Source organism: Artemia sp. Qi Xiang Cuo, chromosome 3, assembly GCF_049724085.1.
Source record: "Artemia sp. Qi Xiang Cuo chromosome 3, ASM4972408v1, whole genome shotgun sequence".
NCBI lineage: Eukaryota > Metazoa > Arthropoda > Branchiopoda > Anostraca > Artemiidae > Artemia > Artemia sp. Qi Xiang Cuo.
In genome coordinates, this window is record NC_142796.1 from 86,454,060 (window position 1) to 86,598,238 (window position 144,179).

At 36.6% G+C, this 144,179-nt stretch overlaps 2 protein-coding genes across 2 annotated transcripts; one reads left to right on the forward strand and one right to left on the reverse strand.

Annotated features, from left to right (window-relative positions):
* The first annotated feature begins 5,083 nt into the window (after positions 1-5,083).
* On the forward strand, positions 5,084-19,421 carry LOC148954702 (uncharacterized). The gene is made up of 2 exons (XM_089086467.1): positions 5,084-5,483; positions 19,306-19,421. The coding sequence occupies exons 1-2, from the start codon at positions 5,084-5,086 to the stop codon at positions 19,419-19,421; spliced, it is 516 nt and encodes a 171-aa protein (XP_088942593.1).
* A 1,221-nt stretch (positions 19,422-20,642) lies between these two features.
* On the reverse strand, positions 20,643-114,940 carry mtDNA-helicase (mitochondrial DNA helicase). Its single transcript, XM_089087206.1, has 11 exons — positions 114,857-114,940; positions 98,297-98,520; positions 92,227-92,425; positions 88,482-88,958; positions 77,580-77,724; positions 68,121-68,277; positions 65,130-65,279; positions 59,115-59,303; positions 44,678-44,872; positions 40,751-40,885; positions 20,643-20,912 (listed from the first exon to the last, which is right to left on the reverse strand). The coding sequence occupies exons 2-11, from the start codon at positions 98,516-98,518 to the stop codon at positions 20,691-20,693; spliced, it is 2,091 nt and encodes a 696-aa protein (XP_088943332.1). The 5' UTR covers positions 98,519-98,520; positions 114,857-114,940; the 3' UTR covers positions 20,643-20,690.
* Between the last annotated feature and the right edge of the window lie 29,239 nt (positions 114,941-144,179).

Genomic DNA, 144,179 nt, shown 5'->3' on the forward strand with positions numbered 1-144,179 from the left:
TGATCAAGGATAAATGCTAACATGCTTACGGGTCTGGCGAAGACCGGAAATCTACAAACCCGATTGTCTGGACCAAGAAGTCCAAAAAATATTCCATTTTTGGGATCCCATCGAAATCTTTGGTCTTGTTTTTACTTCGACAATACACCTATTTTTTTTTTTTTTAATCCCACCTCCTCTCCTCTCAGTGACAACAAATTTACTTTAAGCAACAAATCTAATTCTTAACTTTTATGCGTCACCTACACTTTTTTAAATATCAATTAGCAGCCGAACTGGACACACAATAAGACACCATACACTACCTAAAACTTTTCCATTATAAAAAAACTTGCCTTAACCGTAGAAAAGGGTGTCGTTCCCCCACAGGAAACTCTTCTTACGGTGGCTATCTCTTACCAAATCATAAAACTTTTCCAAATAGTGACCCGTCATGTCCCCCCCCCCAAAAAAAGGAACTAAAACAAGCTATTAAATTTAATAGCAATAACAAAACCTAAAGAAAGATTTCTATCATTATAACTTTTTTTTAACACAAGAAACCACCATAATATATACGAAAAAAAAAAAAGAAAGTTATAATGATAACACTTTTTAAATTTACCTTTTCTTCTTTTCACTTTAAAAAAAAATTCGGCTGCTATTTAACGACAATGCACCTTAAGACCAAGGCGAAGTACTAAATTTATGTTTGGGGACGTTTCGCCATGGGGGCGTTTGCCAAGAGGAAATTATATTATGGGGACATCTCCACGGAAAGTTTCGCAGACAAGCCGAGTTTGTAGCTATTTTTCACTAGAGTCGTAGCCAAAAACTTACCTCCCGACTTGAATGAGCTATTCCAGCGTCTTCAGAACCACCCCTGCCCTGGGAAACAAATTCTGGGTACATGGCCAAATCTTCCTTGTCCTTTTCAAGCGCTGTATCCACCTCAACCTCAGACTCGTTTTGTAATCGAGCTTTTTTCACTGTCCTAGATACACACTTGCTTCAAAGGGGTTTCGCGGGGCTCCTGTCGTTTGAATTCTGATTGCTTTTTCATTGTGTTTAAAAATTTCAAGCCTTCTTTTCCACTCGTAGTCAAAGTTTGACCCACAGTCCGTGCACACAGATTTGTCCCTCACTTTCTGTTTATTCTTGTTATCCAATCAGACTTCACTTTAATAAATAATCTACAATAATATTGACAGGCTTAATCTGAACGACCTATCTGACACAGACAAAAACTATATACGAGTATGAATAGGTTTAGAAACGAAGCGAGTTGCTGCCAGTCCAGTCCCTTTGGGAAAAAATTATATGCGAGTAAGAACGGGTTTTGAAGCAAAGCGAGTTGCTGCCAGTCCAGTTCCTTTGGGAATCATTTCACCAGAGACCTAACGGGGTTATGAAACCTGGTTTATTTTAAACGACCTTGTCTTTGAGTGAAAGTCTTTCCAGGAGGAAGAAAAACGACTCGGACTGTCACTGACTGAGATAAGCGCCCGGGACCTGGATGAGGCCAAAATAAACAACTGATACAACTTAGCAAGAGGCAGGGGGTCAAACTTTCCATTGGGAGATGGGCGGGACTTTACGGGAAAAAAATTTCGATGAGGGGGAATTTCTGGCAAAACTTCCAGGGGGAATTGTCCGCAGTAAATTTTCCTAGGAGAATTTTCACCGAGGAGGGAATCTTTCGGGGGGGGGGGGATTTTATTCGGCAGGAATTTTCCAATGAGGAATTTTCCCTATTGGATGGTTTTCTTGAAGGGAGTATTTCATGTCGGATTTCATGGCATTACTTAAAAAAAATGAAATTGATCAGAAAGCAAATTTTGTCAACTCAAAGTAAGAAGCAACATTGAAACTTAAATGCTTCATATGTTAAAGTTTGACTTTTTTCTCAATTCAATTTTGAAATATTAGAATTTGAATACAAGGGCCGTTTAATTGGAAAAAGAAGCTTTCTTAAAGTACTAAAAAACTTTAACGTAAAAAGTAAGGGATTGACGAGGGGACAGTTCCTGTCATGTACGGAATAATTTCTATTCATTTGGAATCATTTCTATTTGTTAGTTTAAAACAGTTAATACACAATACAGTGCGCAAGGACGGGGAGAAGATAGCCACGCCCCCCCCCCCCCTCCAGCATAACAGCGTCTCCGGATAAAGATGCATTTCTTTGACAACTGAGGAAGAGAGCGCTACAAAGCTGTGTCCCGGGCTAAAGCGGGACGCAACGAATAAACTCTACTGCCGGAGACTATTGCTGGCAGAGAATAAGGTAGGCAATCTTAATTATCTTGAATAAGCAAGCAGAAATGGAGGGGAACCAGATTCAGTCACTTCAACTTCCGGATGCATCAGATCCCGACGCTATTTCTCAGTTTATGCGTGAAATAAATTTCTAACTGGATTTGATCCCACAGCTCTCAATCAGCTTATCCGGTATAGAGGCAAAAATGAATAGTTTTAGTAAACAGCTAGATACAACAAGATCAGAAATTTCAAGCGATCTAGCGGAAATGAGGAACAAACTCAGGGAGTCTACACTGAAAATTGACTCATTGAAGGCAGAAATAAAGCGTTATAACCTCGTGTTTTACAATTTCCCTGTGACTGGTCCGTCCCAGTCAAATTTGAAGGATGAGCTTTGCGAGTTTCTTAGCTGGTGCCTCACGAACCTACAGCTTTCTCGGAGGGACATAAAGGATGCTTTCCGCCTGAGATCAGGCCCTGTAATAGTTAAGTGGAACGACTTGGAAATACGAAATGCAGTTCTCAGGAAAAGTTTTGTATTGAAACAAAACGGCGTAGGGGTTGTTCCGGACTACACTACGTATCAACGCGAGGCTAGAAAAAATTTAAAGCCAGTGCTGTATCAATCCCTTGTAAAAGGTCAAAATGCGCGGCTCAAAGGCGATAGACTTATCATTGAAGGTAAAACGTACATATACGATCGTGGATGTCAAAAATTAAAAGAAATGACGGTAAGCCACCTAATTAGACCCCCTAATCCAGCACAAAGTAACTCAGAGATCAGGGGTATAAATGCCGCTAATGTGAATGAAAACAACTAGAGCTCAGTCCAGAATTGCCCTTCAGATCAGTCGGACTGTTCTGGCAATGAAAGTAACACGAACACGATAGTTGAAAGAAATAGCAACTAGCCAAAAACAATAGGAACAGGGAAAGGTCGTAAAAGTAGCGAGATTAGCCCCGTCGATAATACTTACAATCGCACCGCTAGAAATGTACGGCAAAGAAACGAGGAGCCATCGACATTCCGGGTTACTGAAGGGAATTGGCCACCAAATTACAGACAAAACACACGCCCGTTCAGGTAGCTACAGAAAAATCAGCCTTGGCAGTACTGGGGTATTAATAGGAGTGACGATTATTACCGGTTAGCTTTCCCCCCGAGTGATTATGGAGACCAATAGCATCGACAGGGCCATACACAAACCCTGAAGTTTGTATCTTGGAATGTACAGGGTATAACAAATAAGTTAAGTTCAGTGGTAAGTGAGTTGTCAAATTTTGACTTTGTAGCATTAATAGAAACCTAGCATTGCCCTAGGGAAACTCCAAAAGTAAGAGGTTTCAATGCGGAAAGTGTATCGCGAGAGTTAGCTTTGAACAATCGTTATTTTGGAGGCCTTGTAGTGTTGATAAAAGATGAGTCTTTCAAAAGTTATAAAAGCTGAAAAGTAAATCAGAAAATGTTATTTGGACTAGATTAGAATGTTTGGATGGACTGTGTATTGTAATAGGATCGATTTATATTCCGCCTTAAAATAGCTCGTACCGAAATGAAGATACGTGGAATTTGTTGGTAAAAGAAATAGAAGAAAAAAGAGCACATTTTGAAAATGATAGATTGATATTAATGTGTGATTTTAATGCTTATACTAGTGATGAAGTTGAATTAAAAGATGTGTTAATTCCAGGTATTTAGTCAGCAGTCCCAACCGTCTGTCTACAGGATTCCCAGAGCTAGCAGGGATGAAAAAAGAAGAATAAATCAATGGGGAAGAAGGTTGCTGACACTATGCGGAGAATCGGGTTTGATGATTTGAAATAGAAGATTTGGAAAGGATAAAAATCGGGGGAGTTTACCTGCGTATCTGGGACTAAAGCAAGTGTAATTGATTATGTTTTGGTGGATATTCGCTGGGATCCGAATTACCTTAATGTGGATGTGCTTAAGCTAGTAGGATCGGACCATCTACCGGTATTTTTAGAAATTAGATCAAGGAGTGCTCCCCATAGGAGGGATATTTCAAGTGGAAGTCGTATTTATAATAAAAATGTTAGACGTCAGATACCTAGGGAATGGCCTACAGAGGAAAAAGTTAAATTAATTCAAGCGTTTTCACAGGATGAAGTAACTACAAGGCTAAATGATTTAGAGAAGATAAGTAGCCATGATAGTTTAATAGAAGAGCTCACGGGGATTTTACACGAAACAGCAAGCCCAGTTCTAGGAGATAAAGGAGGCTGTAAGGATTTAAAATGTTTTTATGAGGATTTTAGAATAAAAAAAAAATTAGAATTGATGAAAGAAATGGAGATTTTGAGGGAAGAGGAAATAGAGGAATTTAGGCTTCGACTAGTAACAAGGTTTAAAAATGTTCGCCGGGAGCACAGTTTATAGAATTAACCAGTAAGATCATTCCCTATCTCACCCATTATAAAAACCCGGACCGAGGTGCAAGTACTCCGAAGAACGTAGAAACATAAGCGGCATTAGATCTTTTCATGGGTAGACAAGTCAGATTTCTCTTGGACGCGAAACAATCAGAAATAAGTGGAAACCCGCTATTACGAATAATGCATTCTGTAAACATTTCTCATTGATTGACGCAAACACACTGATACATAACTGCACAAACAAGTGGGAGGAGCTTTTTGTTCGCGGCGAGACTGAAGACCAGAAATAATCTGCTATAAACTTACTGGATAATTCTATAAATTGTGGCCGGGAGTATAAACGCCTTTTGAAACAGAAGGAGAGACTGGCTATTCAAAAAGGTAAGGAGGAGCTGATCCAGTTTTATGAAAAGAGCGATATGTGGTCTTTCTGGAGAAAGATAAAAAAATGGGGGCCTCCATAGCCCAGCCAAAAGTACCAGACCCGAAAACATGGCCGACATACTACAACGACGCGGTTCAGAAAGACTATTCGTTTGACTGCTGGTTCAGCGACGAATTATCGAATACAGAGAATGAGATCAGCCTCCCACTGAAAGAACACGATTATGATCTGATAACACCCGCATCGAAAGAAGAAATCGAAGAATGCATAAGTGCCATGGAAGGTGGATCAGCACCTGGTAGCGATGGAGTCCCAACAAAGATCTTGAAACAATTCCAACTTCTGTTTATGCCCATCTTCTTGGCTATCTTCAACTCAGTTCTGGCTTCTGGAGAATGGCCCTCACTGTGGAAAACATCCTTGATTTTGCCACTATTCAAAAAGGGAGAGCCAGCGGATTACAGTAATTATCGACCGATATCTTTAGTACCTAGTCTTAGAAAAAAAACTAGAAAGAATACTAGATGCTAGATTAGCTCATTGGTTAGAAAAATATAGGATTTTGAAAGAGGAGCAGGCAGGATTTCGAGATGGATATAATGCTATTGATAGGGTCTTAGTCCTACAGGCACTTGTAGAGAAATATGCAAAAGGGAAGAATAGGTTGTACGTTGCATTTTTAGATCTAGAAAAGGCCTTCGACAGTATTGATAGGATTTTTCTGTGCTTAGAACTGTTAAAGGTAGGCTTACCAAGACTTTTCGGTAGGATTTTAGCTGATATGTATAGAAAGACATTTGGTATAGTTAAAGTTGTAGGGAAGGGATTATCGTCGCCGTTTGAAATTAGAAAAGGAGTAAAACAGGGTAGTAGTATTTCGCCTACGTTGTTCACGTTGCATATAAATGATATTGTTGACCATATTAAAAAGGTATGGGCCCCTATGGTGTCACTAGGGAACCTGACGTTATCTCTGTTGCTTTTTTCTGATGATGCAGTGTTGATATGCAAGTCACCAGAGAAGCTCCAAATCTTATTGAGTATATTAGAAGAATATTTAGATAGAAAGGAACTAGTGTTGAATATCAAAAAGACTGAGATTGTGGTTTTTAGAGTAATTCGTGTGAATAATGATGATCAAAAAGTAGAATTTTATATATAAGGTGAAAAAGTAAAAGAGAGCGAAAATTTTAGATATTTGGGAGTAACACTTTCAGCAAAAGGAGGATGGAAAGAGCATGTGAAAGAGATGATTAAGAGAGGGAAAGCAGTTCAGCTGCCATTTTAAGTAATTCAAGGCTTTCAAGTATAAAAGATCTAAAAATGCATAAATATGTTTTTAATTCTAAAGTTTTATCTACTATCCATTACGGAGCTGAACTGTGGGGGCATAACCCGGCAGCAGAATTGGAATCAATTCAGCTGCAGCACTTTAAAAGATTAATTGGTCTTCACTTAACGATCCACAATCAGGCAATAAAAGGTGACCTAGGAATATTTTCGCTGAGAAAGGGTAGACTAGCACAGATGATCTGGTATTGGATAAAAGTTCTAAGTCTACCAGAGATAGGTTAGCAAAAGTAGCTTATGTGGAGATGCTACGGTCGAAACGTAAAAGATCGTGACCGTATCAAGTAAAAAATGTTTTAGATGGATTAGGATTATCCTATAGGGCTAGGACCCTCAAATCAGGGTGAGCCGTTTTTGGCTATGATTATAGAAAGAATAAAAGACCAGGAAGTCCAAATGTGGACCCACGCAGTTAAAACATCTGAAACATTGAAGTTTTATTCCCAAGTAAAAGAGATATTTGGATTTGAATATTATTTTAAACTAAGATTGCCGGGGGAGACATTGTGGACTTTGTTTCGGATCCGAGCGAATTGCCCGCCACTAACAAATTGAAAAAGAGTATTTGAAAGAAAAAGGGTGGCCCCAGATGCAGATTACTCTTGCCCCACATGTAACCTAGGTATTGAGGATGTGGCCCATATTCTCACCGAGGGGCCATATTCTCGCCAGCAACTTTCTCTATTAAGGGGAAAGTATACTGAGGGTGCTAACTCGGAGTTCCCGGAGATCGTGATAACGACTGTAAAAAGGACAATCAGGCAGTTATGTAAATATGTAAATGAAGCGTTGACATCAATGAGTGAAACTTGATATTTATGTTATCAAGGAGGCACACTTGTGCCTCTATAAAGAGGCGACCCACCACAATGTTAAGCGATTTCAGGTCCTAGAGGTTGCAGAGAGACGGCGGTAATTGCATTTTGTAGCCCAAGCTCAAACTAAGAAACTTGCAAAATTTCATCCTCCTCCGACTTTATCTTCATGGGGTAAACTGGGCCGGAAGTTCGGACCCTCCCACCACAGCCCCCCGTTAACGTTGTCCGATTGGGCTGAAATTTAGATGTTAAGCTTTCCTAGGGCCCGGGAGCTTATCCTCGAAATTTCAGCTCAATCCGATCACTCCTTCCCTGTTTTCAAAAAACCAAATATAGCCACTTAAAATTCATCTCTTTTTTTTTTGTTAGCCACGCCTACAGGCCACAGTTGGCAACGGATCCGGTTGAATGAGGACTCATTCGAAGCAGAATTCGACCTGTTAGGGCCTTTTGATATTTTCAGACCGAAAAAATTATCCCCCGAATTTACATTTACGAAAAACCTCGTTTTCCTATATTAGCCCATGTTAATTTTTCCCTCCACAACCCCCCTTTAACGTTGTCTGATCGGGCTGAAATTTAGAGGATAAGCTTTCCTGGGGCCTGGGAGCTTATCGTCGAAATTTCAGCTCAATCTGATCACTCCTTCCCTGTTTTCCAAAAACCCCATATCAAGATTTTTGGGAATTTGCTTGCGTCGAAAATACCTTCTATTTGCTAAACAACAATTACTATTGTGTTTGTATAGTCCAGCGGCTGAGACTTCAGACTTTCATTCTGAAAACCCGGGTTTGATTCACCATCAAAGCAACTTTTTTATATACTTTGAAAAGAAACTCAGTTTCTTTTTTAAATTAATTGAAAAAAATTACGTTTTCTAAAGAGCTAAAGAGGCTGAGTTACAAGGTCGACCCTTAAAACGTACAGGGATTAGGAGGCACAGTTGGGGGGCTGTTAAAGAGGCTGAGTCACAAGTTCGAACCTTAAAACGTACAGGGATTAGGAGGCACCCTGTACGACGTGATTTGAGTATTCAGGAATTAAAAGCCTTAACACAAGAATGTTCAAGAGCGGGGGGTTTGGGGGGCGGAAGCCCCCAATCTTTAACTCCTGACACGATCAGCTAACAGTTAGTCAAGCAATAATAAGTAATAAACTGTACAAAAACGTGCAGAAATTATTTGAAAAAAACTACGTTTTCTAAAGAGTTAAAGAGGCTGAGTTACAAGGTCGAACCTTAAAACGTACAGGGATTAGGAGGCACAGTTGGGGGGCTGCCGCCCCCAAACCCCGCTTTCGCAGCCTTTAAATATAAAAAAAAAATTTCTTTAAACTGAAAGTAAGGAGCGACATTAAAACTTAAAAAGAACAGAAATTATTCCGTATATGAAAGAGGCTGTGCCCTCCTCAACGCCTCGCTCTTTACGCTAAAGTTTTTATTGTTTAAAAAAAGAGTTGTGAGAAAGTCAAACTTTAGCGTAAAGAGCGAGGCGTTGAGGAGGGCACAGCCTCTTTCATATACGGAATAATTTCTGTTCTTTTTAAGTTTTAATGTCGCTCCTTACTTTCAGTTTAAAGAAATTTTTTTTATATTTAAAGGCTGCGAAAGCGGAGGTTTGGGGCGGCAGCCCCAACTGTGCCTCCTAATCCCTGTACGTTTTAAGGTTCGACCTTGTAACTCAGCCTCTTTAACTCTTTAGAAAACGTAGTTTTTTTCAAATAATTTTTCTTGTGGAATGTAATTAAGAATACTGTTCTGTATGTCCTGTTTTTTCGCTTATAATAAGTTGTTATTATTAATTATTATTATAGTATTTAATAATATATTAATTAATAATATATTTTACAAATTCAATGCTCCTTTCAGAAAAGGATATGGATACAGACTTTATTTTAAATATTGTAAAAAAAAAAATCGGCACCACTTCTAACTTTCGATTCCGAAAACCTACTCTCTTCTTTATTTTACCTTCAAATAGTAACACAAAATTAAGTAAGCACATTCACCCCCGATGGTTATCAAAACGGATACAGGCTTATATAGGCTATTTTTATTAGCGCTATATTTTATTTTGCCAATTTTACAAATTCACCAATTTTGCATTAAATCTTTGATCTTAATTTCAAGTCAGGTTGAGCCTCGCCAGGAATGGTACAACAAAAGTCATAAGGATATCTTAAGAAGCTAATAAATAAATTATTAATAACAGATCCCGCCTTTTAATATCATAGGCAGCGCAATTGCGCTGCCTAAGTAAAGAACGATGTGGGCACAATGTATTATTTTTTTTTTGTTGTTGTTGTCTTTTTCCATACCAGGGCACTTCGCATCGAAGGAGTTGTCGTAAAAACTTCGAAAAGGGCTCATTCGATTGGAAATTGGAGTGGCTTGTGCCCTTTTTAATAGTCGAAATTGATTGGAGGGCAATTAGCCCCCCCCCTCAAGCCCATCATTCCCCCAAAAATATTCAATCAAAATTTTGAAATAGCCATTTTGTTCAGCGTAGTTAATTTTCAGATAGAAAATATGTTTTGAGGAGGTCACTCCCCCACAACCCTCAGGGCAAGGGTTTTAAGTTATGGCCTGGGGGCATATAAGAACGATGTTGGCACAATGTATTATTTATTATTTATTCCTTTAGACCAGGGCACTTCGTATCGAAAATGTTGTCGTAGAAACTTCGAAAAGGGATCATTCAATGTGAAATTGGAGTGGCTTATGCCCTCTTTAATAGTCGAAAGTGATTGGAAGGCAACTAATACCCCTTCCACGCCCACCATTTCCCGAAACACATCCAATCAAAATTTTGAGATAGCCATTTTGTTCAGCGTAGTTGATGTTCAGATAGAAAACATAATTTTGAGGAGGTCACAAACCCCAACCCTCAGGGCAAGGGTTGTAAGTTATGCCCTGGGGCATATAAGGTTTTTATAGAAAGCGTTGTCACAGAAACTTCAAAAAAGGGTCAGTCGATTGGAAATTCAAAGGGCTATGGCCCTTTTTAATAGTCGTAAGTGATTGAAGGGCAACTAACCCCCTCTCACGCCCACCTTTTCCCCAAACACATCCAATCAAAATTTTGAGATAGCCCATTTAGTCAAAGTAGTTTTAAGTTCTGGAAATTAGGTCTTTGAGGATGACAACCCCTCACAGCTCTCAGGGCAAGGGCTGTAAGTTATTCCCGTGGGGCATATACGGTTTTTATAGAACGCGTTACGTAGAAACTTCAAAAAGGGCTCATTTGATTGGAAATTGAATGGGTAGTGCCCTTTTTAAAAGTCAAAAGTGATTGAAAGGCAACTAACACCCCTTCCACGCCCACCATTTCCCCAAACCTATCCAATCAAAATTTTGAGATAGCCATTTTGTTCCACGCAGTTTAAAGTTTAGGAAATTATATCTTTGAGCAGGACTCTCCCTCCACAGTCTTCAGGGCAAGGTTTATAAGTTATGCTCTGGGGGCGTATAAGGTGTTTACTGAAATCTTTCTCGTAGAAACTTGAGAAAGTACTAATTCGATCGGAAATTCAAATGGCTAGTGCCCTTTTTAATAGTCAAAAGTGATTTAACGGCAACTGACCCCCCCCTCTCACCCCCGCCTTTTCCCCAAACACATCCAATTAAAATTTTTAGATAGCCATTTTGTTCAACGTAGTTGAAAGTTTTAGAACTTAGGTGTTTAAGAATGACCACCCCCCCCCCCCCAAAGCCCGCAGGGCACGGGTGGTAAGTTATACCCGGGGGGCATATAAGGTTTTTATTGAAACCGTTGTCGTAGAAGCTTCAAAAGGGCTCATTCAATTGAAAATTGAAAGTGCTAGTGCCTTTTTTAATAGTTGAAAGTGATTGGAGAGCAACTAACGCCCATCTCACGCCCACCATTTTCCCAAACACATTCAATCAAAATTTTGAGATATCTATTTTGTTTACAGTAGTCGAAAGTTCTGCAAATTAGGTCTTTTAGGATGATAACCCCCTCAGAGCCCTCAGTGTAAGGGTTGTAAGTTATGCCCTGGGGCATATAAGGTTTATATAGAAAGTTGTTGTAGAAATTTCAAAAAGGGCTCATTTGATTGGAAATTAAAATTGCCCTTTTTAATAGTCGAAAGTGAGTGGAGAGTAATTAACCCCCCTCTCACACCCACCATTTCCCCAAAACATTCAATCAAAGTTTATAGATAGCCATTTTATTCAACGTAGTTGAAAGTTCTGGAAATTATGTATTTAAGGATGACAACCCCCCCCCTCCCAGAGCCCCAAGGGTAAAGGTTGTAAGTTATACCTTGGGGGCATATAAGGTTTTTATAGATAGAGTTGTCGTAAAGCTTCAAAAGGAGCTCATTCAGTTGGAAATTGAGAGGGCTAGTGCCCTTTTTAATAATCAAAAATGATTGGAGGGTAACTAACCCCCTCTCACGCCCACCATTCCTCCAAACACATCCAATCAAAATTTTCAGATAGCCATTTTTTTCAACGTAGTAGAAAATTATGGAAATTAGGTCTTTTAGAATGACAACTCCCCCCCCCCCGCCCTCAGGGCAAGGGTTGTAAGTTATGGCCTAGGATATGAGGTTTTTATTGAAAGTTTTGTCGTAGAAACTTCAAAAGGGCTCATTTGATTGGAAATTGAAAAGGGCTAGTGCCATTTTTAACAGTTGAAAGGGATTGGAGAGCGAGTAACGCCCCTCTCACGCCCACCATTTCCCCAAACGCATCCAATCAAAATTTTGAGATAGCCATTTTGTTTAACGTAGTTGAAAGTTCTGGAAATTAGGTCTTAGAGGATGACAACTACCCTAACAGCCCTTAGGGCAAGGGTTGTATTAGGGAGAGGGTTGTACGGTTTTTATAGAACACGTTACGTAGAAACTTCAAAAAGGGCTCATTTGATTGGAAATCGAAATGGCTAGTGCCCTTTTTAAAAGTCAAAAGTAATTGGAAGGTAACTAACACCCCTTCCACGCTCACCATTTCCCCAAACACATCCAATCAAAATTTTGAGATAGCCATTTTGTTCCACGCAGTTTAAAGTTTAGGAAATTATATCTTTGAGCAGGACTCTCCCTCCACAGTCTTCAGGGCAAGGTTTATAAGTTATGCTCTGGGGGCGTATAAGGTGTTTACTTAAATCTTTCTCGTAGAAACTTGAGAAAGTGCTAATTCGATTGGAAATTCAAATGGCTAGTGTCCTTTTTAATAGTCCAAAGTGATTTAACGGCAAATAACCCCCCCCCCTCTCACCCCCGCCTTTTCCCCAAACACATCCAATCAAAATTTTTAGATAGCCATTTTATTCAACGTAGTTGAAAGATTTGGAACTTAGGTCTTTAAGGATGACAACCCCCCCCCCCGCAAAGCCCTCAGGGTAAGGGTTGTAAGTTATGCCCTGGGGGCATATAAGGTTTTTATTGAAAGCGTTGTCGTAGAAACTTCAAAAGGGCTCATTCAATTGAAAATTGAAAGGGCTAGTGCCTTTTTTAATCGATGAAAGTGATTGGAGAGCGACTAACGCCCTTCTCGCGCCCACCATTTTCCCAAACACATTCAATCGAAATTTTGAGACATCTATTTTGTTTAACGTAGTTGAAAGTTCTGCAAATTAGGTCTTTTAGGATGATAACCCCTTCAGAGCCCTCAGTGTAAGGGTTGTAAGTTATGCCCTGGGGCATATAAGGTTTATATAGAAAGTTGTTGAAGTTAATTCAGAAAGGGCTTATTTTGATTGATAATGTAAATTGGTATTTTTAAGAGTAGAAAGTAAGTGGAGAGCAATTAACCCTCCTCTCACACCCACCATTTCCCCAAAACATTCAATCAAAGTTTACAGATAGCCATTTTATTCAACGTAGTTGAAAGTTCTGGAAATTATGTATTTAAGGATGACAACCCCCCCCCCCCCCAGAGCCCCAAGGGTAAAGGTTGTAAGTTATACCTTGGGGGCATATAAGGTTTTTATAGATAGAGTTGTCGTAAAGCTTCAAAAGGAGCTCATTCAGTTGGAAATTGAGAGGGCTAGTGCCCTTTTTAATAATCGAAAGTGATTGGAGGGTAACTAACTCCCCTCTCACGCCCACCATTTCTCCAAACACATCCAATCAAAATGTTCAGATAGCCATTTTTTTCAACGTAGTAGAAAGTTATTGAAATTAGGTCTTTGAGAATGACACACCCCCCCCCCAGCCCTCAGGGCAAGGGTTGTAAGTTATGCCCTGGGGATATATAAGGTTTTTATTGAAAGTGTTGTCGTAAAAACTTCAAAAGGGCTCATTTGATTGGAAATTGAAAGGGCTTTTGCCTTTTTTAATAGTTGAAAACGATTGGAGAATGAGTAACACCCTTCTCACGACCACCATTTCCCCAAACACATCCAGTCAAAATTTTGAGTTAGCCAGTTTTTTAATGTAGTTGAAAGTTCTGGAAATTAGGTCTTAGAGGATGAAAACTACCCAAACAGCCCTTAGGGTAAGGGCTGTAATTTATGCCCTGGGGGCATATAAGGTGTTTATAGAAAGCGTTGTCGTTTCAAAAAGGGCTCATTCGATTAGAAATCAAAAGCCTAGTTCCCTTTTTCATAGTCGAAAGTGATTGGAAGGCTTAACATTTTTATAGTAAAGATCGATGTGGGTATAATGTATTATTTTGTGTTGTTGTAGTTGTTTATACCAGGGCACTTCGTATCGAAGGAGTTGTGAACTTCAAAAAGGGTTCATTTGATTGAAAATAGAAAGGGCTGATGCCCTTTTTGATAGTCGAAAGTGATTGGAGGGCAACTAATCCCCCTCCGACGCCCACCCTCTCATTTGCCCATTATGTTTAAAAACTAAATATTGCCTTAAGATTAAATCAAAATGCACTGTGTTAATACTAATTCCCAGTAAGGCATCTCACCAGTATCCCAAGAACGACTGAAGATTATGTTCAAACTTTCGGGGCTACTTCTGCTCTTAAAATTTAACCAAATCAAAATAGTGTAAGTGTATCCAAGCTATCATAGAAAATAAACAGATTTTTTTTGCGAATGGTATCAAGTTTTCCATTTCAGGTCAACTAGAGAGGCCAAACTATAAAGTCTTAAAAAAACGAAAAGATTTAAAGCATTATTTTCTTTTCCTCTGAAAAGACTATGTCAATATAAAACGAACAGAAATTAATAAAAAAAACTTTTTCCACAAAATAAGTTATTCAAACACTAAAAACGATGCACTTTACTGAAAAAATTATAAATGTTTTTACTTTTATAACTCTCATAAATCAAATAATATTAACATTTTGATCACTAAACATCAGTATATGTATATTAAACTGACAATGTACATTCATTAGTATTTTTTCAGTAGAGTGCAAATTCTGTTCTGGCCTCGGGAAGGCATAGGGGTTTTGAGCCCCATTTATGTTAATTTCTGCTCGTATTGAGTTTGATTCAGTTATTTATTGTAATTTCTGTTCGTTTTGGGTTTCATTTATTTATCGATGCTGATTTGTGGTAGTTTCACGCTTGGTAGATTATTTGATTTTTGATCATTTTTTGTTTAATAGAGTTCTTTACTTTTCTTTGAAAAACTTATTTTGTGGGAAAAGTTTTTTTAATTAATTTCTGTTCGTTTTATATTGAAATGGTCTTTTCAGGGAAAAAGAAAATAATACTTTAATTCTTTTCGCTTTTTTTAAGAGTTTAACGGCGCTACAAACGGAAAAAAGTGATTTTCCTTCTTGTTCAATGTGGGGAACTGTAAAAACGGAAACGGAAACAAAATTTGCACTTTACTGAGAAAAAAATACATATTTTTACTTTTATAACTTTAATAAATCAAATAATATTAACATTTTGATAACTAAATATTAGTAAATGTATATTAAACTGACAATGCAAATTGATTTGTATTTTTTTCAGTAAAGGGCAAATTTTGTTCTGGCCTTGGGAAGGCATAGGGGTTTTGAGCCCAACTTATGTTAATTTCTGCTCGTTTTGAGTTTGACTCGGTTATTTATTGTAATTTCTGTTCGTTTTGGGTTTCATTTATTTATCGATGCTGATTTGTGGTAGCTTCACGCTTGGTAGATTATTTGATTTTAGTTTTGCTGATTTTTTGTTTAATGCCGTTCTTTACTTTTCTTTGAAAAACTTATTTTGTCGAAAAAGTGTTTTTAATTAATTTCTGTTCGTTTTTTTAAGACTTTATAGTTTGGCCTGATATTTGTATGCTGAAGAAAAATTTTCAGTAACTTTTAACAACATACACCCTTTTAATAATCTGGACAAAAATAGTAGTGTTTAATTTCGTTTCATACCTCCTCTAGTTGATCAGAAATGGAAAACTTGATTCCATTCGCAAAAAAAAATCTGTTTACTTTCTTTGATAGTTTGCATACACTTACGCTATTTTGATTTGGTTAAATTTTAAGGGCAGAAGTAGCCCCGAAAGTTTGAACATAATACCCTCAATCTTTCTCGGGATACTGCTGAGATGCCTTATTGGGAATTAGCATTAACACAGTGAATTTTGATTTAATCTTAAGGCAACACTTAGTTTTTAAACATAATGGACAAATGGGAGAGTGGGCATGGGAGGGGGATTAGTTGCCCTACAATCACTTTCGACTATTAAGAAGGGCATCAGCCCTTTCTATTTTCAATCGAATGAGCCCTTTTCGAAGTTATTACGACAACTCCTTCGATACGAAGTACCCTGGTCTAAACAACAACAACAACAAAAAATAATACATTATACCCAAATGTACCTTTACTATAAAAATGTCAAGCCTTCCAATCACTTTCGACTATTAAAACGGGCACTAGGCCTTTCGATTTCCAACCAAATGAGCCCTTTTTGAAACGACAACGCTTTTTATAAACACCTTGTATGCCCCAAGGGCATAAATTGCAACACTAACCCTGAGGGCTGTTAGGGTTGTTGTCATCCTCTAAGACCTGATTTCCAGATCTTTCAACTACGTTAAACAAAATGGCTATCTCAAAATTTTGATTGGATGTGTTTGGGGAAATAGTGGGCGTAAGAGGGGCGGCAGTCGCTCTCCAATCAGTTTCAAATATTAAAAATGGCACTAGCCCTCTCAAATTCCAATCAACTGAGCCTTTTTGAAGTTTCTACAACAAAACTTTGAATAAAAATCTTATATGTCTCCAGGGCATAACTTCCAACCCTTGCCCTGAGGGCTGGGGGGGGGTCATTCTCAAAGAACTAATTTCCAGAACTTTCTACTACGTTCAACAAAATGGCTATATGAAAATTTTGATTGGATGTGTTTGGAGGAATGGTGGGCGTGAGAGGGGGTCCAATCACTTTCGACTATTAAAAAGGGCACTAGCCCTCTCAATTCCAAACGAAAGAGCCCCTTTTGAAGTTTTACGACAATTCTATCTATAAAAACCTTATATGTCCCCTACAACCTTTGCCTTTGGGGCTCTGGGGGGTTTGTCATCCTTAAACACATAATTTCCAGAACTTTCAACTATGTTGAAAAAAATGGCTATCTCTAAACTTTGATTGAATGTGTTTGGGGAAATGATGGGCGTAAGAAATGGGGGGTTAATTACTCTCCACTCACTTTCGGCTATTAAAAAGGGCAATTTCAATTTCGGATCAAATGAGCCCTTTTTGAAATTTCGACAAAAACTTTCTATATAAACTTTCTATGACACCAGGGCATAACTTTCAACCTTTGCACTGAGGGCTCTGAGGGGGTTATAATCCTAAATGACCTAATTTCAAGAACTTTCAACTAAGTTGAACAAAATGGATATCTCGAAATTTTGACTGCATGTGTTTGGGAAATGGTGGGCGTGAGAGGGACGTTAATCGCTCTCCAATCACTTTCAACTATTAAAAAAGGCACTAGCCCCTTCAATTTCCAATTGAATGAGCCCTTTTGAAGTTTCTACGACAACGCTTTCAATAAAAACCTTATATGCCCCCGGGGAATAACTTACAACCTTGCCCTGAAGGCTGTGGGGGGGGGGGGGGAGGGGGTGTCATCCTTAAAGACCTAATTTCCAAACTTTTCAACTACGTTGAATAAAATGGGTATCTAAAAATTTTGATCGGATGTGTTTATGGAAACGGTGGGCGTGATAGTGGGGTTAGTTGCCCTCAAATCACTTTCTACTATTAAAAAGGGCACTAGCCCTTTGAATTTCCAATCGATTTAGCCCCTTTTTCAATTTTCTACGACAAAGATTTCAATAAAAACCTTATATGCCGCCGGGGCATAACTTATAACCCTAGCCCTGAAGACTGTGGGGGGAGTGTCCTGCTCAAAGGTAGAATTTCCTGAACTTTAAGTGCGTGGAACAAAATGGCTAGCTAAAAATTTTTATTGGATATCTTTGGGGAATTGGTGGGTGTGGAAGGGGTGTTAGTTGCCTTTCAATCACTTTCGACTATTAAAAAGGGCCCTAGCCATTTCAATTTCCAATTGAATGAGCCCTTTTTGAAGTTTCTACGGCAACGCACTCTATAAAAACCTTATATGCTCCCAGGACATAACTTACAACCCTTGCCCTGTGGGGGGGGGGGTTGTCATCCTCAAAGACCTAATTTCCAGAACTTAAAACTACGTTGAAGAAAATGGCTATATCAAAGTTTTCATTGGATGTGTTTGGGGAAAAGGTGGCCGTGAGAGGCGGGTTAGTTGCCCTCCAATCACTTTTGACTATTAGAAAGGGCACTAGCCCTTTGAATTTCCAATCGAATGAGCCTTTTTTGAAGTTTCTACGACATCACCTTCTATAAAAAGCCTTATATGCCCCCAGGGCATAACTTACAACCCTCGCTCTGAGGGCTGTGGGGAGTGTCCTGTTCAAAAACATAATTTCTGTCTTGGAATCGACTATGTTGAACAAAACGGCCATCTCAAAGTTTTTATTGGATATGTTAGGAGAAATGGTGGGCGTGAAAGGGGTGTTAGTCGCCTTCCAATCACTTTCGACTATTAAAAAGGCACAAGCCACTACAAGTTCCAACAGAATGAGCCCTCTTCGAAATTTCTACGACAACTTCTTCCATACGAAGTGCCCTGCTCTAAAGGAAAAAATTAATGAATAATACATTTTGCCATCGTTCTTATATGCCCCCAGGGCATAACTTAAAACCCTTGCCCTGAGGGTTATGGGGGAGTGTCCTCCTCAAAAACATATTTTCTATCTGGAAATCAATTACGCTGAACAAAATGGCTATCTGAAAATTTTGATTGGATGTGTTTGGGGGAATGACGGGCGTGGAGGGGGGGGGCTAGTTTCTCTCCAATCACTTTTGACTATTAAAAAGAGCACTAGCAACTGCAATTTCCTATCGAATGAGCCCTTTTCGAAGTTTCTACGACAAAACTTCGATACGAAGTGCCCTGGTATGTTAAAAAAAAAAAAAAAATACATCGTACCAACATCGTTCTTTACTTAGGCAGCGCGATTGCGCTCGCGCTGCCTATGATTAATGGAGATGATTTTGGGTCTGATTCTTTAATAATAAATTAATTATATTCCGAAACATTACTTGTGTTGACGCTTGTTGATTGTTTCATTGAGGTTAAAGGTCATATGAGGTAGTTAAAGAGTTGTATAAACGAAGAGGAGCCCCCTCCTTCCTTTTTCAGTGAAACGTTACAGCTGAGTTGTTTAGCCATTCGATCACCAAATTACGTATGAGAAAAGTGCTAAAAAAAGACATATTGCTTGCTTTTCTTGGATTGTACAACCATTATAAGAAAAATGGGCAGGAATATTTCTGTTGGTGATAGGCTTAGTAGAAAATTAGCTTTTAAATGGTTATTTTGTCATTTGTTTTTCTCATGATAGGGTGACCAAATCCATAATTTCGGTAATATAACCAGATGTGTCAGTTGGGGTAAGGGGGGGGGCATCCTTTCCTTATGTTTTGAATTTTTCTTTTAGCATTTTCATTGACAAAGCTTTATTTTGGTATTTTCACTGATTTTTTTAAGATCTAAACTTACCCCCCCCCCCCCCACGATTTTCATGAATTTGTGGCACTGAACACAGCAAGAGTCGTAAATATTTTTGGTTATAAAACTAAAAATAGTTTGTTTGTCGATTTGGCTTCCGAATGGCGTAATTGATCGTTCTGTACCTTTTATTCTAGGAATAGAAAAATATACTGAAGTTCTAACCATAATTAAACTAACAACAAGGTCTAAGAAAAGAAAGGTTAAGAATCCCCGATGCTCTGTTTCCCGAATCATTGAATTCTTCTATTGAATTCTATCGTAAAGATTAGTTTTGTTTTCATCTTATGGTTAATTTAGACGTTATTAACTTTGACAACGTCGCCAACGGTTTAGAATTATTTGATGGACTTCCAAATGGAAAATTTTCCCCAATCAGTTTACTATTCAGCTTAGCCCTGTAGTGGCGCTGCAAATTTCGGACAAAAATTTAGGAGAGGGATATCGAACCCCTACCCCCTTAGATACAGAATTGGTGGTGGGGGGGGGGGGGTAAAATTTTAGATAAAAGTGCTAAAACTGTCAAATTACATAGAAAATAACATAAATTTCAGAATTACTCAAAGAATTTCAAGCTTTCGACTCCAAAAACCTTATCCCTAGATACGAGCGGGGATGAAAATATCAGCGCTAAAAGATCCACCTAAAAACACGGAAAAGGGGAATCAATAATCAAAAGAGTTCTGCATGTTGTTTTTCTCAGGATGATCGTTTCATGCTGCTAATTTAGGTTAGTCGAATTTAATGGTTTTGAATTGGCTCTTTATCTGTGTTTCTTGCTCAAAGCCTCTGTAGCTTCACCCTCTTTTCAAATCTAGGAAAGCAACATTAAAGGCTAGGACTTTTCAGGGTCGCATGCAGGGAATTTCTCTTTACTGCCAAACACTAACGCCACTAATTACAGAAGAAAGCAATTTCTTATGGAAGCACAGAGACTATTACTCATACATAATTTGTCAGTGCTTCCATTTTCCCCCATAAAGATCAGGGATTTCCCGAGTTTTACTAAGAGAAAACTAGATTCGCTGAAAATTGCCCCAAAAATGAACGCTAACGAGAAATAACTATTTGTATTTCGCATTAACACTCGTGTATATGCAAATATATATTTTCGAAAAGATCCTAATTTTCTTTTGAGAGAATTCGAGAAATCCCCAAATTTTTCGGGGAAATAAGATATTAAGTGAATGAGGCTTGGCTTCTCTCTGAGGATACAATTTATAGACTCGTCTACCAACAAGTTAGCGGGAGTGCTCAGGGCCTCCCACATAACCACAAAACAAATCTTACTAGTTGGCAAAGACTCAAGCTTAACCTTGCAGAGAATCAGCCACCGTCGCGACCTAGATTAAAGTAAAAGGTTTTTCATTTGGTAACAAGGAATCTGACTGCCAAATATAAATTAAATTAACGTCAACGTCATGTCAAACTAATATAAATTAAACGAACGTCAACGTCAAAATTCATATGGGAACCTAACGTCATGGTTTATTTTAAGAAAAAATGAATTTGCTTTTTAGATTTATTCTTTAATACTCGGATCAAAGTCGATGGTATTTTTCGTTTTTCGTCTTCGTGCGTTTTCTTTACGAGGAGATTCGTTTTCAACTTCAATAGATGGCTCTAGTGGCAATGTCCAGGTACTTGCGATCTTAGCAGTTTTCTTCTTTGTAAAACTAAGACTTTCGCGATCAAAACTGAGGGGTACTATACCCAGATCACCACTGAATCTGTTTTTGGCTATCTGGAAGGAGAAAAAGGGAGATTATACAAAGTAACGTAAAAGAATGATACACAATTCACATATAAGTATATAAGTATATATATATATATATATATATATATATATATATATATATATATATATATATATATATATATATATATATATATATATATATATATATATATATATATATATATATATATATATATATATATATATATATATATATATATATATATATATATATATATATATTATCAGTCAAAAGTTTACAACCAAGATTAGTATTAAATAGTTTTACAGTTCATGCTGACTTCCCATAGAATAAAAAATGTGTAATTTGTGTGTGTCTTTTAAGCATTTTTGAGAGAATCTAAGCTACCCCTGGGCATAGATCAGTCAAAAATTTACAAGAAAGATTAGTATTAAATAGTTTTCCAGTTCATACTGACTTCCCATATAAAAAACTATGTATTTTGTGTGTGTCTTTAAAGCATTTTTAAGAGAAGCTAAGCTACCCCTGTGCAAAGATCAGTCAAAATTTTACAAGCAAGATTAGTATTAAATAGTTTTCCAGTTCATGCTGACTTCCCATATAAAAAACTATGTATTTTGTGTGTGTCTTTAAAGCATTTTTAAGAGAAGCTAAGCTACCCCTGGGCATAGATCAGTCAAAAGTTTACAAGCAAGATTAGTATTAAATAGTTTTCCAGTTCATACTGACTTCCCATATAAAAAACTATGTATTTTGTGTGTTTCTTTATAGCATTTTTAAGAGAAGCTAAGCTACCCCTGTGCAAAGATCAGTCAAAATTTTACAAGCAAGATTAGTATTAAATAGTTTTCCAGTTCATGCTGACTTCCCATATAAAAACTATGTATTTTGTGTGTGTCTTTTAAGCATTTTTGAGAGAAGCTAAGCTACCCCTGGGCATAGATCAGTCAAAAATTTACAAGCAAAATTAGTATTAAATAGTTTTCCAGTTCATGCTGACTTCCCATATAAAAAACTATGTATTTTGCGTGTGTCTTTAAAGCATTTTTAAGAGAAGCTAAGCTACCCCTGTGCATAGATCAGTCAAAAGTTTACAAGCAAGATTAGTATTAAATAGTTTTTCAGTTCATGCTGACTTCCCATATAAAAAACTATGTATTTTGTGTGTGTCTTTAAAGCATTTTTAAGAGAAGCTAAGCTACCCCTGTGCATAGATCAGTCAAAAGTTTACAAGCAAGATTAGTATTAAACAGTTTTCCAGTTCATGCTGACTTCCCATGTAAAAAAATATGTATTTTGTGTGTGTCTTTAAAGCATTTTTAAGAGAAGCTAAGCTACCCCTGGGCATAGATCAGTCAAAAGTTTACAAGCAAGATTAGTATTAAATAGTTTTTCAGTTCATGCTGACTTCCCACATAAAAAACTATGTATTTTGTGTGTGTCTTTAAAGCATTTTTAAGAGAAGCTAAGCTACCCCTGTGCATAGATCAGTCAAAAGTTTACAAGCAAGATTAGTATTAAATAGTTTTCCAGTTCATACTGACTTCCCATATAAAAAACTATGTATTTTGTGTGTTTCTTTAAAGCATTTTTAAGAGAAGCTAAGCTACCCCTGTGCATAGATCAGTCAAAAGTTTACAAGCAAGATTAGTATTAAATAGTTTTCCAGTTCATGCTGACTTCCCATATAAAAAACTATGTATTTTGTGTGTGTCTTTAAAGCATTTTTAAGAGAAGCTAAGCTACCCCTGGGCATAGATCAGTCAAAAGTTTACAAGAAAGATTAGTATTAAATAGTTTTCCAGTTCATGCTGACTTCCCATATAAAAAACTATGTATTTTGCGTGTGTCTTTTAAGCATTTTTGAGAGAATCTAAGCTACCCCTGGGCATAGGTCAGTCAAAAATTTACAAGCAAGATTAGTATTAAATAGTTTTTCAGTTCATGCTGACTTCCCAAAGAAAAAACTATGTATTTTTGTGTGTCTTTAAAGCATTTTTAAGAGAAGCTAAGCTACCCCTGTGCATAGATCAGTCAAAAGTTTACAAGCCAGATTAGTATTAAACAGTTTTCCAGTTCATGCTGACTTCCCATGTAAAAAAATATGTATTTTGTGTGTGTCTTTAAAGCATTTTTAAGAGAAGCTAAGCTACCCCTGGGCATAGATCAGTCAAAAGTTTACAAGCAAGATTAGTATTAAATAGTTTTTCAGTTCATGCTGACTTCCCACATAAAAAACTATGTATTTTGTGTGTGTCTTTAAAGCATTTTTAAGAGAAGCTAAGCTACCCCTGTGCATAGATCAGTCAAAAGTTTACAAGCAAGATTAGTATTAAATAGTTTTCCAGTTCATGCTGACTTCCCATATAAAAAACTATGTATTTTGTGTGTTTCTTTAAAGCATTTTTAAGAGAAGCTAAGCTACCCCTGGGCATAGATCAGTCAAAAGTTTACAAGCAAGATTAGTATTAAATAGTTTTCCAGTTCATGCTGACTTCCCATATAAAAAACTACGTATTTTATTTGTGTCTTTAAAGCATTTTTAAGAGAAGCTAAGCTACCCCTGGGCATAGATCAGTCAAAAGTTTACAAGCCAGATTAGTATTAAATAGTTTTTCATTTCATTCTGACTTCCCATATAAAAAACTATGTATTTTGTGTGTGTCTTTAAAGCATTTTTCAGAGAAGCTAAGCTACCCCTGGGCATAGATGAGTCAAAAGTTTACAAGCAAGATTAGTATTAAATAGTTTTCCAGTTCATGCTGACTTCCCATATAAAAAACTATGTATTTTGTGTGTGTCTTTAAAGCATTTTTAAGAGAAGCTAAGCTACCCCTGTGCATAGATCAGTCAAAAGTTTACAAGCAAGATTAGTATTAAAGAGTTTTCCAGTTCATGCTGACTTCCCATAGAATAAAAAATGTGTAATTTTGTGTGTCTTTTAAGCATTTTTGAGAGAAGCTAAGCTACCCCTGGGCATAGGTGAGTCAATAATTTACAAGAAAGATTAGTATTATATAGTTTTACCGTTAATGCTGACTTCCCATAGAAAAAACTATCTATTTTTGTGTGTCTTTAAAGCATTTTTAAGATAAGCTAAGCTACCCCTGTGCATAGATCAGTCAAAAGTTTACAAGCAAGATTAGTATTAAATAGTTTTACAGTTTATGCTGACTTCCCATATAAAAAACTATGTATTTTGTGTGTGTCTTTAAAGCATTTTTAAGAGAAGCTAAGCTACCCCTGTGCATAGATGAGTCAAAAGTTTACAAGCAAGATTAGTATTAAATAGATTTACAGTTCATGCTGACTTCCCATATAAAAAACTATGTATTTTGTGTGTGTCTTTAAAGCATTTTTAAGAGAAGCTAAGCTACCCCTGTGCATAGATCAGTCAAAAGTTTACAAGCCAAATTAGTATTAAATAGTTTTACAGTTCATGCTGACTTCCCATATAAAAAAACTATGTAATTTTGTGTGTCTTTTAAGCATTTTTGAGAGAAACTAAGCTACCCCTGGGCATAGATCAGTCAAAAGTTTACAAGCAAAATTAGTATTAAATAGATTTCCAGTTCATGCTGACTTCCCATATATAAAACTATGTATTTTGTGTGTGTCTTTAAAGCATTTTTAAGAGAAGCTATGCTACCCCTGGGCATAGATCAGTCAAAAGTTTACAAGCAAGATTAGTATTAAATAGTTTTTCAGTTCATGCTGACTTCCCACATAAAAAAATATGTATTTTGTGTGTGTCTTTAAAGCATTTTTAAGAGAAGCTAAGCTACCCCTGTGCATAGATCAGTCAAAAGTTTACAAGCAAGATTAGTATTAAACAGTTTTCCAGTTCATGCTGACTTCCCATATAAAAAACTATGTATTTTGTGTGTGTCTTTAAAGCATTTTTAAGAGAAGCTAAGCTACCCCTGGGCATAGATCAGTCAAAAGTTTACAACCAAGATTAGTATTAAATAGTTTTTCCGTTCATGCTGACTTCCCATATAAAAAACTATGTATTTTGTGTGTGTCTTTAAAGCATTTTTAAGAGAAGCTAAGCTACCCCTGTGCATAGATCAGTCAAAAGTTTACAAGTAAGATTAGTATTAAATAGTTTTCCAGTTCATGCTGACTTCCCATATAAAAAACTATGTATTTTGTGTGTGTCTTTAAAGCATTTTTAAGAGAAGCTAAGCTACCCCTGGGCATAGATGAGTCAAAAGTTTACAAGCAAGATTAGTATTAAATAGTTTTTCAGTTCATGCTGACTTCCCAAATAAAAAACTATGTATTTTGTGTGTGTCTTTAAAGCATTTTTAAGAGAAGCTAAGCTACCCCTGGGCATAGATGAGTCAAAAGTTTACAAGCAAGATTAGTATTAAATAGTTTTTCAGTTCATGCTGACTTCCCATATAAAAAAAGATGTATTTTGTGTGTGTCTTTAAAGCATTTTTAAGAGAAGCTAAGCTACCCCTGGGCATAGATGAGTCAAAAGTTTACTAGCAAGATTAGTACTAAACAGTTTTTAGTTTATGTTGATTTCCCATATAAAAAAACTGTATATTTTTGTGTGTCTTTAAAGTATTTTTGATAGAAGCTAAGCTACCTCTGGGCCATAGATCAGTCAAAAGTTTAGAAGTAATATTAGCATTAAATAGTTTTTCAGTTCATGCTGACTTCCCATATAAAAAAAACTGTGTGTTATTGTGTATAATGTAATGCTTTTAAAGTAATGAATTACTGAGAAGCCCATTTTTTAATCACCTAAAAATATTTCTGTGGGGCCCTCATCAGTGGCTGTCTTTTCTATTCCACTTAGCAACAATTGAAATATTTTGTGGTCACGCAAAATTTTGTCAATCTTACCTATTTTACCACTACTACTACTAATAATGAATTGTACAAAAAGGTGAAACAAAATATTTAAACATTGACTTAGCCATGGAAACTTTCATTTGAACCCTTTAAATGTAAGACCCGTTAAATTGAAGTTTTGTAGCCCCTCCCCGCCAAGCTTTGAAAAATGCCTTCTTATTTCTACTAAACAACTCTCTATGATCTTCCGGTTCGCTGCTAACAGTGGAGGAAACAAACGAAAAAAAAAATTAGAACCAATCAATACTACCCATGCAAAAAAGTTAATTTTCCTTTTTGGTCATACCAAGGGACTAAGTTTCTTCAATAGGAATTTCAGTGATGGCAAATCCAATGGAGTTCTCTTTGCTTTGTGATGACGCAATTTTTTAGGGGTTTCTCGCTATTATTTGAAATTTCCTCAAGTGTGTCGCTTGCCAGTTTTTTTTTTGTTTTTATTTTAAATTTTTGTTTTATTTTTGGTTACTAGGGACCGTGGTTCGTCCTTTAATAGAATGCATCATAAACCATTTTGATCATATCCACTTGCGGGAGCAGCTTAGCGCAGCGGAAGATGCGTTGGGTGAATACCCGGAGATGGATGGATCGAAACCTCATCGAACCTCACTAGGCCCGAGGCACAGTGCTTTTTGGTTAGGTTTCGATTCATCGATCACTGAAGCTGCTCTTGATAACAATTATATATACAATTATCAGAAAGGAAAGCCGTTTTCTTTTCCTTGGTGCATCAGTGTCTCTGGACTAGAGCTTGATTTTTACTGTTACAACTTAGTTCGTTCTTTACTGTGAGTCAAGGGACAGGAAGTTTCATATATAGGGGTTTTGGACAAGGTGGTTCTAATGGTTTACTTTTTGTTTTGATCTGACTCTTTTTTTTTAGGAATTATGGTTTTTATATTTCTTAACATTGGACGTGATCGTCTCTTACTAGGTTGCTAGCTACCGCTGCAACCCGGATTAATCGGGTTTATCACGGATTTTATAACGTTCCAAGTCTTGCCAGGGTTACCTTCTACTTTTCTAAAACGATCGCTCAGAAAATCTACGTTAGCTTTACAGAGGAGGCTGTTCAAATTATTACTATATGCTTTATAAATATTCATATTACTAACATCATTACTTAACACTGATTTCTTATATAAAATTTAAATAATCCCAATTTGTACTGAGCTATATTGGTCCTTTATGTAATGTTCGTGGAAAACTAGAAAGGGGTCCCTCAGTCCCAAGTTTGAACTTATATTTTCCTTATTAAGGGTTAAAATCTACTGGCAGGCGGCCAACAATGGGGCAAAACACATTTTGTCCATGGTTTTTCCCTATTTTGCTCTCTTTCCTTTGTTTTCCTTATAATTACTTTATAGTCTCAAATTTCCAGGGGGGCCATGGCCCCCCCCTGTCCTCCTTGCCAGCGCCTAACTCTCCATATGCAAAATTGAATTAACAAAGAAAAAGTAAGACAAATAAAAATAATTTCGTAAAGGAATTTTGTCAAATCCCCCCTGTGAAAAATTTCCCCTGGAAAGTTCACCCCTGGATATTTTCTTCCCTACAGAAAATTATTCCCATGGAAACCCAACCCTAGCAGAAAATTCCTCCCTCTCACCAAAAAAATTCTGTATACTACCCAATAGAAAATAATATGCGTAACCAGTGAGAAAATTTTATAATATAATCGTCTGTCCCCTTGAACTTAGGGGGGGGGGGGGTATGTTATCTCCAAAAGCATGGTTTTGGGACTTTTAACTATGCTCAACAAAATGGCTATCTAAAAATTTTGATCAGAGGATTTTGGAAAAAAAGGGCCTGGAAGGAGGGCTAGTTGCCCTCGAATCTTTTTGGTCACTTAAAAATTAAACTTGAATTTCGGTTCAATTGAGCTCACTTCGGATGTTCTAGAACCATTCTGGCAAAACTCTTCTGGCAAAATATGCAAAAATCCACATTTTTGCAGATAGGAGCTTAAAACCTCTACAATAGGACTCTCTGATACGCTGATATTGTGAAGATTCAGATTATTGTACTAAGATTCTATGACTTTTTGGGGTTGTTTTCCTCTTATTCCGAAAATCCGAAAAATTTTCTAAGCCTTTTCTGAGTAATACGGCTGAATAAGGTGGGTACCTTTAGTGCCTTTTTTCAGTAGTAAAAAAGGCTGTGTAATAGCAAAGTGACGAGAAAGCTGTCGAGTGAAAATTCTGAGACAGTCAATTGATTTTAAATTAAAAGAAAGATCTATGGTGGAATTCCCCTCGTGTGGAAAACTTTTCCCAAGAAATTGCCCCTAACGGGAATCCCACCACACAAAAATTTTCCAGAGAAATTCCAATCCTACTGAGAATTCCCCCGGGAAAACTCCAACAGCACATTTCCACCTGTAAAATGGGTTTACCAACATGAAAGTAAGACAAATAAAACAAATTTTGGTTTGTGAGTTCAGTGAAATTCCCTCCATGTAAAATTCCCCGTAGAAAATTCAACCCCAGAAACTTGCATCCTAATGGAAAGTTTTCTTTGTAGGAAACCTATCCCCGAAAACTCCCCCCCCCCTGAAGAATTCCGGAACACTTCCCAATAACAACTACTACATGCAAACACAGTACAAATTTCATAACTTGTGGACCTTTTTCCGGGGGCTCTGGGTCAGGGAGGGGGGATCATTTCATCCATTAAAACATAGTTATTGGACCTTTCAGCTACACTGAACAAAATGGCTACCTCAATATTTTGATCGAACGACTTTAGGAAGAAAAGGGTGTGGGAGGGTGCCTAGTTGGCCTCCAATTTCTTTTGTTACCTAAAAAGGGCACTAGAGCTTTTTATCTCAGTTGAAATGAGCCTTTTTCCCAATTTTCTAGGACTATTGGTTCAATAAAATCACCTCTCGGAGGAATAAAGGGGGGAAAAGACTTATCACGCATCCCCAATCTTTCTCCTTGCAAAAAAAAAAACACAAAATTCCAAATTTTAAAAAATTCCATATTTTTAAAGATGGGAGCCCGAAAACTCTACATTTGGGCTCTCCATTTTGCTGAATCTGATGTTACAATTTTCAATCAGATTCGTTGACTGTTTGGGTTTGTTTTCCCCCATTTTCGAAAATAAAGCAAATTTTCTAAGGATTGTAAATTTTGGTTGGTGACATTGAACTTAATAAATGTTATATGTAAGGAAACAGCACAAAAAGCCAATTCATTTGATGTATCTATTGTTATCAAAATTAGACCGAAATAGGTTAACACTTTTTTTTTCAATTTGCTGTTATGCTCCAATGGTTTTCCCCTGTTCTGCTGTCTTTTCTTTTTTTTCCTCAAAATTAGTATTTAGTCCTTGATTTTCCAGAGGCCTAGCTCCCTTGTCACGCCCTTTTTGTGGGCACCCTTGTGGCAACTAATGACTTTAAACAAGTATTTCCTATTAAAACCTGAAGCTTTAAAAATACTAACCACCAGATATTCCTACTGCTCCATTCTAGGCGGGAGGGGAAACGGGTCAAACCCCCTTCCCCTGCCCTGAATACTGCCTTGACCTCATTTCTTTGTTCCCTAAGCCCCAAGTATTGCTGAACAAGAGGTGTTGCCAAGTGTTGCTGAACATGTCGAGCTCAGGTAATAACCATAGGTCAATTTTAAAACAAATTCTTCCAGAACTTGGCCAATATAAAACCATGCTATTTTTGATTGGAAGACTTACAAACCCCTTTCTTTTTTATACCCAGCCGACTGGTACAAATACTTGGTAACAAATCAAAGGTTTTGTCGCCATCTAGGAAAATGAGTGAAAATCTTTTGATGTCCACGTCTACTCAACAAATTCCTTAACATGTTAAATTACTGGGAAATACTGGTGGTGAACATACTATGCTTCATTTTTTTAATAGCGTCATCAAAATCGATCGACTGTTAAGCGATTTGAGCCTAAATTTTTAAATAGTGAAAGCCTAGAATTCTGACGCAAAATAATTAATCACGTCTTCGATCAGAGGAATGCGATTCAAATGAATAGAAGACAAAATTTTTGCTCGAACGACAGGCAGAGATACTAGTAAACAATCGTTTCCCCAAAAAAGCATAGAAAATATTTTTTTTCATGTTTCCATTGAGCACAATAAAAGATAAAAATCATCTTTCCTAAACTTCAAAATGTACTTCATATCTTCATTAAAAGAAAAGCAAAAGACTCGGTAGCATTTTCGGATTTTCATTAAACAAAATCGAAAAAAACAAAACAGACGTCACAGTCAACCTGACGTCATTATTGATGGGGTTCTGGCACTCTAAAATTTCTGTAAATTTGTCTCCATAATTGCATTGCAATATTGAGAGCACTTGAAATAATCATTACCATTTCTAATCGGTTATAAATGGCTATTTTTTCTCATTAGACATTTTTTGCTAGGAATATGTTTTTAAACTTTTGGTTGATGCGAACTGTTTTACCTTTTGGGCCTGAAAATTTAATATCCTCCAGAAGAAATTATTAAATTACGAAAAAGGATAAGAAAAAGGGTATCATGTTACGTATTCACTTTCATCCTAGTTAAACTATGTACATAAGCCATTAAAATTTTACTGATTAAAGTATATTAATAAAGTTCTAAAAAAATTATTATCCATAATACCTTGCGATGACGGAGCGGATAAAGCTGTGCATCTTGATACAGGGGAGGCAGGTTCAATCCCACGTGTCGCAAGGAAACGCTGTAACGTTTCTCTGTTGCATTATTCATTTTTGGTTTGTTCTATGTCCTGATAATATTATATTATTAATTAAATAATATTTGTAATTATATATAAATACTACTACTACTACTTCTATTACTAACAACTCACCGCAGCCCCAAGCCGCCTGAGGCCAACACAGCTACGCACTCTCCTCCTCCACCCCAATCTATTCAAAGCCTCCCTTTGTACACCCGCCTACGAAGTTCCCATTTCCTTTAAATCTTTCTTTATGACATCGTCTCACCCCAGACGAGGACGACCTGCTTTCCGTTTAGCCCTAGACGGTTGGCTGAAAAGAACAATCTTCGGCAATCTGTCATCCTTCATCCGCACAACGTGCCCTAGCCATCTCAACCTTTCTTTCATTATAGCCCTAGAGAGCGGTATTGAACCACATTTTTCGTATAGCCTATTGTTTGACATACGGTCAGTCAGCCGGGTACCCAGAACAATCCTTAAGCAATTTCTCTGGAAAACATCTAGCAAATTTTCATCCGCTTTTCGGAGCGTTCATGCTTTAGAGCCGTATTTGACCACTGTCATCACTGTAGCATCTAATATTCTAATCTTGGTTTGCAGACTTATTTTCCTATTCTTCCAAAATTTTTTCAAGTATGAAAAAACACCCTGAACCTTGGCTATTCTACTTTTAACATCTTCACTGTTCCCACCATCATTACTAATAAAACTACCAAGGTAAGTGAAGCTGCCCACCTGATCAATCTTTTCATTACCCAACGTCACCTTTCATCTTTATTTATTCCTAGCCTTAGAGACTTGGTCTTCTTAACATTAATTTTAACAATGTCCATAAAAAATAATCCATATAAAGGGGGATAGAACACAACCCTGCTAAACTCCTGATTTAATACAAAACCAGCTGCTAACCTCATTTCCTACCTTAACCGCAGCAGTGTTATTCTCGTACACAGCATTAATCACTTTAATGTATTTATCGTGTATACCATACAATGGTAAGATCTTACCATAGCTCTTTTATCAACAGATTCGAACGCTTGCTCAGAATCCGTGAAACTAGGGAACAAAGAGGTTTGACAACTCAGGCATATATCAATTTTTAACTTAAGAGTGAAAATTTGGTCGACGCATTGTCTACATTTTCTAAAACCACACTGTTCTTCTCTTAAAACTTGTCACTCACTTTTATCACCTTTCTTATAAAGTGGCTTAATTAAGGTTTTCCTAAAATCGTTAGGTACTTCCCCATTTTCAAAAATCATATTCATAATCTTCAGTAACTTATTTCTAACCTCAGAGCCACCATATTTAAGAAACTCGTTTACAACCCTATCAGCACCTGCAGCCTTTTTATTTTTTAATCCTTTTAGTACTGTCGCTAATTCCTCCTCACAAAACAAATCTTCCTTCACATCCAGGGTATCACAAACTTTTTCCTTTTCCTCTATATCTTTTTCTGCAATTCTATCTCGGTTAAGCAAATTTTCAAAATTTTCGGCCCATCTCTCTTTAGTTTTTTCCTTATCGCTAATTGCGACCCCATTCCTATCTTTAACTGCGCCAAGTCTGGATTGACTACTCCCTCTCAATTTGTTAACATGCCAGAACAGTATTTTACTATTATGCCGTCTAGCTGCATCTTCCAGATCCTCAGATATTTTATCCATGGCCTCCACTTCACACCTCTTTAGTTCATATTTTAATACTTTCTCCACTTTCTTTAAATTCCTTATGTTTTGATATGATCTATCACTCAGATAATTCTTATACAAGTCCTTTCTACTTTTTATTAAACATTCAGTTTTTCCACTAATATTCGTAGCTACAGTCCTAGCTTTCTTCCCTAAGACACCTTCAGCTACTTCACAAATTATTTTTCTAAAATTATTCCAACCATCTTCCACATTATAAAATTTTAAACTCTTTAGTTTAGCATTCAACTGTCCCTGTAAATTTTCTCTTCAATTCTCATCCTGGAGTCTAAAAACATCATAACTTCTCGGGAGGTAGTTACCCTTCCGATATTTCAGCTTTAAATTAACCTTGACACTACTAGATGGTGATCTTTACTTTTAACATCAATATCGGCACTCCTATATACCCTAGTATTTTGTATTGATCCTGCCAGTCTTCGGTTTACTATAACATAGTCAATAAAGTTTGCTGTCTTACCATCACGTGAATAACATGTTAACTTATGAAAAAACCTACAAAATTTCTAAAGTCTGTATCCATTACTGTTTTCTTTCCCTACACCAAATTTACCAAGGCTAGGATACCATCTATCCCTATTTCTACCGAACTGGGCGTTAAAATCTCCCAGTAATAACATCATATTTCTACCTGGTTAAAAATTAAAAATAATCATATTTCTACTCTATTTGTTAAAAATAAATAATATTTATAATAATTAACAAATAATATTATATTATGATTATTATAATAATAATAATAATGACAACATATTTAATTCGACTCATTTATCATAAAGTGGGTCAGGAAAAAACTGAATAAGAATATTGGGATCAATGATTATAACTAAAGGCCTATTCATACCTGCTCTAAATCTGATTTAAATAATACCATCAAGTTAACGGCGTAATTTGCTGTCGTAATTTCGAAGATAAAAATGATATTCTTTTTGGTTAATGATACGTCGATCATAATTTTTGATTCGGTAGCTTAACTAAGATAAAATCAAACGATTTTTAAAGGATCTAGTTCTGGGCACTAGCTTAACCTCTATTGCAAATAGACTTGGATTCAACTCGTTAGTAAATTTTTGCATTATATATTATATTTTATATTATATTTTTTTTTATGTACATATATATATATATATATATATATATATATATATATATATATATATATATATATATATATATATATATATATATATATATATATATATATATATATATATATATATATAAAATATATATATATATATATATATATATATATAAATATATATATATATATATATATATATATATATATATATATATATATATATATATATATATATATATATATATATATATATATATATATATATATATATATATATATATATATATATATATATATATATATATATATATATATATATATATATATATATATATATATATATATTTATTTATTTTATATATATATTTATGATCACTTGTGATCCACAAGTGAGCCTTGTTTATGTTTTACTCCTTGTTTCTAATTGTCAGAATTCTCGGGTAGAATCTCCCACCCCCTCGCTCTCTTTGTCTTTTTTTTTCTTCTCTATTTGTGAGTTAAAGCCAAATTCTCTCTAATCATAGGGATTTTTGCTTGAATTACCCCCCTCCTGCCCCCTCTCTCTTACTCGCTTTCTCTCTCTGCTTGTATGTTTGTGAGCTAGCGTCATATTTAAAGTAAAAAAATTACAGATTAAAGTAAATTAATAAAGTTATAAAAAAATTACTGTCCATAATACCTTGCGATGACGGTGTGGATAAAGCTGTGCACCCTGATCGAGGGGTGGCAGGTTTAATCCCACGTGTCGCAAGGAAATGTAGTTTCGTGTTTTTGTCGTAATATTAATTTTTTGTTTATTCTATGTCCTGATAATATTATATTATTAATTAAATAATATTTATAATTATAAATAAATATTAATTATAATAATAAACAAATAATATTTATAATTATAAATAAATAATATTATATTATTATTATTATAATAATAATAACAACTATTTTATTCAGCTCATTTATCAGAAAGTGGGATAGGAAAAAAATGAATAAGAATTTTGAAATCAATGATTATAACTAAAGGCCTATTCATACCTGCTCTAAATCTGATTTAAATAATGTTATCAAGTTAACGGCGTAATTTGCTGTCGTAATCATAGGCAGCGCGCTAGCGCTGCCTAAGTAAAGAACGATGTGGGCACAATCTGTTGTTTTTCTTCAGCCGGGCATCTCGTATCAAAGGAATTGTCGTAGAAACTTCGGAAAGGGCTCATTCGATTGGAAATTGGAGTGGCTAGTGCGCTTTTTAATAGTCGAAAGTGATTGGAGGGCAACTAGCCCCCTCCCCCGCGCCCATCATTCCCCCAAACAAATCCAATCAAAAAGTTGAGATAGCCATTTTGTTCAGCGTAGTTGATTTCCAGATAGAAAATATGTTTTTGAGGAGGACACTCTCCCACAACACTCCGGGCGTGGATTTTAAATTATGCCCTGAGGGCATATAAAAACGATGTTGGTACAATGTAATATTTATTTTTTTTTCCTTTAGAGCAGGGCACTTCATATGGAAGGGGTCGTCGTAGAAACTTCAAAAGAGGCTCATTTGATTGGAAATTCAAAGGGATAGTACCCATTTTAATAGTAAAAAGTGGCTGGAGGGTAACTAACCCCCCCCTCATTCTCTGAAACGTATCAAATCGAAATTTTGACATATCCATTTTGTTCAGTAGAGTTGATTTCCAGATAAAAAATATGCTTTTGAGGAGGACACTCCCCCACAACACTCAGGGCAAGGGTTTTAATTTATGCCCTGGGGGCATATAAGGTTTTAAAAGAAGGCGTTGTCGTAGAAACTTCAAAAAAAGCTCATTCGATTAGAAATTCAATGGGCTAGTGTCCTTTTAATAGTAGCAAGTGATTGAAGGACAACTAGCCCCCCCAAGCCCCACACTCCCCCAAACACATCCAATAAAAATTTTGAGATAGCCCTTTTGTTCAGCGTAGTTGATTTCCAGATAGAAAATATATTTTTGAGGAGGACACTCTCCCACAACCCTCAGGGCAAGGATTATAAGTTATGCCCTGGAGGCATATAAGAATTTTATTGAAATCTTTGTCATAGAAACTTGAAAAGGGGCTCATTCGATTTGAAATCCAAAGGGATAGTACCCTTTTTAATAGTCAAGAGTGATTTGAGGGCAACTAGCCCCCCTCTCACGCCCGCCTTTTCCCCAAACACATCCAATCAAATTTTTTAGATAGCAATTTATTCAACGTAGTTGAAAATTTTGGAAATTAGGTCTTTAAGGATGAAAACCCCTCCCCCCACAGCCCTCAGGGCAAGGGTTGTAAGTTATGCCCTGGGGCATATAAAGTATTTATTGGAAGCGTTGTCGTAGAAACTTCAAAAAAGGCTCATTCGATTAGAAATTCAAAGGGCTAGTGCCTTTTTTAATAGTTGAAAGTGATTGGATAGCGACTAACGCCCCTCTCACGCCCACCATTTTCCAAAACACATCCAATCAAAATTTTGAGATATCCATTTTGTTCAACGTAGTTGAACGTTCTGGAAATTAGAATCTTTAAGGATGATAACCCCCCCAGAGCCCTCAGTGCAATGGTAGTAAGTTATGCCCTGGGAGCATATAAGGTTTATATAGAAAGTTGTTGTATAAGTCATAGGCAGCACGATCGCGCTGCCTAAGTAAAGAACGGGGACACTCGAGAACGATACAAGAAACGGGGACTAAGTAAAGAGGAGGATCCTCCCCCACAACCCTCAGGGCAGGGTTGTAAGTTATGCCATGGGGCATATAAAGTTTTTATTGAAAGCGTTGTCGCAGAAACTTCAAAAGGGCTCATTCAATTGGAAATTGAAAAGGCTAGTGCAATTTTTAATAGTTGAAAGTGATTGGATAGCGACTAAGACCTCTCTTACGGCAATCATTTTCCCAAAGACAACCAATTAGAATTGTGTGATATCCACTTTGTTCATCGTTGTTGAAAGTTCTAGACATTATGTCTCTTAGGAAAATATCCCCCTCAGAGCCCTCAGTGCAATGGTGATAAGTTATGCTCTAGGGGCATAGAAGGTTTATATAGAAAGTTGTTGTTTAAATCATAGGCAGCACGATCGCGCTGCCTAAGTAAAGAACGGGGACACTCGAGAACGAGACAATAAACGGGGACTAAGTAAAGAGGAGGACCCTCCTTCACAACCCTCAGGGCAGGGGTTTTAAGCTGTGCCCTGGGGGCATATAAGAACGATGTTGGCACAATGTATTATTTATTAATTTTTTCCTTTAGGGCAGGGCACTTCGTATCGAAGAAGTTGTAGTAGAAACTTCGAAAAGCGCTCATTCAATTGGAAATTGGAGTGGCCTGTGCACTTTTTAATAGTCGAAAGTGATTGGAAGTTGACTAAAACCCCTCTCAACCCCACCATTTCCCCAAACACATCCAATCAAAATTTTGAGATAGCCATGTTGCCTAACGTAGTTGAAAGTTCTGGAAATTCGGTCTTAGAGGATGACAACAACCCTAACAGACCTTAGGGTAAGGATTGTAATTTATGCGAAGGGGGCATATAAAGTTTTTATAGAAAGCATTGTCGTTTCCAAAAGGGCTCATTCGATTGGAAATAGAAAGGCATAGTGTCCTTTTTATTAGTCGACAGTGATTGGAAGGCTTTATATTTTTGTAGCAAAAATAGATTAGGGTATAATGTATTATTGTTTGTTGTTGTTGCTGAGACAAGGGCACTTCGTATCGAAGGAGTCGTCGTGGGAACTTCGACAAGGGTTCATTCGATTGATAATAGAAAGGGCTGATGCCCTTTTTAATAGTCGAAAGTGATTTGAGGGCAACTAATCCCCCTTTCACTAACACCCTCCCACGTCTACCCTCCCATTTCTGCCCTTAAAATTTAACCAAATCAAAATAGCGCAAGTTCATCCAAGCTATCAAGCAAAGTAAACAGATTTTTTTGCGAATGGTATCAAGTTTTCCATTCCAGCTCCACTGGAGCAGGTGTGAAACTAAATCAAACAATACCAATTGTTTTCGGACTTTTTAAAGGGTTTATGTTGTTAAAAATTGCTGAAAATTTTTCTCCAGCATAAAAATAGCAGGCCAAACTATAAATTCTTAAAAAATAAAGGATTCAAATTATTATTTTCTTTTGCCCTGAAAAGACTATGTCAATATAAAATGAACAGAAATTAATTTAAATAACTTTTTCCACAAAATAAGTTTTCCAAAGAAAAGTAAAGAACTCCATTCAACAAAAATGAGCAAAAATAAAATTAAATAATCTACCAAGCGTGAAACTACCACAAATCAGCATCGATAAATAAATGAAACCCAAAAACGAACCGAAATTACAATAAATAACCGAGTCAAACTCAAAACGAGCAGAAATTAACATAAGCTGGGCGAAAAACCCCTATGGCTTCCCAAGGCCAGAACAAAATTTGTACTTTACTGAAAAAAATACAAATGTATGTGCATTGTCAGTTTAATATACTTATACTGATATTTAGTAATCAAAATGTTAACATTATTTGATTTATCAAAGTTATAGAAGTAAAAACATTTATATTTTTTATTTAGTTTTTATTGAAAGCGTTGTCGTAGAAACTTCAAAAGGGCTCATTCAATTGGAAATTGAAAGGGCTAGTGCCTTTTTTAATAGTTGAAAGTGATTGGATAGTGAACGTTCAACTACGTTGAACAAAATGGATATCTCAAAATTTTGATTGAATGTGTTTTTGAACATGGTGGGCGTGAAAGGGGCGTTAGTTGCTATCCAATCACTTTTAACTATTAAAAAAGGCACTAGTCCTTTCAATTTCCAATTGAATGAGCCCCTTTGAAGTTTCTACGACAACGCTTTCAATAAAAACTTAATAAAAAAAAAATAAAACGATCACCCCTGGAAAAAAAAGCAAAACAAATAATCCGTGATGTTTCTTCTGGCAAAAAAAAAAATACAAAATTGCACATTTTTGCATATAGAAGCTTGAAACACCTACAGTAGGGTTTTCTGATACGCTGAATATGATAGTGAGATTTTTATTAAGATTCTATGACTTTAGGGGTATTTCCCCTTTTTCCGAAAATAAGGCAAATTTTCTGCTGCTCGTAGTTTTTGATAGGTAAGACTAAACTTGATGAAACATGCATATCTAAAATCAGCCTTAATATTCGGCTCTTTTCATGTATCTATTGGTATTAAAAATTCGTTTTTTAAGACTTTCGGTTACTATTGAGCCAGGTCGCTCCTTACTTACAGTTCGTTACCACGAACTGTTTGATATTATGATATAATAATAATTAAGTCATATTAATAAATAAAAGTTCAAATAGGGATAAAATCCTTTTAATAGACAGTGTTTTTTATAACAGTGATAGAAATTCACAAAAATACCAGATATTTCGGTCACATATACAGTGACCGTCATCAGTGGTAAAGTTTTACCACTGATGACGGTCACTGTATATGTGACCGAAAGATCTGGTATTTTTGTGAATTTCTATCACTGTTATAAAAAACACTGTCTATTAAAAGGATTTTATCCCTATTTGAACTTTTATTTATCGTCATGGAAAGGCAGTGTGGTCTCCGAAATTATCTAAGTCATATTAGCATAATCAACTGTCACAAATCACCAGATCAACTGTCAACGGTTGCTACGGTACCTACCGCTACCGCTGCAACCATGGTAGCATATACACTGCGCTCTTAAAAGTATAGCACCTTGAGTAGCACCATCATAACCAAGATACCAAGAGCGTTGATGATAAATATCATGATTGTTACAGAAAGCGAACAAGAGTATATACCTGTATTATTTGAAAAAAACTACGTTTTCTAAAGAGTTAAAGAGGCTGAGTTACAAGGTCGAACCTTAAAACGTACAGGGATTAGGGGCACAGTTGGGGGGCTACCACCCCCAAACCCCCCGCTTTCGCAGCCTTTAAATATAAAAAAAATTTCTTTAAACTGAAAGTAAGGAGCGACATTAAAACTTAAAAAGAACAGAAATTATTCCGTATATGAAAGAGGCTGTGCCCTCCTCAACGCCTCGCTCTTTACGCTAAAGTTTGACTTTCTCACAACTCTTTTTTTAAACAATAAAAACTTTAGCGTAAAGAGCGAGGCGTTGAGGAGGGCACAGCCTCTTTCATATACGGAATAATTTCTGTTCTTTTTAAGTTTTAATGTCGCTCCTTACTTTCAGTTTAAAGAAATTTTTTTATATTTAAAGGCTGCGAAAGCGGGGGTTTGGGGTTGGTAGCCCCAACTGTGCCTCCAATCCCTGTACGTTTTAAGGTTCGACCTTGTAACTCAGCCTCTTTAACTCTTTAGAAAACGTAGTTTTTTTCAAATAATTTCTGCACGTTTTTGTACAGTTTATTACTTATTATTGCTTGACTAACTGTTAGCTGATCGTGTCAGGAGTTAAAGTTGGGGGCTTCCGCCCCCCAAACCCCCCGCTCTTGAACATTCTTGTGTTAAGGCTTTTAATTCCTGAATACTCAAATCACGTCGTACAGGGTGCCTCCTAATCCCTGTACGTTTTAAGGTTCGAACTTGTGACTCAGCCTCTTTAACAGCCCCCCAACTGTGCCTCCTAATCCCTGTACGTTTTAAGGGTCGACCTTGTAACTCAGCCTCTTTAACTCTTTAGAAAACGTAATTTTTTTCAAATAATTTAAAAAAGAAACTGAGTTTCTTTTCAAAGTATATAAAAAAGTTGCTCTGATGGTGAATCGAACCCGAGTTTTCCGCTTGAAAGTCTGAAGTCTCAGCCGCTGGACTATACAAACACAATAGTAATTGTTGTTTAGCAAATAGAAGGTATTTTCGACGCAAGCAAATTCCCAAAAATCTTGATATGTGGTTTGTGGAAAACAGGGACGGAGTGATCAGATTGAGCTGAAATTTCGAGGATAAGCTCCCGGGCCCCAGGAAAGCTTATCTTCTAAATTTCAGTCTGATCAGACAACGTTAAAGGGGGGTTGTGGAGGGAAAAATTAACATGGGCTAATATAGGAAAACGAGGTTTTTCGTAAATGTAAATTCGGGTGATAATTTTTTCGGTCTAAAAATATCAAAAGGCCCTAACAGGTCGAATTCTGCTTCGAATGAGTCCTCATTCAACCTGATCCGTTGCCAACTGTGGCCTGTAGGCGTGGCTAACAGAAAAAAAAAGAGATGAATTTTAAGTGGCGATATTTGGTTTTTCGAAAACAGGGAAGGAGTGATCGGATTGAGCTGAAATTTCGAGGATAAGCTCCCGGGCCCTAGGAAAGCTTAACCTCTAAATTTCAGCCCAATCAGACAACATTAAAGGGGAGATGTGGTGGGAGGGTCCAAACTTCCGGCCCAGTTTACCCCATGAAGATAAAGTCGGAGGAGGATGAAATTTTGCAAGTTTCTTAGTTTGAGCTTGGGCTACAAAATGCGATTACCGCCGTCTCTCTGCGACCTCTAGGACCTGAAATCGCTTAACATTGTGGTGGGTCGCCTCTTTATAGAGGCACAAGTGTGCCTCCTTGATATATTTCTTACGACCACCAGGGTGCAGTATTTTACGATCCTGAAGGATCAGGACATTATCTGCTTCTTGCGTAGCTTTGGCACTTCCAAAAATAGATGCTGTTGTCAACTCTTCAGTTACATCTTCCTAAATGAAAAATAGGTATTGTAAATCAAATATTTTTTAATGTATATTTCGTAACAAACTTTACTTCTTTTATGCAAATTTAATAAGAGGTGTATTTGAAATCTTGAAGCCCCATTGCCTTAGTAAGAGCAGTGGGCATTTTTTTAAGCGAAAAGTGTGTCTTGAATTTATGTTCGGTGTTTTCCATATCTCAACAGTAGGCTGTATGAAAAGTGTTGCTCAATCCCGCTTTCTCGGGCTATAATGAGACAAAAGTTGAGATGGCTAGGGTACGTTATGCGTGTGAAGGATGACAGACTACCAAAGATTGTCCTTTTCGGACATCCGTAAGGGGCCAAACAAAAAGCAGGTCGTCCCGGGTTAGGGGTGGGAGGATTTCGTAAGGAAAGATTTAAGGAAAATGGGAACTTCCTTGGAGGGTGTAAAGAGGAAGGCTTTGAATAGAATGGGATGGAGGAGGAGCGTGCGTGTCTGTGTTAGCCTCAAGCAGATTGGTGCTATAGTGAGTTGTTAGCAGTAGTAGTAGCAATAGTAGTGTCTCACTTTCGTCAAATTCCAATGTTAATTTTCTTCAAGGTTTACGTGTGTATAAAATTTCGGTAAAAAAAAAAAAAAAAAAAAAAAAAAAAAAAAAAAAAAAACAAGTGGACTGTTCATAGAAAGATATCGTGACTCAAAACTTCTCATTCTTTTTACTGACTTATGGCCAAAATTTAACCAAAAATTCATAAGTAAGACGCAAATGACATACTAGTCTTTAGAAGGCAAAAAGTGCATTAGCCTTACTCTTGTTTTTGGTAAATTCTGTCCATTTTAAGTTTAACTTGGTTATTATTGTACTTTCTATGACACACAGTGCCTTTTGATTTAGTTCGAGATCCCTCTTCAAATTCTCTGAAAGTTTCAACTTAATACCCATAGAAGTTCCTGAGATATTGTAGATGCGCTCTTTTGAAACCTGGTTGCGCAGTGTCTTTTGCTTTAGGTCAACATCCTCCTCAAAATTCCCTGACAGTTTCAATTTGAAACCCTCAGCCGTTGCTGAAATATTGTAGATACGTTCTTTTGACAACGTGAATGCACACACTGCCGTTAGATTTACTTCAATTCTGTAAAAGTTAGCAGTCGCAAGTTGTTACAATCGCAAGTAATCGGTTTTAGTCGCCGTTGCAGTCACAAATAGTCGCAATAGCAGTAGTAAGAATAGTCACGATCACAGTCACAAGCAGTCAAAGTCGCAGTCAAAAGTAGCCACAGTCGCAGTCACAGGTAGCTGCAGTCGTAAACAGCTTCAGCTACAGTTGCAAGTAACCGCAGTCACAAGCAGTCACAGTCGAAAGTAGTTGCAGTCATAGTCAAAAGTCGTAGCACACATGACTGTGACCACAAGTGGTCACAAGTCGAAGCCTGAAGTAGTAGCAGTCATAGTGGCCACAGTCAGAGCTGATAACTGACGATATGAATGGCAACCATCAGTAGCTTATAACTGACGATAATTTATAGGTAACCGATAATAAAAAAAAACATTTAGAAGATAGTGCCAGTGAAAACCCCATCAGCAACTGCTACATACCTTTAGGTGGCAGCCACCGCTAGCTGGCAACCGACGATAATTTATCGATAGCTGATAATAATGAAAAAGAAAGCTCAGACTAAAAGAACAAAAAAAGCTCAGAAGATAGTGCCAGTGAAAACCCAGCAGCGACCCCTACAGCCCTGTAGGTGGTATCCACTGCAAGCTGATAACAAACGACAAAATATCGATAGCTAATATTAATTTAAAATAATGATGATAATAATAATAAACGCTCAGAAAACAGTGTCTGTGAAAACCCACCAGCGACCACTAAACATCTGCGTGTGGCATACACCTCTTGATAACTTACCGATAGCTGATAATAATGAAAAAAAAACCTCAGATTAAAAAAAAAAAAAAGCTCAGAAGGTAGTGCCAGTGAAAATTCGCTAGTAACTACTACATACCTGTAGGTAGCAACAACCGCTAGCTGACAACCAACGATAATGTATCAATATCTAATATTAATTTAAAATAATAATAATAAACGCTCAGGAAACCGTGGTGGTGAAAACCCAACAGCGATCACTAAAAGCCTGTGTGCGGCAACTGCCGCTAGCTGATGACTGACAAAAATCATTGATAAGCGACGGGACAAAAATTCTTACAGGACAGTATAGATGAAAAACAACCGACAACCTTTAAAATCAGTAGGTTGCAACCACCATCAGCAATCGGTTGCAATGATACCTGATTATTTACCAACAACTGATGGTGAAAATCTGAACTGATGGATCAGAAGTTAGTGTCAGTAAAAACTCACTGGTGACTTCATAAAAACCAGTAGGTGGCAATCACCATCAGCTGACAACTGATGATAATTTTCTTATAACGTTCGAAAAAAAAGTGACCCAGAAAAATCTAATCAACTGATGTTCATCATCAGGTTTCACCAGGTGTCTAGCTTGAACATTATATGGAACGATATCTGATTGCATAAGTAATGATTATCACCAGTAAATTATCGCCAAATTCAGTCTTCTTTTCACGCTTGATATTCTATTGAACTAGAATTTAAAATTTCGTCTGAATATTTTGAGCGAACTAAATAAAAAAAAAATTCTTGTATAAAAAGACATGAAATTTAGCGTCCGTGGAACTTATGAACTCTTTCAAAAGAAAATGTTAACGGATCCCAGGTTGCGACCATCTCTTAGATACTTTTGTTCTTGGTTTCGAGACATGTTTTGGATGTTGTTTTTGAGTGACTGTTTCTCGCCATAAATGATTAAGAAAACGGATATCGAGTAAGATCAAAACATTTTGTAAACAAGCCTATTCGTTTTGTCAAAGAACAGCAAAAATGAAAAGAAAGGACAGAAGGAGCCAAGATTTGGACATATTTTGCAATAATGTGGTGTATAATGTGGTGTATATTTTGCAATATTTTACATTTTGCAATATTTTACATATTTTGCAATAATGTGGTGTATATTAAACACCCAGAGAATAGTGTCGATAAAAACACAGCAGTAATCACTAAAACTTGCAGGTGGTAACCACTACTAGCCGATAACTTATGACAGTTCATCGATAAACAACGGCGTGAAAAAAATACATTCGGAAGAATGTACTGGTGAAATGATACCCCGTCAATAACAGATACACGCATAACCAAATATATTGGTTCCCTTGTCAGTGTCTTGTAAAGTGTTCATGGAGATGCAACAATACTTCCTATAAGTCGTGTAATATGGGTTCAAAGGGGTTAAGAACATGGGAGGACAGAAGGGAGTAGCTGCGCCCCCCCCTAAAACTTGAAATTTACGCTAGATATGGCTGAAAAAGCAGATGGTTGAAAATGCAGTTTAAAAAGATAGATGGCTAAAAAAGCAGTTGATAAAAGGTAGATGGTTGAAAAAGCTGAAAACAAACAGCCGGAATGACAGAATAAAAGTCAAACAAAAAGCAATTATCCATAATGTCTTGGAAAGCTTTAGCTCTAATCCAAGAAAAGTGATTAATGCTGAAGCATATTGATGATTTATGATTCTTGGTGATTACCTATTAATAAAGATTTCATTGGTATGACAGAACTTTCTGGCAATGTAAAGTTTTGTGAACTGCCAATACAACTTCAGATCCCGCCCTTCATCACAGGATCGGCTGCCCCTCCCTAGATAATAAGTTACGTAGGCCCATGGTTAAGAATGGTTATGTTGTTGTGAGCCTCTGCTCTAAGGTGTAATTGAAGCAAAAAAAGGAAAAAGACTTACTTTTCGTGGATGAATAACCAAGGTAACGTGAACATTATTAACCGTGGCAAATTGCCTAAATGCGCCAATAATCCTGTCTTGAAGAAATAGCATATCCATTCTATCTGAAGATCCTATTCCAGTGCCCATCATAAATTGCAAGTTGTCAATAATCACGTGACTGATGTCATATAAGTATGTGGCATGATTTATCGCCTGCAAAACGACAATAAAGCCAAGAGAAGAAGGAAGCAATAAAGAAAATAAGTCAAGGAATACTTAAGACCAGGCACATACTTTTTTTATGGGGAAGGGGGCAATAAAGGTAAAAATAAACAGACGAATCAAATAAAAAATCCTGGAAATTACAGAAAATTTTCAAGAATCTGGAGGTTTCGTGAGTCCATTTATCTGCATGCCTTATATATCACTTTTTAAAGAAAGTTTCTCTTATTTGAAATGTCCATTTTTGAAGTACCCAAAGCAGGATTACCAGGTTACTAACATCATTCTTCCCACCAAGTTCTATGTTTCAATAAACAATAATATGGTGATTGACATTGCCAATTCATAACATGAGCCAATTAGAACTTTGTTAGGCCATTCATAGGCTAATTAGCCAGGGAATGGTGTATCGTCTATAAAATCTAACGAACTCTTGATTGAGAGTTCGTTGTGCAAACACGTTATTTTGGATATTATCCTTTCAATAAAGTAAGGGTTCAACCTGTGTGATTTCCTTAGAGACATTTATAATCCGATTATTTTATTTACTTGCTATTGACGCTTTCAAAACTTGAATATAAAATAAATAATTGAATATTAAATCCCTTGAGATTTAGTAAGAAAAACCAACAGAAAGAAAAATCTCAAAGATAAAAACAACAAACGAGACTGCGGGCAGTGGAGAGAAAAGACGAAAAATGTAAAACAACGTGGACATTTCGCCTGTATCAAAACAAGGCGTCTTCAGCACGAGAGAAACACGAGAAGAACAAGATAAAAAACCAAACTAAAAACAAATAAAACCACCACCAAAAAAAAAAATATATATATATATATATATATACAATTGGCGCAAACTACTCCACGTAGGGAAAAGATGCTATTAGAGTTACTTCAGTGAGAACACCAAAGCAACTGAGACTAAAATAAAAGTAAAATGAAATTACGTTAATTATTCCGTTATGAAATAATTCTCTTGTTGGCTATTACAGAAGCAATTCGTCTTGGGTTAGTAGGTAAAATAGTCCCTCGGTGATTATTTAAGATCTTAATTCCCTTATTAACTGTTGATTCTCTTTTCAAAAAATTATCATAAATTAAGTCAATATTTAAATTTGCTGTGTCCCTATTTATCGAAAGGTGTTTTTTAATTTCTATGGCTTCTCTCACCCATTGAGTATGCCCCTTATCATTTGAAATAGCTAAGGCCTCATCAAATTGTACAAAGTGATCTGGTTGAAACCAAATATGTTCTGCTAAGGCTGAAACAAAAACTTCCGGATGCTTGCATAATTGTAGGGTTTTTTCTATTGAATTTCGATGTTCAATAAATCTTTCAACCAATTGTTGGTGAGTCCTACCAATATAGAACTTCCCACAAGAACAAGGAATCTTATACACCCCACTTACTAAATTTCCCCGGGTTAAATCCTTTCCAGAACTAAAGAAACTACCCATTGGTCTCAACGATTGGAAACATGTATCGATGTTAAATGTACGCAAAATCCGTGAAAGCTTCTCACCCAAGCCAGGTACATGTGGTAATGAAATTAAACTTTTACATAGTTTTAAATCTGAAGACTGAGAAACCATACTATCATGCTTAACACGTCAATTTACAATTATCTTGTCAATGAACTTAATTGGGTAATTATTACAAAACAAAATATCCCTCAAATATAACAGTTCCGATTCCAGAAATTCCTGGGAACAAATTCCAAAGGCTCTATCCACTAGTGAAATCACAACCCCCCGTTTCGCCGACATAGGGAGGTACGAATGAAAATTCAAGTACCTATCCTTGTGCGTAGGTTTTCTATAAATCGAGAAAAGTAAGTGGAGATCCCTTTTAGTATTGATTCAGTCTTTGAACAGTTAAGATCTATCTATTCTTTTAAAAAGGATTAATCCCAGTTTTGAACTAGTTGTCGGTAAAGGATTTTATCTGATTTAATTACACTGAATTCTTTCAGTAGTTACGAAATAGTGAGAACATTTTTACGTCTTATAAACTATTTAAATATTTATTCAGTATCTGTAACCTAGTGGACTGTGTGACGTCACTGGATAAATTGAATTGACTGGAGTTTTCTGACCAATGCATTAATTGAACTTTTGGCTTTCTTAAATTGAGTTAATTTCATAAGATATCCAAGTGCGGTATGCCAGTTTGGCAATAATAAGGATTATTATTCATCATTAGGATTATTATTAGCCATTCTGTTCTTATTGAGTGAACATCGAAAGTGGATTATAGCTATTTATGAAAGAAACTAAGGAATAAAAGTTGACTGGATTTAAACTGCATTTCAACGCTTGTCTAATTGCATCTGTGTTACCTGTTTGTGGATATTTGCCAAGTGAAATACCAATTAAGGTAATCAGACTACCATTTGTCATGGAATAAACTAAAGATTTCACTTCGCGGATTTTGTAGTATTTAAAGATGTCATACGTCAGTCAGTCGTCATTCGACAAATTTGTTAATTTATTTGGAGAAAAACTGGACAAAATAATTGCGTCTCAGGTGGAGTTTTCCAGCAAACTAGACTCAATTTCGGCGGAAGTTGCGTCGTTAAAAAGTGATGCAACAACCCAGGAGTCACGAATACTTGAACTAGAATCAACACTAGAGGATCTGAAGCTTGAATCTGATGCTCTTGAGAAACGATTACTTGCTTTGGAAGTAAAAGACCAAAAGCTTAACTTGTTGATTCACAGACTACCGGAAGAAAAACCTAATGAAATGCCTGAAACTAAGGTGAAAAATCTTTTTGCAAATAAGTTAGGAATCGTTGAGCCAGTAATGATAATGATGTACTATCGCATTAATTCTTGTTCGGCAAATATTACTGACTCCCACGAACGCAAAAGTAAGCAAAAGCAATTGAAGTCTTTGCTTGTATCGTTAGGGTCCGAATATGAGATTCAAGCTATAATCAGTCAAACGTCGGTAAACTTAAGGCCAGTGGTATCGTTATTTGCACAGACTTGCCGCCTGAACTGAACATCCAAAGAAGTGAGCTATTGACCAAAGCAGGTGAGAAGAAAAGGAAAGGCGAAATAACGTCTTATCGAGTTCGTCGAAAAGGCATAGACATATGGAATGAAATTAAAGGATCTGCTTCGTCTTCTTGGTCTAGGGTGAAAATTAGTTAATTAATTGGTTGTGACATCAATTTTGATTTATTATTATATTCCGCGAGTGAAAAAAAAGACTGGATTTGTTCTCGTCATAGTGTGTTTTTTGTGCCTTTTCATTATGTGTGATTATTTTCATGTTTTCCTTCTTGTCTGTCTAGCTCTAGTTGTGCAAACGAAGTTCTTGCTCTGCTCTGTTTTTCAATCCTTGCTTGCCGAGAATTATCCGAGGTACCACCTTTTACTCATTATCCTGTCATTCCATATTGATTTCGGTATGTTTTATATGTATGATTTTATTATGATAAAAATTGTTTATTGAAAGAACATTGGACCGGCTCTACGATTTTGAGAAAAAACAACGTGACCTAAATGAATTATTTAAATCAGTAGGATCAACTAGAGATGAATCTTCTGATCTTTTTATTCAGTCTTTTTCGCGTAGTAAATGTATAAATAATTACGAAATTCTTCCTTTCTATCAGTTGAAATCCTCCCACATCATATTGTGGAATTGTACAGACGTGCTTTGTAGATTAGATTTTCTATCTAAATTCATTTATAGTAATCGTAAGGGTTTTTTGGGACTTTGTGGGGCTTTTCCTACCGGTGGTGATAGTTCTTTGGTTGGTGTTTCTGGGTAAAGGATAGTTGCTAGACACAGGGCTACCAGCTCAAAAGGTAGACTTGCCGAGTTTATTGACCAGAATCTCCCTACCCGTAAATTTACGGATTTTAATTATTTGTATCAAGACATGGAGTTTGAATTTTTTTAAAGGTTGAGATCAAGTCTGGTAAGCAGAAGCTACTCCTATGCTTATTTTATCGACCACCGGGATCAAGTGCGTCAAATTTGATTGGTAAGTTGAATGATCTAACACAACGGATGAATTTTAAGAACCATAAAGTGGTTTTTATGGGTGATTTTAATATAGATTTGGGACTGGTGAGTTCGGAGACCCAAGAATTAAGATCTTTACCTGTAGATTTGCTTGCTTTTCTGCCGGATTGGTTCCAACAGCAAGAATACCAACACGTATTAGTGAACAGTCGGCATCAGTTATTGACAACATTTTTACGAATTTCAATCTACATTCGAGTTATGTCGTATCAACTGATGAATCGGATCACTCCATGTTACTTGGTCAATTTTTGATAAATAACTGAAATCTAACCCGAATATAAAATTAAGAAAGACTATTGATGATAAATCATTACAAAATTTGAGAGCTAAATTGACTTGTAGCGACTGGACCTCAGTTTATGAAGAAACCAACCCAGATGCAATGGCTACCATATTCATTGAGAAATTCTCTTCTGCCCTTGACTCTGCCTGCCCCTTTTCGAAAAAGCGCTCCAGGTATGCGACCCCGAAAAAGCCTTGGATCACCCAAGGCTTACTAACCAGTATTGAACATAAAAATATGCTATTCAGGCAATATATTGATAATCCTGATGTACATGGTACGCAATTCAAGAATTATAAAAACACTCTGACAACCCTGCTTAGGAAAGCTAAACAGGCTTACTGCCATAAGCAGTTTCAAGAAGCAGAAGGATCGCCAAAGAAGACATGGACACTGATAAATGAATGCCTGAATAAACAAAAAAATAATATGTTTCCTGAGAAAATAACCAAGCCTGATGGAACATCTTCAACATCCCAACAAGAAGTAGCCAACACGTTAAATGAATTTTTTGCATGCATTGGAGAAGCAACCGTAGAGGAAGCTTATGGCCTTTCAACTGTCGTCACGGATAATTACAAAAAATACTTACCTTCGCCGTCTTGCTTCTCTATGTTTCTGTCGCCAGTCACTGAAGACGAATTGCTGAAGATTGTTCAAGCTATGAAAAACGGTCACTCCGAAGGTCCAGATGGGTCGTCAAATTAGCTCATAAAGAAGACCCTCGATTGCTCTGTCGGCGTTATCACACACATCGTCAATTCTTCATTTAAAGATGGCATCTTTCCTACTGTCTTCAAGTCGGCGAAGGTTATACCCCTCCACAAAGGTAACAACCTCAAGCTGCCTTCAAACTATCACCCTATCTCTATTCTCTCTGCTTTTTCGAAAATTAGGGAGCGTTGCATCTACAACAGACTGATGAATTATCTGACTAGGTCTAACTTCTTCAACAAGTATCAGTTTGGATTTAGGCCTGGGCACTCAACCAAACATTCTATAATGATTTTGCTACAATTTTTGAATGATGCGATGGACCGTAATGTGATACCAGCTACAATATTTGTGGATGTAAAAAAAGCGTTTGACACGATTTGTCATCTGATTCTGGATAAGCCTGAGAAATGTGTAATAAGAGGTAATGCTCTCTTACTCATCCAGTACTGTCTTAGTGGTGAGAATCAATTTTTGGATGAGGGTGCACTAAGATTGGTAAAAACACCATGTTTTGAAAATGTAGGAGTACCACAAGGTTCAATTCTTGGACCACTACTATTTTTAATATAAGCCAATGATCTTCTGGACACTATCACCGATGATGGACTTGCTGTACTATTTGCAGACGACACGGCTAATTCTGTCACAGGTTCAGATGAATCATCCGTCAGAGAACCTCTGTTTTGGTCTAAAGAAGCTATTGCAGTGGTTTGCTGACAACCTCATGGTGTTAAACTCTTCGAAGACCCATTTTATCCTCTTCTCTCGAATTTCACATGCCGTACCGTACCGTCGATTTCCCAAATATCTGTCCGTTTTAACGGAGAACTAGTTACCATTGCCAGGAAGGAGTCTTGTAAGTATCTAGGGCTAACAGTTGATTAAAATTTATCTTGGAAAATTCATCTTGATAGGCTAAGGATGCAGCTAGGACGCAATGTGGGGTTACTGAGGTATCTAAAATTCCACCTCTCTCTCCCTGCTCTTAAGTCAGTTTATTATTCTCTAATCCATTCTTGTTTTAATTACTGTCCAATTGCTTATTTAAATACTTTCAAATCTCTTATTAAGCCCCTTCAACGTCTTCAAAATAATGCCCTTCGTACGTTTAAAGCACTCCTTCCTTCCCCATCTTCCCTCCCTGATAAATCCCCTACTAAGAGCCTTTATACATTTTTAAGAATATTGCCAGTTGATCTAGTCCTTACTGCACATTGTGTCCTTTTCAGACTAAAACAAATAAAAGAATTATTTCCATTGACTTTAAATTCTATTAACTTCTCTTTATTTTTTTTCGTCCAGAATAATTATTGTTTAAGAAGATGTTCAGCCAAATTACCTTGCCCTAGAATCCAAACTGAAAGATCCAGATTTTCTCCTTAAAAATTCAATAATAAAGTTCTGGAACATTTATGAAAGTAATATAGATTCGCGTTTTTCTATTCCAGTTTCTAAAGCTAAATTCAAACTATATCTAATAAGCTATTATAAATAAGTATTAATTTATTTGAAGTCATGTTGGCCGGTGCTCTTGTTCAAAAATATTTAATTATGTGGTATTTTATTGTTTTGAGGTGTGGGATGTGGGTTCAGTGTGGTGTCTCATTTTATTCCCAGTATATCTAGTATATTATTATTTCTTTTCATCGTTTGTTATTATTATTATTATTATTTCTTTTATTTTTTTTTTAGGGTGCCTGTTTTCGAGTATAACTCACTGTGTAGGCACCCTCTGTAAATATTTTGTTTTCCATTGATTCATATTGTAAAAGTGTTATTTTGTCTTGTAGTGATTTAATGAGAAATTAAATGAACTTGAACTGAACTTTTAATTAATAAAATATCCAGAAAAGGCAATTTGTTATTTTCCTCAAACTCAACTGTAAATTTGATATTATTATCAAAACTATTTAAATGGTTTTAGAGGAGAGTTTTATAGACAGGTTTTTGGGTTACCCATGGGGTAATCCAAAAACCTTAGAAGAACTTAGATTACCCTAGAGGATTGAACTCAGTGTGCACAGCAGCGGTCTCTATTATGAACACACAACATTGCGGCATCTGCTCAAAAAGAATAATCGGCAAAACAGGTGGCATGGAATATACCAAATGCAATAAATGTTCTTATTTTAGCTATGGAAAAACTAAGTACTCTAAGTAAATGACTTGAAGAAGACCTTTGTGTGCGTAGTTTGTGCGCAAAAAGATTCTCCAAAAACCTGAATTCTGACTAAATTGAAGTTGAAAAACAACAGTGCAAAACAGCCAAAAAACAAAAAGAAAAACAATGATCAATTTAAAACGAAAACTATTTTCCCAAGTGAAAACTTATTTGTATAATGTAAATTTGCAATAAAGAAAAGTCAAACAAGAAGGAATTATCCATATTGTCTTGAAAAGATTTAGCTCTAATCCAAGAAGATTAATGCTAAAGCTTATTGATGATTTATGATTTTAGGTGATAACTCATTAATAAAGATTTCATGGGTATGATAGAACTTGCTGGTAATGTAAGATTTTGTGAACTGCCAATATAACTTCAGCTCCCCCCACCCTTCATCACAGAACCGGCTACCCCTCTAGACAACAAGCTACGTACGCCCATGAATATACTGGCCACAAATCTACGATAATTAAAGCCGTTCAATCCATTGAACAGATAGGGTTTACTCGTAGCTCGTAGTGTTTACTCGTAGGGTTTACTTGTAGGGTTTACAAGTGAAAAACTATAAGTGAAGACAAAATCACCATCCACTCCTGGTGCTTCACCGACACTTATGGCCGCAATTGAAAATATAACGGTGGAAAGGAAAGACTGCTCAGGCCCTGATCTGAGTTACCTCATATGTGAAGAACCAACAAAAGACAGCCCCCCATTAGATTGTCATCATTGCTTTCACCGCAAGCATGCGGCCTGCGCTACCATTGATGCAGACATAGTCCTTACTCTGCAGAAGCCCTTGGGACAATTCTTTCTTTTTACTTGTGAAAGTAGTTAAATCAGGGTAATAAAACCAGCTCAAAATGTCCCAGTACTCATGTATCTGTTCAGTGCAGTAGCTTTATTACCAGTCAAGCCACTCAAATTGAACTACAGTATCATCAGTCCCATCATACATATCAAGAGGCACATACTACAGATCATATCCCTGAGCGACGCGTTTTCAGATTTCACATAAGTGGAGGCTGTAGAAAGGCGGAGACTTTTCTCCACCTTTCTCCATGTTTGCGTAGACTTTTTTAAAGGCAGCTGCCCTGACGAGTGTTGTCTTCTGCCACACAAATCCCTGTGTCAAAACTTTACTCATGGCTTTTGTTTCATGAACTGTTGTCCCAATGTGCATCTCACTTTCCGCAGAAGGAAAAAGCTATGTTCCTATAAAAATGAGTTGGGAAGTCCAAAAACGGGGAGCGGAAAAATGAACCTCTGTTGATACAAGTCTGCCAAAGACAGCTATATCCAGTCCCGCTTATGAGCTTGAATCTCATGCCACCTGTCCTAATCAGCCGATGTACATCCCTCCCCCATCACACCAGCCCCTCCTCCTGAAAATCGGTAGAAACTGGCAAGAAACCCGTCCAGTACAGATAACTAACGGGTTTGGCATTTTAAAGAAATCAAAGATTCATTCACCCTTCAAACCCTGTTTTCCGAGTTTCTCAACTTGGAACCGATTGTGTGTGTTGGCAAGAAAATTCGAAACCGCAGTGTAATGCCCTTCATTCCTCCCTATTCATTTCCAAAAATACTGGTGTCAAATGTCCGATCACTTATGAACGAAATGGAAGAGGTCGAACTATGCTTGAAAAATGAACTTGTTGATATTACTTGTATAAGTGAATCATGGTCCACAACTGAAGAGTATGTTGCATTTGATGGATATGATATCTATTCAAACCGAGAATGATACCCAATAACATTACAGTAACACATGGGTAGTGGTGATGGTATTATTTGTCGATCATCTCCACAAAATGGAGTTCTTTGTTTTTCAGCAATATACCAAATAAACACGGTTTAGAAGTCTTACGGTTATGTTGCAGGCCTAAGAGGCTACTTAAGGAAGTGGCATCACTGGTAATGCGTTGTTTACTATCTGCTCCGTGGCTCTTATTGTAAACACCTTGTGAATTACTTACAGAATTGCACTGACAACGTACAATCGTTGCATCCTAACGCTGGTATCATAACGTGTGGCGACTTTAATGACTTAGATGTCAAATGGCTAAGCAATTCTCTGTCACTTTAGCAGGTTGTCAATGTGCCAACAAGAGGTAACCGTATGTTAGACTCATTTTTAGCAACTGTCCTGAATATTACAATACCCCAATTACATTACCCCTATTAGGTATGAGTAACCACCTGTGTATTGCTAGGGTACCTAATCATTTTATCCCAAATAGACAAAAAAATAGTGTGGTGTATAGGCCCTTCACATCTGAGCTAGTAAGTCTCTACAAGAAATGGAAGATATTTGGATCTGATAAAATTGAGGAATGAATTGTATTTAACTGGACATGAGGAAGATTTTCTAAAGATTAAGAAATACAATTGTGTATAAAATAAGATGTTCACGTAAACAGTGTGGTCCTAATATAAGCAAATTATATGAATCCAACACAAGGAAGTTCCTTGATCCAGTTCAGAACATTACCGGTAAAAAAGTGACCAAAGTTGAAATGAGAGTTCATAATGGTAGACCCCTGCTACCTAGTGAAATCAGTGATTTTTTTTTACATCAATTTGTACAATTAATCCGCGACTAACAATCTTACCACTTAATGACTCAGTTTAAAATATCCCTATCCTAGAGATTAGTTCAGTTGCTAAAAAGTTGAAATCACTTAATTCTCGTAAATCTAGTTACCCTAGTGAGATAATGATTAAATTGATTATTGAGTGTGCTAATCTTTTATCTACTCCTTTAACGGCAATTTTTAACTAATTTTTTATTGATGGTCTTTTCCCTAGTACTTTTAAACAAGCGTATGTTACCTCAATCCCCAAGTGCAAGGCCCCTAAGGATATTACTGATATGAGGCCGATTCCAAAAACACCGGCTTTTCAAAAGTGTTTGAAAGTTTTATTTTTGATTATTTATTTGAGGACATAAAAGATACTAAAGATGGTTCTAGGCGTTTATCCTCCGGAAAATACCCCCTCCCCCTGGAAAATACCCCCCCCCCCCCCGTGGAAATTAAGGCTTTGCAAATTTGAGAATTATATTTGAGTTTAATTTTTTTATTTCCGTAGGGGGAACGAATTTTGGTAGTAAAATTCAAGAGCAAATCAGTTTTTTCCGTTACTTTAGCAATAATTTTGGGCTCTAGATTTGCATATTAGGGGGGGGGGGGTAAAGTATAGCGGGTCTGCACGCAAAATTTGTTAGGTACAATTATTATGCATATTAGATAGATACATGGAGAAGTTTATTTTAAAGCCAAATATACGGCCATGAACTACTACTACTACTACTAACAACTCACCGCAGCACCAGGCCGCCTGAGGCCAACACAGCTACGCACGCTCCTCCCTTTTTTTTTTTTTTAGTTAACAAAATTCCCAGATACCTCGGTATTATTCTGTAATTTTTTAGTGGCCATACCTAGAAGGAATTGTTTTCTGACTTCAAACTGTCCAAATACTTTCCCCCCCCCGAATATGCAAACATATAACCCAAATTATATATTTCCCATCTATTCTGTCACTTGCCTTTGTCTTGTCGTATGCTGAGCTGAAAGAAACTAACGAAGAAACCGGTTTGTTCTCGAGTTTTACACAGCACAAACTTCAGTGAGTGGCGCATAATACATAAGTACCAAAATTACTTCTCTCTACGGAAAAAAAAAAAACTCAAGTAAAATTCTCAAATTTGGAAAGCCTTATTTTCCACGGGGGGGGGGGTATTTTCCACGAGGGTGGGGGTATTTTCGAGGGGGATAAACGCCGGCCACCGAAAAAGATTCCCAACAATTTGGATTTAGACCCGGGCATAGTACTGTTGATTATGTGGCTGCATTGTGGATACCATCCTTAAACATTTGGAAAAAAAAACGGGCTTATGTTGATGCATTATTTGCTGACATAGTTAATGCTTTTGGTAGTCTTGACAATAACGTAGTAGTGGAAGAAGTTAAGGTTATGGTTGCCCGTCCATTTTTTGTACGTATGCTTGCTAGTTTTCTTTTTAAAAGATATCAGTGTGTCCGACACCTGGATCTAGATTTTAAATATTTTTTGCGGTTCACCACAAGGCACTAAATCAGGCCCATTTTCTTTTGTTATTGTTTTTAACCATATTTTAGTAACAATTCGTGAGCGTTTTAAATTTGCTGATGATTTAACTGTCTTATCACTGCAACTAAGCCCTACGACTACCAAACAGTCTGACTTGATTATAGTGTTTAATGATCTAAAAGCTGAATTAGGAATGGTAGAACTGACGGTCAGCGAAACTAAGGGCTCTTATATGACTTTTTCCTTGCTAAAGGTCGGCATCCACTGTTCTCTTAATTCCCTACTGCCAACAAAGAAAACTGTTAAAATACATAGAATACTTTTGGACGAAGATTTAACATGGAACCCGCACGTTGATTATCTGACTATAAAGGCACCTAACTTTTACATTCCTTTTCTGACCTGAAGATATTTGGTATGCCAACTGATGGTTTAAAGTCTATATACTGCAGCTATGTTAGACCTTCTCTTGACTATGCATGTCCAGCTTGGCACACTAAATTGCTTGAATTCCCCAACTCATCGTAATCTACTAAATTATCCAACTCATCGTAGTCTAACCCTGACAGGCCCCCTACTGAAGGAATAGCCACTAGACTCCGACAAATTAAAAAGAATTGTCCGCAGTTAATGACTTACCCAGCCTCTAGTACCAAGAGATATTGCAAATCATTTGTCCGTTATTTTACTCGGTATTTTAATAATATTACCTTGACAAATATTTAATGTTTGATGCAGTTTGTTTCAGGTTCTTTCCTGTGAGTGTTTTGAATGTACCAACCATTTATATTTCTAATATTCTGATATATTTTGTATAAGCGGTCACTGTTTTAACCGTGAAAATTGACTTTTGACATATACTAATTTTATTTCCGACTCATTTTAATTTATTAACCTTGAAGCAGCACATACTATTTTAATATTTTTGTGTTGCTATTTATTTGTTTTTGATCCATGTTTTGTGTCTTCTTGAAATGCTCATTAGTTCCAGCTATTGTAGTGAATAAATATATTCTATATTCTATGATTGATCTGCTAAAAATAATCCTTCTATCAGAAATAAATTCAAATTCTTACGGATCTTTGGTAAACCAGAATGGCATGCCTCCATAGCTAATGGAAAACGAAGATAAAAAAAAATCAAACTAATATTTCGCCCGTATAAAGCAAGGCGTCTTCAGCGTGTAGAAAAAAAAAAGAAAAAAAAAATCTAAAACTAAAAAAACATAAAACAGGAAATACATATAAAACTAAAAACAGACTCACATAATACAATAAACTCACATATACAATTGCCAGCTACCTTCATGAAACCAGAAAAGTAACTAGATCATAAATATAAAATACCAAATAAACTTAATTATATTATTATATTATTGTGACATTATATTATGCGTATTATATCTGATAATATATTATATCATATCATATTTTATTTATGTGTTATATTCTATTATGTGATATTATATTATATTATGTGTGTTTATATTATCATATTATTGTGACATAATTTTACGATAAGCTTTTGATGCTGTTATTCGTTTAGGCTGTCACACAGCATTCCTGATGCTGACATTTTGAATACGGGTTCATTTTTTAAAATAATATTGTAAATAGGATATTATTTTGTACAGTTCGAGGAAACAACGGCCATTTCCAATGAAAAAGGTATCACTAAATGGGCTATGGAAGCATTAAAAAAAACAACATATTTTCGCAGCTTTATCAATTAATAGAGATACCGGTATTGCATATATTGATCCTATTTACGATATTATTGGCTAAGTGGTTGAGGCACTGGGGTAGGAATCCTTTGTCCGAGGGGTATGGGCTTGATTTCTGGCGTGACCTGTTATTTGGTTTGGGAAGTGGTTAGTGACGTGACTCTGTAAGCTCACCCAGAGTCGACCTAGCTCTAAATGGGTATATGGAGAAATCTGGGGAAGGTAAGCAGGAAGGGTGTGTGAAAACACAGGATGGCTGGTCCCAACCCCCCATTGCACTTCCTGGCTGAAGGGCCACGAAATGGAAATCAGCACAGTCGGTTTGGAATTTGAAGGTCTAGTACCGTTATGCTTACTTTATACTACTTATAGCGTTTTCACGCTAAATCCCCGCTTTATTGGATTAACGACACTTCTTGACTACTGAGGGCCTTGCGTTGGCCCTGCAGTGTGTAGCTAAAGCCGAGTTTAAAATCTAAGTCCCGTATTACCAAGCTGAGATTAAATACACTTCGCTACCACAGGGCAAATCCGCGTGATTACTTCCACGCAAAATCTTATTTAAATTTATTGCCAAAAACCACTAGACAAGTATTTCCAAGTAAAATCTTACTTGAATTTAACGCCAATAACCCCTAGACAGGTATTCCTGCGCAAAATCGTCTTTCAATTTAGCGCCAAAACAACTAGCCAGATATTCCCGAGCAAAATTCTAGTTGAATATAGAGCACGCGCAAAATCTTATTTGAATTTAGCGCCGAAAACCACTACCCTGGTATTTCCGTGCAAAATCTTATTTGAATTTAGCGCTGAAAATTTCACAAATACATTCTTAGACCACACTGGCTATACATGACAAATGAAACTCAGAGAGGAGAGAAACTAACAAAATGAAAGGGTCTGTTCTGTCTTTGTAAAGTAAACTTCGAAAGGTTAGATTTTCGTTTTTTTTCTTTGTCTTCTTTTTTGTTTAGCACTGAGGACGACTTGGCGGAGGTCCTTGTCGAAATATTTGCTTATATTTTGTCATCCTCTTGATTTGCCACTGGCTGACAAAATCCTCGTTTTTTCACCCTTTTTTGATTTTATTTTTCATTTTGTTAGTTTCTCTCCTCTCTGAGTTTCATTTGAAAATTTCACGTAAAATCTTATTTGCATTTAGCGCCAAAACCACTAGCCAGGTATTTCCGCCCAAAATCTAATACTTGGGATTACCGATAACATACTTCCATGACTGATTTGAGATCTTGCTGGCCGTGAAATGTGAGAAAGTATAGCGGTAGCTTTTCGAATTCATCAGCATACTTGTTGAAGTTCTCTGGCTCAGCTTCTAATGGAATCCCAGCGAACTGTGTTAGCATCATTTTGGCAAGGCGTACATTTCTTATTTCAAAACTACCCCATAGGGTATTGACCTAAAAAGGACGGGAAAAAATTGACAAAAGCAAAGGGCAGACAGATGCGGAAGAAGAAAAAAAATACAAAAACAACTAGAACTTCAAATTGAATTAAGAAATTCTGGCTTTAACCCAAAATACAATGTCCGTCATTTTTTTTATTTAAATGATTTTTTTATTAAAGAAGCATTCAAACAACAACAATATAAACATTTTCGAATATATGAGCATGAATAAATATTTGGAAGGATATTTCAATTTTTCAAAGCACATTTTGTTCCTTTTTCACTAACGGGATTTAGGGGATTTCGATTTTCATGGTGCGAACGATCTATTTGTTTTCACTGACATGGTAATTGTTGATGAAAATACACAATCGATTTTGATTTTCGTGGTGCGAATAATCTATTTGTTCGCACCAATCTATTTGTTTTCACTGACATGGTGATTGTTGATGAAAATCAACAATCGATTTGATTTTGAACCTCCGGGATGGAGGTAGCCTCAATCTTAGGAATTCTAACGAAGTTTACTTAAAGCACATTAAACAAAATTGCGAGAAATGTCACACAAACGTTGAAATAGAACATGCTTTGTTTTTAGCTCCCGAATGTCAGGTTAACAATTAACGGAAAAAATAGTTCTTTTTAACTTTTTTTCCGCTGCTGAAAAATTGAAATCTTCACTTTATATGTGGTCTGCAGGCAGCGGCGGTAGACGATCCATTTCTGAATCTGTAAATGATCGAAGTTTACTTCGTTGCCATATATAGTCGTCTATTTTGTGTTGTTTATAGAAAAATAAAATTTTCCGAAAACCAGGTCGTCCCCAAATGGAGTGGGAGGAGGTCGCAAGGAAAGATTTCAGATAAATTGGGACTTCCTGGAAGGGTGTAAAGAGGGAGACTTTGAATTGATTGGAATGGAGGAGGAGCATGCGTAGCTGTGTTACTATTATTCTCCATAGCTGTGTTTGCCTCAGGCGGATCGGTTCTGCAGTGAGTTGTTAGTAGTAGTAGTATTGTCATCTATCGCAAAATCGACGGCTACCTCGGTTATGGTAATTCCATAAACGGTTACCGTTTTTGCTAAAAATGAGATTTTATAGCCCAAAGTTTCCATATACAATTTTTATAAAACACATTTTATAGCCCATAATTCTACCGCTACGGTAATTTCTGAAGCCGATACGTGATATTCGTAGTAAAGCTGTGATTTTATAGCCCAAAATTTCTATATAAAATTTTTATAAATCACATTTCATAACCCACAGTTCTACGGTTACGGTAATTTTAGAAGTCGTTACCCGTTAGTTTTTAGTAAAATTGAGATTTTATTGTCCACAATTTCTGTACACAGTTTTATAGCCCAAATATTCTCGTGGATTGTGTCTTTAAACACCTAAACGAAATGACACTTAAATAATTCAAACGGAGAATGTGAAAAGAGCAAATTGTGGTGTTAAATACAATTGTGCATGACACAAAAACTGTGCAAGCTATGCACACACACAAGTACAAACTATGGCATTAAAAAGAATTACTTGTCAAAAAAAAAGAGAAAAAAACAACTTTGAACAACTTTGTTGATTATGAGCAGCTTGTAGCTCGCATGGATATTTTTAAGATGGGGCTAGCGATATAACTGAAAGCCAATATGATTCACAGTAATCATCTCGGACTGATGCCACATGAAAACAAAAGAACTAGTGAACTGCACATGTGGTACTTATTTAGTGTAGTACATATATCCGTTTCGTCGAGTATGTTCGTTTAGTATATGAATATAACTTAGTTATATACATTTAGTAACAAATATAGTACAGAACATTCATGTAAGATAGTGCAAAAAGAAACAAGGGCGGATACTGAATTAATGTCTGATAGGGCACCGATTGAAATTTTGCTGCCTGTGAGTATTTTTCGCCCCTCTGGCCATGCAATCCATTCACCTTTCGACCTACTGCGAGGGGTTACCCCTAAAACAACCGCCGGACCTGCCCACTACAGAGACTGGCAAACATATAGGAATTAGATCTAGACGATTTAACATGGGAAGGCAGGGGTTAGAAACTATTAATACCACTGATAGCGTAGCGTCTTGTGAGTTGACTAAAAAAATACATTTTTTTGTAAAATTCATGTTATTAATGTGCTATGTTGTTGGATTTGAAGTTGACACTTCCCTGTAAGAGATGATTATTAGGTATTTTCAAGGCCGTATCCAGGGGGGAAGGGGGAGTACTAATTTTGAGCCCCCCCCCCTAAAATTTTTGTCCTGCCCACAAAAAAGTAGCAAAAATGCATTTGAACAAATTGTTCATACCTTTTGCAATTTTCATTCTGACCCCTGAAAAAATATGGAAAAAAAATCATCCTCCCCCGAAAAAATCTGGATACGCCTTAGACAAATTTCTGTTTTCAAGAGCTACTTCAAGTCAAAATTCAGTCTGTAAAAAGTAGACCTAGGTTAGCTTGTAAAAATATTGGTAGTTTTTACCCCCATTATGATCGGCTGCTTAGGCTTTGAATTTGCAGAAGAAACTGAGGACAAATAGATTTTGTACTTAACAAACAGGGGTGATTTCCCACTCATGATTAAAAATTCCATGGCTGAAAATACCCTACGACTTGATTGGTTGTAATTGAATAGAAATAGGAAGATAGCATGATCATCAGCTTATGAAATAAAGCAAATGCAGAAGGGAGGAGATCGTTTGAGTACTGAGAAATGGGGGGGGGGGTGTGCGTTGAAGTACAAGCAAAGTCAGATACTCTTTTGCATGGAAACATTCGCTGTTTCAAATTAGAAATTTAGGCCTATAAATTGCACTTATGAGCTGTATATTCCCGTCCCATAAATAGACATTTGTATTCTCCCCCTTCTCTCTAAGGATCGGGAACATGGGATCCTAGAACAGATATGGGAATAAAGGCCCACATATCTTGGTTACTTAGTCTTCGAAAGTAGGTTTGCAGCAAAATTCAACGACAAACAGATCTTTAACTTGAGAAAAATTAATAATTAATTAACTAATCAAAATAATCAATTTAACTAATTAATTTAACATATTTTTTCATTCCATTCATTTTTGTCAAACTCCATGTTGAAAATATCTCAGAACTCGATTCATAGCAATTCAAAATGAATTAAAATATGAAACGGTGCGTTCTTCAACTTGCAAAATCAACGAACCATTAGCAAAGCACGTGCAACGTGGGGAGAGATATGTTATTTGAATGGTGATTTTTTTGGGGGGAGGGGGGGGGGGCAAATTATAATGCGTGAAAAGTTGGATATCCTTCGGCAGAAAAAAAAACGGTTTAAATTATGTATTAGATCATCTCTTCTGAAATTGTATAGACCTAAATTACGTGATCCATGCAGTTGGTGTTGCGGGAAAGGAGCTATGTTCTTGGGGAATATGCTTCTTTCTTCTTCTTTTTTTACTTCTTTTTTTCTTTTTTTTTTACTCTTCTTTTTTTTTCTTCTACAGTTTAACGGCCACCCCAAGAATTGAAAGACTTGTCCAAGAGGATATTAAAACAAGCACTAAAAAAACAACAAAAGAAAAGAAAAAAAAGTCAGTTTACATCGCAATTCCTAACCGGCATCGCAGCAGACCTTACAAGAAATAACTCCATCATATATACTATTCAATTCATCACCGAGAGCCATAATTACTAGTTTATTTTTGAATCTAAAATATAGCTTAGTTTTAGATTTTGATTTTGTTTATATTAAATTTTACTTTTCTTTTGGATTTTAACTTCTCATAGTTTTAATTTTTTTATTTTATATTCTAAATTAAGGATGCTAATTACTCCCATGTACATACATACACACGATTATTTCTGTTTCTTCTTTGTCACCGTTATTTTCGTGATTATTCTTCTACGATCAATCTCAATTTAATTTATTTATGTTTCTTCTATTTATATTATTCTAATGTTTCTATTTCTTCTTTGTCACCATTATTTTCGTGATTATTCTTCTACAATAATTCTCAGTTTAATTTATTTCTATTTCTTCTATTTCTATAATTCTATTTATTTTATTATTTCTATTTCTTCTTTGTCACCATTATTTTCGTGATTATTCTTTTACAATAATTCTCAGTTTAATTTATTTCTATTTCTTCTATTTCTATGGTTCTATTTATTCTATTATTTCTATTTCTTCTTTGTCACCATTATTTTCGTGGTTATTCTTCTACGATAATTCTCAGTTTAATTTATTTCTATTACTTCTATTTCTATGATTCTATTTATTCTATTATTTCTATTTCTTCTTTGTCAACATTATTTTCATGATTATTCTTATAAAATAAATCTCAGTTTAATTTATTTATATTTCTTCTATTTCTATTATTCTATTTATTCTATTATTCTATTTATGCAATTATTTCTATTTCTTCTTTGTCACCATTATTTTCGTGATTATTCTTTTACGATCATTATCAGTTTAACTTATTTCCACTTCTATTTCTATTATTCTATTATTTCTATTTCTTCTTTGTCACCATTATTTTCGGGATTATTCTTCTACGATAATTCTCAGTTTAGTTTATTTCTATTTATTGTGTTATTTCTATTTCTTCTTTATCACTATTATTTTTGTGATTATTCTTCTATGAAAATTCTCAGTTTAATTTGTTTATATTTCTTCTATTTCTATTATTCTACCATTTCTATTTCTTCTTTGTCACCATTATTTTCGTGATTATTCTTCTACAATAATTCTCAGTTTAATTTATTTCTACTTCTTCTATTTCTATTATTCTATTTATTCTATTATTTCTATTTCTTCTTTGTCACCATTATTTTCGTGGTTATTCTCAGTTTAATTTATTTCTATTTCTTCTATTTCTATGATTCTATTTTTTCTATTATTTCTATTTCTTCTTTGTCACCATTATTTATGTGGTTATTCTTCTACGATAATTCTCAGTTTAATTTATTTCTATTTCTTCTATTTCTATGATTCTATTTATTCTATTATTTCTATTTCTTCTTTGTCACCATTATTTTCGTGATTATTCTTATAAAATAACACTCAGTTCCATTTATTTATATTTCTTCTATTTCTATTATTCTATTCATTCTGACATTCTATTTATTCTATTATTTCTATTTATTTTTTTGTCGCCATTATTTTCGTGATTATTCTTCAACGATAATTCCCAGTTTAATTTATTTCTATTTCTTCTATTTCTATGATTCTATTTATTCTACAATTTCTCTTTCTTCTTTGTCATCATTATTTTCGTGATTATTCTTAAAGGATAATTCTCAGTTTAATTTATTTATATTTTTTCTATTTCTATTATTCTATTATTTCTATTTCTTCTTTGTCACCATTAGTTTTGTGATTATTCTTCTACGATAATTCTCAGTTTAATTTATTTATATTTTTTCTATTTCTATTATTCTATTATTTCTATTTCATCTTTGTCACCATTATTTTCGGGATTGTTCTTCTACGATCAATCTCAGTTTACAACTGATAATTATCACAACTACATTTAGAACTTCGTGATTAAATGACTTCATTGTCATTGCTCTATTTGAAACAGCAAAACTGAAATGAAAGGCCGAAAAAGATACAATACGTATATAGTTGTGATCGCAAAATCTCGATGCATAATTCGGTATGAAGGTAGCTTTAGCAGCACCAAAGGGGGTCAGGAAAAATAGGCATAATTCGAAAAGAAAACCCAGCAAACACAACTGAACAGAAAATGCACAAAATTATAGGTGAGAAAAATAAAATATTTCGAAACTTGACAGCACTTTACCTGTATATAATAAAAATTGCATTACCTATAATATACAATAAAATATACCTTTTGCATACAAACATCAAGTGAATATTCAGATATAAAGGTAGTTTTACCAGCCCCGGTGGGGCCAGTGAAAATAGTCAATTCACCACGGCGAAAACCCTTCATTAGTTCATTTAGCTTGGTGAAACGCTTCCACTTCACACCAGCAATCTGGAAGGTTTTTAATATCATTCAATTAATATAGTCTACAGTCAAAGAAGAAGAAAAAACTAAATTATAGTATTCAGAGAAGAAGAAGAATAAAACAAAGAAAAATAAGCTTGGTAAAACGCTTCCACTTCACGCCAGCAATCTGAAAGGTTTTTAACATCATTTAATTAATATAGTCTACAGCCAAAGAAGTAGAAAAAAATAAATTATAGTATTCAGAGAAGGAGAAGAATAAAACAAAGAAGAAAAAGCTTGGTAAAACGCTTCCACTACACGCCAGCAATCTTAAAGGTTTGAAATATTATTCACTTAACTGAGCTTAGCCAAATTAGTTGTCGAAATTTCCTAATACTGAAAAACTTTTTTCTATCATTTCCGTTATAATCTTACTAATCCGTTATAATCCGCGACATCCTAAAGCATAGTATGTTGCTAGTCCTAACAGTTCAGAAAATTTTGCCAGAAAACAATTTCACTACCTCTTGGAAAATTTTGAGGGTTCGACAGGGGCAAATCTCCAGCATTTTTATGGGGGGGGGGCAAGCGGGGTCCATATCTGGATAGTCAAAGGGCATGGGATGTATAATTATTTTTTCTCCACATTAGTGGGGGAAGGCAATTGCCCCCCTTGCCACCCCCGAACGACACCCTGGGGTTCGAAGAGAAAAAAAAATCAGCCATGATACTTTTCGAAAAATTAGAAACATTCAAAACCTGTCCAGTCACATCTCCAATTACCCTGAACTGCAAACGAAAAAATTTCTTTAGATTTGTTTTACCAAAAAAATATAATTTAAAAATAACAAATTTTCCACAAGCTCATACTGATAAAATACATTTGGTGAAGCTCTGGACCCTGAGCTCGAATACAAAGTTCTCAATGGGTTTAGTAGCCCCTAATCTAAAGAAACAAAACATTGGCTAAATAATTTAAATAACTAAATAATTAGTTAAATAATTTGACAAGTAATCTAATTGAATAACAGGCCTGGAGGAGAAAAAGAAAAACAGCATCCTTTAGTACATTCTTTATAAAAAATTTCAATTGCTTCTATTAAACAGTTCGTGGTAACAAATAGTAAGTAAGGAGGGACTTGGCCCAAAACTAACTAAAATTCTTAAAAACAGAATTTTGATAACAATACATACATAAAAAAAATTATACTAATTCTAAATATATAGTACTAATTAGGTTTACTGTTACCTATCAAAAGCTACGAGCTAGAGAAAATTTGCCTGATTTTCAAAAAGGTGGAGACACGCCTCCAAAAGTGAAACAATTTTAATGAGAACACCATCAGATTCAGAATATCAGAGAACTCTACTGTAGAGTTTTAATGAGAACACCATCAGATTCAGAATATCAGAGAACTCTACTGTAGAGTTTTAATGAGAACACCATCAGATTCAGAATACCAGAGAACTCTACTATAGAGTTTTAAAGAGAACGCCATCAGATTCAGCGTATCAGAGAACTCTACTATAGAGGCTTCAAGCTCCTATCTACAAAAAATTACGACTAATTACTCTAAATTAATTTACGGACTTAATTAGTAATTACGGAAGTAATTAGTAATTTACAGACTAATTACTCTAAATTAGGCGACTTACCATTGTTCACATATAGTATTTGTTATTGGAAAATATACTGAATTTTTGTGGGGAGGGGGGGGAGATTTTCTGCACGAGAGATTTTCCAAGGGGAGAAATTTCCGTGGAAAGGAAAGTTTCCTTAGGGAATTTTGCAGGGGAGGGGATTTCCTGGTATGATTTGAAAAACGGTAATATATTAAACTAAGAAATAAAGTTTTTTCAACTGAAAGTAAGGAGCAACATTAAAAGTTCAAACGAATAGAAATTCATTCCATATATGAGGGGCTGCCCCTTCCTAAACCCTCGTTCTTTACGCTATTCTGGCAAAGAATATAAAATTCCACATTTTTACAGATAGGAGCTTGAAACCCCTACAGTAAGGTTCTATGATACGCTGAATCTTATGGTGTGATTTTCATTAAGATGCTATGACTTTTAAGAGGTGTTTAACCGTTTTTCGTAAATAAGGCAAATTTTCTCAGGCTCGTAACTTTTGATGGGTAATACTAAACTTGATGAAACTTATATATTTAAAATCCAATTATTTTGATGTATCTATTGGCATCAAAATAAGGTTTTTTAGAGTTTCGGTTACTATTGAGACGAGTCGCTCTTACTATACAGTTCATAGCCCCGAACTGTTTGAAAATATGACTTTTTGTCACAATTCCTTAAGAAAGACTTCTAAAACATAAGGGTCGTTAAATTTGAATAAGTATTTCTAAAGAACTTCAAGACTTTAGCGTGAAGATCTCGGGTTACGGGAGGGGCATCCCCCCTCGCATACACAATAATTTCTGTTCGTTTCAACTTTTAATGCTGCCCCTTACTTTCAGTTGAAAAAAATTGTTTTATTTTAATTTAATAGTAATCTAAAAATGGTTCAAGATATGCATGTTAGGTTTTCTAGTCACCATAGGGCTCGGCGATTTACTAATATTTTAGTTCTATTTTGGCAGTCTTTTCCCAAACTGGCATTTTCTATCGTTTTGCTCTATGTTACGTTTTCTACTCTTGTTTAGTATTTATTCAAACTTAATCCTTTTTACTGTTTATCTTATAAACGGCAAATTTTACAAATTTTGTCACGAATATATGTTTATTTAGCGGATGATATCTCTTCTTACCAGTGGTATTAGTTTTATGCTTTTTTTTCTTTTTTTTTTACTGAAAGATAAATTTTTTTTGAATTAAGGGGGATGGTGGGTCAAACTCAGTTGTCCAAAAAGCAGAAAAAAACCTACAAACCTCATTTATTTGCACGATTTCAGCATAAACTTCTTCTTTGAGTGAGGAGAAAGTTGTTACTGCGTTGTGAAACATAGAAACGTGAGTTTTAAGTATTTTCACGAGATCAAGACCTTCAATTGCTGCTACAGTGGGCCCAGGCGAAGTCACGCTTGGCCTGGAACACAGAGGAAGACAGGTAAAATAAAATAAAGAGGAAAATTTTATATTAACTACTGCTAACAACTACTAATAAATAAGAGTGCTAACACTCACCTCACTTCGCTAAACAACTCATCCCACTCGAAATCCTCCTAAATTTGGTTTAGTCCTTCTCAATACTAAATGACGATTTTTGGTATCAATATCCTTTATCTTTAAAATTTAACCTAACCATTTCAACCGTCTAGTCAAAAAAAAAATTGTTGGTAACTTCTCTTTCTACCGCAGAAATCTCCAAAGTTGAGAAGTTTGCTCACCTCGAATCTAAATTTTCTCCGCCTGATGATGTTCAAGAAAATTAAGTTGATCAGGGTCTTGATGATTGACCGCTTTGATTTTTTGGACCGGGGAAATTTCACTGTTTCTTGTTCTTCTTTTTGAACAGTCGTTAGCCCCCGAAAACTTAAAAAAATTCCACGGTGTTTATAACAAATGGTGGCTTTGCTTCGATACAGCGTTTAACCCTTCTTATGCAGATGGTGCTTGTTCAGGGAGGCTTGTCTCCAACCTTTTGCACAGAAGATCTGACTCCCATCTCAAAGAATGGTAAACCCGTTGATCACCGTATTTTCTTCCGCCATATTACTGTCTTAACAATGTTACTCTTTGAATTATTATCTATTGCACGGAAAGTGCTGTACCCCTTCCCACCAATCTTGGCTGCCATACAGTGTCGAGTTCATAGATGTTACGTCAGCAGTTTTAAGCATATCGATTGATTCTGGTTTTCAATTGGTGCCAGGGAGGACGCTACGTAAAGCACGCCTCCGATTCCCTTAATCACGCAACTATCTTGCAACAGGTTTCAAAAATCATAAACAACAAGTAGAACAACAGGGAAATTTTTATACAAGACAGTGGAACGCAACTTTAAATGTTGCGTTCCACTGTCTTGTATGAAAATTTCCCTGTTGTTCTACTTGTTGTTTATGATGGAAAGGCAGTGTGGCCTTCGTCGCTATTTAGGCTTCAAAAAGGGGGCCAGTCCTGGAATAATTAGAGAACAAAGAAAGACGTACTCAATAGCAATAGTCCTCCAGTATAGGAGACAAAACTTGTGTTCATAGAGGAGCCAGGCAGGAGGCTGTCCCTTTTCTTACCCTGTGTAACAATTACGCTTCGGGCACCAAAACGAAAATACCTTGTATCTTGTATTCAGATTCATTCAGCCGGGGGGGACCACGACAGCTGCACCGTGACTGAGGGTGGTGTCACGGCTGGGGGTTTACCCACTTTGATCAAATTTTTCACATTGGTTCAGCTCTTCTGCTTATTGAGTGGGGAAAGGTGTGATAATAAATTTTTCCCCGGGCACCACCAACCCTAGGAATTGCTCTGCTTGTATTCATCATGGCATCAACTATATCGCTTGTTTTACAGGTTGATGATAAACTTTAACAAAGCTAACTACGTGTTTCAGAAAGATTTACCTCATATTTGAGGAATACCGTAATCTGCTATTTATTCAATAAATACGTAGAATTCAATTCTGAAATATTTTTCAGAAAACCTGACGATTTTCATTCACATGACGACTACTCACCATTGCGTATTTCAGAGAGATTTACCTCATATTTGATGAATACCGTAATCTGGGCCTAGAATTCAATTCTGAAATATTTTTCAGAAAACGTGACGATTTTCATCGCCTTTTAACCGTGTGTGAAATTAAATAAAAAAAATATTTTTTTTTAAGTGAAAGTAAGGAGCAACATTAAAACTTAAAACGAACAGAAATTATTACTTATCTTTGTCGGCTGAATCTCTACTTATCTTTACCCAGAAGCTGTACAATATACTGGGTTTCTTATCTTTATTAAATAAAAAAAAAGTTTTTTCAACTGAAAGTAAGGAGCAACATTAAAACTTAATACGAACAGAAATTATTACGATGAGGGGGTTAGCCTCCTCGTGAGCAATTCACTCCTCACACTAAAGCTAAAATTTGTTTCAATTCTGTGAGAATGACTCCTGGATCAAAAAAGCTGCTTAACAAGCATAGATAGCTCTTTTGAAAGTACTAAAACAAATTTAGCGTAAAGAGCGAGGTATTGACTAGGGGACGAACCCCCAAATATACGTAATAGCTTCTGTCCGTTTTAAGTTTTAATGTTGATCCTTACTTTCAGTTGAAAAAACATGTTTTTTTATTTAATTTCTGATCGTTTTTTAAATAATGCTGCGAAATCCAGCGCCCCTTTCTCCATGAAAACATCCTCCGAGGAAAAATCCTCCCACGTAAACCCCTCCCCCGACCCGCCCCAACCAGAAAAAATCCCTCCTGAAAACGCCTGTATACTTACCAATAACCAATACTATATGTAAACAATGAGCAAAATTCATAACTTACAGCCCATTCCCCGGGACTGTGGGGGATTAAGTCATCTTCAAAGACATAGTTATTATATTTTCGACTATACTGAACAAAATGGCTATCTCAAAATTTTAATCGGTGACTATGGGAAAAAATGAGCGTGGGGGGGGGCTAATTGCCCTCCAATTATTTGATGACTTAATAAGGGCACTAGAACTATAAATTTCCGTTTGAATGAGCCCTCTTGCGACATTCTAGGACGACTGGATCGATACGATCACCCCTGGAAAAAAAACAAAAAAAAAATACGCACCCTTGATCTTTCTTCTGGCAAAAAAAAAAAAAATACAAAATTCCACGTTTTTGCCGATAGGGAGCTTGAAACCTCTACTGCAGGGGATTCTGATATGCTGAATTTGATGGTATGACTTTCATTAAGATTCTATCACTTTTAGGGGCAGTTTCCCCCTTTTTTTCGAAAATAAGGCACATTTTTTTCAGGCTCGTAAATTTTTATGGGTAGGACTAAACTTGATGAAACTAATATATTTAAAATTAGCACTAAAATACGTTTCTTTTGATGTGTCTATTTTTATCAAAATTCTGTTTTTTAGAGTTTCGGTTACTATTGAGCCGGGTTACTCCTTACTTCCAGTTCGTACCATGAACTGTTTGATTAGATACAAAAAACAAGTTTTTTCAACTGAAAATAAGGAGCAATATTAAAACTTAAAACGAACAGAAATAATTACGCATACGGGGGGGTTGCCCCCTCTAAAACACCTCGCTCTTCACGCTAAAGTTTTTCAGAATTTTTAGAAAAGTTACTTATTATTCTAATTGAACGACCCTTGTGTTTCAGGAATCGTTTTTAAGGATTTGGGACAAAATTTAAAATTTATTGTAAAGAGCGAGGTTTTATGAGGGGGCAACTACCCTCATATACGTAATAATGTCTGTTCATTTTAAGTTTTAGTATTGCTCCTTACTTGCAACTGAAAAAAACTTGTTTTTTATTTAATTTCTGATCGTTTTTAAATAAGGTCACGAAATCTGGTTCCATCTCCACGGAAAAATCCCCCTCCCCACGGAAATATCCTCTGGACAGTTCAATCCTGGTGAAAACTTACCCCGGACAATTACCCTTAACACCTCAACGCGTAAAATTAATTCGCTAAAAAGTATACAAGACATTTAAAGAAATTTCGTATAGGAATTCTGGCAAATTCCCCCAGTATACAATTTCGCCTGAAAAGTTTATTCCCTGGATAATTCCTCTTTAAAGAAAATTCCCCCGTGCAAAGTCCCTCCCCCCCCCCCCGCAAAAATTCGTCCTGCCCACCCAGAAAATGTATGCATACTTCAAGGTAACAAATACTGTTCGTAAACAATGTGCTAGCTTTGTAACTTAAAGACCTTTCCCCAGGGGCTGTGGGGGGTCATGTTATCTCCGAAGACATAGTTATTAGGCCTGGCCTTTCAACAATGCTTTACAAAATAGCAATCTCAGAATTTTGATCGGACAATTTTGGGGAAAAGTGGCGTGGGAGGGGCCTAGTTAATGTCCAGTTTTTTGGTCGCTTAAAAAGAGAAATAGAACTTTTATTTTCGGTTAGAATGAGCCACCTCCCTATTTTCTAGGCCCACTAGTTGGACACGATCACCCCTGAGGAAAACAAAGAAAAAAACAAACAAACTTCTAGAGTAGGGTTCTCTGATACGCTGAATTTGGTGGTTCAATTTTCATTAAGATTCTAAGAATTTTAGGGGGTGTTACCGCCTTTTTTCGAAAATCAGGCAAATTTTTCAGGTTCGTAACCTTTGATGGGTAAGACTAAACTTTTTTGAAATATATATATATATATATATATATATATATATATATATATATATATATATATATATATATATATATATATATATATATATATATATATATATATACAAATTTAAAAAAAAATAGGAGGTTACATATGGTCTGGAGTTCTTATGTGATTTGTCAGTTTCTTTCCTTTTTTTCCCCATTAGCCCAGTTTATTACTGTCGTTGTTGTTTTGCTAGTGTAGATGTTGTTGTTTTTTTTCTCGCCTTCTTTTTCTGTCATTTAAGCTTCAGTCCTGTTTACGTTTTTTATAGACAGGTTCTCAATTAAGTAAATATAATCCTTTGTTTGGGAATAAAATAAGGAAGTCATTAAATGAGAGAAAATAAACTGCCCTCCAGTAGAGACAAACCCAAAAATCTGACTTACCTGAGTAAGACTTCTCATTCTCACCCAAGGTAAGAAAAGCAACCAGTTAAATCATGACCAGAAAATGGAATAGATCTGCACTGTATAAAACGAGTTCTAAAGTCAGTTGGAGTTGATGTCTCTGGATTGGGTTGGATGTTGAATTGAGTTGATAGAATCATATACTACTCCCATAGAAAGCTTGTGATTTTGGTGATTCTTAAGATAAGCGACTTTTTTTTCTTGGTATTTTTGTTCTCCCCTGTTCCCTCCTGGCCATGGAGCTTTACGGGGGAGATTATGCTGCAGTTGGTTTTTGTTGTAAATTATTTGATAAATAAAAGAACTCAGAGCTCAGTAGTCACCGGCTAAAAACCGATAGACCAGGTTTTAACAAAGGTGTACTAAGATAATACTACATTGTGACATTTTGTCTTGTACCTTCTGTTTGAAATTCTGAAATATTTAAAACAACCACAATTGGGTATTCTTCAATCCAAAAACAACGTAGCATGGATTTATCCTCTCTACTTCATAACTCAAGATTTCTGATCTAACCTTAATAATGTTCCTTTTACGCAATCCACCTTAATACACATTAATCAAGCTGTTCAAAAATTTCTGATCTAACCTTAATAATGTTCCTTTTGCGCAATCCACCTTAATACACATTAATCAAGCTGTTCAAAAATTTCTGATCTAACCTTAATAATGTTCCTTTTGCGCAATCCACCTTAATACACATTAATCCAGCTGTTCAAAAATTTCTGATCTAACCTTAATAATGTTCCTTTTTCTCAATACACCTTAATACACATTAATCTAGCTGTTCAAAAATTTATGATCTAACCTTAATAATGTTCCTTTTGCGCAATCCACCTTAATACACATTAATCTAGCTGTTCAAAAATTTCTGATCTAACCTTAATAATGTTCCTATTGCTCAATCCACCTCAATACACATTAATCGAGCTGTTCAAAATTTTCTGATATAACCTTAATAATGTTCCTTTTGCGCAATCCACCATAATACACATAAATCAAGCTGTTCAAAAATTTCTGATCTAACCTTAATAAAGGTCCTTATGCGCAAACCACCTTAATACACATTAATCTAGCGGTTCAAAAATTTCTGATCTAACCTTAATAATGTTCCTTTTGCGCAATCCACCTTAATACACATTAATCTAGCGGTTCAAAAATTTCTGATCTAACCTTAATAATGTTCCTTTTGCGCAATCCACCTCAATACACATTAATCGAGCTGTTCAAAAATTTCTGATATAACATTAATAATGTTCCTTTTGCGCAATCCAACTTAATACACATTAATCACGCTGTTCAAAAATTTCTGATCTAACCTTAATAATGTTCCTTTTGCGCACTCCACCTAAATACACATTAATCAAGCGGTTCAAAAATTTCTGATCTAACCTTAATAATGTTCCTTGTGCGCAATCCACCTTAATACACATTAATCGAGCTGTTCAAAAATTTCTGATCTAACCTTAATAATGTTCCTTTTGCGCAATCCACCTTAATACACATTAATCAAGCTGTTCAAAAATTTCTGATCTAACCTTAATAATGTTCATTTTGCGCAATCCACCTAAATACACATTAATCAAGCTGTTCAAAAATATCTGATCTAACCTTAATAATGTTCCTTTTGAGCAATCCACCTTAATACACAGTAATCCAGCTGTTCAAAAATTTCTGATCTAACCTTAATAATGTTCCTTTTGCGCAATCCACCTTAATACACATTAATCGAGCTGTTCAAAAATTTCTGATCTAACCTTAATAATGTTCCTTTTGCGCAATCCACCTTAATACACATTAATCAAGCGGTTCAAAAATTTCTGATCTAACCTTAATAATGTTCCTTTTGCGCAATCCACCTCAATAAACATTAATCGAGCTGTTCAAAAATTTCTGATCTAACCTTAATAATGTTCCTTTTGCGCAATCCACCTTAATACACATTAATCAAGCTGTTCAAAAATTTCTGATCTAACCTTAATAATGTTCCTTTTGCGCAATCCACCTTAATAAACATTAATCAAGCTGTTCAAAAATTTCTGATCTAACCTTAATAATGTTCCTTTTGCGCAATCCACCTTAATACACATTAATCCAGCGGTTCAAAAATATCTGATCTAACCTTAATAATGTTCCTTTTGCGCAATCCACCTTAATACACATTAATCGAGCTGTTCAAAAATTTCTGATCTAACCTTAATAATGTTCCTTTTGCGCAATCCACCTTAATACACATTAATCAAGCTGTTCAAAAATTTCTGATCTAACCTTAATAATGTTCCTTTTGCGCAATCTACCTTAATACACATTAATCAAGCTGTTCAAAAATTTCAGATCTAACCTTAATAATGACTGCACCTTGGATTCCCATGCTGAATCTGTGACATGGTCATCAAAGCCTGCCTTGCAAACGGATTCAACAATGTACATTTCTTGTAGTAACAATGCCAATCTTAAACCCACATACAAGGCATATGTTTTATACTTGATTCAATTCATAACCACACCTCTTGGTAAAAAAAACGGTTCATTATTTATTAGCCAAGGGAAAAAACTAGAATTAATCGGGGAAAAAAGTATGATTTACAGACAGTTTTGACCAAAGAAATTTTTCGGCGCATGGGCAGAAATGAGCTACAGCAAACATTAGGAGCTTCAGTGCTGAAAGAAAAAGAAACACGGCACGTCAATTTCATTGCTTTATTTCGACCAAAAAACTCAAAAACTCAGAAACACAGATAATAAAAGCAAACGAATTTCATTAACCGAGTGACAATTCGGGATTGATTTTGTGTTTTATAGTTCGCACCTGATTTGTAGCTGTTCACCAGCCAAATCAGATAATTAGTCATCTACAGAAACAAATTACAAAGAATTATCTATTACTACAGCTTCTTTGTATGTTTCACTGAATTCATCTTACATATAGAAAAAATCCCCATTTAAGCTACCATACTTTCTCATTTCAAAAATTACAGCTTAAATCTTCTCATAAACACAAAGGTTTTAAATGATTTCTGTTTTTCCTTGATTTTAAAGTCACAATCGTACCATAGAAGTAAAAGAATAAAATAAAAAGGAATGTGTTGATAACAAAAAGAAAAAAGAGTTACTTCAAAAGAAACTATATAATTCTACCCATACAAAATTTTCTAAAATTTCATAAATAAATGACAGATTAAAAATTAAGAAAAAAAATAACCTTGAATGTCATTGAAATTAGAACAAATTGAGGATACACACTTGGCTATAGCAGAACACTGAAACTGAACAATAACAATCGGTGGCAGTGATTATATTAATTATATTAATATTAATTAATTAATATTATATTAATATTAATTAATTATATTAATAATTAAAATTGAAAATTGATAATGAGTAGCCTACCAATGATTAGGATAGTAATCAGTAGCAGGCATTATGTTTTTTCTCCCCAAAAAATGTCATTTATGCAGGTTGGTCATCAAAACCTTATGACGTTTTTAATCTAAACAATCGTTTTTCTTATCTTCTCCACGGAGAAGACAAAGCATGTAAAGCAAGATTTACCAAAAAGCAAACAAAGAATGCAAATGAAGGAACAAAAAGTCAAAACAAACCTGACAAAGAAGCACTTTTTTTCGGCGAAGCACTTTATGACGCACTTTTTTACCTTTTTGACGCACTTTTTAGAAGCACTTTATGACGTTTATAATCTAAACAATCGTTTTTCTTATCTTCTCCACGGAGAAGACAAAGCATGTAATGCAATATTTACCAAAAAGCAAACAAAGAATGCAAATGAAGGAACAAAAAGTCAAAACAAAACTGACAAAGAAGCACTTTTTTTTTCGGCGAAGCACTTTATGACGCACTTTTTTACCTTTTTGACGCACCTTTTTGACGCACTTTTTAGAAGCACTTTATGACGTTTCTAATCTAAACAATCGTTTTTCTTATCTTCTCCACGGAGAAGACAAAGCATGTAAAGCAAGATTTACCAAAAAGCAAACAAAGAATGCAAATGAAGGAACAAAAAGTCAAAACAAACCTGACAAAGAAGCACTTTTTTTTCGGCGAAGCACTTTATGACTCACTTTTTTACCTTTTTGACGCACCTTTTTGACGCACTTTTTAGAAGCACTTTATGACGTTTCTAATCTAAACAATCGTTTTTCTTATCTTCTCCACGGAGAAGACAAAGCATGTAAAGCAAGATTTACCAAAAAGCAAACAAAGAATGCAAATGAAGGAACAAAAAGTCAAAACAAACCTGACAAAGAAGCACTTTTTTTCGGCGAAGCACTTTATGACGCACTTTTTTACCTTTTTGACGCACTTTTTAGAAGCACTTAATGACGTTTCTAATCTAAACAATCGTTTTTCTTATCTTCTCCACGGAGAAGACAAAGCATGTAAAGCAAGATTTACCAAAAAGCAAACAAAGAATGCAAATGAAGGAACAAAAAGTCAAAACAAACCTGACAAAGAAGCACTTTTTTTTCGGCGAAGCACTTTATGACTCACTTTATTACCTTTTTGACACACTTTTTAGAAGCACTTTATGACGTTTCTAATCTAAACAATCGTTTTTCTTATCTTCTCCACGGAGAAGACAAAGCATGTAAAGCAAGATTTACCAAAAAGCAAACAAAGAATGCAAATGAAGGAACAAAAAGTCAAAACAAACCTGACAAAGAAGCATTTTTTTTCATTCAGTTTCTTTGCAAAGAGTCTGGCTGCCTCCCATTCGTGAACTCCTCCACCAAACCAAAGAACTAATTTGGAAAATTCTTCAAAATAAGGAAGTGATTCAATTGGTAGATTATCCAAACCTGCAAGTTCGAAATAAATCTGGTTATTGGGAAAATGTTCAAAGTATGGGAAACTGAGTATAAATATAATTGAAGAGTTGGCGTAACTGATAAGAGAAGAGAATCAGATTAGTCTTTTGAGAACAAGATCCGGATATGGGGAAAAACAAATCCAGTTTTTGGGATATTTTTCAAAGTCTGGGAAGCAGAGTATGAATATAATTGAAGAGTAACTGATAAGGGAAGAAACTAGAATTAGTCTCCTGAGAACAAAACCCTGATATGGCAAAAAATAAATCCGGTTTCTGGGAAACTTTTAAAGTGTGGAAAACTGAGTCGTATAAAATTGAAGAGTAAATGACAAGAGAAGAAACTCAGATTAGTCTTTTGAGAACAAAATCCGAATATGGGGAAAAACAAATTCAATTTTGGGGAAATTTTTCAAAGTATGGGAAACTAAGTATGAATATAATTGAAGAGTAAGTGATAAGAGAAGAAACACAAATTAGTCTTTTGAGAACAAAATCCAGATATGGGGAAAAATAAACCCGATTTTTTGGGGAAATTTTTCGAAGTGTGGGAAACTGAGTGTGAGTATAATTGAAGAGTAACTGATAAGAGAAGAAACACAAATTAGTCTTTTGAGAACAAAATCCGGATATGTGGAAAAATAAATCCGGTTTCTGGGAAATTTTGAAAGTGTGGAAAACTGAGTACGTATATAATTGAAGAGTAAATGACTAGAGAAGAAACTCAGATTAGTCTTTGGAGAACAAAATCCGGATATGGGAAAAAACATATTCAATTTTCGGAAATTTTTTCAAAGTATGGGAAACTAAGTATGAATATAATTGAAGAGTAACTGATAAGAGAAGAAACACAAATTAGTCTTTTGAGAACAAAATCCGGATAAGGGGGGGGGAAAATAAATCCGATTTTGGGAAATTTTTCAAAGTGTGGGAAACTGAGTGTGAATATAATTGAAGAGTAACTGATAAGAGAAGAAACACAAACTAGTCTTTGAGAACAAAGAAAATTTAGCTCGGCTTTTGGGTAAATTTTCAAAGATTATGAACCTCAGTAGGAGTATGATTAAACATAATTGATAAGAGAAGAAACTCAAATTAGTCTTTTGAGAAGAAAACCTGGATATGGGGAAAAATAAATCCAATTTTGGGGAAATTTTTCAAAGTGTGGAAAACTGAGTGTGAATATAATTGAATAGTAACTGATAAGAGAAGAAACACAAACTAGTCTTTGAGAACAAAGAAAATTCAGTCCGGCTTTTGGGTAAATTTTAAAAGATTGGGAACCTCAGTAGAAGTAAGATAAACATAATTGATAAGAGAACAAACTCAAATTAGTCTCCTGAGAACAAAATCCGGACATGGGGAAAAATCAATTCGATAATTTTGAGCATTTCCGTAGCATAAGAAAATGAGTATGAGCATGATTAAAGAGTAAAAGATCAAAAATTCGGGATAACAAACTGTATGTAAGGAGCAACTCGGTCCAATAGCAACCAAAACTCTAAAAAAAAGAAATTTTGATAGAAATTAAAGCATAAAAAGAATAGGCTTCTTATGCTGATTCCAAATATATAAAATTTATTAAGTTACTCATAACATCTACAAGCCCGTGAAAATTTGCCTGATTTTCGAAAAAGGGGGAAACATCCCTAAAAGGCAAGCAATCTTAATAACAATCAAATCATCATATTCAGCATATTAGAGAACCATAATGTAGAAGTTTCGAGCTCATGTTTACAAAAATGGAGAAATTTGCATTTTTTGTTTTTTGCCTCAAGGACGATCATGGATGCGTGTTTATTTGTTTATTGTTTGTTTTGTTTCTACAGGTGGTCATATAAAAAAAAATCGTCCTGGAAGATTGGGTGAGGGCTTATTCAAACGGAAACCAGAAGTTCTAGCGACCAAAAAGATTAGGGGGCAACTAGCACACCTCCCACACCCCCTTTTTCCATAAAGTCATCTGGTCAAAAATTCGAGATAGTCATTTGGATCAACATGGTTGAAAGTCCCAATTTACTATGCCTCAAAGTATTATATGACCCCTCACAGTCCCTGGGAGATGATTGTAAGTGACGGATTTTGCCTAGTGTTTGCATACAGTATTTATTATTGGGAATCTTTTTTTTGGGGGGGGGGATTTCCCACGGAGAGAATTTTCCCTGGGGAAGAAAATCTCCGGGGAGAATTTTCCATAATCCATATACGGAATTTTTCTCTCTTTTGTCCCTCAATTTTACAAGTGGAGAGAATGTTTCAGGGGATTTGTCCAGGGAGAAATTTTCAGCGGGAAAAAGGGTTGTCTCTTTTCGGTGGGGGATTTCCAAGGGAGGAAATTTCAAGCAATGAATAGTTGTGGCATTCTAATTCGTTTTGAAGCCACACTAATAGCGCACATTTTAAAAATAAATAATAGCAAAGATAATATAATGTATTTTTTTTTCTTAGCAAGACAGTCTTTCCACACAGTTACAATCAGGAAACAACGGATTTAACTAGGTTAATTATTAATTAATTAGGTTAATTAGGTATGATAATCAAATGATTAAGCTAATTGATTAGGGTAATTAGTTAGATTTTATTAGACTGTAAATGTCCCTCAGTAGGTGGACATAGTAGCAAGGCACATACATAGGCCCCCATAAGCTGAATTCCAGGGGGGGGGGCAAACCTCGTCTAATTGGCAATTTTAATGCTATATAGTAGAAATCTCAGAACAAAAATATAAAAATAAGGCAGCATCATTCAGCCAGGGGTGAAGGGGACGGCGCCCCCTGCCCCCCCCCCCTTATGGGCACCCATGGGTACATATGGGGATTGCATAGAGATTAGCACATAGCCTACATAAACCACTAGGTCAGGTTATAATCGAGTAGGAGTTCACCATATTACATTTTAGAACTAATTGATCTTATTTCATACTACTGACAAATCATTTGCAATATCAAACCACCTGAGGCTGGCACAGCGGCAAGCACTCCTCCGACATAACCAGTTCAAAGTGAAGGTGGGATTCCATTGATTTGGTTGTTATGAGCTTAAATACACCTACTGATGGTAGCAATAGGATCTTTAATGCATAAGGCCATATCCAGAATTTTTGCTCAGGGAGGAGGGGGTATTGTTTTCGAAGGGCGATTTTTACACAAAATAAACTTCAAAAAACGCATCAAAAATTTGTTTACATGCAATTTTGTTGTCTTTTTGGAAGGCGGACAAAGTTCCTGGGTGGGAGGGGTTTCAAACCCAGTAATCCTATCCGCTGGATATTGCCTTGGTAATGCCGTCTCTCATAGTCACCAAAAAAAACAAACTTAGCACAGCGGTAGTAAATTCGCTTGACTTGTTTTACTTCTGCTGTCAAGAAAGTACGCCAAAAAGGCGCAAGGTACAGAAATTCGGAAGCGCGCATACTTTATACAGTTTAGCCAGCAGGCATCCATTAAAGGAAAGTTTGTTGGACCCTCGACTCCCATACGCACAAGCATTTCATTTCAAGCTATTTCGCTAATTCCCTTATTTCATTGTCAACTATTCCATTACCAATATCAATTTTTCTATAAAACAACATAAATAATGACCTGATAGAGGACAAAACATTACCTCATATCAGGGTAGACATACGCAACATATCACTTTAGTTTCCTGATGGGCGAACAGAGCGTTTTGAAGATTCCAAGCAGATCTTCCCGGTAGTGTTTTTTTCTGATAGGACAAATCCAACAGCTGGCAAGGTATATGGTAAAGAATTGCAAAACTAGCCTCTAGTCTCCAAAACCTTGGCTAAGCTGTCTGTTGGGGTGGGAGCAAAATTATAAGCAACATAGTGAGCTTAAAGTATAGCCAACTACAGTAGAATCTATGAATATAAGTGAAAACGAGGGGCGCAGAACAAATTGGGTTTTACAAAGTATAGATATCAAATTGATCTACTTTAAAATTGCATAAATGAAATAACTAGGTAATTTGAACCGGGTTAAAACGATTAAGTTACGTAAAGCCGAATCAGTTTTGCGCCCCTGATTTTCACTTATATTCAAAAATTTTCCAGAAAAATTTTTTTTTTTACTTTCTGGTATGTTTTGAAAACGAGCTTTTTTATTTTCATGTTTGTTATTTTCGACTTTTTAGTGTTCTCAAAGACAGAAATTTGTCTGACCTGATATTTGAACCTGAGTTATAATGGCCCCAGTCAAGTGTTCTTACCACTGCGCAATCAAATCTTGCATAATAGTGTTTGTTTTATACTGTTTATTGTACCCAATCATCTGCTTATGTTGTTTTGTTTATGCAAGGGGGTGTACACAAGACGGGGAATTTCGATATTGTATTATTGGGCTGTCATCGGAAGTCCATATACTGATAAAATTTGGAAGTAATTGAACATTCACAAGTGGTCGAAAAATGGCTCACAAATTCATGTGACAAAAATACAAGTCAGTGAGTTGATGAAACCGAATTATTCAAATATTTCGTGGTAACGAACTGTAAGTAAAGAGCGAGGCGGCTCAATAGTAACCTAAACTCTAAAAAACGGAATTTTGATATCAATAGATATATCAAAAGAATCAAATTATTATTTTAATTCTAAATATATAAGATTGGTGAAGTTTAAAGTTGCCCATCGAAGGCTACGAGCCTGAGAAAATTTGCCTGATTTTCAAAAATAGGGAAAGGAACCCCTAAAAGTCAATGAATTTTAATGAACATTATACCATCGGTGTCAGCGTACTAGAGAATCCTTCTGTGGAGGTTTCAAGCTCCCATCTGCAAAAATGTGAAATTATGCATTTTTGGCCAAAAGAAAGCGTGTTTATTTGTTCTGTTTTGTTTTTTGTTGTTGTTTTTTTTTTCGGCTTTCCCCAGGGGTGATCGTATGTGGCCAAAGGTCCTAAAATATCAGGGCTAAGCATGGGCACTGTTTCTGTTCTGTTTTTAAAGTACCTGTTTCAGTTCTGTTCATGCAAAAAAACAGAAACAGAACAGAAACAGATGACCTGTTTTTATTTACCTGTTCTGTTCAGTTTCTGTTTTTATAATAGCTATTTCGCCCTGTTTCTGTTTTTTTCCTACCTGTTTTTCTTCTGTTTCTGATTTTATTTAAGTGATACGAGAATGAGATATTTGAGAATTTTAAACATACAAGATGGTTTTTAAATCACAAATTGAAATTGTGAAGAAGTGTGGTTACGCCTCATGCGATTTCTAGAATTGGAACGTAAGTAAAATGAAGGAACTCAGTCTGTCAAACATATCAAATAGTGCTGCTCGATTGTTTCAGCTATGCAGAATTAGGGACTAGGAGTAAGATGATAGTAGGTATTTGCGTAAGTTTTAGCAGTGGCAGATCCAGGGAGGACCCGGCTCCCCCCTCCAAGATTCTTCTGCAACCCTCATTCCTTACTTTTTTTTTTCTTTTTTCACTCCTTTGTTTAGAATAAATTTGTCAATTTCGTCAATTATTGGTACCTTTGTCACAATGGGTCTCCCCAAGATTTTGCTCATTGGTGGCCTTGTCACATTAGACCTCGCCAGAGATTTTACTTTAGATCCGTCCCTGAATGTTAGGAAGGTAAAAGTGCAGTTTAATTCCACTAAAACGACATATTGCTTACAGTATATTATTCCATCAACTGAGCAAGAAGGTTGCACAGTTACTGTCCAGGAGAAGCAGGATACAAACAAATCACTTATTACTGTGTATCCTGGTTCCAGTGGTAGGGGTACGGTCTCTGTCTCCTACATTACATTGGAAATAATTTGCACCTTTAGCCGCGAGAACTTTAATCTAACTGTTTTTATGGAATTTATGCTGCTAAATAACATTGACTTGCTACGATTACCGTGCTGACCTATACATGATAAATACTGATTATTAATTTGTAAAATTCTCTTAAATGCTTAGTCAAAGAGCAATGTAAATGTATTGAAGTCTTGTCCAGTAGAAATATATGTTTTTGCTAGCAAATCTTTATTGCGTCAACATAACAAGATAGCCAAATATACTTTTTCTCATGTTAATAAAATCAACTCTAAAATCAATAAAAAACCTTTGAAAGAAAAGCCTAGAGTTGAAACTAGCTCATTTTCTGAAAGGGACAAATTCTTATAAAATGTTGATATATTTTTCTCATTCAGTAGGATACCAATCTTCCGGTGAACACAGTCTTTTTTACCATACAGCAAAAGAAATTCAAAGAATTAACACTAAGCGGTGAATTATTTCATGTATCTGTCTCATAGATACCAATTATAGACAAACTAATTCCCGTAAAAATTAATACTGTCTTCAAATGGTCTAAGTTGTTATGAAACCGTAGTTGGGATATTTCGTTTTGCTTTTATAAGCAGACAGATTCTTTGGCTTATTGTGCCAATATAACTGCTCAGGAGGCAATTGGTCCCTTTCCCCCTAGTTATGCCAGTGAGGTGAAAGACGTCAGATATTTGGGTGGAGATGCAATTTTTAAAATAGTAGGCTCCTGGAAGGTGCTTCTAATTTTGTAAAAAAAAAAAATCCTAAAATCCACCTTTGTGCTAAGAAAAGCATGATGTCATCTTCTGATGACGACTTGGATGTTCCAAGTAAAACTTTAAGCTATCTCTCTGGGTATCCCATTTGAAAAAGGAATCATAGAATGTATCAGGTGCAACTTCTGCAAAGTGTCTCTGAAGGCTAAGGGAGTCTCTACCACGACATTTGTATACCATCTTAAAAGGTAGGGTATAATTGATGAGCACAAAAATAAAGTATATGCGGCGGGTGCGTAAATAACAAACCCAAACAAACTAAAAAAAAATATATATAAAGTCAGGCTGCTGCCCTAAAGAAAGCTCCGAATAGCAAAGCAAGTGACACAGAGGACAATGAAATAGCGAAATTATAGAATAAGAAGAGTAGATATACGACCATTCCTTATTTCTAATCAATCAAAACAAACTTCTCCTTGGAAGCTCTGCTACAAAACCCTGTTTAAAGACAAATTGGCATTTTCTGTGTTTGTAAGACCAGATATGAAACAGCTTATTTAAAATACAACAAGGGGCTTGAAAGCACCATCCTGGGGAACTATGCATCATCACATAAATGTTGCTACCAGAAAAAAAAAGTTAAACAGAAGGCTGGTGAAAATGATTCAGACGGCCTTTCTGTTCCTTATTGTGAAAACTCGAGAAATGAAGATACTTTTGCTGAATAATGTGATGAAACTGATGCAGTGTCTACGGAAGAGGGTGCCGAAAGTAATGGAGAAGAATAATGGGGAACTGGGAGTCGGTCAGAAAACGAGGTCGCAGAATAGGCTATCCTATGACATGTTACATAGCTTATCCGGATCCTTCAACATTTGGAAGGTTTTCACTTGGGGGTCGTTCTCTGGTCTTTCAATCTTTTGCACCATTACTGTAGAATATATTAAGTAATGGTGCAGAGACTGCAAGAGAGCCCACTCCAACTCGCCTTTGTACTGCTGAAGTCCTTGAGGCTATGGTAGAGTCCGATGAGGAAAGCTGATTCCAGTCGTTTTTGGATACAACAGGTTTCAAAATCGTAAGATGCTCCTGCAGTGTTAGCAGCTCTGCCGTAAATGCCTTAAAATCTTTTGAGGAGAAACTGCTAGTCTATCTTTTAGAGTGTTGTAGAGCTTTCCGGTAAGGTGTTTCTTCTTCATTAATTTACATAAATACAGTAGTGCAAATTTATATAAATCCTAGGGACGGGTGCAAAAGTGCAATTTTCTTATATTACACCTTTGAAGTATTGTCAGATCCAGATTTTCTTAGGGGGGGGGGGAGGCTCAGCTAAGAAATAAAATTAGTATTCTTGGATTGTGTGATTATAGTTGGTTATAGTCGAGGATGTCACTAACCTTTCTCCTTTGGGAATGGACTATGAAAACGAACCTACATAATCAAAAGCATGTCTACTCGTATTCTTAAAACAAAATTTAAAACAGTAACAATTTCTATGATAGAGCAAGTGCAAGCATTGGAGAAAGTACTTTTTGCCGCAAAGCAACGAAAATTTTAAAAATAAATTGTCAAAAAGTAAAATTGTCCTTATATTTGCATCCTTTTGAAAATCTATTCAAGAGAAGAGAAGCAAAGAGTCTAAGTTCCTTTTAAATTGAAGTAAAATTGTCCTTATATTTGCATCCTTTTGAAAATCTATTCAAGAGAAGAGAAGCAAAGAGTCTAAGTTCCTTTGAAATTGAAGTAAAATTGTCCTTATATTTGCATCCTTTTGAAAATCTATTCAAGAGAAGAGAAGCAAAGAGTCTAAGTTCCTTTTAAATTGAAGTAAAATTGTCCTTATATTTGCATCCTTTTGAAAATCTATTCAAGAGAAGAGAAGCAAAGAGTCTAAGTTCCTTTGAAATTGAAGTAAAATTGTCCTTATATTTGCATCCTTTTGAAAATCTATTCAAGAGAAGAGAAGCAAAGAGTCTAAGTTCCTTTTAAATTGAAGTAAAATTGTCCTTATATTTGCATCCTTTTGAAAATCTATTCAAGAGAAGAGAAGCAAAGAGTCTAAGTTCCTTTGAAATTGAAGTAAAATTGTCCTTATATTTGCATCCTTTTGAAAATCTATTCAAGAGAAGAGAAGCAAAGAGTCTAAGTTCCTTTGAAATTGAAGTAAAATTTTCCTTATATTTGCATCCTTTTGAAAATCTATTCAAGAGAAGAGAAGCAAAGAGTCTAAGTTCCTTTGAAATTGAAGTAAAATTGTCCTTATATTTGCATCCTATTGAAAATCTATTCCAGAGAAGAGAAGCAAATAGTCTAAGGTCCATTTTAATTGAAGTAAACTTGTCCTTATAAATGCATCCTTTTGAAAATCTATTCAAGAGAAGAGAAGCAAAGAGTCTAAGTTCCTGTTAAATTGAAGTAAAATTGTCCTTATATTTGCATCCTTTTGAAAATCTATTCAAGAGAAGAGAAGCAAAGAGTCTAAGTTCCTTTGAAATTCAGAATTTGAGAGATTTCACATTACTTTTTTACTTAAGAATAAATTTGGTGGAGGACATAGAACAATATTTTCTAGCGCAAAGCACCGTAAAAATTTCCGAAGTACCCTTAAACCCTTAATTTATCTTTTGAAAAATTTCACACAAATTGTCTTGGAAATAATTAATCTTAAAAGGCTGCTTTAAGCTACAAGGTAACAAACAATTTTTTAATTGGCAGTAAGAAATGTCATTTTCCCGTGCATTTTTCTTCTTTCTTACTTCTGTTTAAGATGACTTCCACACATCAGGTAGAGTGGGGGGGAAGTATAGTCTGGAGGGGAAAATTATCCCCTCCCAAATCAACTATATGCTCTGCTTAAATACTAATGACTGTTTAAACAGCTGTTTTTAATCAAAACAGCCGTTTTCTGTTTTTACGAAAAAAACAGATCAGAAACAGAAACAGTTCTTCTGTTTTTTGTTGACCTGTTCTGTTTCTGTTCTGTTTTATTCAAGCCCTGTTTATTTTTTTTCTGTTTCTTCATAAAAACAGAACAGTGCCCATGCTCAATCGGGGCAGGACAAATTCGAATAGAAATTAAAAGTTCTAGTGACCTTCTTAAGTGACCAAAAAGATTGAAGGGCAGCTAGTTCCTCTCCCACGCCCCTTTTTTTGCTAAAGTAGTTGGATCAAAACATTGAGACAGCCATTTTGTTCACCATGGTTGAAAGGTACAATAGCTAAGCCTTTCGAGATAACTTAACCCCCAACAGCCCCTGGGAACATGTCTTTAAGCTATGAAATTTGCACATTGTTTACGTAGTATTTGTTATTGGGAGATATGCATACGATTTTCCTGTGGGGGGGGGGGGGTTCTGATGGGGGATTTTTCGCGGGGAGAATTATCCATGGGGAGTGAAGTTTCCGGGGGTGACCTTTTCAGGGGAAATTTTTGCACTGGGGGAATTTGCCAGAATTCCTATACAAAATGCTTTATATTTATCTTACTTTGTCTTTGCCAACTATATTTTACATGTAGAGATGGTATGGTAATTATCCGTGGTAAATTTTCACCGGGATTGAATTTTCTAGAGCATCTTTTCGTGGAGCGGAGCAGGATTTCCGGGCATTATTTAAGAAATGGTCAGAAATTAAACACAAAAAAAATTTTCTTCAACTGAAGGTAAGGAGCAACATTAAAACTTAAAACGAACATAAATTATTACGTATATGAAGAGGGCTGCCCCCTCCTCAAGACCTCAATCTTTACGTTAAAGCTTCAATTTTTGTCCCAGTTCTACGCGAACGACTCCAGAAAAACAGGGGTCGGTTAATTAGAACAATAATAAGCTTTTTAAAAGTACAAAAAAAAACCTTAGCGTGAAGAGCGAGGTCTTGAGGAGGGAAGAACCCCCCTCATATCCGTAATAATCTCTGTTCGTTTTAAGTTTTGATGCGGCTCCAAACTTTCACGAACAAGTAAACGTTCTAATGGGGATAAGTCCATTTATTAAACAGTAAAAACAGATACAAAAGTCTGGATATTTCTGTTCACTTATACATACATCTGTTTTCACTGTCTAATAAACGGACTTATCCCCATTTGAACATTTATTTGTTCGTCATAGAAAGGCAGTGTGTTCTTCGAAAAAATGCCTGCTTTAAGGTGTTACTTGGAAAATACTCCTTACTGTCAGTTGAAATTTTTTTTTTTTCATAATTAAAAGAACAGGTATTTTTGTATTTTAACTTTGCTACCATAACTAATATCAATATTACAACAAGAGAAGAATACATTACCTGAGGGAAGACATATCACGGTAGACTTAGTTTCCTGATATGCATACAGAGCATCTGGAAGATTCCAAGTTATAACCACTAAATCTTTCGCTCCTTTTTGGGGTAAAATCAAAGGAACAAATGTATTTTTTAAATTAACTTCGCTACCACTACTAATATCAATCTCTCTATAAACAATAATACTGCCATCCAAATGTTTAACAGGAATTAAGATATTATTTGTCTCACTGAGTCGACATTCCGCTTTTTCAAGTGTTTCCACCCTTAGGTTGATTAAACCGTGCTTTAGTTTAGTTTTGAAAGTATGAGCTGCAATAAGTTGGGACATGGATAATTGTTGTTCATAGGTTGCTAGTTCCTTAAGCTTGTATGATTCTAGGAATGGTGCTAGGTTTGATTTGGAGTCCAATCGTGCCAAATACGATTTTAAATTTGTCCAAGGTCCATGGAGTTTACAGTTTGGGCAGACACAATAGCCTAGAAAACATAATAATATAAGTGAACTGATTTTTCTTTTAAATACATTTCCAAAATCATTCTCATTGAAAACAAGTACATAAAAGAAAGCATTTATATAAAAGGAGAAGAGAGAGAGAGAGAGAGAGAGAGGGGGAGAGAAAGAGAGAGTTTAGCTATAAATGTGATTTAAATCATTATTTTCCCCTTTTTAATTAGATCTCCAAAATTTTCAAACTATCTGCAACATTAAATTAAATTATTAGACTAAAAAAAAAAAAATTAGCGTTTAAACTTGCCAATTTATCCTAAGTTAGTGAAAGACCCATCAAATTTTGCACATGCTTAAAATAAATAACTCGTTAAACTAAAAAATGTTTATTTTCTTTATTAAAAAAAATATATATATTCATACAGAAATATACACCTACAAAATATATACACAATATATTCATTCATACATGCTGGTGCAACCCAGCGTTGCCACCATTAGTGATTAATATAGAACAATACACTATTTTGGATCTTTCGAAAATACATTGTCCACTGTAACTTTTAGCAATTTTACGCATTTTTTGTCGATAATTCCAGTCCCTATATGTTCAATTTTAGTTCAAAAGTAAAATTCAAAAGCCAATCACAAAAACATCATAATTTTTGACAGAAGTTTTTACAGAATAAAAAAGAGAAATCAAACTGCTAAGGCAGTAGGTCCCAAACCTTAACAAACTATTCGTCCTTTCACGAATAAAACTTTCCCCTATCTTAATTTACTATCTAAATCACATCTACTATCTAACAACTATCTACACAACTATCTCACAACTAACTTACAATTACTATCTAACAACTATCTGAATTTACAACTATGCCACAACTAACTCACAATTACTATCTAGCAACTATCTGAATTTACAACTACCTACACATCTATCTCACAACTAACTCACAATTACTATCTAACAACTATCTGAATTTACAACTATCTACACAACTATCTCACAACTAACACACAATTACTATCTAACAACTATCTGAATTTACAACTATCTACACAACTATCTCACAACTTACTCACAATTACTATCTAACAACTATCTGAATTTACAAGTATCTACACAACTATCTCACAACTACTGTCTCACAACTAATCACACAACTACCTAAATTCACATAATCTGCAGGTAAATTTACTCACATATGCAACCCTTTTAGGGGGAGAGTGTATCCTCAGATAGTGAAAAATGTGAAAAAAATTTACGTTTACAATACGAGGCGGCTGCAGAATTCAAATTTTGGAAAGACCGAGATCATAGATTCCACAGCATAGCAAACAGAACTAAAACAGACACTGTTTTTTTATATATATGTATATATATATTTTTTTTTTGTTAGCGAACTTCTATTTGTACATGAAACATTTTTTATCTATTCATGATGACAAACAAAATTGTTGTCATGATAACAAACAAAATTCTAGGCAGAAAGTAGAAATTCCGACAATTTTTGGTAATTTAGGAACAGAGATGTAGCATATATTGAGAACTTAGAAACTCAACTATGAGACCAAAATAAGAGGCGCGAAACAACCCTTTTACAAATATTGCCACAAAAAGCCTTTATAATTACGGCGGATGGAGACCGATCTAACAAAGGCTACCCCCCCCCCCTACCCCCTTGGGCAAGTGTCTATAGAGTTTATAACCTTGGGGTGAACTTCTACAACAGACTACAAGAATATCCCTCATTTTCCATGTCTCCTTATTTATGGGCTGCACTACCCCCTAAAACAAAAACAAAGCAGGGTTCGCCCCATATTGCGTGGAGGCTTCTGATCAATAAAACTTTTAACAACTAGATTTTTGTTAATTTAACATGGGAAGATAGGGATTAAAACTAGTGACACACTGGCGATGTCACGCCCGGAACTTCATTGAAATTAAACAAAAATCAAATGAAATTGCGTAATTGAAATATTTACCCTCCAATGTTATAGGATTAAAGCTGCAATTTCTCTACAAGCGATAATTATCACTTAGGTTAATTGACAATTAATCAGTATTGATTGTCTTTTCAACAACTATTTTAAGTCAAAACCCAGTCTGCATGAAGAAGACCTATGTTAGCTTCAGAAAACCTTAGCAGGATAGGTAGGCTAGGCTACGAGCACCACTGAATACGCAGCGTCTGAAAACTCCATTTAAAAATGGTTATAATCAAAGAAAAGCCGAGAATTGATATAATTAAACAAAATATTATAGGGTTTAAGCAAAGATTCCCCACTAAGCGATAATCAAGCAGCACCTTTTTATTTACAAAAATTATTTCAAGTTAAAATCAAGTGATCAAGATATCATTTCAAGATATCAAGATAGTCTGAAGCTAGCCTAAGTCTTCTTTGTGCAGACAAAGAAGACTTAGGTTAGCTTCAGACTATCTTAGCACGCTAAGTTTCTTATATTTCTCTGTAAGTGACAATTAAGCAGCATTTCTTTATTTTCAAAAAAATATTTAAAGTTAAAATCCAGTCTGTATAAAGAAGGCCTAGATCAGCTTCACGAAATCTTAAAACGCCAAGTAGGCCATTTGACCTTAACTAGGTCTAGTAGACACGTCCACACGGTGGACCCACCGACGCAGTCAAATAGTCATGTCAAGTAGGATAGTTGACCTTAAGTAGGTCCAGTACACAGGTCCACTTGGTGGACCCACCGACGTAGTCAAATAGTCGTGTCAAGTAGGCTGGTTGACCTTAAGTAGGTCCAGTACACAGGTCCACTTGGTGGACCCACCGACGCAGTCAAATAGTCATGCCAAGTAGGTTAGTTGACCTCAAGTAGGTCCAGTAGACAGGTTCAACTGGTGGACCCACAGACGCAGTCAAATAGCCATGTCAAGTAGACTAGTTGACCTTAAGTAGGTCCAGTACACAGGTCCACTTGGTGGACACACCGACGTAGTCAAATAGTCGTGTCAAGTAGGCTGGTTGACCTTAAGTAGGTCCAGTACACAGGTCCACTTGGTGGACCCACCGACGCAGTCACATAGTCATGTCAAGTAGGCTAATTGACCTTAAGATGATCCAGCCGGTGGAAAAATGGTGATTCCTTTACCTTTCCCTCCACCTTGAATTCTCTGAAAAGGCAAGTATGCAGCAGTATTAAGTAGGCTACAAAAAGGAACAATATCACCAAACACTAGATGGCGTTGGTGATTATTATTTACAATAATGACACAAGTTTCTACCCATGCAATTTGCAACTGATATGCAATCAATGGCGTCAATTACCTGTTTTTGAATTTATGTACAAGGAATGGCCTCGTTGCGACTTCAAGGTTTTTGGGTGAACTACAGACTCAGGACATTCAATTTTCAAAGAGGTGTGTCCCAAGGTCACGGCAAAATCATGACTATTCAAAAATTTTCTTGCCTCACTTATTGAAAATAATTCATCATTAGCTTCTTTTGGTGGCAGGAGATGGAGACCCTAAAACGAAAAAAATTTAATTTTAAAAAGAAACTTCGAAAACTCTTTTGACTAAAAATTTTCCACTATTCTCCCATTAATTTTGAAAAAATACTGATTTTTCATATGTTCACTGACGACATTGAAAAAACTGCATCCCTATACATCAAAACATTTTTTCTACCCTTATTAAAAATATCAAATGAAATCTTTGCGCATCTCCCTCTATATTTTCGTTAATTGACGCCTCCATGTCTAAGCAAGCCCAAAATCGATGCTTAGTTTTTAGATCTAGTGCCTTGAAAGAGCAACACCAAAAACGTGCTCGGATTACAAAATTTATGGCACTTATTTGAAAAAAAAGACGGTCTGGATTAAATAGAAAACAAAGCTCAATACAAATAGGGTTATGTACTAATGGTTCCCATCATAGGCGTATCCGGGGGACGAGGAGTTTTGAGCCCCCCCCCCAAAAAAAAAAATTCGGCCGACTAGTAAAACGTTACAAAAATACATATAAACAAATTTTTGATGCGTTTTTTAAAGTTTTTGTAACCCTGCTCGCTGGAAAAAAATCCTAGCTACAGCTCTAGTTTGAGTTTACTTATTTCACTTTTCTCTGCTACTGTGCAGTCTACTATTACATCTAATTACATATAATCTTATCAAACCCAATTTGAAACGCAATAATCTTGATTATGGCAACCTTCAGGGACCCAAAGTGGCAACCTTTATAACCCTAGGAATATGAGAGAGCTTAGGTGGGCCTATTGGTTGCACCGGAGTTTGGTGGGGATATGCACCTTCACATTACAAGGAACAACCTAAAGACGTGAATCCATATCTCAAATTAAATTAATAACACTCAAGCGATATTCAATTTTCTTTTCTTTGGTGCTTGTATAAATAATAACAAAATGGAAACACAGTTATTCATAATGATATATAAATAAAATCTGTCATCTCAGGACAGACGAAATTCGCGCTTCTCATTGGTTAAAATACATATTATGTATAATTTTACTTTTATTTGTATTTCATTATCAATAATTATATTTCACTTTAATTACTATATTGTACCAGTACCAGATAGCCATTTTTTTAAAATAGTTCGAAGGTCATATAACAAAAACTTCGATGTCGAGACAACCCCCCAGGGCCCAGGTAGCAGGCTTTGTAAGCTATGTCCTGGGGCCATGTATGGTTCTCATGAAAGGGATGCTGGTATAAACTTCAGAGAGGGCTCATTTGAATGGAAATTAAAAGTTCTAGTTCCTTTTCTCAGAGCAAAAGAATATAGGAGGGCAACTTGTCCCTCCTTCCCTCCACGCCTTTGGGTTTATCGGATGGATAAGCCCATCCGATAAAAATTTGAGGTGACCATTTTTTTAAAAAATAGTTCAAACCTCAGATATTAAAACTCTGGTGCCGAAACAACCCCCCAGGGCCCAGGGACAGGCAATGTGAGTTATACTCTGAGGGTATATATGGTTCTTATAGAAGGGATGCTCGTATAAACTTCAGAGAGGGCTCATTTGATTGAAAATAGAAAGTTCTAGTTCACTTTCAAAGAGTCAAAAGAGAGCGAAGGACAATTAGCCCCCATCCCCCAACGCCATTTTCTCCAAACCCAAAATAAGTTCCAAACCCAAAAAAGTGAATACCTTGAAAAAGTTTGTGATACCTTGGATGTGAAGGAAGATTTGTTTTGTGAGGAAGAATTAGCAACAGTTCTAAAAGGATTAAAAAATAATAAGGCTCCAGGTGCTGATAGTAAGGTAAATGAGTTTCTTAAATATGGTGGCTCTGAGGTTAGAAATAAGTTATTGAAGATTATGAATATGATTTTTGAAAAACGGGAAGTACCTAACGATTTTAGGAAAACTTTAATTAAGCCACTTTATAAGAAAGGTGATAAGAGTGAGTGTGGTAATTATCGAAGCATTAGTCTGGTCTCAGTAGGTAGCAAATTACTTAGTAATATTATACTTTTTAGACTCAGAGATGCTGTAGACAAGGTTTCAAGAGAAGAACATTGCAGTTTTAGAAAAGGTATAGGATGTGTTGGCCAAATGTTTACTCTTATGTTAATAATTGAGAAATGCCTGAGTTGTCAAAGACCTTTGGTCCTCAGTTTTATAGATTATGAGCAAGCGTTGGATTCTGTTGATAGAAGAGCTTTTGTTGATATGGTGCAAATTATGTTCTGGTCTTGAGAAGGCATAGGGGTTTTGAGCCCTACTCATGTTAATTTCTGCTCGTTTTGAGTTTGATTCGGTTATTTATTGTAATTTCTGTTCCTTTTGGGTTTTATTTATTTAACGATGCTGATTTGTGGTAGTTTCACGCTTGGTAGATTTGGGGGGTTATTTGTCCTCCAATCACTTCCGACTATTAAAAAATGCACTACCCCTTTCAATTTCCAATCGAATGAGTCCTTTTTAAAATTTCTACGACAACGCTTTCTATAAAAACCTTATATGCCCCAGGGCATCAATCCTTGCCCCGAGGGCTGTTATCCTCAAAGACATAATTTACGGACCTTTCAACTACGTTGAACAAAACGACTATCTCAAAATTTTGATTGGATGTGTTTGGGGAAAAGGTCGGCGTAAGAGGGAGATCAGTTGCCCTCCAATCACTTTCGACTATTAAAAAGGGCACTATCCCTTTGAATTTCCAATCGAATAAGCCCTTTTTCAAGTTTCTACGACAAAGCTTTCAATAAAAACCTTATATACCCCCAGGGCATAACTTACGACCCTTACCCTGAGGGCTGTGGAGGAGTGTCATCCTTTCGGACCTTTCAACTACTATGAACAAAATGGCTATCTCAAAATTTTGACTGGATGTGTTTGGATAAATGGTGGGCTTGGAAGGGGTGTTAGTTGCCTTCCAATCACTTTCGGCTATTAAAAAGGGCACTAGACATTTTAATTTCCAATCAAATGAGCCCTTTTTGAAGTTTCTACAACAACACTTTCTATAAAAACCTTATATGACCCCAGGGTATAACTTACAACCCTTGCCCTGAGGACTGTGTGGGGGGGGATGTCATCCTCAAAGACCCAATTTTCAGAGATTTCAACTACGTTGAACAAAATGGCTGTCTCAAAATTTTGATTGGATGGAATTGGGGAAAAGGTGGGCGTGAAAGGGTGGTTAATTGCCCTCCAATCACTTTCGACTATTAAAAAGGGCAGTAGCCCTTTGAATTTCCAATCGAATGAGCCCTTTTTGAAGTTTCTATGACACAGCTTTCTATAAAAACTATATATGCTTCCAGGGCATAGCTTAAACCCTTGCCCTGAAGGCTGTGGGGAGAATTTCCTCGTCAGAAACATAATTTCTATCTGGAAATCAACCACGCTGAACAAAATGGCCATCTCAAAATTTTGATTGGATGTGTTCGGGGAAATCGTGGGCGTGGAAGGGTGGTTAGTTGCCTTCCAATCACTTTCGACTATTAAAAAGGGCACTAGGCCTAACCATTTGGATTTCCAATCGAATGAGCCCTTTTCCAAGTTTCTACGACAACTCCTTCAATACCCAGTGCCCTGGTCTAAAGGAAAAACAAATAATACATTGTGCCAACACTGTTCTTTACTTAGGCAGCGCCATTGTGCTGCCTATGATTATTTTGATGGATTTTGTCTTAAGAAGCATGGGAAAGGCAATGGAAGCCCACGGAATGAAATTGGGAGGAAAACGTCTCCTGGACTTAGACTATGCTGATGATTTAAGCATTCTAGATGAAAGTGTGAGCAAAATGAATGAGGTTTTAAAGAATTTGCGAGTTCAGGGTGCTAGAATAGGTTTGAAAATTAATGTTAAGAAGACTAAGTCACTAAGGCTGGGTATAAGTAAAGATGAAAGGTGACATTGGGTAACGAAAAGATTGATCAGGTGGACAGCTTCACTTACCTTGGTAGTATTATTAGTAAAAACGGTGGGAGCAGTGAAGATATTAGAGTAGAATAGCCAAGACTCAGGGTGTTTTTCACATCTAAAAAAGTTTGGAAGAATTGGAAGATACTTCTACAAACCAAAATTAGAATATTAGAATCACTGTGATGACAGTGGTCAAACATGGCTTTGAAGCATGGGCACTCCGAAAAGCGGATGAAGATTTGCTAGATGTTTTCCAGAGAAATTGCTTACCGATTGTTCTGGGTACCCGGCTGACTGACCGTATTTTAAACAGTAGGCTGTACGAAAAACGTGGTTCAATACCGCTTTCTAGGGCTATAGTTAAAGAAAGGTTGAGGTGGCTAGGGCACGTTGTGCGGATTAAGAGTGAAAGATTGCCGAAGATTGTCCTTGTCGGCCAATCGTATAGGGCTAAACGGAAAGCAGGTCGTCCTCGTCTTGCGTAGGAGGACGTCATAAAGAAAGATTTAAAGGAAATGGAAACTTCTTGGGAGGGTGTAAAAAGGGAGGCTTTGAATAGATTGGGATGGAGGAGGATCGTGCGTAGCTGTGTTGGCCCCAGGCGGCTTGCTACTTCGGTGAGTTGTTAGCAGTAGTAGTAGTAGGTAATGGAGGCCTTTATTTGACTAAGCCTACTTTGATGCTGACTTTGATTACCTTTGGATTCTAGCCAAATCTTACAACGAGTGGATCTAGAACTAGCTATTTCTTAACTTTAGCACAAGCTAAACCTTATAATTTTAGTTGCAAATGACTTAATAAAATTAATCTGTGACAATATTAATTCACTTCAGAGTATAGAAAAGAGTTGTGAGTTTGAAACTGATATATATAATAGCCACACTTCCAGACAAACAAAGATAGATTTACGAATAATACAAGTTTTCCTTGATTTTACTGTTGCACTTACACTACAGATGTAAAAAATTTATATGACAAGAAATTGCTTTGAAAAGCCTGCATCAACACTAATTTATTTCCAGATGAGCCATCCTAGCCGAGTGGTTTGCATGCTAGTCCTGAAATCTTGTATCTGTAAGGATGGGGGTTTGAGCCATGGTGTTGCTGATTATTTGATTTGGAACTGGGGTCAGTGGCGAGACACTGTAAGCTCAGCCAGAGTCGACCCAGTTCTAGATGGGTACCTGGAGAAATCTGGGTAAGGTAAACAAGAGGGATGTGAGAAAGAATGGAGGTTGGCTAGCCCCAACCTCCATTGCACATCCTGGATGAAGAGTGTTGAAACGGCGATCCTCACTGCTGGTTTGGACTTTAGGGTTTAGTGCTGCATCCTTTTTTTTTATTGTCTACTAATACTGTGTCTTTGTATCTTATGCCAGATACATAATGAAGAAAAAAAGATGTTTTTTAGCTTCCATCTTTTTTAAGTAACAAAAATTATATCCTAAATCTTCACTCCGATTGGACATTAACAAAGTTTACATTTGAAAATTGAATACTACTTAACTGACCAAAATACTCAAGGTACACATTACTGGTGCTGCACTCAAACATAATTTTGATTTTATCACCAAGTGTAGCTATGTTATGTGACTATATAACTCAAATACGAATTTTTAATGTGTTAGTGGGAAGTTGGAGGAGAGGGGGAAAATGACAGCAAAACATTGCTGCTCTTTGTTTTAATTTAAAGGTGATTTTTAAGTAGATTCTTAAATCAGTCAAATACGCACCAAAAACGCATTATTTGGACACATTTGAATAAAAAAAACATTCTATGTATCACTACTGAACACAAAGAAACCCTACTTGGTAAAAAGGAACTCTGAGATAAAAATGTGCTTAAAACTAACTGTTTTCTGTTTTGACCCTTCCCCCACATTCCAGAAAAATTTTTCTGACCCATTTTAGACGTTGAACCTCTGTACACCTAAGCTATGATAATTATAAGCACCTACCTCATTTGAAACAGGTACCAAGGTGGAAAAAAATAAAGCTCACCACTCTCTGAAGTATAGAAGGAAAACTAGACATCAAAATGCGTGTATCCTGAAGAGGGCCATGAAGTTTCCTAGGGGTATATTCACTAGCATACATTTTTTCTTGAATACTCCTTTGTTGGCTACCAATGACTTCCATCTGCAATGTCTTTCTCTTGGAAAGTACATGGTTCCTCTGGCACCAAGTTTGCAATGGAGATAAATCTTTAACATGAAGTCTCATTTCTTAAAAAATAAATAAAATGGAAATGAATATTCAAGAAAACTTAAAATACAAAAATACAACAGATAGAAGGAAAACCTTGAGCTCCATAAAATATAAAAAGCCATGTGTAGATGTAAGCCTAGTGTTCCCATGTTTTCCTTTTTTTCTTTTTTTTTTAATTAAATTTCTGTATTACGGGAATACCAGACCTACATCTAAACCTCTTTTGCTTCAATGTGGTTCAAGGTTTCTCAAGATTTCAATTCAAAGGGCGATGAGTTGCCTATGAGCTTTTACTATTGATTATTAGTTATTATTATTCCTTTCTTCATCAAATCTTGACAGTGGCTTTATAATACTCAGGTTTTTGTGCCAAAGCTTTATTATTAGTTTCTAATAATTTGTTTTTATATTATGCATCATCATGAAAACCTGGATGCACACAATGTCTTTTGAATTAGTTCAATATTCCCCTAAACATTCCCTAAAAGTCTTGATTATTCATTATATTTTTAGCTTGTTTTAGAATTTATTTATTTAACTACATCAGTATCTGGTTGTCTTTATGTTTGATGTGTATTATTTATTGTAGTTTCTGTTTGTTTTACATTTTATTCATTCATTGATAGTAGATTATATTCATATTAAGGTTGAATTAATGTGGGACTTTATTTCTGGTCCTCTTAGGTCTCCATAGAACTACTTATTTTTGTTTCAAAACTTCTTTCTCAGAGTGTTTAAAAATTTAATTTTGTGTTGTTTTTTAGTGCCAAAGTTTTTTTATTGATTAATATCACAAATACGTTTTATTGACAACATGGATGCATACAGCGTAATTTTGACAACCAAGTAGGGTTGACAACCTTTGTACCTAGTAGGGTTTCTTTGTGTTCAGTTGTGATACATAGAATGTTTTTTTTATTCAGATGTATCCAAATAACACGTTTTTGGTGCATATTTGACTGATTTGAAATTTGACGCGTTTTTGGTGCAATTTGACAAAATACATAATTTTGACAACATGGATGCATACAGCGTCTTTAGATTCCGTTAAACATTCCTCTCAATGTTCCCTTAAAATTTCAACTTAAGACCACTTAGCTGTTCCTCATATACTGCTGATATGCCCTCTTGGTAAGCTGGATACAGTGTCTTTTGAATTAGTTTAACCCCCACCTCAACATCCCTTAAACCGTTCAATTCAACTCTATTGACAACCTGGATACGTATGGTGTCATTTGATTTAGTTGAACATCCTCCTCAACATTCCCTAGGGGCTTCAACTTAATACCCTTAGCCATTCATGAGATATTATACAAACCATGATTTAAGAAAAGGAAACGATCAAAAATGGGATTTTTAAGGCCAAACAAGAATACTGAATAAACAAACAAAACGAGTATTTCGAGAGGACAACTGCCTCTCTTCTTCAGCACGAAACGAAGTAATATATTCAAGGAAAGTGCTGAAGAAAAAAAAATAATATAAAAAAAGATTTTTTTTTACATTTCGTGCTGAAGAAGTTTTTAAGCAGTTTTTAAGCAGCCTAACAGAATAAGAAGAAAACATCGCAGGATTGTTTTATTTTTTTCCAACTTAATTGTGACAAATAAATGTTTGTGAATTATATAACTTTTATAAAATGGATTTATAATGAAATTAATTAAAAAAACTTTTCCCACAAAATAAGCTTTTCAAAGAAAAGAAAAGAACTCCATTAAACAAAAAAATGAGCAAAAAAAAAAAAATCAAATACTCTACCAAGCGTGAAACTACCACTAATCAGCATTGATAAATAAATGAAACCCAAAACGAACAGAAATTACCATAATAACCGAGTCAAACTCCAAACGAGTAGAAATTAGCCTAAGTTCCTCAAAACCCCTATGCCTTCCCAAGGCTAGAGCATAATTTGCACTTTACTGAAAAAAATATAAATGTTCTTGCTTTTATAACTTTAATAAATCAAATAATATTAACATTTTGATTACTAAATATAAGTATATGTATATTAAACTGACAATGCACATTCATTTGTTTTTTTTTTCAGTAAAGTGCCAATTATGTCCTGGCCTTGGGAAGGCATAGGGGTTTTGAGCCCAACTTAGGCTAATTTCTGTTTGTTTTGAGTTTGACTCGGTTATTTATTGTAATTTCTGTTCGTTTTGGGTTTCATTTATTTATCGATGCTGATTTGCGGTAGTTTCACGCTTCGTAGATTATTTTGATTTTACTTTTGTTCATTTTTTGTTTAGTGGAGTTCTCTGCTTTTCTTTGAACAACTTATTTTGTGGAAAAAATTTTTTTTAATTAATTTATATTCGTTTTATATTGACACAGTCTTTTCAGGGAAGAAGAAATTAATACTTTAAATCTTTTCATTTTTTTAAGACTTTATAGTTTGGTCTGCTATTTCTATGCTGGAGAAAAATTTTCAGCAATTTTTAACAACATACACCCTTTTAAAAATCTGGACACAAATAGTAGTGTTTAATTTCATTTCATACCTCCTCCAGTTGACTTGAAATGGAAAACTTGATACCATTCGCAAAAAAAATCTGCTTACTTTCTTTGATAGCTTGGATACACTTTCGCCATTTTGACTTGGTTAAATTTTAAAAGCAGATGCAGCCCCGAAAGTTTGAACATAATACCCTCAGTCGTTCTTGGGATACTCCTGAGATACCTTATTGGGAATTAGCATTAACACACTGCATATTGATTTAATCTTAAGACAACATTCAGTTTTTAAACATAAAGGCAAATGGGAGGGTGGGCTTGGAAGGGGGATTAGTTGCCTCCAATCACTTTCGACTATTAAAAAGGGCATCAGCCCTTTCTATTTTCAATCAAATGAGCCCTTTTTGAAGTTCCTATGACAACTCCTTCGATACGAAGCGCCCTGGTCTAAACAACAACAACAACAAACAGAAAATCATAGTTTATACTTACATCGATCTTTACTATAAAAATTTGAAGCCTTCCAATAACTTTCGACTATTAAAATGGGCATTAGCCCTTTCAATTCCAAATTGAATGAGCCCTTTTTGATTTTCTACGACGACGCTTTCTATAAAACCATATATGCCCCAAGGGCATAAATTACAACCCTTACCCTAAGGGCTGTGAGGGTGGTTGTCATCCTTTAAGACCTAATTTCCAGAACCTTAAACTATGTTAAACAAAATGACTATCTCAAAATTTTGATTGGATGTATTTGGGAAAATGGTGGGCGTGAAAGGGGTGTTAGTCGCTCACTTTTAACTATTAAAAAAGGCACTAGCCCTTCCAATTGCCAATCAAATGAGCCCTTTTGAAGTTTCTACGACAACGCTTTCAATAAAAACATTACATGCCCCCAGGTCATAACTTACAACCCTTGCCCTGAGGGCTGGGGGGGGGGGGGGTTCTCACCCTCAAAGACCTAATATCCAGAACTTTCTACTATGTTGAAAACAATGGCTATCTGAAAATTTTCATTGGATGTGTTTAGGAGAATGGTGCGGGTGAGAGGGTGGTTAGTTACCCTCCAATCACTTTCGAATATTAAAAAGAGCACTATCTCTCTTAATTTCTAATTTAATAAGCCCCTTTTGAAGTTTTTACGATAATAGTAACTATAAAAACCTTATATGTCCCCAGAGCCCAAGTTACAACTTTTGCCTTGAAGACTTTGGGGGGTCTGCCATCCTTAAATACATAATTTCCAGAATTTTTAACTACGTTTAACAAAATGGCTATCACTAAACTATAATTGAATGTGTTTGGGGAAATGGTAGGTGTGGGAGGGGGGGGGTCGATTACTCTCCACTCATTTTCGATTATTAAAAAGGGCAATTTCAATTTCCAAACAAATGAGCCCTTTTTGAAATTTCTACAACAACTTTCTATAAAAACCTTTATGCCCCCAGGGAATAAATTACAACCCTTGCATTAAGGGCTCTGAGTTATCATCCTATAAGACCTAATTTCCAGAACTTTCGACTACGTTGAACAAAATGGATATCTCAAAATTTTGATTGGATGTGTTGAGGGAAATGGTGGGCGTGAGAGGGGGTTAGCTGCCCTTCAATCGTTTCGACTATTACAAGGGTACTAGTCCTTTCAATTTCAAATTGAATGAGCCCTTTTTGATGTTTTTACAACATCGATTTCTATAGAAACCTTACATGCTCCCAGGGCATAACTTACAACCCTTGCCCTGAGGGTTGGGGGGAGAGGGATTGCCATCCTTAAAGACCTAATTTCCAAAGCTGTCAACTACGTTGAATAAAATGGCTATCTAAAAATGTTGATTGGATGTGTTTGGAGAAAAGGTGGGCGTGAGAGGGGGGTTAGTTGCCCTCAAATCACTTTCAACTATTAAAAAGGGCACTAGCCCGAATAAGCCCTTTTTGAAGTTTCTATGACAAAGATTTCAATAAAAACTTATATGCCTCCAGAGCATAACTTATAATCCTTGTCCTGAAGACTGTGGGAGGGGGGGAGTGTCCTGCTCAAATTTATAATTTTCGGAACTTTAAACTGCGTGGAACAAAATAGCTATCTAAAAACTTTGATTGGATGTGTTTGGGGAAATGGTGGGCGTTGAAGAGGTGTTAGTTGCCTTCCAATTACTTTCGGCTATTAAAAAGGGCACTAGCCATTTCAAGTTCCAATGGAATGAGCCCTTTTTGAAGTTTCTACGACGACGCGTTCTATAAAAACCTCATTTACCCCCAGGGCATAACTTACAAACCTTGCCCTGAGGGTTGTGGGGGGGGGGGGGGGTTGTCATCCTCAAAGACCTAATTTCCAGAACTTCAAACTAAGTTGAATAAAATGGCTATATCGAAATTTTGATTGGATGTGTTTGGGGAAAAGGTGGGCGTGAGAGTTGGGTTAGTTGCCCTCCAATTACTTTCAACTGTTAAAAAGGGCACTAGCCCTTGAATTTCCAATTGAATGAGCCTTTTTGAAGTTTCTACGACAACACCTTACATAAAAACCTTATATGCCCCCCGGGCATACCTTACAACCCTTGCCCTGAAGGCTGTGGGGGAGTGTCGTCCTCAAAAAAATAATTTCTATGCAGAAATTAACTACGCAAAGCAAATGGCTATATCAAAATTTTGTTTGGATGTATTTGTGGAATTGATGGGGATGGAAGGGGTTTTTGTCGCCTTCAAATCACTGTTAACTGTCGAAGGGGGCAGAAACCAGTCCAGGTCCAATAATAACAAACTCATTTCGAATTTTCTACGACAAGTCTTCCGATATGAAGTACCCTGGTTTAAAGGAAAAAAAAATAATAAATAATACACTGTGCCAACATCGTTCTTATATGCCCTCAGGGCATAACTTAAAACCCTTGCCCCGAGGGTTGTGGGGAAGTGTCCTCTTCAAAAATATGTTTTCTATTTGTAAATCAACCACGCTGAACAAAGTGGCTATCTTAAAATCTTTATGTTAAGTATTTGGGGGAATGATGGGTGGGGGGGTTGTTGACCTCCAATCACTTTTGACTATTAAAAAGGGTACTAGCCATTTAATTTCCAATTGAATGAGTCTTTTTTTAAAGTTTCTACGACAACACCTTCTATAAAATCTTATATGCCCCCAGGGCGTAACTTACAACCCTTGCCCAGAAGGCTGTGGGGTGTGTCCTCCTCAAAAACATAATTCCTATCTGGATATCAACTACGCTGAACAAAATGGCTATCTCAAAATTTTTATTGGACGTGTTTTGGAAAATGGTTTGCGTGGAAGGGGTGTTAGTTGCCTTCCAATCACTTTTAAATAATAAATTGAGCACAATTCACTACAGTGATCAATTGAAAACACCTTTTTTAAGGTTTCCGTAACCAAGTATTCGATACAAAGTCCCCAGCTCTAAAGGAAAAAAGATAATACACGGTAAAGTACCCAAACATCGTATTCTTTTACCCTAGAGATATAACTTACAACCCTTGCCCCGAGGGTTATGGGGGAGTGTCCTCCTCAAAATTTTCTATCTGGAAATAAACTACGCTGAACAAAATGGCTATCTCCAAATTTTGATTGGATGTGTTTGGGGAAATTATGGGCGTGGGGGAGGCTAGTTGCCCTCCAATCACTTTCGACTACTAAAAAGGGCAGTAGCCCTTTGAATTTCCAATCGAATGAGCCTTTTATGAAGTTTCTATGACAACGCCTTCTATAAAAACCTTATATACCCCCAGGGCATAGCTTACAACCCTTGCCCTAAAGGCTGTGGGGGGGTGTCCTCCTCAAAACCATACTTTCTATCTAGAAATCAACTACGCTGAACAAAATGGCTATCACAAAATTTTGATTGGATGTGTTTCGGGAAATGGTGGGCGTGGAAGGGGTGTTAGTTGATATCCAATTACTTTCGACTATTAAAACAGGTACAAACCAATCCAATTTCCAATTGAATAAGCCCTTTTCGAAGTTTCTACGACAACTTCTTTGATATGAAGTGCCCTGCTCTAAAGGAAAAAATAATAAATAATACATTGTGCCAACATTATTTTTATATGCCCACAGGGCATACCTTAAAACCCTTGCCCCAAGGGTTGTGGGGGAGTGTCCTCCTCAAAAACATATTTTCTACCTGGAAATCAACTATGCTGAACAAAATGGCTATTTCAAAATTTTGATTGGATGTATTTGGGGAAATGGTGGGCGTTGAAGGGGGGTTAGTTTCCTTCCAATTACTTTCTATTATTAAAAAGGGAACTAGCCATTTAAATTTCCATTCGAATCAGCTCTTTTTGAAGTTTCTACGACAATGCTTTCTATACAAACCTCATATGCCCCCAGGGCATAACTTACAACCCTTTCCCTGAGGGCTGTGGGGGGGGGTTGTCATCCTCAAAGACCTAATTTCCAGAACTTAAAACTACGTTGAATAAAATGGCTATCTAAAAATTTGGAGTGGATATATTTGGGGAAAAGGTGGGCGCGAGGGGGGGGTTAGTAGCCCTCCAATCACCTTTAACTATTAAAAAGGGCACTAGCCCTTTGAATTTCCAACTCTTGCCCTGAGGGATATGGGGGGGGGGGGGGTGCCATCCTCAAAAACCAAATTTCCAGAACTTAAAACTACGTTGAATAAAATGGCTATCTCAGAATTATGATTGGATGTGTTTGGGGAAAAGGTGGGTGTGACAGGGGGGTTAGTTGCCCTCCAATCACTTTTGACTATTAGAAAGGGCACTAGCCCTTTAAATTTCCAATCAAATGAGCCTTTTTGAAGTTTCTATGACAACACCTTATATAAAAAACTTATATGCCCCCAGGGCATAACTTACAACCCTAGCCCTGAAGGCTGTGGGGGAGTGTCCTCATCAAAAACATAATTTCTATTCAGAAATCAACTACGCCGAACAAAATGGCTATCTCAAAGTTTTGATTGGATGTGTTTCGGGAAATGGTGGGCGTGGAAGGGGTGTTAGTCGTCTTCGAATCACTTTCGACTATTAATAAGGGCACAAGCCACTCCAATTTCTAATTTAATGAGCCCTTTTCGAAGTTTCTACGACAACTTCTTCGATACGAAGTGCCCTGCTCTAAAGGGAAAAAAATAATAAATAATACATTGTGCCAACATCGTTCTTATATGCCCTCAGGGCATAACTTAAAACCCTTGCCCTGAGGGTTGTGGGGGAGTGTCCTCCTCAAAAAGATATTTTCTATCTGGAAATAAACTACGCTGAAAAAAAGTGATATCTACCATTTTGGCTTGGGTGTGTTTGGGGGAATGATGGGCGTGGGGGGGGCTAGTTGCCCTCCAATCACTTTCGACTATTAAAAAGGTCTAAAAAGGGCACTAGCCCTTTGAATTTCCAATCGAATGAGCCTTTTTTGAAGTTTCTGCGACAAAACCTTCTGTAAAAATCTTGAGTGCCCCAAGATCATGGTTTACAACCCTGGTGCTATAGGCTGTGGGAGTGATATCCCGAAAAACACATATTTCATGAGGAACTCAATCACCCTGAACAAAATGGTAGTCTCAAATTTTTGATTGAGTATTTTTGCGGAAATGGTGGGCGTGGATGGGGTGTTAGTTGATATCCAATTACTTTCGACTATTAAAACAGGTACAAACCAATCCAATTTCCAATTGAATAAGCCCTTTTCGAAGTTTCTACAACAACTTCTGTGATATGAAGTGCCCTGCTCTAAAGGAAAAAAATAATAAATAATACATTGTGCCAACATTGTTTTTATATGCTCTCAGGGCATAACTTAAAACCCTTGCCCCAAGGGTTGTGGGGGAGTGTCCTCCTCAAAAACATATTTTCTACCTGGAAATCAACTACGCTGAACAAAATGGCTATTTCAAAATTTTGATTGGATGTATTTGGGGAAATGGTGGGCGTTGAAGGGGTGTTAGTTGCCTTCCAATTACTTTCAACAATTAAAAAGGGCACTAGCAATTTCAATTTCCAATCGAATCAGCTCATTTTGAAGTTTCTACGACAACGCGTTCTATAAAAACCTTATTTGCCCCCAGGGAATAACTTACAATCCTTGCCCTGAGGGATGTGAGGGGGGGGGGGGGGGTTGTCATTCTCAAATACCTAATTTACAGAAAATAAAACTATGTTGGATGAAAAGGCTAAATAAAAATTTTGATTGGATGTGTTTGGGAAAAAGGTGGGCGTGAGGGGGGTTTAGTTGCCCTCCAATCACTTTTGACTATTAGAAAGGGCACTAGCCCTTTAAAATTCCGATCGAATGTGTCCTTTTTGAAGTTTCTATGACATCACCTTAAACAAAAACCTTATATGCCCCCAGGGCATAACTTACAACCCTTACCCTGAAGGCTGTGGGGGAGTGTCCTCCTCAAAAACATAATTTCTATCCAGAAATCAACTACGCCAAACAAAATGGATATCTCAAAGTTTTGATTGGATGGGTTTCGGGAAATGGTGGGCGTGAATGGGGTGTTAGGTGTCTTCCAGTCGCTTTCGACTATTACAAAGGGCACAAGCCACTCCGATTTCCGATTGAATGACCCCTTTTCGGAGTTTCTGTGACAACTTCTTCGATACAGAGTACCATAGTCTAAAGGAAAAAAAAATAATAAATGATACATTGTTCCTACATCGTTCTTATATGCCCTCAGGGCAAAACTTAAAACCATTTCCCCGAGGGTTTTGGAGGAGTGTCCTCCTCAAAAACATATTTTCTATCTGGAAAACAACGATTCTGTAAAAAATGGCTATCTCAAAATTCAGATTTGAAGTGTTTTGGGGAAGGATGGGCTTGGGGGGGGCTAGTTGCCGTCCAATCACTTTCGACTATTAAAAAGGGCACTAGCTCTTTGAATTTCCAATCGAATGAGCCTTTTTTGAATTTTCTATGACAACGCCTTCTATCATAACCTTATATGCCCCCAGGGCATAACTTTTAACCCTTGCCCTGAAGGCTGTGGGGGAGTGTCCTCCTCAAAAACATAATTTCTATCCTGAAATCAACAACGCTGAACAAAATGGCTATCTCAAAATTTTGATTGGATGTGTTTTCGGGAAATGGTGGGCGTGGAAGGGGTGTTAGTTGATATCCAATTACTTTCGACTATTAAAACAGGTACAAACCAATCCAATTTCTAATTGAATAAGCCCTTTTCGAAGTTTCTACGACAACTTCTTTGATATGAAGTGCCCTGCTCTAAAGGAAAAAATAATAAATAATACATTGTGCCAACATTATTTTTATATGCCCTCAGGGCATAACTTAAAACCCTTGCCCCAAGGGTTGTGGGGGAGTGTCCTCCTCAAAAACATATTTTCTACCTGGAAATCAACTATGCTGAACAAAATGGCTATCTCAAAATTTTGATTGCCCTCAGGACTTAACTTAAAACCCTTGCCCCAAGGGTTGTGGGGGAGTTTTCTCCTCAAAAAGATATTTTTTACCTGGAAATCAACTACGCTGAACAAAATGGCTATATCAAAATTTTGATTGGATGTATTTGGGGAAATGGTGGGCGTTGAAGGGGTGTTAGTTGCCTTCCAATTACTTTCAACAATTAAAAAGGGCACTAGCAATTTCAATTTCCAATCGAATCAGCTCATTTTGAAGTTTCTACGACAACGCGTTCTATAAAAACCTTATTTGCCCCCAGGGAATAACTTACCATCCTTGCCCTGAGGGCGGTGGGGGGGGGTTGTCATCCTCAAAGACCTAATTTCCAGAACTTAAAACTATGTTGAATGAAATGGCTATCTCAAAATTTCGATCGGATGTGTTTGGGGAAAAGGTGGGCGTGAGAGGGGGTTTAGTTGCCCTCTAATCACTTTCGACTATTATAAAAGGTACTAGCCCTTTGAATTTCCAATCGAATGAGTCATTTTTGAAGTTTCTATGACATCACCTTAAACAAAAACCTTATATGCCCCTAGGGCATAATTTACAACCCTTACCCTGAGGGCTGTGGGGGTCCTCCTCAAAAACACAATTTCTATCTGGAAATCATCTACGCTGAACAAAAATGGTTATCTCAAAATTTTGATTAGATGTGTTTGGGGAAATAGTGGGCATGGAAGGGTGTTAGTTGCCTTACAATCACTTTCGACTATTAAAAAGGGCACAAGCCACTCCAATTTCCAATTGAATGAGCCCTTTTCGAAGTTTCTACGACAACTTCTTTGACACAAAGTGCCCTGCTCTAAATGAAAAAAATAATAAATAATACATTGTGCCAACATTGTTCTTATATGCCCTCAGGGCATAACCTAAAACCCTTGCCCCAAGAGTTGTGGGGGAGTTTCCTCCTCAAAAACATATCTTCTACCTGGAAATCAACTACACTGCACAAAATGGTTATCTCAAAATTTTGATTGGATGTGTTTGGGGAAATCGTGGGCGTTGAAGGGGTGATAGTTGCCTTCCAATTACTTTCAACTATTAAAAAGGGCACTAGCCATTTCAATTCCCAGTCGAATGAGTCCTTTTTGAAGTTTCTACAACAACACGTTCTATAAAAACCTTATTTGCCCCCAGGGCATAACTTACAACTCTTGCCCTGAGGGATATGGAGGGGGGGGAGCCATCCTCAAATACCTAATTTCCAGAACTTAAAACTACGTTGAATAAAATGGCTATCTCAGAATTATGATTGGATGTGTTTGGGGAAAAGGTGGGTGTGACAGGGGGGTTAGTTGCCCTCCAATCACTTTTGACTATTAGAAAGGGCACTAGCCCTTTAATTTCCAATCAAATGAGCCTTTTTGAAGTTTCTCTGACAACACCTTATATAAAAACCTTACATGCCCCCAGGGCATAACTTACAACCCTTGCCCTGAAGGCTGTGGGGGAGTGTCCTCCTCAAAAACATAATTTCTATCCAGAAATCAACTACGCCAAACAAAATGGATATCTCAAAATTTTGATTGGATGTGTTTCGGGAAATGATGGGCATGGAAGGGGTGTTAGTTGCCTTCGAATCACTTTTGACTATTAAAAAGGGCACAAGCCAGTCCAATTTCCAATTTAATGAGCCCTTTTCGAAGTTTCTACGACAACTTCTTCAATATGAAGTGCCCTCCTCTAAATGAAAAAAATAGTAAATAATACATTGTGCCAACATCGTTCTTATTTGCCCTCAGGGCATAACTTAAAACCCTTGCCCCAAGAGTTGTGAGGGAGTGTCCTCCTCAAAACATATTTTCTGTCTGGAAATCAACTATGCTGAACAAAATGGCTATCTCAAAATTTTGATTGGATGTGTTTTGTCTGTCCAATTGAATGAGCCTTTTGAAGTTTCTATGACAATGCCTTCTATAAAAACCTTTATATGCCCCCAGGGCATAACATACAACCCTTGCCCTGAAGGCTGTGGGGTAGTGTCCTCGTCAAAAACATAATTTCTATAGGGAAATCAACTATGCTGAACAAAATGGCTATCTCAAAATTTTGATTGGATGTGTTTTTCGGGAAATGGTAGCCATTGAAGGGGTGTTAGTTGCCTTCCAATCACTTTCGATTACTAAAAAGGGCACAAGCCACTCCAATTTCCATTTGAATGAGCCCTTTTCGAAGTTTCTATGACAACTTCTTTGATATGAAGTGCCCTGTTCTAAAGGAAAAAAAATACATTGTGCCAACATTGTTCTCATACGCCCTCAGGGCATAACTTGCCCCAAGGGTTGTGGGGGAGTGTCCTCCTCAAAAACATATTTTCTATCTTGAAATCAACTACGTTGAACAAAATGGCTATCTCAAAATTTTGATTGGGTGTGTTTGGGGGAATGATGGGCGTGGGGGGGGGGTGGGTAGTTGCCCTCCAATCATTTTCGACTATCAAAAAGGGCACTAGCCACTCCAATTTCCAATCGAATGAGCCCTTTTCGAAGTTTCTACAACAACTCCTTTGATACAAAGTGCCAGGTATGAAAAAAAATAATACATTGTGCCAACATTGTTCTTTACTTAGGCAGCGCTGTTGTGCTGCCTATGATAGTAAGTTTGAAACCATGTTTTGATCCTTTATTATACCCAAAACTATAGAAAAAATGATGGCCCCTTAAAAATTATTGTGTTCAAAGGTCCAAAAAAGGCTTAAAATTGAATTTGCAACAAAAACAACAACAACCCCCCAATTATGTCTTTGAGAATGACAACCACCCCCAAAGCACAGTGCAAGGGTTGTAAGTTATGCCCCAATGGCATAAAAGGTTTATATGGAAAGGATTGTTGTATAAACTCCAGAGGGGACTCATTGGATTTGGAAGCAGATTTTCTAGTTCCTTTTTTAAGAGTCAAAGCGCTTGGCGGCATCTGCCCCCCCCCTACATTGTATTTTCCACAAATGCATCCAATAAAAATTTTGAGATTATGATTTGTTCCAAAATTGTCCAAAAACCATATAATAAGACCTTTGGGGTGTACAGAATCCCCCAGAGTCTGGGGGTAATGGTTGTAAGTTATGCCCCGGAGGCATATGAAGTTTTTATGGAAGGGGTGGTCATGTGAACTTTAGAAGAGGCTCATTTAATTTGAAATGTCTAGTTATAGTTCCCTTTTAAGAGTCAAACATAATGGAGAGCAACTAGCTCCCCCCCTGACATCCTCATCCTAAAACACATTCAATTGAAATTGTGAGATAGCCATTTTGTTGCCAATAGTCCAAAAATCATATGACAATGTCTTTAGGGTGGACACAATCCCCCAGAGCCTATGAGCAGGGGTTGTAACTTTTGACCCAGGCCATATAAGGTTTTTATGGAATGGGTGGCTGTATAAGCTTTGAATTAGATGGAGCTCATTTGATTGGAAGTCTGAAGTTTTAGTGCCCTTTTTAGGAGTCAAAAATGAATGGAGGGCAATCAGCCCATCTCCCCAAGCCTATTATTCCCAAAACCTATCCAATTGAAATTTTAAGACATCTATTTTGTTCAGCCTTGTTGAAAGGTCCAGTAATTATGTCTTTGGGGATGTCAACCTCCCCACAGTCCTCAAGACAAGGGCTGTAAGCTAGGCTATTTGTTCATTGTGTACACACAGTATATGTTATCAATGCGGGTTAACCCCCCCCCCAAAAAAAAAAAAATGTTTGTCTGACTTGTAAAAACATAGCAAAAATGGACATAAACAAATTTTTTATAAGGTTTTTGTGTCTAAACTGCCCCCCCAAAAAAAAACAAATCTGAGTACCCCCCCCCCTGAAAAAAAAATCCTGGGTATGCCCTTGTATGTTATTGAGAAAGGTTTGCATGTTTGGACTTTACTTTCCAAGAAGGCAAAGGGCATTCAGGTGATCCTTTCAGAGAAGGTTGATGGGAGTATTGAACTAAATCAAAACACATTATGTGTATAAGGATTGTCAAGAGGGTGTAACACAGGAATAACTGAGTATATTTGGAAAACTCAGGAAATGATAATGGATATTATCAAAAAGGCAATATTTGTATGCTACAAATACTATTACAACTACCAGAGTACTCTATTTACAGAATAGAAACTAAAAGGAACTAATTCAAGAACACACTATGCTCACACAGGTTGTCAAGCAGACACATCAGAAATGCTCCAGGAACAGTTGATGGCATTGAGCTGAAACTTTCAGAATGTGTTGAAGAGGATGTTGAAGAAACCAAAGGTGCTATGCCCACATTGCTACTAATGCTACTATAATTATTGCTACTGCGCAATCTAAGGGTATTAAGTTGAAGCTTTTATGGAATATTTAGACGGATGTTGAACTAAATCAAAACAAACTATGAGTATGTGGATTTTCAAAAAGGTGACAAAGCAATATCTGAAGAATAACTTATATTATTAAGTTAGACTTTTAAAGGTAAGTTGTGGGGGATTTTGAACTAGCCAGAAGGCACTATGTGAATGCTTTTAATACTGCAACTACATTTATTGTAATTAATGACACTAAGGGTATTAAGGTGAAACTTTTAGGGAAAGTTTAGGAGTTTCTATCAGATAAAAGAAAACTGTATGCACACAGGAATTATAATCAATATAATTTATTATAAGCAAAGGGCATATAAGCAATATCATAGGCAGCACAACTCTATAATACCTAGACATATCTGAAATTTTTAGAGGATCTAATTTGACTCAAAATTAAAAGTTCTGGTTCCCTTTTTAACAGTAAAAAGAGATTGGAGAGCAAACAACCCTTCTCTCAAGCCCATTCATTTTCCAAATGCATCTAGTCAATATTTTAAGACAGCCATTTTTTTCAGCATTGTAGAATGGTCTAGCAGCAATATCTTTAGGGATATTGTCTATGTCTTTGCCAACCCCCATAATCATGCAATTGGCCCATTATGCTTTACAACTAAATCTTGCTTTAAGCTAAATCAAAAGGCATCATGTTTATGGTTACCAAGAAGACACCTCAGCAACATATTGAGAACAACTAGAAGTATTAAGTAAAAACTTTTGCAGGTAATACTATTACTACTTCTACTCTTAGAATTTAAATAAAGAAAGAGTATAAGTGTATCCTGGTTGTCAAAGAGCATAGATAGAATCTTTTGCAAAAGATATTGTTTTATTTTTCAAATCAACTCCAGGAGTTATAAAATTAGATTAGAAATCCTGTTTGTGTCAGGATTAAAAATTGTTGAAAAAGTTTCTCCAGCATATAAATAACAACCTAAAATATGGAGTCCTATAGAAAAAAAACTGTAAAAGATATAAAATATTATTTTTTCCACGAAAAAGACAATGTTAATAAAAAATAAACAGAAATTAATTTATTCCACATAAAATAATTTTCAAATATGAGTAAATAGCTTTACTGAGCCAAAAATGAGCAGAAATAAAGTAAAACAACCTTCCAAGCAAAAAAACTACCACAAATCACTATCAATAAATAAATGAAACTCAAAACAAACAGAAATTACAATAGGCCTCAATAGCCATGTCAAACTAAAATAAGCAAAAATTATCATAAGTATGACTGATAACCCCCATGTCTTTTAAAAGACGAGAACATGATTCATGCATTACTGAAATCAAAACATTTTAAAATATTTTCACTTTTTTTTACTTTCATGAATAAAAAATATAAAAACTTCAAAGAATAGATATCAATATGTCAATTAAACAAACAATCCATAGTCATTTTTTTTTCATTAATGCACATATTATGTTCTGATCTTGAGAAGGCATGGGGGTTACCAAAGTGTATAATGTTAGCTAGCCTATATATTTGCACATTGAGGGGGGGAGGTAAAGTTTAGGTAAATTTTTACCAAATCATATTATTGACTTATGAATAAAGTGAATATACCACTCAATGCCTTTTTTTATGCTCTTTCCAAATATAATAATCATTTTTGTGGGAAATCAATTTTACCCCACCCTTATATATACCAATTCAGGGTATATATTTGCACATTAGGGGGATGGGGGATAAAGTTTAAACTTACCTCCCATTTATATCAGAAATAAAATTTGCCAACACCCCCCCCCCCCCTAATGTGCAAATATATACCCTGAATTGGTATAGGCCTATAAGGGTGGGGGTAAAATTTGTTTCTGAAGAAATGATGATTATATTTGGAAAGAGCATAAAAAAGGCATCAAGTGGTATATTCACTTTATTTGTAAGTCAATAATATGATTTGGTAAAAATTTACCAAAGTTTAGTAGAAGCCCCCTCTTAATGTGTTAACTGCAATTTTTCTGCATATTATGAGATAATAATTGATTTATTAATATGTTGTCTTTCAATAGCCCTAACTGTGAATAGATATCAAATAATTGGCTACCAATTAAGATGCAAACAATAAGTTCCCTGTGTGGAAAAAATCCATTTCTTGTAATTTTTAAAAAGTTTGTTCCAAGCTATAATAGAGTTGGTGGTGATAAAGCTTCTTAGGTTACTAAGAAGCTCACATTTTTCTATAATAATAATGAAAGTCTACTCCTTTGGTCGGTTGTAGGCAAATTGTGAATTGCCAGATTACCACGTGGTAAGCGTTATATATTTTCAAAATGTTATGCCATTAAAGAAAACACATGGGGCCAAATAATTAATGTCATGGCCGTCCAATAGGGATTACGATAATTTGCATTCAGGTTCCCAGTTCCAAAATTTGCATAAGGGTATATGGACTACCGTATAGTCCCTTCACTCCTACTTACTGTTTACTACCCTCAGGCAGGGGTGTCTCGAGGCTCGTTTTATTCGGAGGGCGATCTTCGTAAATTTTACCGAATCGCTACCTGATTTATGCCAAATTTACTGCAGAAATCAAGAATTTTGCTAAATTTCGGCCGATTTTGCAAAATTTCTTCCGAAATTTTCACCATCGGCGAAATTTTTACCGAATGTCAAAAAAGTTGAGGGGACACCTTCCCCCCCCCCCCCCCGGACCCCCCTGTCTTCAGGCAGGGCTGTCACGTATGGGGGAGGGGGAGGACTCCCCCCAATGTTTTTGGTCATTCGATAAAAAAGAAGTCGGTAAAATCGTGGCGCTTTGCGACACCATTTTTCCGACGTCGTTAAAACTCTTTGTTTGGTTCAATAAAGACCATGGAAATAATAACATGTAATCTTCAGAAATTTCGAACTTTGTTGCTAAACGCAGCAGCTTTACCGACTCCTGTCGTGAACTTATAGATAGTGCTACAATTTTCCGTTTGGTTAAAAAACAACATTAAAATAGTGACATAATAGGTACCGAAATCTAAATCTCGGTTGGTAAATGCAGTGGTTTTACCGAATCGTGCAGTGATTTTACGTATTGTATTCGAAACGGACATTATGCTAATTATTGACAAAAAACAGTCTGTAAAAATGACCAGCCAGTCAGTAAAACATTTTAGTTGTTTTATTGGGGGGGACTAATTATGCTGTTTATCGATTAATCAATTGAAGTATTGTATGGAAATTTTCAGCTTATAAAAAATATGGTCAGTTAGAGTTCTCGACCCAAGTTGGCAAATTGGGCTTCCATTGTCCAAGAACATTTTGTGTTGTTCAGAAAGAAACGTTTCACCTATTTTAATTCCGTTTTCAGGCGAACCAATATCTTTTATGAGTTTATTTTGTGGACTGGGGCGTCCTTTGCTCAAGGACATAGAAATACAAGTCTTCAGACGATTGAAAAAAAGAAGCCATGGGCACCCATAAGGAGGGGGGTCAGGGGGCTCAATCCCCCCCCCTGGCTAAATAACGCTGCCTTATATTCGTATTAATTTAAAAACTTTTTTCCACAAAATAGGTTTTTTAAAGAAAAGTAAAGAGCTCCATTAAGCCAAAAATGGACAGAAATGAAGTCAAATAATCTTCCAAGTGTAAAAATAACACAAATCACTATCAACAACTAAATAAAACATAAGACGACCAGGTTTAATAATAAAAAACCGAATCAAATTCAAAATAAGCACAAATTATCATTAGTGGGACTTACAACCCCCATGCCTTCTCAAGACCAGAGCATAATTTATTTGTATTTATTTAAGAAAAAAAAAGGTGAAAACATTTAAACGTATTTTGTTACCTGACTGTATTATAGACTGACACACGTCTCGGGTTTGCGATAATTTCATATTGGACGCTGATTTTGCTTTTTACTTGGCCATCCAGCTGGACTCCAGGGAGCAGTTGACGCAAGCACTTCAAATTCTATACAACAAGAAGCTGCAAAAGTTGCACTAAGGAGAAACTGGAATGTGCGAAAAATGTTGGCCATTGACCCTTGCTACTGATTAAATAAAACAAAAGCAACTTTTCTTAAACTGAAAGTAAGGGGCAACATTAAAACTTAAAACGAACAGAAATTATTCCTTATATGAAAGGGGCTGTCCCCTCTTCAACGCCTCGCTCTTAACGCTAAAGTTTTTTATTCTTTTGAAAAATAGAGTTGTGACAAAGAGTTAAACTTTGCCGTAAAGAGCGAGGCGTTGAGGAGGGGACAGCCCCTTTCAAATACGGAATAATTACTGTTCGTTAAGTTTTAATGTTGCTCCTTACCTTCAGTTTAAATAACTTTTTTTTAATTTAATTTCTGAACGTTTTGAATTACTGCAGGTCTTGATTTTGGCTCGCCGTACATAATAATTAAAACAAAATTTGCATATTAATTTTACTTTTTGGGGGGAAATGGCTTTCTCGAAAGTACTCTAATTTTATGTACAAACGGTTTTATTAGTAATAAATATACTTAACTTACGAATTAACTTCCATAACAAACTTCTTCGTTATGGTAATTTAATACAGCTAATTTAATACAGTATTTTACGATAAGGGTGCACATTAATGGCCGTATGTGTGCAAACTGTTCGTGACATGTATTGTTTTTATGTGCTTATAAAAAAAAATGTAGCTTTCATTTGACTGTTCCTAATGCTGATGAATTGAAGTAAATCCTGTCACGATTAAGGCAATTATGTTACGCAAAAACCTAACTAAAAGTGCTCCAAAAATTAACTAGAAAATACAGTGCGTTTACAACACTAAATAAACACTTTTGGACAAAAAACCAAAAAAAACAACACAGGTTGTGATAATAGACAACTCTCCATCCCTTAAAACATGGAGGAGCGTTGGGAACATAAAGGAAACATAAGGAACATTTTTGCTTGAAAGATCTAATGAATAAAACAGGAAACATATAAATATAGGTTTAGAAATGGACTGCAGTACTGAAAAAGCTGAAAAATAATTGAAAAAACCATTATGCTTCATTGAATTAAATAATAAAAAAAGAGAAAAAAAAGGGTTCAAGTTGAAAATATAGCCAGACGGAAGTGAAGTAAAAGAAATTGGGTGACAAAAGGACACAAGTTGGTAGAAATTTAAGGCAAGACCACTTAAAGTTAGGAAGTTAAAGCGAAAACAGTTATATTCGCTTATATGTCTTAAAAAAAAACTACCGTACGTAAAAAAAAGAAATATGGAGAGAAGGATACATTCCTTTGAAAAGAACCGGCTTTTCACTAAAGGGAATATCCTACGGGAAGATTGTAGCTAAAAATAAAAAGTGTATATATATATAATATATTGTTGCCTTTCGTGTTCTTAAAAACCTATTAGATTGAACAGAATCTCAAGGGAAACTGCTTTGGGACCTACTAGACGCGTTTTAAGGTGATGAAGCACCAAATAGATATTACTGAGATGAAGGCAAAACAAAAATGTAAAAATTCAGAAAATTTCATCTCAAGCTTTTTCAAAACTGATTCCCAAGCTACAAATTTAGCTATTGCTGCATATAGTCTTGAAAAAAAAAAATATATATTCTTCTAGAAAAGGATAAACATTGAATATTTGAATTACTACAGTTAAACCTAGTTTTATGCAAAAAAAACTTGTTTCTGGTTTTTGAAAACCCTTCAGCACACGTAGCGCGTAGCGCAGAGACGTAGTGTGAGTTTTTTTTGCGCATCATAGGGCATAAAACTGTAATTATCTTTGCAAACTCATCTTACTAAAATATGAACAATAAATCGCTCCCCGGAAAAAAAGACTTACCTAGACGGCAATAGAAAGAACCACTTATTATAAAGGCTTATTAGCCTCAACTTGGGGATATTTCATAACTGCTATCGTGATTATGGGATTAATTATATATGTTTTTAAATATCGGTATTATAGGAAACATCAAACTCCCGGAGGGAAGGATTTAAGAACTCCTGTCTGCAAAAACCATAATCTATCGCAAAGAAACTAATTATTTAAAAAAAAAAAAAAAGGTTATCTACAACCGCAGACAATTCGGTTGGCACTAGTATTTCATGAATATGAAAGTAAAAAAGAAATATATGATTGATACTGAGGCGACTTTATTACTGTCAACAATAATGCTTTCTACTGTACATAAATTATTAATTCGAGTGTTTACTGATGAAAAAAAAGAGTTACACCACTTTTTATTGTTGCTTTGCTAAAAATTGTCTTAAAAAAAAAAAAATGCTTGATGCTGTAAAGTAACTTCTGGAACATAAACCAAATATAGTTTTAGGTAAAAGTTATTTGTTACTTAACATACTAGTGTACGTTATTACACAATGCTTATATATATATATATATATATATATATATATATATATATATATATATATATATATATATATATATATATATATATATATATATATATATATATATATATATATACTATGTTTCAATTTACTTTAAATTTTAACTAATGATTTAATGTATATGTAAAGGTTTGACTTCGAGTAAACGTACAAATACTTTTTATTGTGAAATGGTCCGCTAAGTATTAAGTTTGAAAAGAATAATCCAGCAAGAAACATAACGTTTCGATTTAAGCGAGATATTATTTTTGGAGTAATTAAAAGAGAAAAAAGTAATGAAAAGAATTAAACTTTACAAAATTGAGTGTTTCTTTCTACTATGTAAAATAGTAGATATTTTACATATGTAAAATTTTATGCTTTATATGTATTCTAATTTGAATATTTATTTTAGATACAACTTTAGCTATTTTTTTTGGAAATCAAATTTTTCGTAGCATCCTTTCGGATCAATTTTTCTTTCAGATCATATTTTGACACATTTTTAGAAGGTAACAAATTTTGAAGCCACTTCAAATGTATGCTGATACTTTCATCTCATACCATCAGAAACCAAACCATACTTGATCAACTGATATTTGGAAACTATAGCAGTAATACAGACTTTACTACAGGTTCATCAAAAGTGAGATACAATCAGAACTTAATTTAGGCCTAGATAATGTGCTACCTAGCCCAAATGGCTGGAAATATGTGAAAATATTTTGTGCTGGAAAAATATGTAAAAAGTTAAAAATCAATAATGTTATATGTAATTTATCCATGGTAATTATAATAGGAAAAATAAATGGTATATTAACCACATCAGGCAGATAAATTAAATTATAAATGGGAGTTAAATTTAAACTCAAAAAAATTTATAAAACTTTTCTAATACAAATCTAACTTAAGAAAAACCACTAATATAATGTTTAAGCCGCTTGGGGTCAAGTTAAAACAGAAAATGCACATAAGAAGGGTAAAAAGAGTATTTTCAGTCCTAGAGACAGAGAAAAAGAGAAACAAAGATGAATTTCGAATTGAAATCCTTCGACAGAAAAGAACATGGCCTATATTGGACCAGAAACATGACCCTAAGGAAACCCATTCAGGGTATATGCACATAATGACCCAAAGATGGCATCATAATAGCTGTAAACAAAATTAAGTTGTTTTAAAAGTAAAATATTGAGAATTGGGACAATTCTTCTTTAAATGGGGAGTATTGTGGTAAAGCTTTCTAATTTAGTTAATTATTAATTGAGTAAAAATATATTAAGACGCAAAAACAAAGTTTCAAAATACCACTTTTTAAGATAAAGATACAAATCGTGGAATGTGTAAGCTAGGAGGGAACTTGCTCAATAACCAATTTCCTGGCTGAATGCGTCAATGTACCGGAAGGACGTGGTTAGTTTTTCATATATATACCCCGATTTTAGAGACTTTTTGACTTGCAGGGCGAACCTCTGCCCGTTTATTTTCTCGTTAGAAATACCTTGGGATTTTGTTGGATCATTGTAAGTGTCTGTATCTTATTATATATTATTGTAGTTTTTGAGACTTGTGGTCTACTTGGGACAGCCAGTCCCAGTAGAATATCTATATCTGTAACTATTATATGTAAATTGAATAAAAGTATTGAATTTTAGACAACCTCTCTACAATCTACCCTTAGCCCCTCGAACATACCCAGTCGGTACGCCTCATTAGTTCGGTCATAGCCTAAGGCACGCTACCAAAGTTTAATTACCTTAGGGCCAGAGTTTATCTCCCCTATAAAGGGAGAATAAAGGCATCTACGACTAAAACACCCAAATACCATAATAATACACTTCACAACACCTCCTTCATAGCAATGTTCTTTCCCCCATGGAAACTTCCTCCATGGAAAGATCCTCCCAAATAACCCCCGACCCCTCCCCCTCCTCCCCCCTCACTACCAGAAAATATTCCCCCTGAAAACGTCTGTATGCTTCCCAATAACAAATATTATTTGTAAACATTGGGCAAAGTTCATAAATTGCACCCCTTCCCCCGGGGATTGGGGATTAAGCTATCCTCAAAGACATAGTTATTAATTCTTTCGACCATGTTGAACAAAATGGCTACCCAAAATTTTGATCGGGTGACTTTGGGAAACAAATGAGCGTGGGAGGGGGCCTAGTTGCACTCCATTTTTTCGAACACTTAAAAAGGCCACTAGAAATTTTAATTTTGGTTCAAATGAGCCCTCCCACAATTTTCTAGGACCCCTGGGTCGATACGATCACCTCTTGGGAAAAGAAACAAAAAAAAAACAAATAAACACTCATCCGTGAGCTTTCTTCTGGTAAAAAACACAAAATTCCACATTTTTGCAGGTAAGAGATTGAAACCTCTACAGTAAGGCTCTCTGGATACGCTGAATCTGATGGTGTGGTTTTCATTAACGTTCTATGACTTTTAGGGGGTGTTTCCCCCTTTATTCGAAAATAAAGCAAATTTTCTAAGGCGCGTAACTTTTGATGGGTAGAACTAAACTTGATGAAATTTATGTATTTGAAATCAGCATAAAAATGCAATTCTTTTGATGTATCTATTGGTATCAAAATTCAGTTTTTTAGAGTTTCGGTTACTATTGAGCCGGGTCGCTCCTTACTTACAGTTCGTTACCACGAACTGTTTGATTCTTTAGTCAATCTGAACAATACGAGTGGTACTGATGGTGTTAACTATTTAAGAGTTCCCCTGCCTAGGCTACGGCATTTCTTCAGATGATTTAATTCTTTCTATTTTGTATTTGAGATTCCTGAAGACTCCTTCACCTATGGGAAGGTTGAACTCCTACCATTAGCGAAAGACAAACATCAGCCCAGTAAAACTGATCTGGGAAGTTGCAACTCATATGGGATTTCAATTGAATATTATTGAGAAAATTTTAGTCATTTGTTAAAAAAAAAGTAGAGTGTAGCTTTGAGGCACAATGGATTACTTTCTTAAAGTTTAACTTATATTTAAGATGCATTTATTTGTGCTTTTTCTGTAAAACGCCGAATAAAACGATATTTCACATTACTATCGTCATTGAATTCCACATAAAACCAGGGTGGCCACCCCTAGTGATTTATCACTATTTCTAGTGATTTTTTTCTAGCAAGTGATTTTTTTCTAGCTAGTGATTTATAATGATCTTCGTTCTAAAACTAGTGATTTTTGCTGAATTTAGTGATTTTTCACGATATAGCGCGTAGATTCATGATTAAATCGAATAAATCATACAAGAAGCTATAAGATTCATTAAGCTTATTTTTACCCATAAAAGGTTAAGAAACTGTGAAAATTTGCATGATTTTTGAAAGAGGGAGGAAACACCTCATAAAAGTGAAATAATTTCAATTAAAATCAAACCAATAGATTCGTCATATCAGAGATCCCTACTGTGGAGGTGGAAAGCCCCTATTTGCAAAAGTGTTGAATTCTGTATTATTTGCCAGAAACAAAATCATGGCTGCGTGTTAATTTCTTCTTTTTTTTCAGGGGCGATCGTATCGAACCAACAGTTCTAGAACATCGGGAGAGGGCTCATTTGAACGCAAATTAAAATTTCTAGCGTCCTTTTTATTTAAGCAAAAACATCGGATGGCTACTAGCCCCTTTCCCAAGTCCCATTTTCCCCCAAAAATTGTTTGATCAAAAGCTTTAGATACATGGGCGTAGGGAGGGGGGGCCGCGGCCCCCCCTAGACCTTCAAATTTAAATTAGGTATGGCTGAAAAAGCAGATGGTTTGGAAAAAGCAGTTGATAAAACCCCATCACACTATCGACTGCCCCCCCCCCCTAGACAATATGCTGCCTAAGGCTGCCTACGCCCATGTTTAGATAGCCATTTTGTTTAGAATAGTTGAAAGGTTCCTAAACTATACCTTTAGGTTTAACACGGCCCAAGCAGCCCCCGAGGATAGGTCTCGGGATGAAAGTCACAAAGCCACAAAGACAAATAACGGGTTCATAACCACAAAGACAAATAACGGGTGACAGAATGCACTGGACTTTTATAAATTGGGCTATGTATTTGTGCATTAGGGGAGTAGGGGTAAGGTTAAATTAGGTTACTTTACCCCATACTTCCCTAGTGTGCAACTATATAGCCCAAGTTATATTACTATATAAACTAAAGTATTATATTTTCATCACATTTTGGTATATTTCATTAGGATTAACATAACTTTACTTCTTGGGTATGTTTCATATAATTAACAAGTGCCTTTTTATTTTTAAGAAGCAATAAAACCGATGCTTATCGAAATTAATTAAAAAAACTTTTTCCACAAAATAAGTTTTTCAAAGAAAAGTAAAGAACTCCATTAAACAAAAAATGAGCAAAAATAGAATCAAATAGTTTACCAAGCGCGAAACTGCCACAAATCAGCATCGATTAATAAATGAAACCCAAAACGAACAGAAATTACAATAAATAACCGAGTCAAACTCAAAACGAGCATAAATTAACATAAGTTGGACGCAAAACCCCTATGCTTTTCCCAAGGCCAGAACAAAATTTGCAGTTTACTGAAAAAAATACAGATGAATTTGAATTGTCAGTTTAATATACATATACTGATATTTAGTAATCAAAATGTTAATATTATTTACTTTATTAAAGTTATAAAAGTAAAAAACATTTATATTTTTTTAAGTAAAGTGCAAATTTTGTTCTGGCCTTGGGAAAACATAGGGGTTTTGCGCCCAACTTATGTTAAATTCTGCTCGTTTTGAGTTTGACTCGGTTATTTATTGTAATTTCTGTTCGTTTTGGGTTTCATTTATTAATCGATGCTGATTTGTGGCAGTTTCGCGCTTGGTAAATTATTTGATTTTATTTTTGCTCATTTTTTGTTTAATGGAGTTCTTTACTTTTCTTTGAAAAACTTATTTTGTGGAAAAATTTTTTTTAATTATTTTTTTTTCGTTTTATATTGACATAGTCTTTTCAGGGAAAACGAAAAAAATACTTTAAATCTTTTCGTTTTTTAAGACTTTATAGTTTGGCCTTCTATTTATATGCTGGAGACAGCAATTTTTAACACTAATAGTACTGTTTAATTTAGTTTCATACCTCCTCTAGTTGACCTGAAATGGAAAACTTGATACCATTCGCCAAAAATCTTTTTACTTTCTTTGATAGCTTAGATACACTTACGCTATTTTGATTTTGTTAAATTTTAAGAGCAGAAGTAGCCCCAAAAAGTTGAACATAATACCCTCAGTTGTTCTTGGGATACTGCTGAGATGCCTTATTAGGAATTAGCATTATCAGAGTGCATTTTGATTTAATCTTAAGGCAACATTTAGTTCTTAAACATAACGGCCAAATTGGAGGGTGGGCATAAGAGGGTGGCAGTGGAAGGGGGATTAGTTGCCCTCCAATCACTTTTGACTATTAAAAAGGGCATCAGCCCTTTCTATTTTCAATCGAATGAGCCCTTTTCGAAGTTCCCACTACAATTCCTTCGATACGAAGTGCACTGGTCTAAACAACAACAACAAAAAATATCACTAATCACTTTTGACTATTAAAAAGGGTAATAGCCCTTTCAATTTCAAATCGATTGAGCCCTCTTTCATATTTCAACGACAAAGATTTCAATAAAAACCTTATATGACCCCAGGGCATAGCTTATAACCCTTGCCCTGAGGGTTGTGGGGGAGTTTTCTGCTCAAAAACATATTTTCTATCTGGAAATCAACTAGGCTGAACAAAATGGCTATCTCAAAATTTTTCTTGAATGTGTTTGGGGGAACGATAGGCGTGGGGGGGAGGCTATTTGCCCTCCAATAACTTTTGACTATTAAAAAGGGCACTAGCCCTTTGAATTTCCAATCAAATGAGCTTTTTTGAAGTTTCTACGACAACGCCTTCTATAAAAATCTTATATGCCCCCAGGGTATAACTTGAACACCTTGTCCGGAGGGCTCTGGGGGAGTATCCTAATCAAAACATATTTTCTATCTGGAAATCAACTACGCTGAACAAAATGACCATATCAAAATTTTGATTGGATGTGTTTGGGGGAATGATGGGCAAAGGGGGCTAGTTGCCCTGCAATCCCATTCGACTATTAAAATGGGAACTAGCCCTTTGAATCTCCAATTGAATGAGCCTTTTTCAAGTTTCTACGACAGCGCCTTCTATAAAAACCTTATATACCCCCAGGGCATAGCTTATAATCTTTGCCCTGAGGACTGTGGGAGAGTTTTCTCCTCAAAAATATATTTCTATCTGGAAATCTACTACGCTGAACAAAATGGCTATCTCAAAATTTTGATTGGATATTTTTGGGGGAATGATGGGCGATGGGGGGGGGCTAGTTGTCCTTCATACACTTTCGACAATTAAAAAGGGCACTAGCCCTTTGAATTTCTAATAAATGAGCTTTTTTTGAAGTTTCTACGACAACGCCTTCTTTAAAAACCTTATCTGCCCCCAGAGCATAACTTAAAACCTTTGCCCTGAGGGTTGTGGGGGACTGTCCTCCTCAAAAACATATTTTCTATCTGGAAATAAACTACGTTAAACAAAATTGCGATATCGAAATTTTGATTCGGTGTGTTTTGGGAAATGATGGGCGTGGGGGGCTGGTTGCCCTCCATTCACGTTCGAATATTAAAAAGGGTATTAGCCCTCCGAATTTCCCTTCGAATGAACCCTTTTTCAAGTTTCTACGACAAAGATTTCAATAAAAACCTTCTATGCCCCCAGGGCATAACTTAAAATCCTCGCCCTTAGAGCTTTGGGGGTGTGTTCTCCTCAAAACATACTTTCTATTTTGATATCGACTACGCTGAACAAAATGGTTATCTCAAAATTTTGATTGGAAGTGTTTGGGGGAATGATGAGCGTAGGGGGGGAAGGGGCTAGTTGCCCTTCAATCACTTTTTAATATCAAAAAGGTTACTAGCACTTCAAATTTCCAATCGAATGAGCCTGTTTTGAAGTTTCTACGACAAAGCCTTCTATAAAAACCTTATATGACCCCAGGGCATAGCTTATAACCCTTGCCCTGAGGGTTGTGGGGGAGTTTTCTGCTCAAAAACATATTTTCTATCTGGAAATCAACTAGGCTGAACAAAATGGCTATCTCAAAATTTTTCTTGAATGTTTTTGGGGGACCGATGGGCGTGGGGGGGAGGCTATTTGCCCTCCAATAACTTTTGACTATTAAAAAGGGCACTAGCCCATTGAATTTCCAATCGAATGAGCTTTTTTGAAGTTTCTACGACAACGCCTTCTATAAAAACCTTATATGCCCCCAGGGTATAACTTAAACACCTTGTCCGGAGGGCTCTGGGGGAGTATCCTAATCAAAAAATATTTTCTATCTGGAAATCAACTACGCTGAACAAAATGACCATATCAAAATTTTGATTGGATGTGTTTGGGGGAATGATGGGCAAAGGGGGGCTAGTTGCCCTCCAATCATTTCGACTATTAAAAGGGGCACTAGCCCTTTGAATCTCCAATTGAATGAGCCTTTTTTGAAGTTTCTACGACAGCGCCTTCTATAAAAACCTTATATACCCCCAGGGCATAGCTTATAATCTTTGCCCTGAGGACTGTGGGAGAGTTTCCTCCTCAAAAATATATTTCTATCTGGAAATCTACTACGCTGAACAAAATGGCTATCTCAAAATTTTGATTGGATATTTTTGGGGGAATGATGGGCGATGGGGGGGGGCTAGTTGTCCTTCATACACTTTCGACAATTAAAAAGTGCACTAGCCCTTTGAATTTCTAATCAATGAGCTTTTTTTGAAGTTTCTACGACAACGCCCTCTTTAAAAACCTTATCTACCCCCAGGGCATAACTTAAAACCCTGGCCCTGAGGGCTGTGGGGGACTATCGCCCTCAAAAAGACATTTTATATCTTTAAATCAACTACCCTGAACAAAATGGCTATCTCAAAATTTTAATTGGATGTGTTTGGGGTAATGATGGGCGTGGGGGGGCTAGTTGCCCTCCAATCACTTTCGACTATTAAAAAGGGTACTAGCCCTCCGAATTTCCCTTCGAATGAACCCTTTTTCAAGTTTCTACGACAAAGATTTCAATAAAAACCTTATATGCCCCCAGGGCATAACTTATAACCCTTGCCCTTAGAGCTGTGGGGGAGTGTCCTCCTCAAAACATATTTTCTATGTGGATATCAACTACGTTGAACAAAATGGTTATCTCAAAATTTTGATTGGAAGTGTTTGGGGGAATGATGAGCGTAGGGGGGGAAGGGGCTAGTTGCCCTTCAATCACTTTTTAATATCAAAAAGGTTACTAGCACTTCAAATTTCCAATCGAATGAGCCTGTTTTGAAGTTTCTACGACAACGCCTTCTATAAAAACCTTTATGCCCCCAGGGCATAGCTTATAATCCTTGCCCTGAGGACTGTGGGGGAGTTTCCTCCTCAAAAATATATTTCTATCTGGAAATCTACTACGCTGAACAAAATGGCTATCTCAAAATTTTGATTGGATATGTTTGGGGAAATGATGGGCGATGGGGGGGGGGCTAGTTGTCCTTCATACACTTTCGACAATTAAAAAGGTCACAAGCCCTTTGAATTTCTAATAAATGAGCTTTTTTTGAAGTTTCTACGACAACGCCTTCTTTCGAAACCTTATCTGCCCCCAGGGCATAACTTAAAACCCTTACCCTTAAGGCTGTGGGGGAGTGTCCTCTTCAAAAACAAATTTTCTATGTGGAAATAAACTACGCTGAACAAAATGGCTTTCTCAAGATTTTGATTGGATGTATTTGGGGAAATGATGGGCGTCGGGAGGGGGGGATGTTTGCCCTCCAATCACTTTCTACTATAAGAAAGGGTACTAGCCCTCCGAATTTCCCTTCGAATGAGCCTTTTTTCAAGCTTCTACGCCATCAGTTTCAATAGAAACCTTATATACCCCAAGGGGATAGCTTAAAACCCGTGCCCGGAGGACTTTGGTAGCTTGTCTGCCGCAAAAACATATTTTCTCCCAGAAACTCAACTCCTCGGGTCAAACTGGCTAGCTCAAAATTTTGATTGGACGTGTTTGGGGGAAGGATGAGCGTAGGGGGGGAAGGGGCTAGTTGCCCTTCAATCACTTTTTAATATCAAAAAGGTTACTAGCGCTTCAAATTTCCAATCGAATGAGCCTGTTTTCAAGTTTCTACGACAAAGCCTTCAATAAAAACCTTGTATGACCCCAGGGCATAGCTTAGAACCCTTGCCCTGAGGGTTGTGGGGGAGTATTCTCCTCAAAAACATATTTTCTATCTGGATATCAACTAGGCTGAACAAAATGGCTATCTCAAAATTTTTCTTGGATGTTTTTGGGGGAACGATGGGCGTGGGGGGGAGGCTATTTGCCTTCCAATAACTTTTGACTATTAAAAAGGGCACTAGCCCTTTGAATTTCCAATCGAATGAGCTATTTTGAAGTTTCTACGAAAACGCCTTCTATAAAAACCTTATATGCCCCCAGGGCAAAACTTAAACACCTTGTCCGGAGGGCTCTGGGGGAGTATCCTAATCAAAACATATTTTCTATCTGGAAATCAACTACGCTGAACAAAATGACCATATCAAAATTTTGATTGGATGTGTTTGGGGGAATGATGGGCAAAGGGGGGCTAGTTGCCCTCCAATCATTTCGACTATTAAAAGGGGCACTAGCCCTTTGAATCTCCAATTGAATGAGCCTTTTTTGAAGTTTCTACGACAGCGCCTTCTATAAAAACCTTATATACCCCCAGGGCATAGCTTATAATCTTTGCCCTGAGGACTGTGGGAGAGTTTTCTCCTCAAAAAAGTATTTCTATCTGGAAATCTACTACGCTGAACAAAATGGCTATCTCAAAATTTTGATTGGATATTTTTGGGGGAATGATGGGCGAGGGGGGGGGGGCGAGTTGTCCTTCATACACTGTCGACAAATAAAAAGGGCACTAGCCCTTTGAATTTCTAATAAATGAGCTTTTTTTGAAGTTTCTACGACAACGCCCTCTTTAAAAACCTTATATACCCCCAGGGCTTAACTTAAAACCCTTGCACTTAGGGCTGTGGGGGAGTGTCCTCCTCAAAAACATATTTTCTATCTTGAGATCAACTACGCTGAACAAAATGGCTAACTAAAAATTTTGATTGGGTGTATTTGGGGAATGATGGGCGTGGGGGGGGGCTAGTTGCCCTCTAATCACTTTCGACTATTAAAAAGGGTACTAGCCCTCCGAATTTCCCTTCGAATGACCCCTTTTTCAAGTTTCTACGACAAAGATTTCAATAAAAACCTTCTATGCCCCCAGGGCATAACTTAAAACCCTTGCCCTTAGAGCTTTGGGGGTGTGTCCTCCTCAAAAACATACTTTCTATTTTGATATCGACTACGCTGAACAAAATGGTTATCTCAAAATTTTGATTGGAAGTGTTTGGGGGAATGATGAGCGTAGGGGGGGAAGGGGCTAGTTGCCCTTCAATCACTTTTTAATATCAAAAAGGTTACTAGCACTTCAAATTTCCAATCGAATGAGCCTGTTTTGAAGTTTCTACGACAACGCCTTCTATAAAAACCTTATATGCCCCCAGGGCATAGCTTATAATCTTTGCCCTGAGGACTGTAGGGGAGTTTCCTCCTCAAAAATATATTTTTATCTGGAAATCTACTACTCTGAACAAAATGGCTATCTCAAAATTTTGATTGGATATTTTTGGGGGAATGATGGGCGTGGGGGGGGGGGGGGTAGTTTCCCTACAATCACTTTCGACTATTAAAAGGGTACTAGCCCTTCGAATTTCCCTTTGAATGAGCCTTTTTTGAAGTTTTTACGACAACGCCTTCTATAAAAACCTTATATGCCCCAAGGGCATAACTTAAAATCCTTGCCATAAGAGTTGTGGGGGAGTTTCCTCCTCAAAAACTTATTTTCTATCTGGAAATCAACTACACTGAACAAAATGGCTATCTCAAAATTTTGATTGGATGTGTTTGGGGAATGATGGGCAAGGGGGGCTAGTTGCCCTCAAATCACTTTCGACTATTAAAAATGGCACTAGAACTTTCAATTTCCAATTGAATGAGCCCCTTTTGAAGTTTCTACGACAACGCCTTCTATAAAAACCTCATATGCCCCCAGGGCAAAATTTAAGACCCTTGCCCTGAGGGTTGTGGGGAGTGTCCTCCTCAAAAATATATTTTCTATCTGGAAATCAACTACGCTGAACAAAATGGCAATCTTAAAATTTTGATTGCATGTGTTTTGGGAAATGATGGGCGTGGAGGGGGGGGGGGTTAGTTGCACTCCAATCACTTTCTATTATTAAAAAGGGGACTAGCCCTTCGAATTTCCAATCGAATGAGCCTGTTTTGAAGTTTCTACGACAACACCTTCTATAAAAACCTTATATGCCCCCAGAGCTTAACTTAAAACCCTTGCCCTTAGGGCTGTGGGAGAGTGTCCTCCTCAAAAACATATTTTCTATATGGAAATCAACTACGCTGAACAAAATGGCTATCTCAAATTTTTGATTGAATGTGTTAGGGTGAATGATGGGCGTGGGGGGGCTATTTGCCCCCCCCCCCAATCACTTTCAACTATTAAAAAGGGCACTAGAACTCTCAATTTCCCTTCGAATGAGCCTGTTTTGAAGTTTCTACGACAACGCCTTCTATAAAAACCTTATATGCCCCAAGGGCATAACTTAAAATCCTTGCCCTGAGGGTTGTGGGGAGTGTCCTCCTCAAAAATATATATTTTCTATATGTAAATCAACTACACTGAACAAAATGGCAATCTCAAAATTTTGATTGCATGTGTTTGGGGAAACGATGGGCGTGGAGGGGGGGGGGCTAGTTGCCCTCCAATCACTTTCGACTATTAAAAAGGGCACTAGAACTCTCAATTTCCCTTCGAATGAGCATGTTTTGAAGTTTCTACGACAACGCCTTCTATAAAAACCTTATATGCCCCAAGGGCATAACTTAAAATCCTTACCGTGAGGGTTGTGGGGAGTGTCCTCCTCAAAAATATATTTTCTATCTGGAAGTCAACTACACTGAACAAAATGGCAATCTAAAAATTTTGATTGCATGTGTTTGGGGAAACGATGGGCGTGGAGGGGGGGGGCTAGTTGCACTCCAATCACTTTCGATTATTAAAATGGGGACTAGCCCTTCGAATTTCCAATCAAATGAGCCTGTTTTGAAGTTTTTAAGACAAAGCTTTGTATACAAACCTTACATGCCCCCAGGGCATAACTTAAAACCCTTGCTCCGAGGGGTTTCGGGGAGAGTCCTCCTCAACAACATATTTTCTATATGGATATTAATTACGCTGAAAAAAATGGCTATCTTAAAATTTTGATTGGAAGTGTTTGGGGGAATGATGGGCGTGGGGGGAGGCTAGTTGCCCTCCAATCACTTTCGAATATTAAAAAGGTTACTAGCCCTTCAAATTTCCAATCGAATGAGCCTGTTTTGAAGTTTCTACGACAACACCTTCATTAAAAACCTTATATGCCCCCAGGGCATAGCTTATAATCTTTGCCCTGAGGACTGTGGGGGAGTTTCCTCCTCAAAAATATATTTCTATCTGGAAATCTACAACGCTGAACAAAATGGCTATCTCAAAATTTTGATTGGATATTTTTGGGGGAATGATGGGCGTTGGGGGGGGGGGGGCTAGTTGTCCTTCAGTCACTTTCGACTATTAAAAAGGGCAATAGCCCTTTGAATTTCTAATAAATGAGCTTTTTTTGAAGTTTCTACGACAACGCCTTCTTTAAAAACCTTATATGCCACCAGGGCATAATTTAAAACCCTTGCCCTGAGGGCTGTGGGAGAGTGTCCTCCTCAAAAACATATTTTCTATCTGGAATCAACTACACTGAACAAAATAGCTATCTCATAATTTTGATTGGATATGTTTGGGGGAATAATGGGCATGGCAGGGGGGCTAGTTGCCCTCCAATCACATTCGACTATTAAAAAGGGCACTAGCCCTTCGAATTTCCCTTCGAATGAGCCTGCTTTGAAGTTTTTACGACAACGCTTTCTATAAAAACCTTATATGCCCCAAGGGCATTACTTAAAATCCTTGCCCTGAGGGTTATGGGGGAGTGTCCTCCTCAAAATCATATTTTCTATTTGGAATCATATTTTCTTATTTTCTATATGGGCGAGGGGGGGGCTAGTTGCCCTCCAATCACTTTCGACTATTAAAAAGGGCACTAGAACTCTCAATTTACAATTGAATGAGCCCCTTTTGAAGTTTCTACGACAACGCCTTTTATAAAAACCTCATATGCCCCCAGGGCATAATTAAAGACCCTTGCCCTGAGGGTTGTGGGGAGTGTCCTCCTCAAAAATATATTTTCTATTTGGAAATCAACTACACTGAAAAAAATGGCAATCTCAAAATTTTGATTGCATGTGTTTGGGGAAATGATGGGCGTGGAAGGGGGGGGGGGCTAGTTGCACTCCAATCACTTTCGATTATTAAAATGGGGACTAGCCCTTCGAATATCCAATCCAATGAGCCTGTTTTGAAGTTTCTACGACAACGCCTTCTATAAAAACCTTATATGCCCCCAAAGAATAACTTAAAAGCCTTGCCCTGAGGGTTTTGGGGGAGTGTCCTCCTCAAAAATATATTTTTATCTGGAAATCTACTACTCTGAACAAAATAGCTAACTCAAAATTTTGATTGGATATTTTTGGGGGAATGATGGGCGTGGGGGGGGGGGTAGTTGCCCTCCAATCACTTTCGACTATTAAAAGGGTACTAGCCCTTCGAATTTCCCTTTAAATGAGCCTGTTTTGAAGTTTTTACGACAACGCCTTCTATAAAAACCTTATATGCCCCAAGGGCATAACTTAAAATCCTTGCCATGAGAGTTGTGGGGGAGTTTCCTCCTCAAAAACTTATTTTCTATCTGGAAATCAACTACACTGAACAAAATGGCTATCTCAAAATTTTGATTGGATGTGTTTGGGGAATGATGGGCAAGGGGGGCTAGTTGCCCTCAAATCACTTTCGACTATTAAAAATGGCACTAGAACTTTCAATTACCAATCGAATGAGCCCCTTTTGAAGTTTCTACGACAATGCCTTCTATAAAAACCTCATATGCCCCCAGGGCAAAATTTAAGACCCTTACCCTGAGGGTTGTGGGGAGTGTCCTCCTCAAAAATATATTTTCTATCAGGAAATCAACTACACTGAACAAAATGGCAATCTCAAAATTTTGATTACATGTGTTTGGGGAAACGATGGGCGTGGAGGGGGGGGGGGGCTAGTTGCACTCCAATCACTTTCGATTATTAAAATGGGGACTAGCCCTTCGAATTTCCCTTTGAATGAGCCTGTTTTGAAGTTTTTACGACAACGCCTTCTATAAAAACCTTATATGCCCCAAGGGCATAACTTAAAATCCTTGCCATGAGAGTTGTGGGGGAGTTTCCTCCTCAAAAACTTATTTTCTATCTGGAAATCAACTACACTGAACAAAATGGCTATCTCAAAATTTTGATTGGATGTGTTTGGGGAATGATGGGCAAGGGGGGCTAGTTGCCCTCAAATCACTTTCGACTATTAAAAATGGCACTAGAACTTTCAATTTCCAATTGAATGAGCCCCTTTTGAAGTTTCTACGACAATGCCTTCTATAAAAACCTTATATACCCCAAGGGCATAACTTAAAATCCTTACCCTGAGGGTTGTGGGGAGTGTCCTCCTCAAAAATATATTTTCTATCTGGAAATCAACTACACTGAACAAAATGGCAATCTCAAAATTTTGATTGCATGTGTTTGGGGAAACGATGGGCGTGGAGGGGGGGGGGGGGCTAGTTGCACTCCAATCACTTTCGATTATTAAAAAGGGGACGAGCCCATTGAATTTCCAACCAGATGGGCTTTTTCTGTTGTTTCTACGACAACACAATCTATAAAAACCTTACTCGCAGCCGGTGGATGGAATAAAACCCTTGTCTTTAGGGTTGTGAGGGAGTGTCCTCTACAAAAACATATTGGCTACCAAGATATTAATTACGCTGAACAAAATGGATATCTTAAAATTTTGATTGGAAGTGTTTGGAGGAATGATGGGCGTGGGGGAGGCTAGTTGCCCTCTAATCACTTTCGACTATTAAAAAGGGTACTAGCCCTTCAAATTTCCAATCGAATCAGCCTGTTTTGAAGTTTCTTCGACAACGCCTTCTATAAAAACCTTATATGCCCCCAGGGCATAGCTTATAATCTTTGCCCTGAGGACTGTGGGGGAGTTTCCTCCTCAAAAATATATTTCTATCTGGAAATCTACAACGCTGAACAAAATGGCTATCTCAAAATTTTGATTGGATTTTTTTGGGGGAATGATGGGCGTGGGGGGGGGGGCTAGTTGTCCTTCAGTCACTTTCGACTATTAAAAAGGGCACTAGCCCTTTGAATTTCTAATAAATGAGCTTTTTTTGAAGTTTCTACGACAACGCCTTCTTTAAAAACCTTATATGCCCCCAGAGCATAACTTAAAACCCTTGCCCTTAAGGCTGTGGGGGAGTGTCCTCCTCAAAACATATTTTCAGCGGCCATTTTGTTCAGCGTAATTAATTTCCAGATAGATAATATGTTTTGAGGAGGACACTCCCCCACAACCCTCAGGGCAAGGGTTTAGAGTTATTCTTTGGGGGCATATAAGGTTTTTATAGAAGGCGTTGTCGTAGAAACTTCAAAACAGGCTCATTGGATTGGATATTCGAAGGGCTAGTCCCCATTTTAATAATCGAAAGTGATTGGAGTGCAACTAGCCCCCCCCCCTCTTCCACGCCCATCATTTCCCGAAACACATGCAATCAAAATTTTGAGATTGCCATTTTTTTCAGTGTAGTTGATTTCCAAATAGAAAATATATTTTTGAGGAGGACACTCCCCACAACCCTCTAGGCAAGGGTCTTAAATTATGCCCTGGGGGCTTATGAGGTTTTTATAAAAGGTGTTGTCGTAGAAACTTCAAAAGGGGCTCATTCAATTGGAAATTGAGAGTTCTAGTGCCCTTTTTAATAGTCGAAATTGATTGGAGGGCAACTAACCCCCCTCCCCTCGCCCATATAGAAAATTTGAAAATATGATTCCAAATAGAAAATATCATTTTGAGGAGGACACTCCCCCATAACCCTCAGGGCAAGGATTTTAAGTAATGCCCTTGGGGCATATAAGGTTTTTATAGAAGGTGTTGTCGTAATAACTTCAAAACAGCCTCCTTCGAAGGGAAATTCGAAGGGCTAGTACCCTTTTTAATAGTCGAAAGTGATTGGAGGGCAACTAGCCCCCCCCCCACTTCCATCATTTCCCGAATCACATCCAATCAAAATTTTGAGATAGCCATTTTGTTCAGCGTAGTTGATTTCCAGATAGAAAATATGTTTTTGAGGAGGACACTCCCCCACAGCCTTTAGGGCAAGGGTTGTAAGTTATGCCCTGGGGGCATATAAGGTTTTTACAGAAGGCGTTGTCGTAGAAACTTCAAAAAAGGCTCATTTATTCGAAATTCAAAGGGCTAGTGCCCTTTTTAATAGTCGAAAGTGATTGGAGGGCAACTAGCCCCCCCCCCCCTCAACGCCCATCATTCCCCCCAAAATATCCAATCAAAATTTTGAGATAGCCATTTTGTTCAGCGTTGTAGATTTCCAGATAGAAATATATTTTTGAGGAGGAAACTCCCCCACAGTCCTCAGGGCAAAGATTATAAGCTATGCCCTGGGGGCATATAAGGTTTTTATAGAAGGCGTTGTCGTAGAAACTTCAAAACAGGCTCATTTGATTGGAAATTCGAAGGGCTAGTCCCCATTTTAATAATCGAAAGTGATTGGAGTGCAACTAGCCCCCCCCCCTCCACGCCCATCGTTTCCCGAAACACATGCAATCAAAATTTTGAGATTGCCATTTTGTTCAGTGTAGTTGATTTCCAGATAGAAAATATATTTTTGAGGAGGACACTCCCCACAACCCTCAGGGCAAGGATTTTAAGTTATGCCCTTGGGGCATATAAGGTTTTTATAGAAGGCGTTGTCGTAGAAACTTCAAAACAGGCTCATTCGAAGGGAAATTGAGAGTTCTAGTGCCCTTTTTAATAGTTGAAAGTGATTGGAGGGCCACTAGCCCCCCCGCCCCCTCCACGCCCATCGTTTCCCCAAACACATGCAATCAAAATTTTGAGATTGCCTTTTTGTTCAGTGTAGTTGATTTCCAGATAGAAAATATGTTTTTGAGGAGGACACTCCCCACAACCCTCAGGGCAAGGATTTTAAGTTATGCCCTTGGGGCATATAAGGTTTTTATAGAAGGCGTTGTCGTAGAAACTTCAAAACAGGCTCATTCGAAGGGATATTGAGAGTTCTAGTGCCCTTTTTAATACTCGAAAATGATTGGAGGGCAACTAGCCCCCCCCCCACGCCCATCATTCCCCCAAACATATCCAAACATATCGTAGAAACTTCAAAAGGGGCTCATTCGATTGGAAATTGAAAGTTCTAGTGCCATTTTTAATAGTCGAAAGTGATTTGAGGGCAACTAGCCCCCCTTGCCCATCATTCCCCAAACACATCCAATCAAAATTTTGAGATAGCCATTTTGTTCAGTGTAGTTGATTTCCAGATAGAAAATAAGTTTTTAAGGAGGAAACTCCCCGACAACTCTCATGGCAAGGATTTTAAGTTATGCCCTTGGGGCATATAAGGTTTTTATAGAAGGCGTTGTCGTAAAAACTTCAAAACAGGCTCATTCAAAGGGAAATTCGAAGGGCTAGTACCCTTTTAATAGTCGAAAGTGATTGGAGGGCAACTACCCCCCCACGCCCATCATTCCCCCAAAAATATCCAATCAAAATTTTGAGATAGCTATTTTGTTCAGAGAAGTATATTTCCAGATAAAAATATATTTTTGAGGAGGAAACTCCCCTACAGTCCTCAGGGCAAAGATTATAAGCTATGCCCTGGGGGCATATAAGGTTTTTATAGAAGGCGTTGTCGTAGAAACTTCAAAACAGGCTCATTCGATTGGAAATTTGAAGTGCTAGTAACCTTTTTGATATTAAAAAGTGATTGAAGGGCAACTAGCCCCTTCCCCCCCTACGCTCATCATTCCCCCAAACGCATCCAATAAAAATTTTAAGAGGGCCATTTTGGTCAGAGTAGTTGAATTCCAGATAGAAAATAATTCTTTGTGGAGGACACTCCCCCACAGCCCTCAGGGCAAGGGTTATAAGTTATGCCCTGGGGGCATATAAGGTTTTCATAGAAACCTTTGTCATAGAAACTTGAAAAAGGGTTCATTCGAAGGGAAATTCGAAGGGCTAGTACCCTTTTTAATAGTCGAAAGTGATTGGAGGGCAACTAGCCCCCCAACGCCCATCATTTCCCCAAATATATCCAATCAAAATTTTGAGATAGCCATTTTGTTCAGCGTTGTTGATTTCAAGATAGAAAATATATTTTTGAGGAGGACACTTCCCCACAGCCTTAAGGGCAAGGGTTTTAAGTTATGCTCTGGGGGCATATAAGGTTTTTAAAGAAGGCGCTGTCGTAGAAAGTTCAAAAAAAGTTCATTTATTAGAAATTCAAAGGGCTAGTGCCCTTTTTAATAGTGGAAAGTGACTGATGGACAACTAGCCCCGCCCCCAACGCCCATCATTCCCCCAAAAACATCCAATCAAAATTTTGAGATAGCCATTTTGTTCAGCGTAGTAGATTTCCAGATAGAAATATATTTTTGAGGAGGAAACTCCCCCCAAGTCCTCAGGGCAAAGATTATAAGTTATGCTCTGGGGGCATATAAGGTTTTTATAGAAGGCGTTGCCATAGAAACTTCAAAACTGGCTCATTCGATTGGAAATTCGAAGGGCTAGTACCCTTTTTAATAGTCGAAAGTGATTGGAGGGAAACTAGCCCCCCCCACACCCATCATTTCCCCAAACACATGCAGTCAAAATTTTAAGATAGCCATTTTGTTCAGTGTAGTTGATTTCCAGATAGAAAATATATTTTTGAGGAGGACACTCTCCACAACCCTGGGGGCGTATAAGGTTTTTATAGAAGGCGTTGTCGTAGAAACTTCAAAACAGGCTCATTCGATTGGAAATTTGAAGGGCTAGTCCCCATTTTAATAATCGAAAGTGATTGGAGTGCAACTAGCCCCCCCCCCCTCCACGCCCATCGTTTCCCGAAACACATGCAATCAAAATTTTGAGATTGCCATTTTGTTCAGTGTAGTTGATTTCCAGATAGAAAATATATTTTTGAGGAGGACACTCCCCACAACCCTCAGGGTAAGGATTTTAAGTTATGCCCTTGGGGCATATAAGGTTTTTATAGAAGGCGTTGTCGTAGAAACTTCAAAACAGGCTCATTCGAAGGGAAATTGAGAGTTCTAGTGCTCTTTTTAATAGTCGAAACTGATTGGAGGGCAACTAGCCCCCCCCCCGCCACGCCCTTCGAATTTCCCTTCGAATGAACCCTTTTTCAAGTTTCTACGACAACGCCTTCTATAAAAACCTTATATGCCCCCAAAGATTAACTTAAAACCCTTGCCCTGAGGGTTGTGGGGGAGTGTCTTCCTCAAAAACATATTTTATATCTGGAAATTAATTACGCTGAACAAAATGGCTATCTCAAAATTTTGATTGGAAGTGTTTGGGGGAATGATGGGCGTGGGGGGGCTAATTGCCAAGTTCAAGTTAGTGTTCAAGCAAGTTCTAGTTGCTAGTGTTCAAGTTTCTACGACAACGCCTTCTATAAGAACCTTATATGCCCCCAGGGCATAGCTTATAATCTTTGCCCTGAGGACTGTGGGGAAGTTTCCTCCTCAAAAATATATTTCTATCTGGAAATCTACTACGCTGAACAAAATGGCTATCTAAAAATTGTGATTGGATATTTTTGGGGGAATGATGGGCGTTAAGGGGGGGGGGCTAGTTGTCCTTCAGTCACTTTCGACTATTAAAAAGGGCACTAGCCCATTGAATTTCTAATAAATGAGCTTTTTTTGAAGTTTCTACGACAACTTCTTCTTTAAAAACCTTATATGCCCCCAGAGCATAATTTAAAACCCTTGCCCTTAGGGTTGTGGGAGAGTGTCCTCCTCAAAAACATATTTTCTATCTGGAAATCAACTACGCTGAACAAAATGGCTATCTCAAAATTTTGATTGGATATGATTGGGGAAATGATGGGCATGGCAGGGGGGCTAGTTGCCCTCCAATCACTTTCGACTATTAAAAAGGGCACTAGAACTCTCAATTTCCAATTGAATGAGCCCCTTTTGAAGTTTCTACGACAACGCCGTCTATAAAAACCTCATATGCCCCCAGGGCATAATTTAAGACCCTTGCCCTGAGGGTTGTGGAGAGTGTCCTCCTCAAAAATATATTTTCTATCTTGAAATCAACTACGCTTTACAAAATGGCTATCTCAAAATTTTGATTGGATATTTTTGGGGGAATGATGGTCGTTGTGGGCGGGGCTAGTTGTCCTTCAGTCATTTTCGACTATTAAAAAGGGCACTAGCCCTTTGAATTTCTAATAAATGAACTTTTTTTGAAGTTTCTACGACAGCGCCTTCTTTAAAAACCTTATATGCCCCCAGAGCATAACTTAAAACCCTTGCCCTTAAGGCGTTGGGGGAGTGTCCTCCTCAAAAACATATTTTCTATCTGGAAATCAACTACGCTGAACAAAATGGCTATCTCAAAATTTTGATTGGATGTGTTTGGGGAAATGATGGGCGTGGGGGGGGGCTAGTTGCCCTCCAATCACTTTCGACTATTAAAAAGGGTACTAGCCCTTCGAATTTCCCTTCGAATGAGCCTGTTTTGAAGTTTTTACGACAACGCTTTCTATAAAAACCTTATATGCCCCAAGGGCATAACTTAAAATGCTTGCCCTGAGGGTTGTGGGGGAGTGTCCTCCTCAAAATCATATTTTCTATTTGGAAATCAACTACGCTGAATAAAATGGCTATCTCCAAATTTTGATTGGATGTGTTTGGGGGAATGACTGGTGCGAGGGGGGGAGGCTAGTTGCCTTCCAATCACTTTCGACTATTAAAAAGGGCACTAGAACTCTCAATTTCCAATTGAATGAGCCCCTTTTGAAGTTTCTACGACAACGCCTTCTATGAAAACCTCATATGCCCCCAGGGCATAATTTAAGACCCTTGCCCTGAGGGTTGTGGGGAGTGTCCTCCTCAAAAATAAATTTTCTATCTGGAAATCAACTACACTGAACAAAATGGCAATCTCAAAATTTTGATTGCATGTGTTTGGGGAAATGATGGGCGTGGAGGGGGGGGGGGGCTAGTTGCACTCCAATCACTTTTGATTGTTAAAATGGGGACTAGCCCTTCGAATTTCCAATCGAATGAGCCTTTTTTGAAGTTTCTAAGATAACGCCTTCTATAAAAACCGTATATGCCCCCAGGGCATAACTTTAAACCCTTGCCCTGAGGGTTTTGGGAGAGTATCCTCCTCAAAAACATATTTTCTATTTGAAAATTAATTACGCTGAACAAAATGGCTATCTCAAAATTTTGATTGGAAGTGTTGGGGGGAATGATGGGCGGGGGGGGGGGGCTAGTTGCCCTCCAAACACTTTCGAATATTAAAAAGGTTACTAGCCCTTCAAATTTCCAATCGAATAAGCCTGTTTTGAAGTTTCTAAGACAACACCTTCTATAAAAACCGTATATGCCCCCAGGGTATAGCTTATAATTTGCCCTGGGGACTGTGGGGGAGTTTCATCCTCAAAAATATATTTCTATCTGAAAATCTACTACGTTGAACAAAATGGCTATCTCAAAATTTTGATTGGATGTGTTTGGGGGAATGATGGGCAAGGGGGGGGGCTAGGTGCCCTCCAATCACTTTCGACTATTAAATAGGGCACTAGAACTCGCAATTTCCAATTGAATGAGCCCCTTTTGAAGTTTCTACGACAACGTCTTCTTTAAAAACCTTATATGCCCCCAGAGTATAATTTAAAACCCTTGCCCTTAGGGCTGTGGGAGAGTGTCCTCCTCAACAACATATTTTCTATCTGGAAATCAACTACGCTGAACAAAATGGCTATCTCAAAATTTTGATTGGATATGATTGGGGAAATGATGGGCATGGCAGGGGGGCTAGTTGCCCTCCAATCACTTTCGACTATTAAAAAGGGCACTAGAACTCTCAATTTCCAATTGAATGAGCCCCTTTTGAAGTTTCTACGACAACGCCTTCTATAAAAACCTCATTTGCCCCCAGGGCATAATTTAAGACCCTTACCCTGAGGGTTGTGGAGAGTGTCCTCCTCAAAAATATATTTTCTATTTGGAAATCAACTACACTGAACAAAATGGCAATCTCAAAATTTTGATTGCATATGTTTGGGGAAATGTTGGGCGTGGGGGGGGGCTGGTTGCCCTCCAATCACTTTCGACTATTAAAAAGGGTACAAGCCCTTCAAATTTCCAATCGAATGAGCCTGTTTTGAAGTTTCTACGACAACGCCTTCTATAAAAACCTTATATGCCCCCAGGGCATAGCTTATAATCTTTGCCCTGAGGACTGTGGGGGAGTTTCCTCCTCAAAAATATATTTCTATTTGGAAATCAACTACGCTGAAAAAAATGGCTATCTCAAAATTTTGATTGGATGTGTTTGGGGGAATGATGGGCGAGGGAAGGGAGGCTAGTTAACCTCCAATCACTTTCGACTATTAAAATGGGCACTAGAACTCTCAATTTCCGATTGAATGAGCCCCTTTTGAAGTTTCTGCGACTACGCCTTCTATGAAAACCTCATATGCCCCCAGGGCATAATTTAAGACCCTTGCCCTGAGGGTTGTGGGGAGTGTCCTCCTCAAAAATAAATTTTCTATCTGGAAATCAACTACACTGAACAAAATGGCGATCTCAACATTTTGATTGCATGTGTTTGGGGAAATGATGGGTGTGGAGGGGGGGGGGCTAGTTGCACTGCAATCACTTTCGATTATTAAAAAGTGTACTAGCTCTTCAAATTTTTAATCGAATGAGCTTGCTTTTAACTGTTCACGATATTGTTTGCTTTAAAAACCTTAGGTATCCTCAGATCTTAACTTACTACTCAAGCCTCGAACGCTGTGGGGAGTTTCATCCACGAAAATCTAATTTATATTGGAGAATTAACTATGCTGAACATAATGACTATTTTAAACTTTTGATTGGAAGTGTGTGGAGGACTGATGGACGTGGGGGGGGGGCTAGTTGCCCTTCAATCACTTTCGATTATTAAAAAGGTTACTAGCCCTTCAAATTTCCAATCGAATGAGCCTGTTTTGAAGTTTCTAAGACAACGCCTTCTATAAAAACCTTATATGCCCCCAGGGTATAGCTTACAATCTTTGCCCTGAGGACTGTGGGGGAGTTTCATCCTCAAAAATATATTTCTATCTGAAAATCTACTACGCTGAACAAAATAGATATCTCAAAATTTTGATGGGATGTGTTTGAGGGAATGATGGGCGAGGGGGGGCTAGTTGCCCTCCAATCACTTTCGACTATTAAAAAGGGCACTAGAACTCTCAATTTCCAATTGAATGAGCCCCTTTTGAAGTTTCTACGACAACGCCTTCTATAAAAACCTCATATGCCCCCAGGGCATAATTTAAGGCCCTTGCCCTGAGGGTTGTGGGGAGTGTCCTCCTCAAAAATAAATTTTCTATCTGGAAATCAACTACACTGAACAAAATGGCAATCTCAAAATTTTGATTGCATTTGTTTGGGGAAATGATGGGCGTGAAGGGGGGGGGGTAGTTGCACTCCAATCACTTTAGATTATTAAAATGGGGACTAGCCCTTCAAATTTCCAATCGAATGAGCCTGTTTTGAAGTTTCTACGGTAACGCCTTCTATAAAAACCTTATATGCCCCCAAGGCATAGCTTATAATCTTTGCCCTGAGGACTGTGGGGGAGTTTCCTCCTCAAAAATATATTTCTGTCTGGAAATCTACTACGCTGAACAAAATGACTATTTCAAAATTTTGATTGGATATTTTTGGGGGAATGAAATGCGTTGGGGGGGGGGGCTAGTTGTCCTTCAGTCACTTTCGACTATTAAAAAGGGCACTAGCCCTTTGAATTTCTAATAAATGAGCTTTTTTTAAAGTTTCTACAGCAACGCCTTCTTTAAAAACCTTATATGCCCCCACAGCATAACTTAAAACCCTTGCCCTTAAGGCTGTGGGGGAGTGTCCTCCTCAAAAACATATTTTCTATCTGGAAATCAACCACACTGAACAAAATGGCTATCTCAAAATTTTGATTGGATCTGATTTTGGAAATGAAGGGCGTGGGGGGGCTAGTTGCCCTCCAATCACTTTCGACTATTAAAAAGGGTACTAGCCCTTCGAATTTCCCTTCGAATGAGCCTGTTTTGAAGTTTTTACGACAACGCCTTCTATAAAAACCTTATATGCTCAAAGGGCATAACTTAAAATCCTTGCCCTGAGGGTTATGGGGGAGTGTCCTCCTCAAAATCATACTTTGTATCGGGAAATCAAGTACGCTGAACAAAATGGCTATCTAAAACTTTTGATGGGATGTGTTTGGGGGAATGATGAGCGAGGGGGGGGGGGGCTAGTGGCCCTCCAATCACTTTAGACTATAAAAAGGGCAATAGAACTCTCAATTTCCAATCGAATGAGCCCCTTTTGAAGTTTCTATGACAACGCCTTCTATGAAAACCTCATATGCCCCCAAGGCATAATTTAAGACCCTTGTCCTGAGGGTTGTGGGGAGTGTCCTCCTCAAAAATATATTTTCTATCTGGAAATCAACTACACTGAACAAAATGGCAATCTCAAAATTTTGATTGCATGTGTTTGGGGAAATGATGGGCGTGGAGGGGGGGGGGCTAGTTGCACTGCAATCACTTTCGATTATTAAAATGGGGACTAGCCCTTCAAATTTCCAATCGAATGAGCCTGTTTTGAAGTTTCTACGACAACGCCTTCTATAAAAACCTTATATGCCCTCCGGGCATAACTTGAAACCCTTGCCTTGAGGGTTGTGGGGGAGTTTCCTCCTCAAAACATATTTTCTATCTGGAAATTAATTACGCTGAACAAAATGGCTATCTCAAAATTTTGATTGGAAGTGTTTGGGGGAA

Excerpts from the sequence above, each read along its gene's own strand:
- mtDNA-helicase (XM_089087206.1), bottom strand. The coding sequence starts at position 98,518 with ATGAGACTTCATGTTAAAGATTTATCTCCATTGCAAACTTGGTGCCAG. Across the intron at positions 77,725-88,481 it reads CGTGATATGTCTTCCCTCAG|GTTTGGATAATCTACCAATT; the intron begins GTAATGTATTCT and ends TCGAACTTGCAG. Across the intron at positions 65,280-68,120 it reads AAATCGTGCAAATAAATGAG|ATTGCTGGTGTGAAGTGGAA; the intron begins GTTTGTAGGTTT and ends AAAACCTTCCAG.
- LOC148954702 (XM_089086467.1), top strand. The coding sequence starts at position 5,084 with ATGGGGGCCTCCATAGCCCAGCCAAAAGTACCAGACCCGAAAACATGG. Across the intron at positions 5,484-19,305 it reads GGGAGAGCCAGCGGATTACA|GAATAGAAAAATATACTGAA; the intron begins GTAATTATCGAC and ends CTTTTATTCTAG.